We start from the raw sequence: 121,896 nt of genomic DNA, 5'->3' as shown, positions 1-121,896 counted from the left end.
GAGATGGCTCTTCTGTGTTTTTAAAGATGAATGCAAATTAAAAAGCATTAGGCTACATTCATTTGCGGTCTTTGGCATATAGGCCACTTTTGGTCCGAGGGCCACTTAAGGCTGCCTTATTTCTTCAAATGACCTTGAAATCAAAGAAAGAGCAAGTTTTAATGATTTAGAGGGCTCTTAAAGACTCAAAAGGAAAAGCAACACAGGGCCTCATTAAAATTTTCATTTAAACATTAAAAAAGCTTTTTGTTACAAATGTCCCTGCCAGGATGCTGAGTTGATGCGCAAAGAGGACCATAAGAATGCCCAGCATCTGAGCCAATTTGATGTCAATGCTTCTCCTCATCCCTTCATCAGTGATTCTATAAATTACAAGGCATGCTTATGTGGCTGCTTTATAATTTTCTCCGTGAGGCTTGTGTGTGTGATAAACGACGAGCTGTGGAGCATTGTGATTTGGTGCAGGGCCTGCGAATGACCTGGGGAATGCAGTGTGTCACTTTATATTTAGCTTCTATTTCCTCACCGCCTGCTCTTCCGCTGCACATGGTATGATTTCAGTTTGGGAGTGTGTGTGTGTGTGTACGTGAACAAAGAGTGAGACATATCCCATCACCCCCTAAAATTCCTTCATTCCCTCCTCCATTGCTCCCTTATTTCCCCAACGACTCAGCACGCCTTGTAAAACCTTAGCCCGGCTGCTCAGCGCCCTTTAAAATGTAAAGCAATATTACGCAGCCTGACACTTTGATCTCTGTTACTATGGTATTGTTCCAGGGGTCCTGTGAATGTAAAGAAAGCTGCGGCTGTCCAGAGTTAAATGGGTGTGTGCCAGGATATTCACTTTACAGGTTGTTTTCACACCGAAGGAAAATATGTAAGGAACTGATGAGAGAATATTTTGCAGTACATTAATAAGACATAACAAGCTGTACTTTGTATTAAATTAGACAACAACTAGGAATCATGTTTATTAGACAGTAAACAAACACTACTATACCCTAATTAGACACCATACACAAAATGGTACACTAATAAGACATAACAAGCTGTACTTTGTATCAAATTAGATAATAACTACAACTATCTTCTTTATTACTTAGTTTTAGACCCTTTATCAGACCCTTATTAGACTTAATTGGCTGTTAAATAGGGACACATTACAACAGAAGTGTACTTTAAACTATTTTCCCACAGTTAGACTCTTATTAGACTAGGGTATTTGTGGGGCACATCAAACCAGAGCTGCACTATAAACTAAAGTGTATTATTTCCCAATGATAGACTCTTACTAGACTTTCTTGGAGCACAGTTTGGGACACATTACAACACAACTGTACTGTAAACTGAAGTGAAATCACATATTTGCAATTTCCTTGTTTTAAAAGCATCAGTCTTGGCAACTACATATTATTTTCCAGTTCTTGCTAACTATTAAAGAACATATTATTTCTAGTTTTTGTTTAATTTGATTCAAAGTACAGCTTGTTAGTCTTATTAGTGTACTGTAAAATAAAGTGCAACAGAGAGAACTGTCATACTGTTTGTTTGTTACAGGTGTTAGGCATTATAAATGCCAAAAAAGGGAAAATGTGCCACATATTTTTCAGTTTTTGGCATGTGGATCCAGAACCTCTGTAACTTCACCTCTCGTGTGTTTAGTTATTTACAGCCCTGACAACAAAAAGCCTTGAACTGTTCAACAAACTACACAGCACCCTTTGTGTCACAGGCAAAACAGGAAATCAGGCTTTTGTCCGCTCGAGATGGCATCAAAAAACACCTTGTTTCATCTGTCTTAAGCAATCCCATCTTGACGCCTTCACACGTCCCCATGTGGGGCTGTGCCGCTCCTCAGAACAGATTGGGAAACAGCACAAACGATCTGCCGGGGAAGTCCCAGCGGGCTGCCATAACATGCTCGTTTGCCGACGTACCTCTGTTGCACAGAGCCCATGTTTGATTTCTCTCAGGTCGCCCCTCCTTTTTCTTTCTCTCCTGCTCTCACTCTCACTTCACTTCTATCACTTGCTCATTTTGCTGTCTATATCACCTACTTTCTTTCTTTCCTTTCCTTTTCTCTTTCTCTCTGTCCCTGACACTCAGTCTCTGTCAGCCTGTTGGCCCGTCTGTCTGCGTCTCTTTTTCCTTTTTCTCTCGGGCCTGCCTCCCTTTCTCCCTCACACCTCCTCCTCTTCCTCTTTCACTTTAAAATACGTGTTAGTTGGCTGTGTGTCTTGTAGAAATGCCAGCAGTGATTGTATCCTTCATCCACAAGGCAATAATAAGGCAGGTGTACTCCTGCCCCCTCCATTTTCCTCACCTTCTTTCTTTCCTTTTGTACCTCAGAAATGAGGTATTGCAGCAGTAAACACTAAAAGCAGGAAGGCCAAAAGAAAGATATATAGAAAAAAAAAAATTAGATTGCCTTTTTCATATTTTAGTTTCTGTGTGGCCTTTGTTGACACCTGGGTAAATCCACAGAAAAATGCTGTTAATGTTTATTTTCCATCTTAAAGGATGCATCACAACAAGTATTGTGCCTTTTGTTGCCTAATGCTGTGTCCTCTTCCCCACTGATGCAGTGCTGCCAACTGCGCAAACAAAATTTATCTCCTCATTTGTTAAAAAAGCACACTGAATTTCCTCCTGGGGGTAAAAAGTAGCAAAGTTTTGCAGAATCAGTTGCTGGCTGAGTTGGAAAGTTGCATTACACCTGTTAGCAGAAAAACAACAGGTTCTGTTTTGGTGCACATCTCCAAATACAGCCAGCAATAAATAATAAGATTTCATGTTGAGTATTTGTGCACGGGGGACAATGGTTTCCTGATTTCTCAGGTGTAATGCTTTGGTGGATGAATCGCAGGTGTAGGAGATATTGTGTGGCGGATGGAGCCCAGGTGCCGGAGTTATTTCCGGTCTGTGCCGTTAATCACCAACCTGACGCTGAAATATGGCTTGCATTTTAGCAGTTTTAAAATAGAGTTCCCTTGACTGCATATACTTAGATAGGGAAATAATAATAATAAGGGCAAGATAAAGTCAAGAGACTGTGAGGATGTTTCATATGAATGTGTGCTGCGAAATGTGTTCTGTTTTATCAGCGAATGTGGGCTCAAAGTCTGTAAGATAATAGAAACTAAAAAGGATCTGATGCCGTCTGCCTGATAGCAATAATTTGACAGTTTCAATTCCTATGCAGCAATCAGGGCTTTGATGTAAAGAGCTGATTAATAACTAACTTCACCAATCGCTGTTAAAAGATTCTGTGTGCAAATGCAGCCTTCTAAGTTAGAAGAACAAATGATTGAGGACAAGCAAAGTCCCTCTTTTTCCACAAATCAGGTTAACTTTTTTGGAGGGCTAAAACACAACAGAGAGCAGTGAAGCATGGGTGTATTTGCACATACTTCAAAGTATTATAAATAAACAGAAACACAAGACTATGAGTGTGTATGTCCTCTTTCCTGCACTCTCAGAAATAAAGGTTCTAAGGCTTGTCCCCATAGTAGAACCCTTAGTAGAATCTTTTGAAGAGGTTCCACTTGAAACCCTTTCACAGTTCTACACAGACCCAACATAAAGGGTTTAATCAGAAAAATTTTAAATCCTTGGAATACAAAAAAATGTTCCAAGGATTTTAAATAGAACCCACCCAGGAGGATCTACTGAGAACCCTTTTATATCCTCAGGATGTTATCTAGAAAACACTCTGGGGGTTCCACAGAGAACCCTTCTATGGTGTAATGGCTCCACCCAGAACCCTTTCTAGGGATGTATCCAGAACCTTTTCTCATGTTCTAAGAGTGCTTAGAAGAATGCACACAGGGTTTTTCTGAGAAACAGAGAAATCTTTTATATTCCTATTCTAAGGGTTTTGTCTAGAACCCCCTGGGTCGGTTCTACCAAGAACCCTCTTATATTATGGTACAAAGAATCCTTGACGAATCCTCGACAAGAGTTCTTTAAGGATCTGAGCAATTCTTAAAGAATTCTATCTTCCAAAAAGGGTTCTTAAAGGAACTTTGTAAAAAAAAAAAAAACTCTTAACAAACCCTTTAAAAAGGGATTCTTCACAAGCAAATTGCTCTGGGTGGAAACTTAGCCCTTTAGGAGGAACCCTTTTAGAACCCTTACTTCTAAGCGTGTACTCCTGTTTTTATTCACGGCCCCCGAAAGAATCTGAACGTGACAAAGGTTTACGTCAGAAACAGACTGTCTAAATATCTGATTATGAGCTGTTTATCCTCGTTAAATGATGACAACATAGTAACGCCAATACGCGAGTGGCCTCAGATGTGATGTTGGTCAATATCTATTGACAGACAAATCATTGTTGTTGTTCTTTCGTTTCGTCATTGTCCAGGCCCAATGCATGAGGGGCTAAACTGGGAGTGAATGTGATTGGATTTTCAGTCTCCGTCATTAAATTCCCATGCGGGGAATACTAATTCCAGTATTTAGTGCGGTGATGCTAGGGCTTGCTTTCATCTTAAACTGATTCCAGTCTAATTAGATTGGGCATGTGGGGGGTGGTGGATGTATCCGTCTGGACTAATCCCTGCCTCTCTGTCCCAAACATTGTATTATCCAGAGAAAATCCATTGGCTGCAGGCTATTCAAAGGCAGATCTGCCTGAACTGCAGCCTCTGTACTGTATCATCTGGAAAGCTGTGGCTGGAAGGGTGCACTGTGCAGTGAGGGTGGAACCTAATGGTCATGAGTGATGTATGGGTTGCAGAAAACGCCATTTAGAATTTACAGTAAACCTTTTATCGTGTATTCAGGGCAAGACCGCTCACTGCTGCGGCCTGTTTAGCAAAAGCTGTGTCTGAACTGCTATGAACTACTCTTCTCTTCAGAGGGTCTTTTTTATTCTAGGACAGTGCAGTTAGGTAGCAAAATTGGGTGGCCCCCAAAATACAGTCACATCAAAGTGGTTCTTTTTTAAGGTTTTATATTTGGTTTGACCTATAAACGGTAATTTCAGTGGCTATACGTCACAACTGGCCAACAATTCACTTGTGTATACGGTTGTGTACAGAAACACACACACGCATTTACTGAGCATAGATCACGTTGTCATCCCGCTTGTGAATTACTGGCAGACCACAGTGAAAACACAGAGTAAAGAGGTCCTTCTTCTAGGCGCTGAGAAGGCCAAAAAATTGAAAGGCCTTCAGCCATTGTTCTCCACAAAGGTCAAACGCAATTCAATCCCATAATATGGCGGGGGGGAGCCCTACCTCGGCAACCGCCTGCGCTTTAAGGGTGAGCAACAGGAAAGGGCCATTCAGCAGAACAGTTGCACCCTGTGAGCCGAGCACATTCGTCAAGGGCGAGGGGTGAAGTCAGAAGGGGGGGAGAAAAAAGCTGTTTTTGAGGCTTTTACATGTCGCGGCTGTTTCTCTGTACACTGAAGTGTGTTAAGCGAAACAATAAAGGCCACAGCCGATTCTGCCCGAGTGAAAAGATCCTCATCTTCCCCTTCATTTTTGCTGCCCTTGTGAAATTTCATTAGGTGGATTTAACGACTTGTGAATGTCGGCTTTCTCCGTGACCCTGACACTGGTGGCGGACACGTCTCGCTGGCAGGGTGTGATGTATTGTGTCGAGGTGTTCCTGAGGGGCAATTTTTAATGTGACAGCATCTGTTGACCTCAGATCTAAAACGTCACCCTTCTGTCTCACACGGACTTGCATTTTGCTTCTTAATAGAATTTTAAAAGCCGTATAAAAGTCAGCGGCACAAAATCTCATTTATCTATCTATAGGGTGAAAAATCTGTTTAAAACGTGGTGCTGTGCTCCAGTTTACATACCTGTAATAAGATGATCAACCTTACCAATTTAAGGTAATAACATGTTCTGTGCTCTCTGCTGTGACTGTACATCTGTTTTCCATGGTTGTGATATATTATTGTGGACTTTTCCCTTTTCAATGGCGGGGGTCTAGAGCTGCACCTGATCAGATCCAGATTAGCAGACACTTCCAAACATAATCCTCTGCATCTGCTTAGAGTCAGATTACCACAAATAGCATAATGACGGGAAATACCCATTATATGATTTAGAATTTTAGCCTGTCAGGGACTGGAATGACAATTATTGCAGGGGTGTCGACACAATACATATTTTGTTACCAGTAATGACATAAATACTTGACAGTCAAATAGATGTGCCTTAATTGAAAGTGTCATATGGAAACTACAATTAAAGTTCCAGGGTGTAAGATTTATTGGCAGAACATGACAGAAATGTTGTATAATATTCATAAGAATGTTTTGTATAGTCACCTGAAAATAAGAATTATCATGTTTTCATTACCTTTAGAATGAGCCACAATCTACAGAGGGTGTGGGTCATCTTCCACAGAGCCCACTACATTGCACCATCTTTTTTCTACATGATCACAAAATAGAAAACACTGGTTCTATTTACGATTTTTTGTGTTTTGCCAGGATTTTGTTTGGAAGGGGAGGGTGAGATGCAATGTTTACAGTCTTCAAGCTTACTGCTTGATGCCACTAAATCCTACACACTGGTCCTTTAAAAAAAACAAAATCGCTAATTATGTGGTATGGAGTTAAGTTTAAAATATTCACTCATCTAGCGCACATATGCTAATCAAACAATAATACAACTTTGTAATATAATATAAGAATATACACAATATATATCAAATTGTAATAGAATGACTAGAGCTGCAACAATTATTCAATTGATTGATTAGTTGTCAACTGTTAAATTAATCGGCAATTACTTTGTTAATCAATTAATTACTTTGAGCTTTTTTGAGGAAAAAATGTCCAAATTCTCACATTTCATCTTCTGAAATGAAAATATTTTCTTGTTTATTTAGTCCTATATGACAGATTGAGTATCTTTGGGTTATGGACAAAACAAGACATTTGAGGATGTTACTTTGGGGTTGTAGTGATCAATTTTATGGACCAAACAACTAATCAATTAATCGAGAAAATAAGAATCATTAATTGCAGCCCTAATAATGACATAAAGGGAACATTTATGGACACAAAGATTTTAAGTGTTTCATGCTTGATGCTTGATAACAACATGAGATTATAATAATTTGCATATAACTTTGAGTTAAATGCATAAATCTATGAATCAGGTGTATGAAAGAAAAGCTAATCAAACTTAATGATAAGAATGTTAGAAAATTACAGAGTGAACTTGTGATAAATAATATGTGATGAGACCAAACTGGTTTGCAGATACAGTTTTTAATGTATCACAACAATGAGCAACAAACATACTTGATGAACTATTTCCAGAAGTTGTTCAAATACCATCTACAATAAACGTCATTTCAACTATGACAACAGGTCTGTGACAAAATAAAAAAAAGGTTTCAAAACCATGTTATTACCGTGATACGGTACAGTTGAGACCTCAAACAGTACAGTAACAAAAACTAATGCGACTACTCTCTATATATAAAACATCAATAACATTTTTGGTTTAGTTTATTTAAAGTTTTAGCCATAGGGGCTTCTTCTTATTAAAACCTCAGGGTGCATTTCCTATGTAACCCAGATGTTGAAGAGTACATATTGTGTAGGATATGATTGCGCCATGAAAATCCCTTTGACATCCAGAAGAACAATTCCAATTTCAACCTTTTGAAGGCTGTCCCCATAAGCATGACACAATCCATCCATTTTTTTTAAAAAGTTCTTTTTTTTTTCTTTTTGGCTGCTGTGCAGTTGCAATATCTATGTACAGTTATATTGTTGGACCATCCTTTTTGTTGGTTTGTTAGCTTTTACCAGTCCTTGGTGTGGAAAGCGTCCTGTCTGATGCTAGCATCTTAGCACATGATGCTAGCTGACAGTTCAGTCTTATAATGCTGAGCCACAGAGTGGGGAAAGGCAAAAAGCCAGAGTTGTGAAAGCCTTTGGAATCAGGACAGTCGCTCATGTTTGTACAATGGCAGAATTGCACCTTGGGAGGCCAGGATGTCTCTTATGAAACACAATCGAAAAGTGTCTTCAGGATTAAAGTAAATGTTAAAATACTAAAAATCCAAATAATGACATTTAAAAAGCTCACGCAGAAAATTAAAAACTGACATTTTGCTTTAAAACTTTGAAAAAAAAAAAAAAACACCTTTACAATAATAAAACATAAGAGGAAATGTTACTTGATTTCATTGTTTGAAACAATAACTAAGCATGATTTGATTTAACCTGTCAAACAGTTGCATTACATGCTACTTGCTCATCTCAGAATAGGAAATACCAAAAGCAATACATTTTTGCATTTCTTCATATTAATAAATTTGTACCATGCACAGCCAACTACGAATATGTACAACAGCTTAGCTTTCTTTGTTCACAAGCCTTTTTCTTTCATACAAATAGCCTTCTGTTACTTTGGAATGAATCACATTGGTTTCAATTACCAAACTAGAAAGTGATTCGTAAAAAATTGAACACCCTTTGACAGCTTTCACATTCTTAGTTCCACAGCAAAATAACAAAATAATATAAAATAAAAAATAGCAAAGCAAAGCAATTAATGGATCAGTATTATGTCTGGTAGAAAGTTGAGAGAATTTATGGCAAGCAAAATAACATTACACAGTAGCAGCAAAACTTTGTAAGGTAATACTTTGCAATGTTGAAATCACTAAATGTGGAAAATTAAAATGTCGACTTTAACTGTAGATCATCAGAAGTGCCCAGAGAACTGATGGGAGGACGTCAACCTATGCACTAAATGGCTGTGTATAGGTGTAACACTGTTTTAAGTCCTACAAGTACATGAAAATGTTTTAATATACAACAAAAATGCTGTTGTCCCCCTTTTAAAGCAGCATATTTGCAAACGTATAGCAAATGATCATACCTTTTTTTTAACATTGTGACCAACTTGTACCTTAACAGTTTCAAGTATACAGTACTGCTTTCATGGATGCACCAATTGTTAAATAGGTCTCTAGATTGTTAGGCATCAATCCTGTAACAAATATGGACCAATATGCTGCTGCAATAGACACAAATAATAATTAAAACACAAACATACATACATACAAACAGAAAAAATTCTATTAAATTAACAAATGGCCTAATCAAATAATAAAAAGACAAATAAAAACAAAATAAGTGCACTATAGTCCAGACACAAGCAGGTACCGTAACAGTACAGCAATTCACAAATGAAAAATGTTATATTCACATAATCCGAGAGAGTCTATCAAAACTAGAGTTATTACCTCTTCAGAAAAGGGTGTGAGCAGAGGTAAAAGTGAGAGGGTAAGAGTTGGCACAGATTAGTATATACTACAAGAAAAAAGGGGGTGGGAAATAGATACAGCTTGTTGTAATACAAACTGGCAAACACAGGGGCATCATACACATTTACTTCACCATTCTAAATTCCCTCAGTGGCAAAACCATACTGTCTTTGTAGGGCAAAACTAAAAGGATATGCACATCGTCCACTGTAACAGTAATATTGTCTCTTGGTACTCTATACACATCAAGGAAATGCGTCCGATAAAGCTTGACATGTTTTGGTTATAAGCCAAGTGTACCCAGGCTTGTTGCTGCTTTAACAAATGAGAAATGTTATGTTCTGACCTGAGAATTTAAAGCTACTGAATTACACCTATCTAAACTAAGAGAGATTCTCTTTGAGGGTTCTGGATCGTCATCCCATACAGTACATGCTAGCATTTGGAAAACAATCCAGCTGAGGTGCAATTTGCTATCGTGAGAGTTTTTGGCTTGAAACAAGCCCCCCCAAGGGAGCCTGTGGGATTTTTTCCTACTCCATGTTTTTGTATACAATATAAGCTCAGTCAAGCATCTGCAACAGTTCTGTCCATAACAAAAATCAATCAATATCTTGCCAGCATATCAATATGGGAAAAACAATCCTGAGTCAATCATTTGGTACTGTAATTTTTTGGGTTAAGAGAAACTTTGGAACTGCAGTTTAAAAAGTCTTATTTTTTTCTTTAAGCAAGGGATCCTTTTGTCACTCCTACACACTGAACATATCCATTCTGATACTACTGAAGCTCGCGTCTAGGCCAGAGGCCGCCTTAGCCTTGACTTCCAACGCGTTATCTAAGTCATCCAGCTTCTGGCTTAGCTCATTGTCAGACTCATCTGAACAACTCTCGGTGGGTAGTGAGGTTGGAACCCCTGAGGTGCTGCAGGAAGTTGAGGTAACCGTTGAAGGTGAGGAGAGGGGGGGAGGAGGAGAGGCAGACGGGGAGGAGGAAGCAGCTTTCCGGGCTGTGGTGGCCTGGAACAGGACATTTGGCCAGGACTTCATGGACAAGTGAGAGAGATGAGGAAAGGTGTTATTAGAAGAAGCTGCAGACTGCGAGGTAGATGTGGTGTTAGGAGTAGGGGAGCAGACAGAGTGAGGTAATAATCTAGTATGCTCTTTGGCATTTCTCATTGCTTGTTTGATTGTTTTCTCTTTGTGCAAGCTCGACTGAAGGTGTTGGCCAAGTGCTTCATTCCCGTTAACAACCACGTTGCAGGCAACACAAGTGTAGTTGCTCACTGCCTTTCGAAGCACTGTCTCTTGCGGGTCAGTAAAAGGATGTCCGAAGTAACAGAAGGACTTCTGATGACGCACCACTGAATCTTCATCAGCAAAAATCATCTGGCACTTCCTGCATATAAACTCATGCTTGACGGACGGTACAATAAAAGCGTCTGGAAAATCCATGGTACTTTTGGTATCTGTTTTCGGTTCTTCTTTTGTGCTTTCTGTTGAAGAGCCTTTGTTGGTGTCATCCTTAGCATCTATAGCTTCTTTTGGTTTGAAGGAGTTGGTGGTGGTGCTCTGTATGCTCTGGGGTGTCTTCACAGGGGTTGGTTTCTGCTGCTGCTGCTGCTGTTGTTTCTGCTGCTGCTCAAGTTGTTTCTGCTGCTGCTGTTGTTGCTTCTGCAGTGAATCCTGGAGAGACTGCTGGTACTGCTGCAGGAGAGCGGTCGGGGAGAGGCCAGCAGCCATGGCAGCTTGTGGGACTGCTGCTGGGCCGTATGGAAACAGGCTCTCCATTCCACACAGTGGTGGGAAGTAGCCCCCTGTTTGGACCCCTCGAGGAAGCTGGGGGGAGAAGCAGTTGGGAAATCCAGGTAAAAAGTATGGCAAGAACTGCCCTCCCAGGAAAGAACTGGGATCACCTGTGGCAAGAGCATTCTGAAGTGCCTGGAGCTGTGTGGCGTCCAGTGGAGTCTCAATTCCTGGTTTCCCTGGAGCTGGACATGGTTTCTCCCTTTTCTTGGCCATGCTGGGGGTCTCAGGGCGTGAGCCGCTCTCATTCTCTCGTTCCTTCACCTTCATCTGAGGTGGCTTATCCCCTGGTTTCTTGCTGCTGTCTCTCTCTCTCTCTTTAGCTTGCTGCTCTGTATGATTTACTGCTGCCAAAGGTGTGGAGGGAACAGGAGGAGGAGGAGGAGGTGGAGGAGGAGGAGGAGGAGTCTGCAGAAGAGTCTTGGTTGGGGTAGTGCTGAGAGACATGGCAGGAGAGGGGGTGGCTGGTGTAGGGAACCCAAGCATGCCAGCACCGGGAGACGCTAAAGCTGAAATACAGTGGTATATAAATATGGAAATATTCAATATTTAAATATTCAACCCCAAATCACTATGGAAATTAGTTTGCATGACAAGATAAAGATGCTTAATTTGTCACTGGCTGAGACTTGTTAAGATTTTGTTATGGATCAAAACTGTCACATGCGCTTTATGATAATTTCAATCTGCCAATATATTATAATATAAATATACCAAACCTACAGTAAGGGGAAAAACAAACAACACAAACAAAAGTCATGATATAGACACATTTGTTGTAAAAAATCTCTGAATTATCAATTAGCAATTCAACTCTCATGATGACATTATGCATGCACTAACTCCCACCATTTTTAAAATAGTTTTAAAAAATAAGACTTTTGACAAACACCACTGTGATACAGAATAAACAGCAGTATAGTAGAATAAAATAGTGCATGATAAAGCTCAGTTTATAAAGCTTCTAGTCTATTTAACTTTTTTCACTGTCATACTAACTCACCAGGTGTGTTGGGTGGGAAAACAGGAAGTGATGATGGCCCATTGACCCCAGGAAGTAGCACTGGCGGAAGGCCAGATAACCCTGGGTAGCCTGAGGGTAGGCTGAGGCCATGAAGTGCATTACTGTTGTCCACTGAAGTCTGTTGCTGCTGGCCAGGCAGGCTGAGTCCCTCACCAGCTTTCTTCATGCGGTCCAGCTCTTGCTGGGCCATCAGCTGACGGACAGTGGTTGGTGCTAGGTAGTCCTTTTCTCTATCTACCTGGTTTCCCAGGGTTTCTTGCACTTTGGTGATGTGCTGTTTGGAGAAGATGTGGTCTCTGACGGACATCCGGGCAGTGTACTTCACACCACACAAAGTACACTCAGGTCTGGGCCCCTCTGGTGAGCCTTGACTTATCATGAATGGCTTTCCAATGTTAATCTTGAATTTCTTTTCTTTAGCACGGGCGTTCTGGAACCACACCTGGACAACTCGCTTGGGGAGTCCAATCTCATTGCCCAGCATCTCACACTCTTGCATTGTAGGAGTGCGGTAGTCGCTAAAACAGGCTTTGAGGACTTTCAGTTGCAGGTTACTCATCTGGGTCCTGAATCGTTTGTGGCCTGGCCTATCCCCAGCGTTGCTGCCTTTCCCGGATTTGTTGAAGGGGTTTCCTGCCCCAAAGGGACTTGGGGAACTGGGATCAGCAAGGCTTGATGATTCACTCCTGTCATTGTTTTCATCCATTTCATCATCTCTGGAGCTAATATAAGAGTCACAGTCTTTTCCAGAGAAGCTGAGGGCAGGGCTCACCATGCTGAATTGGAACCTTTCATTGCCACCATCAGAATTTGATGCCAGGCCACTCTTGCTGTCACTCAACTTGTCCCCTCCATTGGCTGTGAAGCTCTCAACCTCATTGTTATTACCCTCATCTCCAGTTGTAGCATCACTAATGGCTGTATTAATTGATGATGTCTCATCAAAGTCCATTTTACTGAGATCATAAGATGAGACTTCTGCTGAATTAATATTAGGCCCTTCAGTTTCATCACAGTTTTCAGCTTTTAAGGATGAAGGGCTTAAGAAGTTTTTTACTTGTGCCTCAGATGGTTTGACTGGAGTTGAGGATGCAGCAGGCAGCTCATACTCATTTGGCTCAGTCTTAGTAGGCAGCGGTGGGTAGTCAAAGAAATTATACTTATTTGGGCTTTCACCTCTTTCATTGTCTTGATTCATCATTGGGCTTGGTGGCAAGCTAAAGCCTGCCTGCTTAGCCTCATGCCAGTGTCTAGATCGTATGTGGCTATCTAGAGCAGATTTAGCCTTGAACAGTGCTCTACAAAAGGGGCATTTCTTGTGGGACTGAGATGGCCCTATAGCCCTAAACTGCCCTTTTCTCTCTCTTGCACGGGTGTTTTGGAACCAAACTTGCACAACTCTCTTTTTCAAGCCAACTTCTCGTGCAATGTGGTCCAACATCTTCCTTGTAGGGTTAGAGTCAAGTAGGTATTTGTCATAGAGAATCTCCAGTTGTTCTGGTGTGATGGTGGTTCTCAAACGTTTATCTCTGTGTTGCTCTTCACTACTGTTTCCACCATCTTTATCGTTAGCACCTTCGTCCTTGTCATCCAGTTTTCTCTTCATCGCTCCAGAGCCTGCAGCAGAGGCCAAACCAGAGCTACCCTGAGAAGGGATTTGGGAGAGCCCACCAGATAAGAGCTGGCTAGCCATTAAGGGGTTGTTGGGGTCAAATATCATATAGGGCATATCAATAGGTCTTTCAAGGAATTGAGAGTGAAGGAATTGGTTCTGGGCAGCCAGAAAATGCATGTGCTGGTGCTCCTGCCATAGCTCCACAGTGGGGAATGCAATCTTACACTGGTCACACTGGTACTGAAGCATCTGATGGGGGAGACTGTTAGTGAGTGAGGAAAGGGCCAGGGAGAGTGGACTTGAGGGCACTGCAGCTGCCTGTGGCTGGGAATGGGGTCTTGACATCTGTGGCTGGGGAGCTTTCTGAGGAGGTGGCTGAGGTGTGCAAGCCTTAGATGGTCTGGGCTCTGGTAATGTCTTGATAACTGGCGAGGAGGCAGTCTCAGTTTGTTTGGGTTCAGTTTCAGGGGCAATGTCTGGCTTTGGGGAAGTTTTGCCCATGCTGGCACGAGGAGAGGCCATCACAGGGGAGCTTGAGCCAGAACTGGTGGCAGTTCCGTGGGACTGTCTGGGTAGCTCCAAAGGTGACTGGGAAATCTTAGCTGACCCTTGCTCAACATCATCTGTGTATTCCTCACAGTTTTCCTCATTACCTTCCTCATCCTCATCCTTATAACATAGTTTTTTCTGGTGAGTGATAAGGTCAAAGATGCGTGGGAACACAATGTTGCACTTTTTACACTGGTACTGCATGTTGCTGGTTCGGATGTATCGCTCATTAGTCAGCTCTTTTTTCTCATTGTCTTTGGAATCTGCCTGGTTTTCATAGCTCTTGCGAGCTTTCTGGCGAGCATTCTGGAACCATACCACAATGACCCTGGTTGGTAGGTTGAGCACAGTTGAAAGCTGCTCAATCTCATCATCCTTTGGATAGGCATTAGTGTCAAAGAAATCTTGAAGTATCCTCAACTGGTAATCAGTGAATCTGGTCCTGGAGGACCTCTTGTTGACAGATGAGTCAGTTCTGTAGTATTCATGGGTGCTGAGCTGGGTTTCCATTCGAATATCTTCCAATGTAGTAATGGGAGGAATATTAAAATTATAGGGAGAGTCTTTACTCCGCTGCCTCTCTTTGAATAGAGTGTTACGGAACCAGTGCTTTATGACTTTTTGGGGCAAGCCAGACTTCTCTGACATCTCCTGAATTTGCTCTTCATTGGGAGAATTGTTGATGTCAAAGTTGGCACGGAGGATCTTAAGCTGGTCGTCTGTGATACGGGTGCGTGGTCGCTTAAACTGGGACTGGCGGAGGAAGTTTGGATCAAGACCTAACTGTTGCTGGCAGAGCTGCGTAAGGTCTGTGGAAAGAGAGTCCATAGTGGGCAGTTGGAGGGCCAGCTGAGGGGGAAGGCCTGGGTGCTGGACGGACTGCATCATTAGAGGTGGAAAAAGGGGCAAATCCAAGGGAACAGGGAGCTGCACTTGGGGAGGTGCAGGAGGAGCAGTAGGCGGTGGAGGAGGGGGTGGTGGTTGAGGTGGTGGTGCCTGGTGAGAGGGTTGGTGTTGGTGTGTTGGTGTATGTGGGTGTGAGGTCTGATGGGAGACAGGAACTGGTGAGGGTACTGGGGTTTGGGGCTTGCTCATTGATGTTGATGGAGGTTGAGGGGCTGTAACTGGGGCTGGAGCAGGAGGAGGCGGAGGAGGAGGTGGCGGAGGTGGTGGTGGAGGAGTCTCAGGTGAGGCAGGGTTTATTGGATAGAGTTTGTCATAGGCTTCTCTGTACTGTTGGGCAAACTTTTCCAGCTCCACATATGGGAAAAAGTGACTATGCACATGTTCCTGGTGGCTTTTGAGAATAAGCATATTGGAGAAGAGTTTTCCACACATCCCACACTCAAGCTTATCAGTGTTCATTTCCGTTTGTTCAACTCCATCTTTGTTTTTCTTTTGGTTCTTTTGTCTGTTTTCATTGTACTGGATGACCAGTTCAAATCCAAAGTTCTCCAGCAGTGCTTTGGCTGCATTGCCCCTTGCTCCTGACACAATTCGTGGAGGAGGAATCAATGGCTCTGGGAATTTTGACTTTTTAGGGTCTTTGTTGTCTTTTCCTCCATCACTTAATGCTTCACCTGCATTTTCCATCTTTGCTCTGTTTTCTTGTTTTTCTAGGTGGTCCTCTGCCTCTCGTGACATCTGAATTTCTGAAACTGACACAGTGCTGCACTCCATTTTGGTTTTGTGGTTCTGCAGTTGCTGGTTTTTCTGTTGCTGAATTTGTGACTGCGTCTGAGAGGCTTGCTGCTGTTGCTGCTGCTGAGCCTGTTGCTGGGCTTGAGCCTGCTGCAGCTGATGCTGTTGTTGCATCTGCTGCTTTAGGTCCTCCAGGAATGACCCAGTAAGGCCAGGCATTCCAAAAGCTGCTGCTGAGTGCAGCGCAAGTTCTGGGCTAAGGTTGAATTCTGCTCCTGGGATGTAGAAGGGGAAGAGGAACTGTGGCTGTTGGAATTGCAGCAGTGCTTCTGGGGTCATTGGAAAATGGGGGAAGAAAGCTGGATTAAGGAACTGAGGCTGAAAGAAGGCAGCCTGTTGCTGGAGTTCATGTTGAAGCTGCATTTGCAGTTGGGCTGAGGACTGCGCTGACTGGTGGCTGCTTGCCTGTGCCGAAACATGGTCAGTAGTTGTTGTTTGTTTTGCGCTGTTGCTGCTGTTAGCTTCTTTGGGTTCCACAGTGTTTTCTCTGTTTGCAGAGGGTGTTCCACTTCTAGCAGTGTCTGAGTTGCTGTTGTTCCCTTGTGTGCTTGGGGCTGGGCTTTTGGCAGGTACTGGACCACTAGTACCAGTGCTACTGCTGCTTATTTCAGTTTTGGCTGTTCTGGCTTTGGTCTGGTGTAGTACTGACCTCATGTGAATTTCAAGTGTTGAGCTTTGGCTGTAGGCAACATTGCAAATATTGCATTTGAATGGTTTGTTGTCAATGCTGTTGCTTGTCTCTTGTGGAACTGGGCTTGACGCCTCTTGAAGAACCTTCTTCAACTTATGCAGGTGGGAAACTGAATTGTAGTGGACAAGTAGGATGTTCTTCTGGGTGAAGGACTCCTTACATACTGTGCACTTGTAAGGCCGAGAAGGGTCCAAAAATTTCTCCATTGTAAAGTTGGGCCCTTTCCTAAATGGTAGGGTCCGTTTTGGTTCTGCTCCCATGTCATCAAGCAGAGAGCTACTGTCACTTCCTGTAGGACTGGGTTTCTCTTCCTGGTCCATTTCATCATCTTTGTCCAAGTCATGTTCAAAGGCCTGAGCTTCCTCCAAGGCCCTGGCCTCACTCTCAGTGATATCTCCATTCAGTGGAAGATTTCCTATGAGTTGCTGCACCTCAGCTTCACTAAGTTCAGGGTGTCCATTTTCCAAGTGCTTCCTGAGAGCCAGGAATGTCCTGAAGCTGCGCTGGCAAAGGCTGCACATTGTGGCTGCTCTGATGGCATGGTACTGGGAATGTATCTGAAGCTTCTGCATTGTCTTGAAGGCCAGGCTGCAGTGGTTGCAACGATATTTGTAGACATGACGATCAGATACTGAGAGCTGCTGCTGTTGCTGCTGGAGCCTTTGGAGCTCACTGAGATGGTCCTGTAGGGTATCAGGGGACTTGCTATCATGTCCTAACCCACTGGCTCTCTTCCAGCCTGGGGCCTCTGAGGCCTCCTTTGGGGGCTTGAGTTCCTCACCCTGAAGATCCAACTCATTCTTGTCTTGAGAGGTCAGCTCATCTTTTGAGATGTTTCCTAAAAAGAGAAAATATAAATTGAAGTATAGTACATTGCGTCATTTACTTTTTTTCTGATAATGGCAAACAACTAAATAATTGCATTAGTATATTAAAATTTAACTTTATTATCACTTGGACAACAAATTAAAGACAGAAAGACAACAATCTAGGTACCAAATTCTGCTCACCTTGAGACTTTCCTGACCCATCAGTAAGAGAGGTAGAGGAATCCATTAAAGACAGACTTTTGTCTTGTCCAGTTTGAGGATGCATTACATTATTTGGTGTTGCTGTGTCAGGTCCGACAACCTGTCAAGACCAAAAGAGAGATGAGAATTCTTCTTTATTACGTCAATTTAAAATAAGAAATAGAAGATGGTGGATTCTATGTCTAACGTGTAAATGTTGAGGAGCAAATCTTATTTTAAGGAGAGAACTTGCTTCTCTTAGTTGACATCAACTTTATGACAGTATCTCAAGGGAGTACTATAATGCATGGGAAATGTTTTATGGGAATCTTGCAGTTAGCCCTTGCCCTAAAGAGGGAGGACTTGGCAGTCCTAACAAAATAATTTCCATATTTCATTGCATGGTCACTCGTCAAAATGGATATTAAAAAGGGAAAAGTTTAAAACACTAAAAACAGAAACATTTAGGTGACAAAAACATTATTTTGTACATATCAAGTAAACAGCTTATTATCATATTCTGCAATTACTACAAACCTTGTATTTAATATTGCCAAGCATCACTATTTCCTTTATGAGCACTTTCCATTTTAAAAGAATTAGCAAATTTGCAAAAAACACTTTTTTTTTTCTGATACGCAAATCTTATTCATAATCACTACTTGTACGTACAGTCAGAATCAGCTTTTCCACGCAGTCAGGAGCCACACTGTGAAGATGTGTGAGATGCAGCTGCAGGTGAATCTTGTTGCTCAGGACATCCTGGCACAGTGGGCAGCGGATCACTGGCTGCATGGAATGCTGGGACATCACATGGAGCTGCATACGGTTTGCATCTTTACTGCTGTAGTTGCAGTATGGACACTGCTGAATCTTAAAAAAAAACAAAAAAGGTATATTAAATATCTGGTTGGGAATGGAGAAATAATGAAATGACATCCATGGAAAAACTCTTTTCTAATGTAAAAATTAATCCAGAAGCAGGAATTACTTTGTGCACAACATGGACTCTTTAGTGGGTATCATTCTACATATCAACATATCCTCACTAAACAGCAAGAAATCACTTTTTTCAGTCAAAATATACAAGAACCAGCAAGACCTCTGTCACCTGCACTATTAGGGGTGAAAGTAATTGTACATCTGCAAAATAAAATGCAATTTTTACAGGGTTTTCCTATTCTTCACTGGCCACTCACCTCATCCCACCACAATCGCCCCTCCCCACCAACCCCCATGCCCACCTTAACACAGAAAATGTAGATCAACCATGTTTCATGTAATTCACTTAAGTCCCTCAACTCATGCAATTTTATTAGCAGAAAACACGATTGGCCAGAATTTCTAATCAGGGTATTACAGATGACAAAGGTGTGTACTCTCCCAAGCTACGCCTTGCCCTCATTACAGGGAGTACTCTGAACATAGCTGCCTCCCCACCACCTGTCTTAATAGAATCCATTTCTGAAATGACTAAGTCCTCCCTCCTTGCAGGGCCCAGAACCAGACGAGCTAATACTTCATAATCTAATTTAAAAACACATATAATTTAAAGAGATGCAAAAAGGGGGAAGAAGCAGGGTGGGGGCCTAAGGCTAGTGCAGGTATTCCACTTAAGAACACAAAGACTGGCCTACTATGCTTGATGTTAAAAAGCTCTGTCAGAGAGGGAACGGTGGGCTGCGTTTAACCCTTTGATAGTGAGCTGGCGCCAGCAATTGCTAAATGCTTAGCTTAGCATTTCTGCTTCTTACAGTTCATAAGTATCCTCACATTAGCTCATCCCACAGTGACAGTGAAGGTTAGATTTCATTAGTGCTTGTGAAGGACAACCTGTCTCATTAGCCATTAGCTTTCTGTACCAAACACGTAACATTTTATTTGGAATATGAAATGCCAGATGCCCAGTCTAAGTGGACCCACACACAATTAAATCTACAAATGCATTTTCTTTGGAAAGGTGAAAAAGTTTAAACTTTCAGCGAGAATTCATCTTATGTACATTGTTGGGAATGAAACCAGAAACACTTTCAAGAGTGTTGCTTTTGTGGAACAACTGACAGTTTCCTTTTGATATTCTACAAAACTTTACCTGCTCATTGGCAGAGGTCTTTCCCTCAGCAGACTTTGGCCTTTTGGGTGGACTTTCAACTTGTCGATCCGGCAGGAGAGAATGTTTAACCATAGCATTCGGTCCAGTAACCTCTTTGGATATGGCATTCACTCCTGGAGACAGAGACAAAATGTAAAACATTAAAAATGTTTGTTTCTCATTGACTTATCAGTTATTATTTATGTTTATAGCTTGTATGTCTGCATTTGTGTCTAAACTTAGATAATATTTCTAATAATTAATCAATTTCGCAAATGATTAATGCCAACAATAGACGTATTTTTTTTTTAAAGCTTCTGCAAAGGTAGCTTTAAATAGTAAAAATGCATATATGATGTCAAAACTGAGAAGGCTTATTAGAAGGCTGTTGTGGATTTGGGTTTCCTGAGACTTTAAATGTAGGTTTTTGGAATGAGCACTGGAGCAGATTGACATTAATGGGATAGTTCACCAAAAAATGAAAATTCAGTCATTATCTACTCATCCTCATGCCAACTGAAGGTTGGGTTTAGGTTTTTAGTCCACAAAACACTGCTGGAGTTTCACAGGAAAACAGCGCTGCAGCTTCTGCCATGCTGGAGTGTTTTGTGGAGTACAAAACCAAACTCGACCTTCATGTGGGTGAGTAGATAATGACTGAATTTTCATTTTTGGGTGAACTATCCCTTTAAACATCAGCGATAAAAGAGAGTAACAGGGCCCCGCGTCATATTGATATATAATATGCCATAGATCACACATACATACTTGATGAGAAATATTAGTCTGTAGAACATATCAAGTTTATCAAATTGATACCATTGAGTGAATAAATTGAAATGTCTGACATTTTGTGGCTGTGTTAGATCACAACATGGTCAAATTTATACACATAATAAGAGCGTGTAACACAAACAAGTACACTAAATTAATATTCATCAGGAAATAGGTAATGATTTAAACAATGATTTGACACCAAGACAACATAAGCATGGATACAAGCCTGAACTATTATTCACATGCATATAGAGTGACGTGTTTCTGCCCTGAGGACATGTGAAATGGAGAAAACTCCAGCAGCAGGCTCATTATCACAGCACGACATACATTAAATGTTATGGTAATATTATACACTTCATTAGTTCATATACATTTCCCCAGCTGCCTCGACAACTTCTCGGTCCGTACAAGATGCTAAATTTTCGGGGCTTGGTCACGGCTGGTGGTACAGTAGCAGCAGCAGCAGCAGCACTGCTTCTTGTGTGTGTCTATTTGTATGTGTGCATGTAAGCGTGTGTGACGTTAACAGCAGGGCTCAATGTGGAGAGATCAGCCTCTGGTTGTATTTAGTAAATGCTGCAGCCGCTGATAAATCTTTCATTAGCCTCATCCTGAGATACAGGCCATGCAGGCCCTGCTATACTCTGCCACTGCAATTTACCCACTCGGCACAACACAAAGACACAGCAACTCTCCCTTCTCCCCTCCCGCCTTCCCTCCCCTCTCCCTAAGCCATCACCCCCCCCTCCTCTTTCTTGCCTCCCCTCCCTCGTCTGGTCACTCAAGGCAATATGTGAGCCTCACTCTTGCGAATCAACGCTTCACGCTAGATGCACAAATGGAAAAAAAGGGAAATCAAAGCACTGATACATGGAGAGGGGGGTTGAAAAAAAACATTTTGTATTTCATATTATTCTGTGGCTCGTGTTTGTATTGGGCGCATATCAATTCCTCCGGCCCGTTCATGCATTTTAATTCTGTTGCATTAAGTAGGCGTTCCACTTATTTTATTTGTAATCCCCTATATCTGGAGCCTGAAATATTGGCCTGTCAAGGAAAGTGACAAGAGAGAGAGGGAGGGAGGAAGAAAGGAAGAAAGAGGGAGAGAGGAGAGAAAAAAAAACACAAGGGCACAATGTGAATTTCCAAGAACATCCGAGAATTGCTCTGCAGCTCAGAATAGCGAGGTAATCTCGTCTTCCACTGCTTGTGATGGCCCCTGCAGGGCTTGGGTGTGTGTGTATGTGTGTGTGCATTATGTGCTTCATGACAGGCCTCTGATACTCCATTGGTCAGATTGGTCCAGCCTGGAAGCACCCCGTCATATCACCTGACCTTTCCGAAGCCTCCTGCCCCGCCTCCCGTATTTATTATGACCATTTCTAATTTCAACTTTCAATTTTTGCCTCCGTCTTGCAGTCAATTTGCAACTAAATTACATCCCTGCGAAAGGAGATGAGGCGATTGTCGGACAAGGGGGCTGCAAAAACATTTACAATGCGGTGGGGGAAAGAGCCCACAGATCACCATTGATTACTGTCATATTGAATGTAAATATATGTTTGTGTGAGTGTGTGTGTATGTGGTACACGAAGATCTGTCCTTCTGGTTTAGATTCATCTTCGACCTAGTGCTTTCATCAACACTTATGACACTCGCGGCAAAGAAAAACAGTTGGTTAACCTTGAATGTTGAGAGAGCGCTTCTCTCTATGGCCACTTAGGAGCTTTAAATGGCAAGCCCTGCCAGTGAATAATAAAGTTGTTTTGAAGCAGAGAATTACATTCAAAAAATGTAGAGTGTCCTCCAAGGATATAATCACCTGCAACAAAAAATAAACACAATGGCGAGCACAAAATGCTATAAATTTATGAGAGCAAAATCAAAATATCCCTTTGCCTGTAGATTTTAACCAGCCCTCAACAGAGCTCAATAGTGGCCACTCACTTTTTCAACAACTCTGGAAGTGAATTTCTGATTCATTCACTCCACTGACATTCCAGAACATCCTTATATAAAAATTTAGATTTATTTAGTATATTTTAAAAAACATAAATGAAACAACATAAATAACAGTAAGAATATGCAAGGGAGACTAAAAGCCTACAAAAGCTTATTAAGTATCTCCCCCAGTCAGATTCAGATTCAGATTATAATCAGATTCAATATAAATTTGAGCAAATGAAAATGCAATTACAATTACTGACTACAGTTTTGAGCCAGATGTTTAGATTCTGAACCTGAAGTCCAAGATAAGATATTTTGGCAGGATATGACAGAAACGGAATATAATACTCATCATACATTTTGTTAACTTAGAAAGGAGCCATTTATATCTATAGAAGGCACAGGTCATCTTTCACAGAGGCTTTCAACGTTTCAGAAGAGTTTTGTTTGGAAAGGGACAGTGAGACGAGGTGTTTGCAATCTGCACACTCAAAGCTAGGTGGCACTAAATCCTACACACTGGTCCTTTAAGAGCGAGGAAACTACCCATCCCATAAACCACTGCAAAAGATACTGCTTCTGCTGAAATTACTAAATAACTTTTGGCATTATTAGAATGTTTATACTATATAACAGTGTTGTAATATGTTGTAATATGTTGGGCCATATTTTAAGGTAAAACAACATATTTGATAACCCATTAGCTTTTGTTAGAAAACAGCTAATGTTAGCATTTAACTACTCTTCATTTATGCCTTTTAAGTACTGTGAAACACCATAAAACAGTAATGCTAGCTAGGAGACAGTATATGCTAACTTTAGCTGTTGTCTAACGGTAGTTAATAGGTTATCCAATATGTTTGGGTTTTTTTACCTTGAAATACAGTCATATGTTCCTATGGAATTTCACAATGCATGGTCTTTTCAGCTGCTGATCAATAGAAGTCAGTGACATGATAATGATTTGTCAGATTTCGTACGTTAATATGACTTACAAACTGAAACACCAGCACTGAGTTTCCCACCCAGAGCATGATGTCAGAAGAAAATGGCCACTGTGTGAATATGGTGAATAGTGCATGGATAGCTAAAGTAATTAGAGAGAAATAACGGCGGAGAGCAGGATTGAGAACAAGACAGGAGCAGGAGACTCTCCTCTCATTTTCCTTTGTCTCTGTCTGAGTCTGCACCCCACACTTAATGACTGTGTCCTTTTTCCTCCTCCTCCTCCCTGTTCTTTCCCCTCCCTTCCCACCTTCCCTCCATCCCTTCATCCTTTAGGTGGGCTCCACCAGCTGCAGCCCAGTGAAGCGGAGGGGCAGAATAAACCTGACACCCCCACCACCCCCCTCCACCTCCGCCAATGACAAATGTCTGCATGCAGCAGGACCTTGCTTGATTAGATAAATCAAAAGGTGATTTATGACACTCAACCCCTTTTGCATTGCAGGGGGAGAGAGCGGCACACTCGCCACCCATCTTTATTTGCGACTGTCAATGGTGTTTAGGGAGCAGCGTATACACACACTTATATACACGCAAGTGGGCGCTCAAATGGAGAGGAGTACAGAGCAATGGCGGAAGAGGGGGAGAAATGTAGAGAAACAGAGGGAAGAAGAAGAAGAAAAAATGATAGAGAGGGACAGAGGAGCCCGTAGCTTGAAATACCTCAGGATATTTCTGTCCCAAATTGTTCCTCAAAAGGCAGGAGGAGCGACAATACCATCACAGCTAATGCTTTTCCCGTGGATCTATTTTAGAATCTGCCCTTTTGTGTCAGAAAGGGTGAGACATTTTGTGCAAACTGAACCAAGCAAATGATTTTTTTTTACACAAACAAGCATATCATTGAATCCTTATATCTCAAACTATGACTTTATATGAAATCAACTACATCTCGGAGAGGGGCTTTCAAAACAATCAAACCGTACCTATTGCAATCTTTTTCTCCCTTTTTCTTTCTTTTACAAGCTGCAAAACAATTAGATTCCATTCCTGACATTTCATTTCATGAAAATAAAAAAAGCCCACAAACATAGAAGCAGGGAGTGGGGGGAAAAGGCTGTCAATTAAGAGGGAGCAGGCTGGGTGGCGGCAGCTTGGATTTAGTATTCAATTTAGCTGTCCTGAGCCCTGGCAGACTGGCTAAGGTTACGGAGCAGTAAATCTAGGAAGGAGAGCTGGCCAAAACGGGCCAGGGAGGGCCGGCCGGCATGATTTACTGGCCTACTGCTCTGAGGTTACGCATTAGGCTGACCCCCGGTCACCTGATAACATTACAGCAACACACTCTGAACCCCAAACTCCCACTGAAGCACTCAGCAGGCCCAGATCTAGCCGGAGGGATGTAGAGAGAGGCTGGGAAGGAGTGAGATGGAGAGAGGCAGAGTCAGATGGAGAGGAACAGAAAGGCTGTTAAACAGCAGCTGTCTTGTAGTTTGTGTTTTTTAATGACTAGCCCTCCTTTCTCTTCCATCTCCGGCTCGTGTTCTAATGAGAGATAAATATGAGCATGGCCTTGTCACATTTGACAAATCGTTGGAGACGTTCAACAAGCTGTCATTACACAGAAAACACACATACATGCACAAAGGAATTGCTGCAGGCTTGTAATTAAACATGCTAATGTCTTTAATATATTTTAATCTCATCTTAGAAAGACAGAAAAAAAAGCACAGCTCTCATCTCGAGTTGGGCAAATCTGAAAGATGCATGCAAATAAAATAAAAAACAAGACTCAAAATATTCTGAATGTGAAGAAGCTAATATGGAATATTTAACATCTGATCTTGTTGATTCCATTTTGTTTTTCCCTCCTTATCTGCACAATTCAAAATCATACACGAAATTAATACATGAAATTTGACTGTAGGAACAATGAGTAATTTCTTTGCTAATTTGGTAGAGAGCAGGTAGAGATCTGTAATTTCCTTAGGCTGCCTGACAGGCTCATTTCCATGCCGGGGCCTTTGTTTAGTTGGTTATTTATAAGAAGTGGGCCCCTGAGCCATGGTGGCGACATGCACCATCTACACACACGGCACAAAGCTATCTGGAAGTAATCCACATTGGGGACATTTGCATGGAAAATGTAACATGGATTATAATTAATCTAAAGTGACATGGGATTATAAAAGACAATGTAAATGAAGCAAGGGAAAAAGCTCTTTCTGTCTTTCCTTGCCCCTCCCCCCCCATCTCTCTCTTCCCCTCTCTATCTATCTGCCCCTCTTTGTTTAAAGGATCTTGGTCTTGGAGATGAAGTGCGCAAACACACTGCTCACTTGGTCACACTGTAATCCTTTCCCTGGAGATCTCCATACGGACACACGCACACACACACATGCACAGATCTGAACATTTCAAGCTTGCCAGAGATTTGGGGCTGAGGATGGAGATGCTAAATCTTACTACTTTAAGCTGGAAAAAGAGAAAAACAAGGCCCCGTCTCTGATGATAACCCGAGCATAACAACCCGCTGACACACCAGCTCCCTTTTGCATTTTCTGGCATTTGACTTTCTGAAACCTCCTTTAATCCAATGCAAAATAAAAACACCAAAACACACTACCAATATTATATTTGCACTGTAAACATCATCTAAGAATTTAGTGTAATCAACTAATCTTTTCTCATTAACTTAACGTGTATGTTTTAACAATATCAAGTTAAGCCAATTTTCAAATTCTAATTTTTATATTTGGACTGCTTGTAAACATGAGTTGTTCTGACTTTAAGAATTTTGAGTTGAATGACTGTACTGTTGTGAGTTCACTCAACTCATTAAATTAAATTTCCAAAGAAATATGATCAGCATTTTGGCAGATTTCCTAGCACACATTGTTTGAGAGTCAAAACTCTCTAAAGGCTACTCAGTTTTCTAGAAGAACACATGATGGAAACTTTCGTGTCTTTAATACATGTTGAGATAAATCAAGGTTTTTTCTTTCATAATAATGAAATCAACGCTAACCATGATTACACTGTAAAAATTATACAGGAATTCAGTGGAATGATTAATCATTTCTCATTAAATTAACGTAAATATAATAGTTTTATTTGTTCAAGTAAAGTGAACTTGACATTTCTAGTGTTTATTTTCAGAACACCTCAGAGCTTATTAACATTAGTTCTTCTAACTTTAAGTCTTTTGACTTGGATTGATGAACTGAATGAATGAACTGTACAGTCAACTTATATTAGCAGACTTCCCAGCATGCATTATGTGAGAGTTAAAACTATTTTATACTTTGAAGAAAACATATATGATAGTTGTTTGTTTTTACAATAATGAAAACATTGTGAGCTATAAAGTTAGCATTGAATTCTTATATTTAATTCGTTCACTTTCATTAACTGGAAACTGTTTCACGTATTGTCTTTATAGCAATGCTGGAACAAAGTAGCTTCAAAAGGAGCAGCTGTAAGATCTTTGTGTGAAAAGCAGAACTGACTCTTCAAACTGAGAAAATATAAAAAGGAAATCAAATTTGTTTGTCATTTTATCAGTGTGACTGAAGAGTTGTTTGTTCGACTTAATATCTTAAGCTTAATAAACATGATTTCTCAAGTATAACTGAATAAATATCAAGTTTATTGGACTTAAAGTTCATTTGTATTGAATCATTACAAAATTACTGCACCTTGTCTTTTCAAATTCAGTCAGCTTACATTTTTAAGGCAACCCAGACACTAATGGTTTTTAAACTTGAAACAAATAGTTTATTGCAGCGTATTTTACATTGCAAGGTTAGCATCGAATTCAGTCCCTACCCCTTTACAAATTAATATCTTAAGTTTATCGAGGTTGGTATCTCAAATTCTGTCAACTTCTTGGTTTTACATTTTCATAAAAATAAGATGACTTTGATCTAATTATGCAACCCATGTTCAGTCAACTCACATTTTAAGTTGGTTCAACTTAAAATGATTTACAGTGTGGCTTCCTAAACCATCCCAGGCGATTCCTGGAACAAATTATCTACAAAAAAAAAAAAAAAAAAGGCATACATCTCTGCTTTCTTAAATAGATTTCTGACACATCTGATAAACTACACCCGGGGACCACGAGCATACGTAAGCACGCTTTAAAGTAGGAGGGACCTGGACACTTTTTTGCATGTGTGCGGTGGTGTTAAATGACGCCGGCGGTAATATGCGGCGGTAAATGCATGGATGGTGGTTCCCCGCCAGTCCGTCAGACAGGCCTGTCAGAGAGATAGAGCTGAAAGATAGATGACTAGCTAAACTAATAGGCCCCAGCCTCACTCAGCTCTCCTTCTGCCTCATTGAGCCTCACATTATGGAGCTAGGTATGGCATGCTAGGAAGAGGAGGTGGGGAGGGAGAGCTTGAGATGGATAGAGGTTGGGAGTTGGGAAGGTGTGTGCGTGTGTGAGTTGAGGAGGGGGGGAGAAAGAGGAGAGACATTAGTAGAGGGAGAAAGAATGAGAAAGAGAACCCCATGCAATGACAGAGGGGAAAAAAAGGAGGAGAGAGACCCCATGCAATATTCATCCCTAGCCATGGATTTCCATCTCATACATAAAAAGACCATATGAATTCTTATTTGGGTAAATCAAATCTAACAAAGCCAGGGCTATCCTGACCACAGCCTCGCAGCAGAGGCATTATGTGCTCCCTACCTCGCCCAAAATAACAAAAAAAAAAAAAAAACACACCAAGCTGTCTTTTACAGATTGTTGCCCCTCCCTGCTTACAACATCGCTATTCTTACAAAACGAATAAGCAGCTCTTTCTATCTTGTGCTCTTTTTCTATCCGAGGTAATGCCGGGTGATAGGGTCACAGATTGGACAACAATTAAGGGATGGATTGAGCCAGGGAAAAAAATAGCAGAGAAAGAAAAATGAAGGGAGGGTGCAGGGGAAAAAAAAAACTAATTTAAGGGTTGCAGGGATGCGGTGCAATATTAGAAAAACATATACACAGCCCCCCCCCACCCCCCCACCCCATCTAATCCTGCGCTTATGAAAAATTAATATGTCATCGGAGAGGGCACAAGAACGAGAAAAGATTAATGCAAGGCGCTTATAAATTACAAGCACGCAAACTGATTTGATTAAAAAATAATCTGGGGCCTGGACATTGCCTGGTAATATCCACAACACTCAACTTATCCCTCTCCCTTTCTCTCTGTTTTTCCCCTCTCTCCTTCTTTCCCACTCAGTCTCCCTCTTTCTCTTTTTCTCTTTCTGTCAGATGGAAACGATTAAAGCAGGTCACATGGAGGCTAGTCAGCAGCGTTCACATGTTACACACACATGTTAGAACCTTATCTGACGCAGGGAGCGGGAGATGAGCGATAACTTAGAAAAGAAGGGAAGCTTAGAGTTCATATGTGTTTTGTACATGTGTGTGCGTAGTAGTAGTAGTAGTACAGTATGCGTGTGTGTGTGTGCGTGGACTTACGGTCGGTTCTCCTGCTGTCAGTCAAGTCTCGGTCAGTGAGGTTGTGTCCAGGCCTGGAGGAAGAGCGAGGAGGTCTCTCACCATCCTCAGCAGTGTCTTCTGAAATTCACAGAGAAAAAAAAAAAGAGACTACATTACCCATGATGCTCTCAAAAAAAGGTACATGCTGGCTGGGGCACAAGCACTGAAAAAGAAACCCCCATAGTTTATCAGATATCAGATATTACTATATCATATTAGAGTCATTTTGAAAATATTCCTGCTTGTACATGTTCAGTTAATCCTCATAAAAGCCCCTTTGCCTGCCTGTACAGTATATCTCAGCAGCAAATAATGCTTCTAGTGACTTGAACACATGTTCTGTTGAAAATAGCCCTGCCATGCCTCTTCTAGTAGGTGAAACATAATACATACATGGCCAGAAAGCGGGGAAGTTGTGTGACAACAGAGTATGTCCTACAGGGAATCTATTTCAGCCATTTTTGTAACCTCCTGACAGAAAAACAAAGTATTTAAAGTAGGACCCAGCCAGCAGTAGATTTTTGGTACAGATGTGGATATTAGGGAGTAAAACAATTTTGATATTGTCCAACATTCTTTCTACAGAATATAAATATACAGAACAAAGCACATACACATTTTTCTGCAATGATCCCTGCTGCCTTAAAATTTAAGCTGACTGACTTTGAAAAGACAAATTGAGGTAATTTTGTAATGATTCAAAACAGATAAAACTTTCTCGTCAAATAAACTTGATATTAATTCAGTTGTACTTGAGAAAACATGTTCAGGAAGCTTACAAACAATTCTTTTTACATTTTCTCATTTTGAGTTGATTTAACTCTGTAGATTTCAAGTAAGAAGAACTCATGTTTGTAAATTCTTAAGTATTCTTGAGTTTAATGCTATATATTTTAAGTTTAATCAACTTGAATAAATAAAGTATGTATATTTACATTAAGTGAATGAGAAAAGTTTCGTTGATTCCACTACATTCCTGCGTGATGTTTTACAGTGGGATAATTTACAGTTTAACAATAAACATTATTGTCCAGAATGATATCAGGGCACTTAAACAGTAAACGTTCACTGGTATTTTTTTAATAATTATGAACAACTACAAATAAAAAGGGGTAATATATTGCAAACCTAAATTAAGAAAAAAAGATGAAATATAAATAAAATACCACCTATAAAGCTAAAAAAATAAATAAATAAATAAAATGCATTATGTTCTGTAAAAAAAATCATACTGGCACATATTAAATAACATATATACTGATACTGATAAAGATTAATGATATTGTTTGACCAATATATTGGTTGGGTCCTAATTAAAATACAAAGCATAATAATATTTACTTGTCCATATATTTCCTTGTAAATCAATGCTAAAGCTTTGTCTTGTTCTTCAGTACATTTAATTCAATTGTTATTTCACATTAGACAAATATAATATTATAGCCGAGAGCAAAAAAAAAAAAAAAAAATGTTTTAACGTACACTGTAGTTGTATCAAAGATCTATACATTCTACTTAATTAAAAGTACTGGAAAAAAACAATATTAACATTATGATATATTCTATAACACACATTATAACTATAAGGTCAAGGTAAAAAAGAAGAAAAGAAGTCAAAATTAAACCAAGATCACAGGTGGAGAATGTGTAGATGTCCACTACTGTACTGTATATATAATGTGTCTATGTGTTTCTGTACACCTCTGTAAAAATGTGCGTGCGTGCACACACATGCACAGACACACAAACCAACACACACGTGCAGCTCTGTACTATTAGCAGATTAGCCTGCCCATCTCTGAGAGTTCAGCCCCTTGTTTGATAATTCTGTGTATCTGCAGTGTTCTGCCAGTGGATTAAAGTGTGTGTATGTGTGCGTGTGTGTGCTTTGTGTGTGCGTGCGTACAAGTGTGTATGTGTGTATATGTGTCGCCAGCGCAAGCTAACACTAATCCTAGCCAAGCCCCAGCGCTCCCTTTCATCCAGCCATCATTTGTCTCCGGCTGGGCTGATGTCACTTTGTAATGAATTTTGAGCAGTCTGAGAGAGGCCAGATAACCAGGCACACACACACACACACACACACACACATGCACACAAACATATATATACACACACACACATGCACACACACATATAGTACCCTCCTCCATCTCAGGGTAGCACACACAAATGCAAAATCAAACAGAAACACTTGCACACAGGCGTCAAATCATACACACACACACACAGTATCATATTCACACACACATACACACACACACACAGAGCAAAACCGTTAAAAATTTCATGTCTGCTAAACGGGGGGAAGGGGGGTCTCTTTCACCACAAACCCCTCACTCTGCCAGAGAATGAAACTGGTTTGTGTGTGTCTGTGTGTGTGTGTGTGTCTGTGTGCATGCGTGTTTGAGTGAGAATGTGTAAAAGAGCTGCGCTCATCAATCCTGCACTGCCTTAATAACCATATTTTACAACACACATGCACACACACTCACACAGAGAGACATATTCATAGAAATCAGGAAAAGGGTGCATTGAGGTCAGCGTGCATTTGCATACAATCACTTTGGCCATTGTATGACGAGCATACGGGGTCCGCGAAACCCCCCACGGAAACATGATATGATTAACCCTTTCACATTCAGCGGGGTGCACAAACGCACACACATGCAAAGACACAGACAGACACAGACTAAGTGCTGGCGCCGTTGCTTTAAGCACCAACACATTAAGTGGACATTATATACAGCATGAAATTTTCATGGCAGATGCTGGCATGTGATTGAGGAGGAAAATTCTGGTTGTGTGTGTGTGTGTTCGTATTTGTGATCACTGTTGTATTTTTTACATTTGCACATGCGTGTGATTGCCGCACACTGTCTATTTCGAGGTGTATGTGTGCATCCTTGCACATGTATGTGTGTGTGAGAGACTGGGACTGCACTCTGCTCCTGATGTTTTATTAATACGTCGGTGACAACAGGGATGAAATATCTCCTGTCAGCCAAGAGAGCCCGGGCTGCAGAAATTGCAATTTTCACTGCTGGTGCTGCAGCGTCCATCTTTGTATTTTAATTCACCTTCGTATGGAGGGAAACAGGAAGGATACCATGTGTGTGTGTGTGTGTACGTGTGTGTGTGTGCGTGTGTGTGTGTAAATGTTGTGTGTGTAGCAGGTTTTGAAAGTCCTTCTTCACTGGTTTATCTTTTCTCTATACTTGACTTTTGTTGGATGCCAAGGAAAAGCAAATGGCACAAATCGAACAGCATGTTTCACAGAAGAGTGGGAAAAGGAAGGGGAGGGAGGGAGGAGGGTCAAAATAGAAATACAGAGAGAAAAAAATAAGCTCTCCAAGATCTCACATACTGCAAGGTCAGGACAACGTCTCAAAAGAAAGAATAAAAAAAAAATTCTCAAAAAGCAGCAGGGAGAAAAAAAACACCTTTTCATCTCCTTTGTCATTGTCTGCCTTCATTCCTTCACTGCACACCACTGCATATATAAACGTATAGATGTATAAAAAATATACCTTTACTTTGATTCACATAAACCTGTCTTTTTATAACAGGTTAATTGTACATTATTATTGTCATATATTATAACTATGATAATATATATATATATATATATGTATATATATATATAACTATAAAAGGGTTCCTACACCTTTTTCAAAGTCAAATTCAAGCACTTTTTCTGCGTGCATTTTCAAGTGTTTCCAGCACATTAAAGCTGTGATAAATTATTATTAATTATTACATTATAATATAGCTATTGTGCTATAAACAACCAAAATGATGCTTCATGATAGAATTCTACAGGGGCAATAAATTAAAGGAAACTGCAACGAAGTTTCCTGCTTCAATACATGTCACCTGTCTGTAAGCACTCAGCATCCTATACAACCTGACTGAACCAATATCTGACTTATTTTATTTCTTTATCTAAAAAGTGACTAGTCAGTCAGGTTGCAATTTATTATGAAAGTAATGTAATTGAAATTTTAAGCAGTTTTAAGCACTTCATCCTTGAAAACACTAAATTAAAATTCACTCCGTATACTGTAGCTTTTAATTCATATCACAAATAAATCTAATTTTAAATTATTGACTTTAAACAAACCTGTGAGGAAACCACATGAAGTTAGAATTATAATGCATGCAATTTTTGACAGCACACTCAATGAGTAATCAGTGTTACCTTATTAAATAAACAAAGCTTTATGAGTTTAGCCTTGATTTGTTTAATACTGCTGGATACGATGTTTGCCAGAGATGATTTCACGTTTTATGTTTGCTTATCAAAGCAAATAAAATTTCCCACTTAAAGAAAGTCAAAGCTGTGATGTTTAATTGATTAGCTGTCAACTATTCAATTAATCACTTTGAGCCATTTTTGAAGAAAAAAAGGTTAGAAAATTTTAATGCGAATATTTTCTGTTCTCTTTACTCCTCTATGACAATAAACTGAATATCTTTGGGTCGTAGGTGAAACAAGACATCTGAGAATGTCATCTTTTTTCACTATTTTTGACATTTTACAGACCAAACAGTTAATCGATTACCCAAGAAAATAATCAACAGATTAATCAACAATGGAAATAATCATTAGTTGCAGCCGTGAAGAAAGACAACAAGGTAAGGAGGATCTGGGTCTGGTGAAAGAGGTCAAAGATGCAGCCAGTGCTTGATCATGACATTACTATACCACCATCTTAACTAACCTCTAGGGGGCAGTCTACCTGTAGCTAGATAGGACACAAGAGAAATGAGAGACAATGAACAGAGGGGAGGAATGAGGGTGAAGAGTGGGTGAAGGAAGAGAAAAAGAAAGAGGAAAGGAGGGGTGATCATCTGGGCCTCATCAGTGTTTTTTTTTTCACTCCTTTCCCCTTCTAGTCGGTTAGATCTGTGGCGAGTGTGTGTGTGTGTGTGTGTGTGTGCGTGCAAGCGTGCATACGGGGAATGTGTTTCCACACTGAGGACATTCCCAGACGAGCTCTCTCAATACATCAGCACAGCGTCTGCCCTCTGACTGACCCTGACAGTTACACACCGCACCAGTGTGTATGGGAGTGCGTGTGCAAACGTGTGTGTGTGTATGCGTGTGTGTGTGTGTATACACGTTTGAGTGTGGATGTGCGCCATTGATCAAGTGAGTGAGACAGTGACTGCATGTGTTTGCATGTGAGTTGTCATGTGCAAATGTGTGTGTGTATGAGTGTGTCAGAGACAGAAAGGGTTCTGCGGCAGGGACTCTTAACCATCAACTTAATCGCTACCAGAGGACGCGCAGAGCAAAACTTTCGCAGTCACCTTCCACTGCCTCTGTGCGCACACACACACACACACACACTGGGAGTGGGTCAGGCTGTGGAGGGTGTGTGATTTTGGCAGCCTGGTGGGACTCTCTTTGATGTGGGTCGGTCGGAACATTAAAGCCGGCCGGTGAGCTCGAGCTAACCACAGACCCTGGGTCCGATTACCCTGCAACCAACACCAGCCTATATTTAACCGTTAGAGAGGAAGAATAATTAAGTGACTCCTGATCACAGATACAGCCAAATCAGCCTGCTTTTACATTTAACTATTAATTGAAAGCCGGTGTAACCAATTAAATCCCTGTATGAATAACTCTCTTGTTTGTCCAATAAATAACTCCTGAAATCCCGAAACACAACATATTTGGTTTCTATGATCTTAGAAGAATCATTGTAAAACAATGTTGGTTTTAACTTAAAGAAGTTAGTGTCTGAACTGCCTTGAAATTTTTCAGTTACTGAATTTGAAATGCCAAGTTGAGGTAATTTTTATGATTCAAAACAAATAAATGTTTGTAGTCAAAAGAACCTGATCAGTTGTAACTGAAAAAACATGTTCAGAAAGCTTAAGACATTAAGTTGAACCAATGAACGTCACAAAAAAAATGATCCCCTTCTATGTTTTCTCAGTTTGAAGAGTCAGTTCTTCATTTCCCTCAAAGAACTTAAGCTTCAGGTGCTCCTGGGTCTCAGGAAAATTTGAACTCTTGAACAGTACATGCTGGAAAGTCTGCTAATATGCCGATTATTTCTTAAGAAACGTAATTAAATTAGTTGATTGAACTGTACAGCACATTCATTCAGCTCATCATTTCAAGTCAAAAGACTTCAACTTAAAAAGAACTTGTGTTTTAAGTTCTGAAGTGTTCAGCAAATAAATACAAGATATTTTAATTAACTTGAATAAATAAAATGTGTCTATTTACAATGAGAAAACTATTTGTTGACTCCAGTAAATTCCAATACGACCTTTTATAGTGTATGGTAATTTTAGTTCAAATTATTTTACAGTTGCTTAAATTGCTTTGAAAAATGTTCACAGACAAAAATAAAAAAAAAAGTTTCTGACAGATAGACGCAAGAGGACAGAAAGAGATGTTTGCAAAGAAAAAAATGGAGCAATAGACATATGGGAGATGGAGGCAATGGAGGATGTATTGAAATTGTCAGCGCAGTGAGTTTGTGTGTGTGTGTGTGTGTGTGTGTGTGCGTCCGTGTGTGTGTGTGTGTGTGTGTGTGCCCTCTAGCTGTATAATGACCTGCTCTGAGACCACTCGCTCCCCTTCCCGTCTCCCCCTAAGGGCCCATAACCGCCATGCCGGGTCATTATGTGCCCGGTGGAGGACTCAGTTGCACAGCACACAACCGTAGAGCAATGCCACGCACAGAAACTGGACACGGAGGCTCCAAAATGGCTGAATTCATTAGCTGGGGCCGAGCTGCCTCTAATTTGCTTCCTTAGGGCTAGGATGGTGCTCATTAAAGGGGTAAAGGAGTAAAAAAAAATCCTTTTTTTACATTATTGTTTAACTTAAATCATAGACACTATGAAAGCGGAGCATCAGGAGAAACGGTAATTGCTGCCAAAGAAAATATCATGAGAAATATATGAGAAATGCGAATGAAACACTAATACACTGTAAAAAGTATATTTCTGTACTAGCTGAAGTAATATAATGTTTTGAATGAATAGGGATGGCATTTTTTGTTTGTAGATTATAAATACTTGAAATTACACCCTGTTCACTCAACCTGGTATACTTATTTCAGTAAAAATGCTTCAGTTCAGTTTCTCTCAGTATTAGTACATCTGACATAATCATGTCCGCGTCTTGAGCTGCCATTTTCTTTTAGTGACTCAGAAAGAGGGTTAAGTCTAATGCAAGACAAAATTTTATTTTGTGATCTAATAACGCATTATTTTAGATATAAAATGTTCCATCTGAATTGGTAAAGTTGTGTTAGATTTTCATAAATTCACTGAACAAAACCAGCTAACATTAAGGCATGCTACCATTAACAATTACATATATTTAACTAATTGAAATAACAATAGTAATGAAAGTTACTTTTCTTGAAGCCATACTATTAGGTTGTTCAGGAGCAGTATTTTACTTTTGGCTAAGTTGCATTAATGCAAACTGTTCATTTGAATACAATCAGATTATTAAGTATCTGACTTAAAGCAATTGTGCTCATATAACTAGTTGATTTGAAAAAACTTAATTCACTTGTGTGTTACAAACTGAAGTTCGTCCAACAATTCTCTTTTCAGTGTACGTTGTATCTGTTAGGACTCTGTGTGCTACAATATTATCAGCGCTGTTGTGTTATACATCTAAAAATAATAATAAAGACTAGATGTGGTCTGCGTCCGCTGTATCTGTGGTAGTAATGCAGCCTTAATGTTTTGCGTAACACCCATGACTGCCATGTCTCCCCCACTTAGCCGTGATGTTGACGCTGATTTCTTCTTACAACTCTGGTCATGTCCCCTGTGAGACCACGTGTGCATGTCTGTGTGTGTGTGTGTGTATGTGCGGGCAACGGGGGCCCTGTGATGTCACATTCCTGCGCCGCGCGCGTGGCTCTAGTTTGGCCCCTAGGTTTTAAAGGGGAAAGCTTTGAAACATTACACCATCCCACACAGTCACAGCCATGCACACTCACACACACACACAGTCAAGGGCCAGTGGTAATACTGCCAGGGTAATAACCTTACAGACTTACTGATCTCCCCCCCTCCCGTTCTCTCACCCTCAAATCTTTATTTACCCTACTCTCCCTCTTTATCCCCCCTCTCTCCCTGTACCTTTCCCCCTGAATTTCAGCGCGTTTAACAAGCATTTAGATCTTAACCAGATGTTGTTAATGTAGCATGTCTAAAATACTAAACATCAACCCAGCGGAGAGGGGCTACAGCTCCTGCACAGGGCCTGGGAATAACTGACACACACTCGCATACACACACACACACACACCTGCACTCCCTCACACACACCTACACACGAAAACCCCTCTGCACATATAACACACATTTACTCCCACGCAGCGTTCAACGTATTTCATGCACAGAGGTCCACAGCCCACATGCTAACATGTAAACAGACACACACCAGCACAAGCAAACACACGTGTTTCCATCCACACGCTCCACGATCCACCCACACCCACCCACTCATTGCTTAAAACACACGAGAACTTATTACACCAGCAAAAAAAAAATATCTATTGTTTCAGGTCGACTCTGAAAGCCAGACAATGGGATTGTCACATTTAATACGCTCCTGGTGTGAATGTCAATAAGTTGAACTGACAGAATAAGCTGAAAAAATGACTTTTGTGTAAAAAACGCTTGTATCAGCAGCTCCAAATTTGCTTTGTTGTTGTCAATTACGACTTCCTGAGACACTTCATTGTATTTTCTTTCGCTCAAATTGCCCACTCCGCTGTCTTGCAGGCGACTAACAAAACACCTATTACTCCTTTGAAAAAAAAGAGAAAAAAGAAAATCATATGAATAAACATAGCCAAGATTAAAGGCTTGTATGTCTTGCTTGCTGCGCAGACAGAAACTGTTGTTTCGTGTTAAGAGGGGTTTCATTTTCAGCGCTGCGAGCACTGGGGGGGATGATGTTAATGATTCTTTAATAGCAAATACAAAAGGTTTTCACAGGACAAAAATATGGCTTCAAAAGGTTCAGTGGAGGAGAAAAAAAACTGCCGCAACACCTGGCCTTATACAATAGGGCTAGCACACCTACTGTACACCTCCACACGTGTGCACACACACACACACACACACACACACACACACACACACACACCTGCATCTTACACAACAGCCATATTGCATTTCGGCTGTTTGAATCACCTTAGGCTGAGTAGGTGAATTGAGGAGGCGGCACGGCAAGCTTACTGAGGGATTTAGGAATAATTTGAAAAGAAGATTCCTCTCCTCTGTTTCATCTCCCCCCCTCCATCTCTTTCTTTATTTTCTGTTTTTCCTGGTCTTTTATGATTCTGCGGTCCAATATTTATCTAGCCTCTGATTATAAACATCTGGCCGATGGGGCAGTCTGCACAGCGGCAGCCGCAAAACACACACGCACACACACACACACACACACACACTCTGAGAGAGTCACACACATAGTGGAAATATCACACACGCTCACCAACGTGACCCTGTCAGGTCCAGACCGGAGCACGGAGGGAGGGAGAAACAGACAGAGACAGAGGGAGAGAACTAGGAGCTGAGGGTTAATGGCCTTCCCATCTCTGTGATAAGAATTCATTCTGTTCTATTACCAGCACTTATCTACAGAGGCTGCTGTCTTTCCCTCAAAAACACACATACACACACATACACACACACACACACACACACACACACACACACACACACACACACACACACACACACACAGGCACAGTGAGGGTCCGAGATCGATAGATGAACCTAATGAAGAAAGCAGCTGTTTCTCGGCATACCTGCTCAACTCTATCAGCCCAAAAAGATCTCCCTGCCGCATTCATCTGTCTATCTATCCATCCATTTATCTATCCACCTATCTATCCATCTGTCCATCTATTTTTATATCTTTTCACACAGCTATCCATCCATATACCTAGTCTATCCGCTTCTTGGTGCCTCCATTTATCCCTCTATCTGTCCATCCATCCATCACTACACTGGTAAACAAAGATACCAGCAGGATAGATATAGTTTCCAGTTGACCAGACTGGTCCTTGTCATGTATTCAAGGTTTATTTATTTTCCGGGAACTAATACGAGGCAGGGAATCAGGGAATCTAATAAAATGGCTGCCATGGTTTAAGAGAATGGCCGTGTGTGTGTGTGTGTGTGTGTGTGTGTGTGTGTGTGCGTCTATGCTTAAAATAGGCCTGTGACGGGCAGTGGCCAAATGGATAATGCTTAAACAGATCTTTATCCTATTGGGCTACTGTCCCGTTTTTAGCTGCATAAAAACCATCTGCTTTCAGAGCCACCAAAAACAAGACTGTAATCCTGGATAGAAATCAAAGAAAAGATTTAAGTAGATAGAAAGGACAGATAAAAATACAGTTATAGGATCATGGAAAGTTGTATTGTTTATCGGTGTCCAGTTTTTCATCGATTCATTTCTTGAACAAGTAAAACTTAGAGACTAGAGGGAACACAGACGTGAATGACGAAAAAGCACACATTTATGATATGTCAAAATATAATGCAGTTTAAAAAAAAAACAAAAATTCTAACAAGCAAGGGTCAATACTGAAGCCACTTTTTAAAAACTCTTCATACAGTCTCAACACCAACATGTATTTTGGCAGTTATAGAAATCTCACCTCCAAATTTTATACATAATTCAAAATAAGCTCATGTGACCAAAAACACTGTCAACAATTCAGAAAATCCTACACTGTCACTCTCAACACACTGACCTAAAAACACTGAGGAATATTTTAAGTTTGAAGGATTTTTTTTTCACATAAATCAGTATTTCATTATGGAATTAAGTCTTTCCCTTAATTGACTGTCTTTAATTTAATATATGTTATTTTTTTCCCATATTTTTGCATGTAGTAATTTACTGTGCTTGTGAAAAAGAAAAAGTTGAAACAAACAAAACAAACACACACAAAAAAAATCCTGCATTTCCAGTGCTGCAGCACTAACAACACGTATAGTATCACTCACACCGTACAGTACTGTGTACCACCCTTTTGTCTGTTTGGTGGCGTCATATTATTGTAAATATTTGACTAAGATTTTCCACATATTTCAATATGGTTACTGCAGAAATGTGAGAAATATGCTGTCATTCTGTTTTAGCATTTGAAAATGTGGTCATTGAATACATTTTGCGTGAAAGCAATGAAAAATTGTTGACTGTGTGAAGAGTTTTGACAATTTGACTCTATGTTTTGTACGCATGCTGTTTCAAATTTAATTCTTAGCCAGGATAACAACATGTTTGTGTAATTTACACTGAGAGAAATGTGACAAAAAAATTACTTCCATTTCCATTCATTCTATTCATTTTCAATTCTTTTCTATAACTACATTCCTTAATGTTGGGAGCTTTATATGAGTCTGGAGCACCACATAGCTATCATTAGTTCATAACAATTTCATATGCTGACAATAAGTCCATGTGACACGTCTTTTGCCATGGAGGAGTGTGCAAAACAAAAATGTGTGCATCATCAGGGCCTTATTATGTGTTGAGGTTAGGCAGGATGGCAGGACTCCTCAACATAAGAAGAATAGAGTCACGGAAGAAAAAGAAAAATATCTTCAAGCCCAAATATTCATTAGGTTGCTCAGAATCATCTCCAAAATGACCACATGGAACCTGTAATACATGGGTACATATGCTCACATGCAACACACAACCTGGGGCAACTGCCCCGGAGATGGTATTCGCAGACGGTTACAAATAAGGAGTGTTGGCTTTCCTCTGACTTTCTCAAAAACATGCAAAAAATGTCCATTTCATTACTGGCTAAACAATGTCATATGGGCCCCCACTGGCCCTAATAGAAGCAGACAAAGACAGAGCAGCACACATATGCTTCGAATAAATCAGATTACTGAGGGAGAGTGGGGGAGAGAAAGAGTGAGAGAAAGAGGGAAAGAAAGAGAGACACCGCCAGACACTTAGAGGATTGACAATATTCCCTTTTCTTGCTACCTCCACCCCTCCCCTTTCTCCTTGCCTTCACTTTCTTAACCCCCCCGCAGCGGGATCTGTTTTAGATTTGAGCCAGTGCTAGAGCCATATCTCTACCTTATCTCTGCTAGCCGTCAGAAAACAGAAAGCTCCATGTTTCCATGCATTAGACTCCCAGCCCCTGACACGCCACTTGAAAATCTCACAGCCCCTCAAAATGGTTGAGCAGGAGAATAAAACAGCAAAGATATCATTTAATCAAATGAAATGCAGGTTACCGGGTTGCATTGATATCAGTTTTTTGGAGTGCGCTCGGATACGGCGTCATATCAAAGAAAATGTCAGCCGTGAAAATTATGGAAATGTATTTTTGGCATTGTGACAACAAATGTCACCCAAAATCCCCTAAAATGAGATCAGTCTTCGAGAGCCACAAAGCATCATTAACCTTATTTTGAAAAGCCATCAGAATTTGAGGGGCTGTGACATTTTTTACCCCCCTGACCACCTCTGGGTATCGACCCCCGTGAAGACATCCTATTGAGTTTTTGGCTCCAATTATGCCAAAGCTCTTCTCTGATGACTGTAAAGGGAAGTATTGATTCTCCTTAAAGTTGTAACAAAAAAAAGAGAGCGCAGACAGGGTGGGGAATATGTTAACAATTTGAAGAAAAAGGAAAAATCAATATTCAAATGACTCCTTATATTGATTTATAATTAAGTCTTAATTGCGGCTAGGCTTGGACTTTCAAACTGCCCCGTGACGTTAGCCGGGAAAGAAGATAGGGGAACATTATTGATACACTTTAACAGTGGTGGTCGCCCAGACATTGATTCAGACGCTTTGCGGTGCCTTTGGCATGCTCTGAGGATCTAAATGCACACGCACACATACATTTCTGAGAAGAGACGCACATACACCTGCACGCACAAACAAACGCACACACCTAAGTGAACTAACACAGCATAATTAACCTTCATCCGGGAAAAGTCAGGGCTGCCTTATCTGCAAACTTGACTGTGCATGTGTGTGTATGCGTGTCCATGTGCTCTAATTACACCATTAGGTGTGGAACTGATTGACTTCAGATGGGGTTGTGGAAGTATTATTCTGGACAAAATAAGTGAGTGAAAGGAGTGTGTGTGTGTGTGTGTGTGGGTGTGTGAAATGTATGCTTATTTAAACTTGCATTTCTTTGTGATCTGAGTGTGTATGTTGCTTCAACCCATGTGGCAATGTGTGAGTGTGTGTTCATGCTCTAATCTGTGTGTGTATTTGTCCCCACGGGCCTAATCAGGTATCAGATACCTTTTGTTTTGGGAGCTCATTGATGGATGAAATCTTTATCTGTGCTATTGATCAGGAGGGCGCGGGTCCTAAACTGTCTGTCTAGCTGCCTGCCTGCTCCGGCTCTAACAAGATTGCCAGGGCCGAGTATATCAGTTAACATTTAATCAATGGCAGCTTAAGACACTGGGGCTAAGGGAAAGAAGCCCACCGCTTCAGCCCCCTGCCCCAAACCATTACCCGGGATTGAAGGGGGAACTATACTTGTGTGTGTGTGTGTGGGTTCCAGATGATTACAAGGGATTGGGTCTGGTTGATCACATGTCTTCAGGGGACAGAGGTGTGTGTATGTGTGCGTCAGTGTTTACAGGCATGCGAGTGCTGGCTTGTCGATACATGTTAATACGTCAAAAACGCCAGAGGGGGCTGGTGTGTGCTGCGCTGCTCAGAAGAAAATGGGAAAACTGAATGAAGTGACTGATGTGTTGGAAAAAAAAATCGCCATTCAAATTAAGTGAAGGCTTCAAATTGAACACGGCTGTGTGTGTGTGTGAAAAAACACACACACTGCAGTGGAAAGATATGACATATCAGGCAATGCGTGATTTTTTTTTTTCTGCCGCGTTTGCAAAAAGCCCCCTGATGGTAAAATGCAAAAAAGGACAGTCAGCAAAAAAGAAATATGATCTCTTAGACTTTTTTCTCGCTTTTTATTTTACCATCAGCTCATCTTACTGTAAATGAAACCCCATCAGATCTAAGAGGCAGATCCTTCATCTCCCATCTCCAATTTCTTCTTTCATTTTCTTATTCATGCTATCGCTAGACCTCATCATCATCAAATCTCATTTTGAGAGAATTAAAGATGTACTTACACTATTTGCCTATGCATTTTCAGTGCGCGCGAGTGTGTGAATGAGGGTGTAGGTGTGTGCGTTTGTCAGGGGGTTGCTTTGACGGGGGAAGCCCTTCTCACGTCCCTGCCTTTCGTCCAAAGCCTGGGAGATTCCCACCACCAAAAATCAATGTGTGTGAGAGCATATGTGCGCCTGTGTGTGTGTGTGTCAAGGTTTTGTAAGACAAATCTCTCCAGCGTGCGCCGCTTTAGTGCTATTGAACCAGGCTTCGATCACTCGGCCACTGTGAATAATGCAAGGGAGGCTACTGCTCACTTACAGCACAGGATGCTTGTGTGTGTGTGTGTGTGTGTGTGTGTGTGTGTGTGTGCGCGCGTGTGTGACAGGATGGTCCTTTTTCCTTCTTGCAAATGCAACAGGGCAGTTCTTCGACGTTCCTCCACTTGGCCCTCTTAATCTCGTGTCAGATACAGGAACTCCCACATTGATACTGTCTCTTTGAGTGTGTGCGCCACGTGTGTGTGTGTGAGTGTGTGTGTGTGTGTGTGTGTGTGTGCGCTGGAGGCTCCTACAGTAGACGGGAAGAGCTTAACTCGAGCGGACAGCTCAGGCCTGCACTTTGACACACCCTGACTCATTACATACAGCCGGCACACAGTGGAATATTGTCATTAAAAAAGACAATTAGATGCGAAGTCAAGGGAGCATCGCTTACACACACATGGACACACACGCCTGGAAATATAGGTGAACACTCTCTCGTCTTCATATCCCCAGGTATGTGAAGCGGAGATATTAATAATCACGATGTTACAGAGTAATTAAAATGATTCCAAATGATGTGTGTGTGTGTGTTTTGAGTGTGTGTGTGAGTCTTTCTGTTAATTAAGCTGAATGATTTGATATGACACAAACCATAATGCTTTAATGGTGTCCTATACTTGATGTGGCTGGAGGGGACGACAGTTGATGGGGCTACAGGGAGAGACAAGGCGACACACACACACACACGCACAAAAACAGATACAGCTGCTCATTGGCTCTGCCTAAGAGGAGCATCTCTTTTTTCGACATAATTATCTGTGTCATCACTTATGAGGCAATTAAACAAACATCAGTTCCTATTTCCTCTCCCTCCGTCTCTTCTCTCTTCTTATTCCTCTTCCTCGTCCTTTCCTCTCCTGCCATCTGCTCTCCCATTGCCTCGCCTCCTCTGCTCTTTTTTATTTAATCTCCTCCTTTTTCCTCTCCTCTCCTCTCCTCTCCTCTCCTCTCCTCTCCTCTCCTCTCCTCTCCTCTCCTCTCCTCTCCTCCTCTTCTTCCTCCCCTCCTCCTGTGTGACTCCAGACAAGGTTTCAATTTCAGCATGCTGATTGTCTCATTGCCGACTCTATGCATGTCTAACACTTACTGGCACTCTGGGGACCGGCAATACACACCATAGAATGCCTATCACACTCCCACACGTTTCTGGTGAGTGTGTGTTCGTGTTTGTGTGCGTGTGAGTGTGTGTGTGTTTGTGTGTAAGGGGTGATGAGGGTGTAAAATGCCTATTACGCTGAGAGTCTGGTCTCTCATACACTGGAGAGAATTCTCTGGCGCCTAAAGAGCAGAAAATTGCAATGCTCCTCTTCCTCACTCCCCATTAACCTGCTTTTGAAACAAAGGCCTCGCCAAGGTGTGTGAGTTTGTGTGTATGTGTGTGTGTGTGTGTGTGTGCCCATTAGCCCCATGTGCCATCATGGGTAAAGCACCTTGTGTGCCCAACCAAGCAGAAAAAACAGTGTCTTTTGTGCATATAGCTTATGTTCTGCTCTTAGGGGTCTTTCCACGTTAAAATAATAACAAAGATGTAGTTTTATGATGTCTTGAAATAGTATGGGATCATGGGAAGTGTTATCTTCACTTTTAAAAAAACACCATGTTACGTTCAGTCACACGCGCCAACTTCCTTCTTTACTTACTGACGTATCCGACATATCCCGTATCATAAGGTTATAGCAACTGGCAAGTAGCTAGCAATGGCTAACATGAAACGCACCATTACCTAGAAAAAATTACAGATTTTTCTGCGTTTTAACATTGTTGGAAACATTTGGAATAATGTCAGTACACAGACAGATTTTTCCTTGCTGTATAAAGGCCGCTGCCCCTTTACAACACCTTCTGCTCACCAACTTTCCGGCTCTCCAATGTGTCACCCAGATTTTGTGAAATGTATATTTTCTTGCCCCTAAATGAACTTGTCAGTCATTTTTTTTCCTTCTTCCTTCCTTCCATCCTTCATAAAAAAAATGGCAAAGGGAGATGGCATCTTATGAAGAGCCTCGAGATGAGTAAAGCAGCGGGCATATTTGTCTAATTTGCACAAAGACATCCACATCAAAGCACAAATCAAGACCCAGGCTCATTCAATGGATTTTTATCAGTCTATCCATTTCTTGTTCTTTTTTTTCTTCCAGCATCCTTTTTCCTCCTCTCTCACTGTCACATTCCTCTTTCTCTCTCTATTTTCAGAGCGTTATTAGAACATGATAAAAGCGAAAGGGATGTCATGACACGGGACCCCCTGTTAGCATTAGGAGTTGGGAGAGAAACGAACGAGAGAATGAAAGGGGGGTTGGGGGGGGTGGAAGGGGAGAGAAAAGATGAAAGAGATTTGTCTGGAAATTATTGCGCACAAGGCATTGATTCTCTGCTTTAATCTCACACAGTGTGCTCAAATTTCCTATTAGGGAGATGAAGAAAAGGAGAGAGAGAGAGGGAGATGGGTCTTATTCACATAGGTGGGGAGGTGAAACTTGGCATGTCTCTTGGTGTTTCTTTGGGCAGATGGGCAGACAAAACAGATAATTTCCCTTGCTCTGGAAAGAGAAGCAATGTTCAGAATCTTTATTGCTTACACTTTATTTTACAGTATACTAATACGATGTAACAAGCCATACTTCGTATAAAATAAAAATGAAAACAAGAAATAATATGTTCTTTGTTTGACAGTATTATATCCTTTATTAGAGTTTTATTAGACTTTATAGAGGTAATTAGGAACAGAGCTATACTGTAAACTAAAGTAAAATCAAACATCTCCTACTTCTACAGTTAAAAACAATATCTAAACCAGATCTATGATTTAGAAGTGAAGGCCAAAAATATAGCAATAGAGGAATATTTTGCTTACACTTTAGCCTTTGCAATTTAGTTTACTGTACAGTTCTGTTATAATGTGTCCGTAATTACCCTGTAATAAACTTTAATAAGGCTTTATTTAGGATACAACCACTGTCTAATAAAGCACATATTATTTCTAGTTTTTGTTTAATTTGATACAAAGTAGAGCTTGTCATGTCTTATTTCTGTAAAGAAACAAGTGTGACCTCTTCTTTTTTTTTATTTGTGCTGTCTAGCTTTTAGGCCTTTAGTCTGCTGTGAGTAAACATTAGAGGGCTATTGCTACTGAACCGCTGGAGGGGTACGACAAGCCACTGACAGCTGCTATAGCTGCAAAGCTTCCTCCGGTTAGCGACGATTAGCCTGGGCTATAGGTAATCAATAGTTGCTATCAATTCCATACCTCCCACTGATGGATGAGGTAAAGGAAACAGAGAGCAGAGTGAGGAAGGAGGGAGAAGAATGTGTCGCTGCTGCTGCGAGGAATGGCAGAAATTCTCCCTGACAATGCTGCCACCTAAAGTAATGTCCTTGCGTTCTTCTTTATGTGTGCATATAGGCTGCCTTAAATGTCCATCTGTGAATTGAATCATCGCGTTCTGAGATTAGCGGCTGCTTGGACCCAGTGAGCGTACTGCCTGGTTACCACGGCTCCGGCTCCACACGGCCCTCCTCCCATCACCGGATTGTTTGTCTTAATGCTGTGTGACACGGCCCATTGTTTTGTCCATCTGTGGTTAAGAGTCAGTGGACAGAGGGTGTATGAGGGGATTGGAGGAGAGAAAAGAATGGAGGTGAGGGGAGAAGAAAATAAAGAAGATCAGGGGTGAAAAGGGGCAGGAGGAGGAGGAGGAGGGGAAGAGAAAAGGATGAAGGTAGGGGGGAAAAAAGGAAAGAAACAAGATGGGGACAGGAGCTGAGAGGTGAAAAAAATTATTTAAAGAGGAAGGTCAGAAAGAAGGGAAAACATGCAATAACCCAGTGATTTCAATATGCTCCTCAGACTTTACATTCACCACTTCCTTTTGCTTTCAGCTCCATATGGAGCAGGGCCTTAAGCTCTTTGTGATATCACTGACGTGAAAGACGTCCTGGCCCTGTGACGCCAGCCCCCTCTTCAAAGGGTTAAGTCATATTTAGTATGCGTCCTCATAGCCCCACGGCTTTGTATTGTAAATAAGACTAATGTGGCATTGGTCAGGTATGCTAATTCAGATAATCAGCGCAATTTCTGCAAATTATAACTGTCAGTGTGGTGGGCACAGAACCTTGGCGGAAAACATGAGGGAACAATTTAGCCCGGGTAATACCCCTCCACCAAAGAGCTGCTCAACTCAAAGAAAAACAATCGGCCTGAGCCCATACCGCCCCGACACACCATTTCAAAAATAGTTTATGGTGAACGAGGCTCATTTTTTTCTGAGGCACAAGTCAGCCTGCTGCCCTTTTTTTTTCCTATGTGCACACACAGACCGCAAAGTAATTATAATTCGCTTGGATGGAATTATTCAAAAAATGACCACATCTTTTACTCCCTCAGCCATAGAGAATATGGTTTTGGGAAATTTGGGGGTAAATTGCTACTTGCCGAAAATATAATAATATACATATATGAATGTGTCTTATTTTGATTTGACAAATGATTTAAAATGCAGCGTATTGTCTCCAACTAATTGTACAGCAATAAAAAGCTACATACTTTTCAAAAATCCTCTTGGGTAAAATCACATCACTCTCATCAGAATAGTTCTCCCCTGGAACTGCATTTTGCTCATGTCGGGCACATAAAATAACATTCCACATTTTTATTATGCGAGGAATGGATCCCGCCTGTCTGAAATCTGTGGACTTTACCTTTTATGTAAGTAACTTCCTGCTTCACAGTAAATGAGAAAGAAAAGGTCACAAATAATTTATTAACTGTTGGCAATCAGCTGTTTAGAAACCAATCAATATGCAATATAATTAGCTGCCTTAACCCATTAAACATCTAATGCAAACACAGATGTCTGCTGGATAAATACATCAGAGAGATGGCATGAGCAACAGGGCCGCAAAAGGGTAACTAAAAAGGACAAAATTGTCAGTCTCACCTACTGCATTCTGACTTGAAAAAGAAAATGGCCACCGCTGCGCTAACTCCAGCGGTTAGCTCGATCTGGGTGTGTGTCGCATCCTTTCTCTCACTCCTCCGGCCATCCGTGACTGTTTATGTAATGGCCACAAATTACTGAGACAAACCCTGGAAATAGACTTCTGTCTGAGGAGAGACCTTCTCGAAAAAAAGAAGAAGAGAACCGCTGGAATGGCGAAACCACCCCCGCCACCCAGAGGAAAAAAAAAAAAAAGTAGAAGATGAAGGAGTGAAAGTGAAGGAGGGAGGAGGGAAAACCTAATACCTCAAAAGATGCCTTGGTGTCATCACATTGAAATGCTCTTTTGAGAGACAACAAAGCCCTTTCCCACATTGAAAGCTGAATGATCATTTCTGGTGCTTTGAGTTCACAAACATACAGTTTGGGTTGGGTAAATTTGGAAACGAGGAATGTCAGCGCACTTGGAAACAAGCAAGATGGCACACTTTTTCTCGGTCCATATAGAGATCCACAGTCCCTTCCCTTCCAGTGGACCACCACTGGAAAAATATATACAGTAGTCAATGGTGAATATTTTTTTTATTTATGCTATAAATTATGCATATGATGTTTATCAATATAAATGATGAATTTACAAGTCAAGAAAGTCACTGATTGTCATAAAACTGTTGGAAGTATATGACTGTGAAGATGCGTTATTAGAAAGACTACACACTCATAAGTCGTGACTTTCTCCCTCCTGTGTGCTTTCCTACTGAGATGAGAGCTATAGTTCACTGAGTGGTTTCACACAAAACTAAACTATAACAAACTTACCACAAATTGCACTGTTATTGACTTGTTAAAGTAACTTTTAAATTGAGAAACAGCATATGTGTAATTCATGGTACAATTCAAGGGGACTACTTGACTGCTGCTCATATTTTTTTCCCTAAGTGAGATCCAATGGGGCACCCAGGAAGGAGGAGGGACGTTGCTTCTCTAGTGCATCTCTTCCTGCTGGACGCATAGACACACATCTACGTCCACACAGAAGCACATATAGCGATAATAAGTGTCCATTAGGCTCAGTTTGTAGCCTACAGCTGCTATGTAAATGGTTAGCACAGCTACGCTAATTTGACCAAAAATGTCCCAGAGCCTTATCACTCAGAGAAAACAAAAGGCTCTGGACTCACATACACAGACTCACATTTACACACACGTACAACCACACACACACACACGATAAAAGTGTTGTTGGTCTCTCTAAGTCAGAAGAGGTCTTTTGTTTAAAAGGGGGACTCAGACAAAGAGGGTCCTCTCCCTCCCTCTTTAATGCATGTTGGGTGGTGGTGGTAGTGGTGGATGGGGGGGGGGGGGGGTATACAGGGATGGAGATGTGTGGGTGGTGGTGGTGGGGGTGGTGGTGGAGGGATGGATGACAGGCCAGGCTCTCAGAAATAATTACCTCCATAAGATCCCATCTCCCTTTTCCTTTTTGTGAGGGACAGAGGGAACGAAAGGGGGGGGAAATGACAGAAAGTAAAGTATGCAGAAAAGGCCCTGGTGTTTCTGCTTGGTCTGGCTTATGAGGAGCTTTACACATGATGGAGCACAGGGCTAATGGGCGAGGATACACACTAGTATAGGAAAACACACTCGGGCACACGTACACAAACCTCCTCACAGTGTTTTTTTATGGCTAAACAAATGGTGAAACGGTTGAGACAGAGGCGGCAACAGAGAAACAGTCAGACGGAGAGAAATCGCCTAACAACAACTTCAGAGACTGTTAATGTCTCCAAGAATCCAGCTAAACAAATTGTTCAAATCATAAAATCGATGATGGAACACCCGTGACTCGCAATCTGTCATATTTTTCTTTTTCTGCCTGCATTTTACTAAACAGCTCTATTCAGGGCGTAACTTCATTATGGAGTGGAGAAGGGCACAAAAAAAATCTAATTTCTCTAACAACTTTTGGACGACCCTCAAAGCAAAATGGCCTCCGAGTCCTCCATGTTGAGAGGCAATTCATTTATGCTTGCTCTTCTGATGCAAACTGGCATTCTTTGTAAACTCAATTTTCTTTAACACTTCTAATTGTACACAGAGAGGGACGATTTATCTCAGCAATGCGGCCACAGTGGGCTTTTTGTGTCTGAAGGACACCACTGAAAGATCATGGCAAAAAGTTTTTGCTGTGCAGTCACACACACACACACACACACACACACACACACACACACACACACACACACATACACACACTTAACTTGCACTTCACAGTGGTGTTTACCCAGTGTAAAGGATGAGACAACTGGGCCAAGGTTTGGGGAATTACACACTCAAAAGCATAACAAAGAGTGAAAGGTTCTCAAATAAACATGCACCAGCAAACACATGCATTGACATGCACACAATGCAGCCGAGCAGAAGTGTTGCTTGTACACTCCTGTCTTTGTTCAAAACACCTATACCCTTGCGGCGTGTCTCTGCAGTACTGTATCCTTAATTAGGCCATAAAATCAGCATCAAAATTGTTTAATGAAAGCCATTCACATGTACATAAAGTCCAGAGCATTAGAACTCTTATTCCCAAATGGGCCTATAATTATCTGGCTCAGTGCCAGGTCCCAGGCTTTAAGAGAAAGATACCGGTCAGCACTTAAATTAATCTTTTTCATACCAGTCTCTAATGAACAGAAAGTGCTCGAGTCAGGAGTTGTAGCCCCAGAAAACTAACAGCACGCATACACATGCACGTACACACAAATAGAGGGTCCTTACACCGAACACTGGCTGGAAATGTTGCCTACTATAGAGTCTTTTCCATCAGTGAAAACATTCACATCATCTATCACTATGGGGGCCTAAAGCAGCTATAATATACTTTTTCTTCCAAATAACATTAACTGCTGTACCATGTAATATCCGCATGTGTTGTTGTGTAATCTAAAACACAAAGGACTCAGCTAAAAATACACCATAAAGTTAAAAAAAACAAACATGCTCTATTTGACTGCAGAACTCAAGAACAGAGACCCCCACACCCCAACTGCCTGAGACTATTCAAGAATTATTTTATAACACATGAAAGCTACCAAACTCACATTATATCACTGGTACAGGTGACGTAATGTGAAAACTGTAACACATTCTCAAAAACAGCCCTCATTTCCCATCATGCCTAGTGTTCAGCTGAGTCGTTTACTATTTTATGTTACAAAATGCAAATGTTAGATTTTGTCAGCGTTAATTTTGATTTTTGTGCTGGTTAATAGTTTTAATAGGGAGGTTAATTACTTTATGCAATGGACCATAATATGCATTTCTGATGTTGAGGTGAAAGGTCCCTTTAAGCCAGCTGTATTTTCAGTGTCCTTATGCTGAATGTCTTTAAGGGGATGACGTAGCTGAGAGATGCTTCCTGGCTCTCATTCCATAATGCTTGTCACAATATGTTATTTTATTTTATTTTCCATAAACATCTGGCGACCCCTGGTGATTATCTCATGACCCCACTGCAGGTCCTGACCCCCAGGTTGGGAACCACTGCTATAGAACAAGAACATAACCCTGATCTATTACAGTAACTTTCAACGTTTGATCTATGGTTGAAACACTCTTACCGCCGCCACCTGCCAAATGTGTACGGTCTACAAGGAAATACCTTTGAAACATTTACCATGTACCTTGTGAAAGAAAACTGTTGTTCACTAAAAATTATATAGAGTGGGCAAAAGAAGGGCATCCAAAAAAGTGGCTTAGCATTTTGGCCGCCGCCAGCGTCCGCTTAAGCTTTGCACTAGCTTCCTCATGGAAATTCACCATGTGGCATCAAAGCCAAGGTATAAAACGAGGGCCCGAGCAACAAATATGGTGTGTTTTAAGAGTGGAACATTTGAAATAGGTGCAGCGGGCGAATATTGCTTTTGACAGGTTTAAAACCTGGTTGTGCTCACTGGTTTGAGATGTAAAAAGGAGAGGAGGGGGTGAAAAAAAAAAAAAGCCGGGCTTGTGTTCTGGATGAAAAAACGGACAGGAGCAGCAGAGAGTGGGAGACGGAATAAGCAGGACAAAAAAGGAGAGAGGGAGAGATACAAAAAGAGAGCAGGAGGAAAAGAGAAATAGGAGGAGGGGGGGATATGTTAAAATGTACGGTAATGATTTATCTAAGCATGCTTTTTCTGCTGCACCCCAAATCTCACCGAAACTTTGATCCATGTGTAATTAAAACCAAACGCACACCGGCAACAGTCTCCATTTCAGGATTGGGAGCTCTTCTCCTGCTCGTGTGTGTGTGCGTGCACGTGTGAGTGTGTGTGTGTGTGTTGGGATTCACATATGTTTCTAAGCGCTGGGCCCCCATCTGTTTTGGGAGTACATGTACAGTATAAACAGGACACTTTTGGGAGCAGAGATTCATGCTGAAACACACACACACCCATACACACACACACACACACACACACACACACACGCACACAGAGATGGATGTATGGACTAATGCTAAGCTGGAATGCTATTCAAAATGTGTTAGCCCCTCCGCCCCTCCACCCCCACCTCATCCCACCCGCTCCTTCAGGTCAAGCAAAGCAAAAACAAGTTAAGCGCTCATTTTCTCCCGGCAGCATTAACATAGGGATGACTAAATAATGGACCCTGACTCTTGGTCTTCTGGTTTAAATTACAGCACAGCCCCCTCCCCTTACACCCTGCAACCCCTTCACCAACCATCCAACCCCCACTCAAAGAAAAACGATTAATCTTTTTTTTTTTTTTTTTTTGTCTCTCTGAATGTTTTACAGTTCTGTTACACTTATTAGCTGCTGGCAGGACGGAGAGTCTTAAATGAAAGCCAAATTGCTTTGGTCATGAGAAAGGAAATGAAAGCTCACTCCAGGGAGAGGCTGTGTAGCCGTAGCATACGTGCATGTGCGTGTGTGTGTGTGTGTGTGTGAGTAACGTATGTGCGTATGACTAACGTATGTGTGTACAGGGGTTTTTTCACTATGAGATACTCCCAAGGTGAAATTTCATAAGCTGACTGCTTGCCTGCCTGAGATGTTCCTGTGCATAGGACGGGTGCACGGGTTTGTGTATGTGTGTGTGTGTTGCAGATATAAGCGCAGCAGCCTAATAGGAACAGTATGCTCATTTTGGAGAGATTAGGAGGAATGGACGGGTCTGTATCGAGAGACGTGATCTGGATATGAAGGCCAAAGGAAGGAGGGAAGGAGGGAGGGAGGTTTGACAGAATAAAGAGGGAGTGGTGCTAGAAAAAGAGATGGGAGGAGTAAAGGAAGATGGATCTGACTTCAAACGACCACTACAACTGGATTCAGCATTTAACTGCAGTCAAAAGTTTGAAAAACCAAAAACACAAGTAAATAGGAAATGAAAAAAAACCAAACAAACAGTCAGCCAGGTGACAAAAAAGGAAATGATGCATTAAACCTGAACACCACCCCAAAATAGCCTTAAAAATAACAGAAAACTCAAGTCACAACAACTTATGCAAACAGAAAAAGCAGGTTAAAGGAGCACAGACCTTGGCTGGAGGGGCACTCCTTCACTTGGAACAGCTCCTGGAGGCTCAGCCCATCCTCATCCCCTCCCAGGCCTTGCTGGTGCAGCTGCAGTTTCCTCAGCCCTTCGTTCTGCTGGTGGCGAGCTGAGCGGGCGTGCTGCACCAGGTTGAGGCGGGCCTTGGTGGAGTAGTCGCACAGCGTGCAGTAGTAGACACACGACTCCGGGCTGTACGCGCTGTCCTGCTTCTGCAAGTGCTGTGGAACGGAGGACAGGACGGAGCAGATGTTAGATGGTGTTTATGTTTTAGGGCATCTTATGGTCAAATTCAAGAAGTTATTCTCACAGCTACATTTGTTTCCTCTAAGCATTTTGACTACAGCAGTGTTTTCAGTTTTCAGATTTCAGTTTTCAGTTGGGTTGGTTAGGTTTAGGCATGAGGATGGATTGGTTATGTTTAGAGTAATATTATCAGGGTAAGCCAATCAGAGACAGAGTAGGGCAGGTCATGACTTTGCCCTACTGGGGAAAATAACTGTATCTGCAGCCCTATGTGACATAGCCAGACTTCTCCTGTACTAACATAGATTAGAACAAATTTGTCAACAATATTTGAGAGACATAAATCATTTGTGAGCGTAGAAGAAGTCTTAAATTTTATACTTCAACTCATGAAAAAGTGTTGCATTTATATTTTTGTGTGCTTTTGAGTGCATTTGGCTGAATTTCAATGACAATTATGTTCTTAGTCTTTTGTATTTTATAGCTATAAAAGCCATAAATTTCCAGTTTGTTTCCAAAATTCCAACACCCAGAAATCCCACTTCACTGGCTTTAAACAAAGCCAGCAAAAAGTCAGCTCACCTCAGCTCGCTTGGCCCATTATTATCTACAGTACATATTCCTCACTCTTTTCAGTGTGTGATTTAAACTAATGAAGCAAAAAAGCCACATGTAATCCTTGGTATTAGATTGCTGTTAATTATATTTAACATTTTACTGCAGTAGTACTGGTAGTGGGCAGTGCTACAAAACCTACAGTTTTGTTTAATAATGTCAAATAGGGAGAAAACTATTAACGCAGCAACAGATGGAGCTTTGATAAACTGTGTTTATGTTCAGACAGTTCACATTCCAAATTAACTGGATATGTTTTAGGTGACGTAAAGATTAAAAACACACAAAAAAGTCAGATAAGGGGTTGAGTTCAGAACACTATTTTTGTCTTTAACATGCACATTGTCCAGCTCTGCTCATTGTTAGCAGCTGCAGGGGTTTCTCATTCAACGTGTGCTGTCAGTTGCAAGCCCTTAATTTCCAGTTGCCTCTTTAATGGCATTGCAGCCATGCAAAGCTACCCCCTACCTCGGCGTGTGCACGCGCACAAACACGCACACTCGCGCATGCACAGCCCCCATCCCACCTTGCTCTACTCCCATACACCCAGTCAAGCCAAGCATATCAAGTGTGCCTCTGTTGTTGCTGCCGGGCTAATGAACAATGCACAAAAACAAAAGAGCAGGCCAAGCTTTTATTATCTGATCCTCTATGGAGGGAGGGAGGGAGGGAGGGGAGACACGGAGAGGAAAAGAGAGCAAGGCAAAGAGACAGAGACACAGAGGTGGCTCAGGATGGTTAGTTTATGCTTTGTTAAGATTTATTCATACAGCCATGTGAGAAACAGGTGCAGACTTCTATGCATGAATTAATACACATAATGGTGCATGTGTGTGTGTGTGTGTGTGTTAACCCTCCTCTGTCTCTCATGGCTCCTATAGGAAGATGTTTCATTCTTGAAGCACATGAAAAGTTAGCTAGGTAATATTTCCTCCTGAGCATTGTTGCATCATGTTATGTGGAGCACGACGAAGAAGAGAGAAAAATGTATGTGTGGGAGGTGTGTGCGTGGTGGGAGGAGCAGGGCGGAGGGGGCGCACAGTTAGCTGCAGGTGTGTGAGTTCTAACCCCCCTCCCTCCCCTTCTTCCTTTGACAAACAGGGATTAGCAACATAGCTACAGCCGCTAACACATCTTTTCTCTCTGTCTCTCCCTCTTTCTTTCTTTTGTAGGAAATCTTACGAGGTTTTTCTCACGAGACGGTGGGACGTCCCCTCGCAGTCAGAGGCCCTTTCAGAAGTCTTAAGTTTTAATTAAGTCGGAGTTGTCAGAAGAAAGCTCCCCTAGTCCAGAGCTCAGGGCCATTAATTACAGCTATCTTTGTTTCTCTGTGAAAAGAGGCCTCCCTCCCTCGCTCCTTCTCTTCTCCCTCTTTCTTTGCTTCTTTTCTTTCCTCCCCTCCCTCCCTTGCAGGAGAACTGGGCTGCTGAGCCTTACCGTGGAAACCATACACATACACGCATACACACACACGTGCGCTCGCGGAAGCAAGTGCACATATATCACATGCACACTGAATACACAAGAAGGCTGAGTTCATGTCTTTTCACTGAAATATAAACTTTTCAAATTGCCTCCTGGATTTTCGGGTGCATCCAACAGCTAGAAGACCCTGGGGTCTCCAGAACACACTGGAGAGATTATACACTCAACAAAAATATAAACGCAACACTTTTGTTTTTCAAGTAAAAGATCTAAGACTTATTCTGTGCACACAAAAGGTTTACTTTTATCAAATTTTGTTCACAAATTTGTTACAGTGGTAATAGTGAAGGCGAACACTTATTTGCCAAGATAATCCATCCACCTGACAGGTGTGGCATATAGAGATGCTCTGTAAACAGCACACAGGTGTGCCTTGGACTGGTTACAATAAATGGACACTCTAAAATGTGCAATTTTATCTTGAAAAAGGGCATTTATCAGGCACTGAAATAGGGCAATTTCACACAGGGCTACAGATACCTAATAGTTTTCACAGGAGGGCAAAGTCATGATCTGCTCTACTCTGCCTCTCATTGACTAGTAGTTGTTACCTTTGTTGTTTGGGTTGGTTAGGTTTACGCATAAGTAGTGATTGGAAAGGGTTAGGGCAAGAATATCAGGGTAAACCAATCAGAGGCAGAGTTGGGCACGTCATGACTTTGCCCTCCTGGGAAAGCAATTTGGCATCCGTAGTACTATGTGAAATAGCCCTGTTGTTTAATCAATAATCATGCTGTTTAATCAGCATCTCTATATGCCACACTCTATATGTGCTCACTAACATGGATTATTTGTGAACATATTTGAGAGAAATAAAGCCCTCGCGTGCACAGAAAAGGTCTTAGATCTTTTACTTCAACTCAAGAAAAATTGAGGCAAAAAACAAGAGTTTTGCATTTACATTTTTGTTGAGTGTATATCTCATCCGGCTTGAGAACGCCTTGGGATTCCCACCGTTGCTCAGGAGAGGGATGTCTCCTACTTAGCCTGCTGCCATGACCACCAGCCCCCGGATAAGTGCCAAAAAACTGATGGATAGATGGGGCAATCATCTTGTTCTAGCCTTTCCATATCCATGCCATAAGCTAGACACCAAACATAAAAGCACTACATTTATGCATATCCTCACTGTCATTCATTCTGTCATCAATTATTACTACTTCAGTGTAAAAATAAGGGTACAAGAGGCTGCATGGTATTTTGTCTCTCTCTATTCAATCATCTAGACTTCACTCCAATATACTTTTATTTCATGACCATTGTGTGACAAAAGGCAGCTACTTAGAATCGAAAGGAAAAACTAGTAATCAAACAAAGTCTTTCTTTTCTCCAATGACAACCTTCAGCATTGCATTAACAACTGCCACAGAAGAAAAGCTCACTGGAAATGTGGCAAAGTGTGTGTGTTTTGTAAGCGAACATGTTCATTTTCTTAGCAGAGAGAAGAAAAGCGTGAGTCTTATCAGGAGAGAGGGGGTTTCACTGGAATCATCCTGATAGTTTCCAGTGGTTCCTAATGGCACAGCCATTAAGGTAATTGCACTGGTTTGAAATTCAAATTTTCATATAAATCAGCAGTGGCCTAAAATGCTTCACATCCTTCAAAGTCTTAACTTATATTCTATTTGTTTTTAGGATATGAGACTTGGGCTGAGAGGCGCGCTGGATGATATACTTGGGGTTGAACCGGGCTGCCAGATAGGTTTAGGCCTAATATTAATTCTCTCCCGATCAGCACATTCCAGAGGGTTTGTTTAAGACCTAAACTAGAGGGCTGTCTGTCGCTCTCTGGCACTCTGCAGGCCTGAAATGCAGGCGGTCTGGTGATCACAGGCCAGAACATCCATGATTTATGAACTTTTAAAGGAGCACTTTGACTCCTGCCAGGCGTGGGCTGTGTAATGCATATATTCAAACACACAAACACACTGTTCCTGCTCCTGGGTTTGCGCCCGTGTGTGTCTGCTTGAAATGTGTGTGTAATTTATGCCGCAGCTGATTTGTGCGCGTGTACATACATTTGTGTCATATGAGTGTCTGCGTATGCGTGTGGGAAGAATGGCAAAAAAAAAAAAAAGGCCCATCCCTGTCAATATGGCACCTCTCCAGAGTGCCTGGTGGTTAATTGTTGGGGATTAGTGTTTGGCAAACAACCAAATAAGCTAACACTCCCCGTGGGCCAATCAAAATCAGCTAAACAGCGCTCCCTGGGTGGACCTAAACATGGAGCAGACATCTCTGGATGGTGGAGGAGGTGCACGTACACACCCCCAAACAGACAGAATGCAAATTACGACACTCGGGACTTCCTGTTTACCTGTCAAAAACACAACATTGTCAGCCCTGTCGATGACACACACACACACACACACTGGGACTTGTGTGAGGAGAGGGGAGGAGAGTCAATTTGACAGGTAAGGGAAGCTCCCTTGTGTGCGTGTGTGTCTGCAAATGTGTGTGCGTGTGTGTGTGTGGGTAAGGAGGATGACAGAGGACTGCATTCATTATGCAGAATGAGATGTTTACAAAACACCTTTCTCACACACACATAAACACGGGCACACACACCTCCCCTCGGCTCGCTCCCCGGGTTTGTGGGGAGGAAAGCAGCACTGCTATCTCATATTCATTTGTTCTATCTGTGGTGACAAAGCTGCCTCATTAACTGAATTCTTAATAAGCCAAGGCAAAAGACATCTCCTCACAACTTCTTTTATCTCCCTGTGCATGTACGTGTACGTGAAAGTGTGTGTGTGCGTGCGCAAGGGTGGGTGTGGGTATAATTTCAATGCCTGTTCTTTCCCTCTTACTGTATACGTGTGTGTGTGTGGTTTTTATGCATCAGTAATTTTTTGATTTCACCTCACAAGTGTGTTTTGGTGTCTGTCTATAATTCAATACATTCTTTCCCTTTTTTCCCTGTGATTGTGCGTGTGCGCTGGTAACATGACAAAAATATTTTGAAAGCGGCCCAAAGCAGCCGAGTTGTGTTTTCCTCCATAAACCAAATGAAAAATTAGGGTATTCAGTACAAACATGACATTTCCTGTCATTAAGTGCAGAAGCCGGCAGCTAATGAACACATACTGAAAATAAGAACCCTCCACTACCACTGCTGTGTCTTAACAACTAGTGTGTGTGTGTGTGTGTGTGTGTGTGTGTGTGTGTGTTGGAGCATGTGAGTACACGTTTTATATATGATAAGAATCCGTCCATACATTTTCCGTTTTGTGTCCGCTGAGAGTATGTGTATGCATGCAAATGTGCATCCCACACATTGTGAAAACCTCTTTATCTCCTTTCATCAGTGTTTTTTTAGGGGGAAGCAGGGACCTTGTTGTTGCAGTATACCTTCCTTTTGGAATGTCACCAGCTTCCGGTGCTATCCCCTGGGCCCCCGGGGGCCATCAGAGACAAAAACAGCCCCACTTGGCCCAGCAAATAACAAAAGCGTGTTTTGTTCCTTGAAAGTATTTTAAACACATACCAGCGCTGCCTGGAAGGCTGCCAAGTGTAGAATTCCATCAGTGCTACCACCTCCCTAACACATGTTACTGCTAACCGCCGCTCAGCCCCCAAGACATAGATGTAACGCAAGATCACTGCCAATGGATTCGCTGGCAGACTGCACTGCTGAAAAGAGATGCTGAGGGCCCAGGTATGTGGCACCTTGCTTCCATAGATAAAGAGAGCAGCAAATATAGTGTACGGAAAGACAGATTCAGTGCTGCACACGCACAAAAACAAATATGCAAATAGAAGCCACATAGAAAAACTGCTGAGTGCACATTGCGTACGCACACATCTCGTGCTTGTCTCTCTCTAGCCCTTTTTACAATGCACAAAAAATGCACTAACACCCACTAATGTCTGGCTTTTGTCTCCAGTGGGAAAGGGGCATTCACTCCAGGGTCAAAAGACTCTGCAGTAGTCACAGGTATTTATCAGCTCCAGCTCCAATCAGCTGAGTTGGAAACATGACATCCGAGTGGACACCCTAACTTTCAGCCCTTCTCTGGCGTGGGCAAATGAAAGCTTGACTCAGTGAGCCCAGCACAACAGATTATACACCCACTTAAAGTTGTATATTTAACTGATACTCGCTAGTCATTAGTTTCCCCCTGTTAACTAAAAGCTTTTATTATGAAAACTCCTATCAGCTGAAAGCAAACATGAAACAGTAAAAATATGACAGAGAGAACCTAAACTTCAAACCACAGAGATTCAGTCAGAAGCTACAAAGTACTGAGGGCTGAACACACAGAGACTTTTAACTCCTGCACAGGCATGAACTGAGCACATCAGACAAAAAACAGAAAGGTAAACTTGTGTCCTGGCAACAGGAAAAGGGTCAATCGCCCTGAACCCTGCACGTAATGTAAACTTTATCTTTAGATGCTGGAGACACAAAACAATCTCACAAAAAATCCCCCCAACCCACCTGACCTTTTCTTTTCCTGACGCTGGTCTCCCCTTTCCTTACTACAAAGGCCCTCACTTTCATAAACGCAAAGAAAAATATTTCCTGAAGCTAAATTGCCTCTCCTGTTTCTCTCTTCTTCTTCTCTGCCTGTCGGCAGTCACATGTGATCACAGCGCTGGGGCCGGTCCACGAGGTGCAGAGGCCCGCTAGCGAGCTTAGCTGAGGTCACCCAATAATAATAAGCATCCGTCGCATTATGGCCGACAAGCCAAATAAATGAATTATCACAATGAGTCTTTTATACTAGCCTTGTGCTATTCTTCTGCACTTCTGTTCTGCCTTTCTCTCTGCCTTCAACTTGTTCTTTCTCTCTTTTTTCACTCAGTTTCTTCTTTATTCCTGTTTGCTATTTGTCAGCAGAAAAAAAAAAACGAGGAAGCAATAGTGATAGGGCTCGGAAAATAATGTAACTCTGACGTTCGGTTAATAGTCTTGCCTTTCATTTTTCTGACTCCCACACATGGACACACAGTCTCACAGTCTCAAACACACACACACACACACACACACACACACACACACACACACACACACTTGTAGCAGTGACGTAAGTGTGTCTGACGTATGGGGGCGAAGGTCAATCAGAAGTTCACAGCTTCCTGACCTCTGGCCTCTCTCTTGGAAAAATCCTTTCTGACTCTCTCTTTTACCCAGGCTGAAACAGACAGGCACATACCAGAGTGAAGAAACAAGGAAAAAAGCAATCATCCTGATTTACATGATCCATTTCTTCTAGTGTGTTAGCTGATGAATGTGTAGGAAATACCATTTTTTGCATCTCTGAGCACAGTCGACACATATTTTAAATTGTACTGAGCCGACAGTTGGGAATAACAGATTCTAGGAGACAGAGAGACCAAGACAAATGTCTCTTACTCATCACTGTATGTGTGTATGTGTGTTAGGTGTCTTGAAAGCCAGCTCACCTCCACCCCCCATGAAAATGGATCAGTATTTACATTAGCATTAGATTTAGACAGCATGGCTCAGCCACTTACTCCCTATTAGCCATCCTGACCTTAGCCCATTAGGGTCTAAAAGCCCCCGCTTGTCTCCATCGCCGCCAGGTGAGACTGACCAGACCTCCCCATTTCCCTAAACCATACTGCAACTAAGATTATCTTTTCCATCGACTCACAATGGGACAGAGATCATAAAATGCTGAGATCAAGATCATCGAAATGCTAACATGCTTGTGGGATTTTCTTTTTCCAATGCTGCACAGGGGGAGGGATATTGCAGAAATACTAACATGCTTTTGGGTAGGGTTCATCATTTTCCATTTTTCCCAACATGCAAAGATGCTTTTGGGAAATCAAGGCAAGGCCTAATTGACAGGATCTATGAAAGACGGGGAGAAAAACAAAAATAAAGGGTCTGAAAATCTGGGGCTTCATCTTATTGGCTCATACCATCAAAGAGGTTTGTACTACACTGATGTTGTTATATTTAACTAAAACTGAAAGGGAAGAGAAGGGAAAATAATTTTGGTGCCGAGAGGAGCAGCGATTTTTGCCAAGTTTGTTTTTCTTCGCTCTGTTCGTAATGGAGACTCGCTGAAAAATGTCTATTAGAGAGAGTTAGACAAAAGGAACGGCAGAAACATACAGTGAGAGAAACTAACCGATAGATTGAGAGGCGAAGAGAGTGAGAATCTATGACAGAGAGAACAAAAGAACCAGAGACGGAGAGGCAGAGAGAATGATAGGGAAGAATCTAGACGAGCATAGTCGGGTTCAAATCACTAATTACACATTCCTGAGCCTGTGAAGGGGAGTATTGTTTTCCAGTTAGCCCCTACCCTGTCGCATGGTTTCACTTAGCACAAAACAAAAGGTACAGGGAACAAAACACAAGACTAATACCAGGCCCTCCTAATGACAGAGAAATGGGAGAAATTATCCCTGGGGTGGATCCTCGTGAGAAAATGGCTAGTGATTACTGGACAAAGGGAGTTCATTTTGAAACTGTCACAAAATGGCAGACTGTCTGCTTCTTTCTTTTAAGAGCTGTATTTATTAGATGAGTGCACTATTATTCTACTTTTTTGGATAGATAAATCACTAAACATATGACCTGCTTAATCTATGTCTAACTGCATAACACCATCTATATATACAATCCACTTCCTAACACTAAAATGTAAAAGAGTGCTGTAGGAATGAGTCCTAAAACAGAAAATCAGACAGCATTTTTGCACTTCTGATTCTCTCGTCTCAAAGTCAATGGTCATTCAAGTTTTCGGTTATATGACTGAAACACAAGGTTGAGAGATTTTCATATTTTGTTCTAGGACATAAAATATGACAGTAAATACCCCACTCATGAATTTTGAAGATTTTACATGTCTTAAAAGGGGCAGTGGCTAACAAGTGGCTAAATGAGACTACAGAGGTTCCTGCGGACCTTAAACATCATCATGTCAAACACTAGTCACATGGTGGTGGCGTGAGGTCATGCAACTATAGTGTGGTTCATTTCTAGCCTGATGTTACATTTTTACTTCTGGTGATTGCATTTACACTTCAAAAATCATAAAACTGTTCTTTTTATCTTGGCAAACAACACATCAATCATAAACTTTTGTTTATTTTCTGCACTAATCCAAAATCCATCGGAAAAATCCCACTGGCTTTTTGTGGAGGGAACCGGAGCAAAGCTAAACTTCTAGGTTGGCCTACAGAAATACTGCAGCACTCTATATATCAACACACTTCACGGAACAAAAGGTGAATTTCAGGCCTTATTCCAAGGAAACAATGTGACAATGTGGCTTGTTGTGTGTACAAGCTGTGTATAAGTGCGTGTGTGTGAGCGCATGTTGGAGTGGTACCTCTGCCACAAAGAAAGCACCTCTTCAGCTGCACCGTTTTGCATATTGCCACAGGAAATCAAATGCCTTGCAGTTGACCTACAAGATGGCACACTTGATCCCCCCTTACTTCCTTTACGGAAGAAGGCAGACGATTTCAGTCTGCGCCTCACGCTTTTTGTCTGCTTTATATCAAAACTCAAACATTTAAATAGTTACTGTGTATCACAGAGCACATACAGATAACAATTTCTGACACGTCAGCATTCAACATTCGACAACCTGGGATGGTCTGTCTACCCCCATAAACCCATAATGATGTGCTCTGTGCTGTTCCGGCAACATAGAGGACCCTACCATTTTCAGGGGAGGGTGGGGGGGGTGGGGGGTAAGCTGATAGCAGTGGCAGCACTGGGCAAAGTCGCCTGGCTGGTAGTGTTTGCCCAGGCCCCGGCCGTCTAAAGGAAGGATATTGTTTTCCCCTGAAAAAGCCTCAGCCACAGTCCGCATACCAGCGTCCACTCAACATACCAATGGGCTCTTTGAAGATTACTCAAATGTTTGCCTTTGTTCCCCCACCAACCCCCCCCCCCATCCGCCCCTACCCCTAGTCCTAACCTACACTCCTGCCAGAACGAGGAAAAGAGGAGAAAGGACAGAGCGAAAAAAAAAAATCAGACTTATATCTTCAGAAAACAGTGGGAAAGCAATACCACCCTCAGCTGCACTCAGATTCAAAATGGCCTCTGTAGGGGATGGGCAACCACTGAAAGGAATAATAGCGCTGCTCCGGCCACCAGCATAGTAAATCTAAACATAAACAATAGAGGAGGGCGGCGAATTAATGCATGGCGGGTGATATTATAAAGGGACGTTAAATGCAAGTATCCCATCTGTCTGCCGATAAAGTGCAACATGCTTTTAAAGACTCAGTCCACTCCTCGTCCTGCAAGTCCCGCAATTAGAGTTGAATATGATAATTCCGATGGGTTAATTTAACTAAATGCTGAAAACTCAGGACCCCCCCACTTCCCCCGCCCAACCCACATTAATCCCGAACAAGTAAGTGGGCTTTCTATCAGGTCTATTTCAAAGCATTAGGGATTACCTCGCAGAAACTAAGCTGCTTGAACTCACAGGAGGTCAGCGGTATTGTGCTGCCGCAAGGATGGAAGACCAGTGGTAGAGACGGATAGACAGCAGGACAGGTCAGTTCCTCTTTCTCCAGCTCTACGACAACATCCCTCAATCCTCCACCCTCCCTCCCTCTTTCTCTCTTTTCATCCCCGTCTCTCTCTTTCACCGTATAATCGAATATCTCCCACTACTTATCTATTCACTGAGCACCTAATGGTTAAAATCAATTACAGCTGGAATGCTGAAATGCCGAATACTGGGCCACATGCTGATAATGACAGAGAGAGTGTGAGAAGGAGAGAGGAAGCGCAAGAGAGAGACTTGGGACTGTTCCAAGGGAGGCACAATTACCTCCAATCGATTGATTATTGATTTGTAAGGGTGTTGAGGAGTATTTCAGTTCAACTTTGTCCATATCAATATCCTGATAGCTTCATGAGAGTAGGAAACGCGTGATTGTGCCATCTAAATACCATTCTAAAGCTGATGTAATGTTTCAGACTATTTCAAGAATAGAACACGTGCTTGTCCCTAATTGACATATTCAGTATTAAGAGACTGAGATTTTTAAGACATCTTTCAGACAAATTAGGCACGCATTTTAATGTCAGGAGATTTCAAAAGGAAACACTAATGAACTTACACAAAAATATTTATCTGATCTTGCTGTCATGTGATCTGTCTGCAGCAGCTCTGATCAAATCAAGGTATCAAAAGTGAAGGCAACGTGCCCCGAGAGATCTTATCTATGATCATGTGCCCTCTTTGATTATTACTTTTTTGTTTTTTTTCTAAACACTCTTGTTATCTCTGTCCCAAAAGGACGATCAAGACCCAAGAGAGGAGAAGGAATAGGGAGGAGTTGAGGATGGAAAGAGGAGGAGGGTAGTGTGTGTTTGGGTGGGTGCTGGGGAAGGGCGGGAGGGTTCAGATGAGTCGAGGGGGAAAAAAAGACAAAAAAAAAAAGACAAACTCCTGCTAGCTCCTTTGTTCCTACATCCCAGTGATGTTCCCCTTCCTTCTGGTGGTCTAGAAGACACTGACACCCCCCCTACCCCCTGCACGCTACATATCCCCCCTTTCTGCTATCGTTCCCATACCTGTCAGCCTCGATCTGCTTCACAGTCCCCTGCACATGGACAAACGGCTTGGCCCCGAACCGGCCCAAATGACCCGCAGCTCAGAGAGGAGTGGGGACGATTATGAAGAGGATCACATCTGGCTATTAATATGAGAAAAGCAGCCCTGTCTTTTCCTTTGTCTCACTGAAAAACACACCTTTCTAAAGTAAGAAGAGCGGCATCTACAATAAGTGTGCAGACCTTAACTAATTCACCGGAGAGTCGAGAAGTAGAGAGGAAGGGAGGGGGAGGCTGGCTAGGGTAATTAAACATTACATGAGTGTCAATCAGGAGCTGGACCAAAGCTGGACGCATACACACACACTCATAGACACACACTCTAATGCTTTGCCGACCATCTGGTTAAGGCGAGGAGGGAGAATGGGCGAAACTCTTATTAATATCTATGAGGATTATTAGGAAGCAGGGGGAGGGCGGGGAAGTCCGTCCATTCAAACCTTTCTGTCAAACACACAAAGCGACAGCATACACACACAAACACACGCATGCACACACCTGCTTTTATGCTTTAATTAGCCGCCACCCTTCGTCCCCCACTTCACCAACCCCAGACCTCTGAAAGATTTCCATTGTAATCTGCACGCAGGTGAAAGAGGAGACGATTTGAATAATCTACTAACCGGCGTCTCTCTGCCTCACAGAGAGAGAGAGACAGAGGGAGAGAAAAAACGAACAACTTGTAGAAGAGAAAAACGAAGAGAGAGACAGACAGACAACCTTCCTGGCAAAAACACTGACGTGAATTCACTCGTCTGTTCAGGTTTTACAGCACTGAACTCTCGGCAGCAGGCTGCATCATCCGTCTCCATGACAGAACATGAAAATCTATATCTCGCAGTCAAGTAGCATCTAGTGTGAAGTGTCTGCGAACATTCCTTTTTGAAGAGAATAGCAACTCTTTAAGTCTGTCTGCGAGCGTGAGACAAGGACGCAGTGATCAAGAGCCTATGTCTGGAACAAGCGGACATCGGCTCAAGTGGAAAATGGTAACTTGATAACCACGACTACAATTGTGTGTGTGGGTGTGTATCTGTGAACGTATGTAATGCCATACCTACAGTATGTCTGCACATTAATGTGAGTGTGCGTCTGTGTTTGTGTGTGTGTGTCATAAATGGTGCCATGCATTTGAAATAGATCCAGTCTCTTTTCTATTCCGGGGACCAGCACAATGGCTTTTTATGCAAATCTATGAGAGTCAATCTCCTGTCCATTTCCCCATCACACAAGTCCAAATGACAGTCCAATAATTTGGGCTGCATATATATAGGGCCATTTGATTTTCAAATGAGAGTGGGCAGGGTTGACCCTTGCTAATAGCCAAGGCACAGCGGTAGACTTAATATCACAGATGCATAAGCACAGCCATCTCCATCTGAGGGAGATGGAGGAGAATAAAATGTGAAGGGGGGGGGGGGGGTGAATGAAAAAATGCCCCTTAGTTGATGAAAATAAGCAAAAAATACAAAAATAAAATACAAAAAAAAATACAAAGCAGATGATGAAAATGAGAGAAGGGGAAGCTCATGCATCTACAAATTCAGTCTGTCTGTCTTCTTCTTCTTCTTTTCCCTCCCTCCTACCATCACTCCCCTCGTTTAATTCCCCCCACCCCTCATTTCCCGGCCATGGTGTTGCCAAGAGGATCATGGGTAATGAGATGGCCTATCTGCGGCTCCCCAGGGGAGAGATAGAAAGAGAGGGAGAATGAGAGAAAGAGAGAGTCAGAGACAAAACAAAGGGAGCGGGTAAGACAGACAGAGGGGGTGAAAGAGTGTGAGACAGCGAGACATTTTCTATCTCTGTTCTTATTCTCTGTATGTCCCACTAACAAAGCCCTCCATCTAAATGTCCTCTCCCCTCCCGTTCTCCATCTCGATCATAAAAAGTTGAGCATTTTATAAGCCTCAGATTCTGAGTTCAAAGCAGAGCGTGAGGGAAGAGAAGGAAGGGGGAAAAATAATGAAAAGAAAAACAGAGATATGGAAATGTGCAGTGGACCCCGGACGTCCATTTCCGCTTGAATTATGACGGAAACCTGGACAGACAGACAGGCAGGGGCGGGGTGTCGGTGGTGGTGGTGGTGGCTGAGGACAGTTTAAGATTTATTCGGACTGCCATCTGAGAAACAGGTGCCACGGCCTATGAGACATAGAGTGTTTCTGTACGTGTGTGTGTGGTCCTTGACCATGCCACATTGACCATGAACATTCTCAACTCCTAATGACCCAGGGGCCAGCACAGCAACCTCAAAGCTCTGTGGGGACACACACACACACAAACACACATGCTCACTACAAACTAAACCCCCTACTTAGCCCGGCAGCACTTGTGAATGGCACTGACAGATTTACTCCTGTCTCCATGTGTATTAAGGCCAGTGTTTGTTATTAAAAATCATAACGAAGCCATACATCATCATATTCAACGCTAAGCCAAACACGAGCCGGGCCAGCAATGGACATGCTACGCTACAGCAACATTTAATGCAGAGCTTACCTCACAGGTTGCTAGCGTACAAATGCTACGTTAAAAACATCTTCCATTTTGTCATTTACTACGTTTCTAGGGGGTTAAGATTTGCACTTGACAGCTGTGATAACACTGAAGCGAGGTTCTGTACACTTTTAATTTCCAACTAAATTTTTGTATTATGAGAGATCAGAGGTGGCAGAAGATACATGTGCAAAAAAAAAAGACTGGTAGAAGCACTGATTCAACTTTTCTACTCAAGTAAAAGTGAAAAAGTACAAGCTCAGAAAGGTAAACAAAGAATGAAAGTAAAACGTAGCCCTCTGAAGGACATTTCTACTGGCTGTTTCTGGGCGAAACTAACTTTTTAAAATGGTCTTTCTTTTGTGTTTGTTACTTTTACAACATTTTTCATCCTTTTGCATCTGTTGTGCGTGATATGTAATAGTGAATATCATTTATTGTTATTATTCTAATATGAGGGAGACTCACAGCGGCAGAACTCACATATTGTGCTTTTACAAAGAAGGGAGTAAAAGTTAAAATGTGAAAATGACAATAAATATTCAAGCAAAGCAAAACCTGAAACCTATAAACCTATAAACCTGAAAGTACAGTACAGTAATGAAATACAGTAATGAAGTATTTGTACTTTGTTACTTCCCACCTCTGTGAGAGACGATGTGGAAAAATAGCCTGTGCTGCAGTATTCTCATTAAACACGAACAGGAGCCAATCAGATTTCCCACATTTCCTCTCCAATAAGCAGTGAGGCGTAGACCTCCGCTTTTTCCATATAAGGCCAATGACTTCCTGTGCCACCTGCTGTGCCCTGGACACCAGATGACTTGATGTCCATGTGCTGCTAATGTCATTTCCCTATTGCTGTTTCAAAGCCTGGAAAAAAAACACTTTCAAACTCTCAATTCCCCTTAGAAGTACTCCATTGCTGCTACAAAGCAGCCATAAAATCTCCTGAATATGCTTTTTGTTTGTATCTTCAAATGGTTTCCCATGCCATAAAGATATTCTGTGTTTCCAAAAAACCAGATGGTAAAGTCGTCAACACTCGGATCTTTTATGCGTCCGGCCAAGCTACCTCCATCCCCATGTGCTTTTCACCTCTGCCAATACATAAAAGGAGAGGTGTTTTTCTGGTCAAATAAAGAAATGATTTTTTTTTTCCTCTGCTTTTGCTCTCTCTCTCCCTCTCTCTCTGCTTTACTACCACATGTCCAAGGGTAAAATAGTGGGATTTCTGCCAGAGGCATTAAAAGCGTCATCTGTGGAACAGATTTGTTGAGGCCTGTGGGGTAGGTGGGCGGGTCGATGAGGTACAGGGGTGTATGGGTGCACACAGGGGGCATTGGGATGACCCTCACTTGCCTTGGCAAAATTGATGATTGTGTGTTTGCCTGAAGGATACTCCCTTTCTTTACTTAACTTTCTTGGAAAGCAAAATAAGAAATAAGGTCATAATATGTGCAGACAAGCCTCTGTGTTTCATTTCTGTACTGTTTGTACTGTGATTGTGCTTCTTGGGTTTGTACATTTAATCACAACTGATATAAATAGCTTTCTCTGCATGATTAAATGGCTGTTCAATGTTCAGTGTAGCCTAGGTTACCTATCTGGCTGTTGCCTCCTCTTAAATCAACTTCAACAGCTGTCAAAAGTGGCTAAACATCCTAAAAAACATACACACATGCATTTACAACAAGACACACAATTATGCTAAAGTCTTCCTCTGACATTAAAGGCATAATTCATTTTTCAATTTTCTTATTTCCTGATTATTTTTTATATTTGACATCCTGGCAATGAGACTCAACTATCTTTCTGGTGCATTTACAAACAGCTCAGACAAATCCTACTGATTCTACCTTAAAGGAGACCTATTGTAAAGTCCTCTTCTGACATTAAGGAGATCTTGATTAGTCTAGACTCATCAAGGTGATCCTATAGGTTAGGTCGTAATTTGATTAACCATTTGGACCTCAGCTAATTTAGGCCATTGTGAAAGCAGCACTTTTGTTAAGAAATTACAAATCTCAAATACTGTATTTCAATACAATTAATGAGTGATCCCCAAGGATAGACAACTCCAACTCATCCCATGCCAAGTTCAGCCTTTGCCAAAGTGTAAGCCAATCCTGTGTCAATATGTACATCCTGTCGAAGTCAACTACGACTGTTTTAAATATCCCTACAAATGCCAATGTGCTTAATCCACTCAGGCCTTGGAACTGTAAGGAAGAATTAGTCACAGATTTCCAAATAAATGCAATTCCTTAAGGGTTAGTGTGCAATGCAGGAACCACTGTCTGAACAAAAATGATTCAAAGGAGCGACTTATGTCAAGTTGGAGGACTCCTCTTATGAATGTACACAGTGATGAGCTCTTCTTATTTCAATAAAGAAAGTGGGTAAATAAGTATAAAAATAAAATAGTATACTCTACAATTTTAAAAACATCAATAGAATCTTATTTTTAAATCTTCTAACTACTCTTGTCTCTGCATTTAAGGTACAACACACACACACACACACAAACACCTACCACTGCCAAATGTTGCGTACAGTAGTAAAGAAATCCTCATTAATGTAATGCACTTGATCCTGTCCTGTAGGTCAAGGCCTCGGAAATGTAACAGCATCCTATTAAGCTGAAGGAGACGTCTGACAAACTAAATCACCTTAAATATATTGGAGAGCGAAGAGATGCCAAATGTTGGTCGTGTTGGAACTTCTTTGCTCAAACTGTTTATTGCTCCGAGTGTGAAGAGTTTAATTAGTTAAGTAAGTGACTCGTGTGAGTTCATTGCTCTGATGGGCAACTAGTGTGCTAACTCTGTGACAAGTCATGACCAAATACTCCCAAGCCTCAGGAACAGTGTTAGTCTGCAGGTCGGCTGTGGACGTGTACATAAAAAGACAAACAGTGTGCCTTTCTGGAAATGTTATTTTATGAAATGTATTGAATATATTTACACGATAACATAAAAACATTCCATAAAAGTATTTTTTGTAATGCTTGTTTTTTTCTAAGTTCTTCATAAGTGCACTTAAGCATCCAGTAGGAATTATAAATCAAGAGTAACAGTAAGAGTTTGATCTACTTCCGTTGCGTCATTGCTGAAGTTGTTAATACGGCTGTAAACCCTTATCATGAAAACAAATTCTTGAATTATTCCAGAATTATATACAGCTGGAAAAAAACAAGCTGAAAAGCCAGCTGAAGATAATCAAAACTTTGAAACATTTGAAACTCGCTGATAGTACGTGACTTGTGTGTAATTAACAGTAACAGTAGTGCCAGCTGGTCATAAGCGGGACCATATCCGTACCCATATCAGATGGAAATCATCCCGGGTACTCTGACAGTGACCTTTTCCATCTCTGTCATTCCATTCTCATGGGAACTTTATATCCATGTGACACTGCAGTTAGGAGGATGGGGCAAATTCTTTCTAAACACAAACATGTGTGTTTTTTTTCTGAATTGGAAGTTAAAATAAATGGTATTCCCCTCGGATGTATACCAGTAAGGATCCCAACAATAGATGCGTAATCAGACCATGGACCCCAATTTGAGAGGATATGTCTTAAAGAATCCTCTCTGATATTTTGTTTAGTTTTAGGTTTGAAGATTATTAAGTCCTTATAGCAAATTAATGATGAAACTGGGATCATGATCACGTACATTTAATCAAAACTGCCAAAGCTATTTCTTCCCTTATTGTTCCAACTTTCATAAAATGTTTTAAAAGTTAAAATATTCTATTCCTCCTTGCTCCCCTGCGGGGGAGCCCCTATAATCCACTCAAGAACCTCTGTTGGTCACCAGACCCCAGTCTGAAAACCACTGCTGCATGTTAAACAATATAATGTCAGTGTCCTGCAAAAATAATAAACCTCCAAATTACTTTGTGTCTTGATAAAATGTCAGATAATAATTTTCTTTCTCACATGTGGTCGATATTTATTTTTTTATTACTGAGATTGTTGTTTCTCAGTTGGGACAAAAAGCTGAAATTAGAGGATTGATGTTTCTGCAGGACACTCACAACATGGGAGAAGAAGAGTTTTTACCTTGTAGAGGCGGATGACAGCCTCATGCCTCTGGTTGGTGGCGTGTAGCCTCAGTTTATCCACGCTGTTGCTGTAGTAGTCACAGGCATTGCACTTGAGGTGCACAGGGTTGCCAATGGCCACACACTTTAATCTCCACTGGTTGGCCTTCCCTCCCTCCTTGATGTGGGCCACCAGCTGGTGCTTCTGCATGTGTTTGTCTGTCTTGCAGTGTAGCTGAAAGTTGGCCTTGAGCTGCGTGTTGTAGCTGCAGAGCTTGCACTGGTAGACGTCGCCCACCACACAGCGCCATTCCTCTTCGGGCAAAGAGCGCTCGGCGTTGACATGGGCGTTGAGAGCCTCCAGGCTGTCCGTGGAGTAGCAGTTGCACACAGCGCACTGGTAGAGGCGCAGTGAGGGGTCGTTGATGGGTGGCGACAAGGAGGAGAGGGACGGGTCTGATGAAGACATACCCCCCATTCCACCTGAGGACACCAGGGATAGGTCGTCTGCCATCAGTTGACCACTGGCAAGACGCAACTCCGCTGATAGGTCACTATTCACTATGGAGGAAAGGAGTGAGAACACAGGTCAGACAGGTTTCAGAGTTTTCATAAAGATTATGTACATGCAGGGCTCAGCAATAAGAATTGCCTGCTTGTTCAGGGCAAGTAAAATGCCATGAAGTTAAAGTAAATCTAGCAATTCACTTGTCTGATGAGGCAAGTGGTAAAAAACAGTGAAACTGTTTTGATAATCATTTAATGGTTTTAGAAATTTTCCTGAAAAAATGTCAGAAAATGCTGTTTTCAGTCTTACAAATAAGGAGATTTCCTGCTTTTCTGCAGCTATCAACACATTAAACTGAATATCTTTGGGCTTTGGACTGTCAAAATAAGACACTGAAAGACAAAATCTTGGACTTTGAGCAACTGGGTTCAACAGTTTTCACTATTTTCTGACACTTTATAGATGCTACAGCCCTAAACTAAACATGACAGTAAACTTTAGTCTTTGCTGGTATTTGATAACCTCTAATAAATAAAACAATTTGTACAAGGGCAAGTAAAAATTGACTTCGGGCAAGTCTATTTCTGACCCACTAACATTAACGCTGAATCTTGACATGGAAGCATAAAAGGCAGGCAGTATGCACAGCAAAAAGAATGGTGCATTAAAAGAAAGAGGTATGAGCTCAGATGAAAATGAAAGGCTGGAATACATGTGGAGGGATAACGGCTAAAGAAAAAGAGAAAAGGCTCTTTTAATGAAATTAAGTGTGAAGAGAGAAGTGAGTCCTCTATGCAGGCCTCTCTCACACAAAAGGATTTGATAAAATAAAGCCTCACAGAGGACTAGGGCTCCTTACAAAGTCTTGTCTATAAAAAACCCTAATAGGATTGAATCAGGATCAATTACAATCATCCTTTTCAACTTGCTAACTCGCTCATCAGGTAGCTTTAATTACTGCTCTCAGCAATGGTGGGACAACGGTGTTAGGCCTGGAGGCTTTTCTCACATCCACACACAGATTTGAAAAGCTGATCAATGCATTACACTTGTTTTCTCTTTTTTTCTGCCCGCCCACCCTAGGACAAAAAAGCAGATCTGCCATTCATACGAATGTAATTAACTCTTTCGTTTGATCCCATCATTGTCTCTCTGTGCATGTTACCAAAAGCTCATCGTGTCTTTTTGTAGATAATATCTCAACATGGTGGTTGAAGCACAGAGGATTTAACAGTTACACACCATCTGATTCATTTTTTTTTATATAGTTTAAGTAAAATTGCTCCAATTAGTGGATCTTTAAATGTGTGTTTGCGTGTGTGCTGGTGTTATAAAAGAACACGCTTTTACCTGAATGAGGATGCATGTAAATTCATGCTTCACCTGTGTGTGCATTTGTGTATACGTGTGACTATTTGAATACATAAATATCCCGCTCACACCATCCAAACCTATGTACAGCTGCGCTCACTATGGGGAGCTGTGTGTTATCAGTGTAATTCACTGTGAGTACATCTGCTGGCTGGGCTGTGACCTCCACACTAGAGGAGGGAGTGGGTGTGTAACACTGCAGGGTCATTGTTAAATCTCTCTCACTCCTACGGGAATCCGCTTCCTGCTGTGTGAGAGTGTGTGTATGTGTGTGCATATGTGTGTGTGAATGTGTGTGTGTTCTCTCCAGGGTGAGTGAAGGTGGGGTAGTGTGTGTGTGTATGAGAGGGGGAGGGGGGATTAAGCTGACTTAAGAAAATTACAAATGAAAGATTAAGAATAATTCTCATGTGGCGTCTCATAATCATTTTTTAATCAGTGAGAGGGGTCAAAGAAAGGAGACAATGACAGAGGGACAATATGAGAGCTGAGATAAGAGGGGAAGAGAAAGCGAAGAGGGTGCGGCAAGGGGGGGCAAGGTAAAAAGGATGGGAGCGGAGAAAGAGAAGGTGAGAGGGCAGGGAGAAAAATGAAGAGCAACATAAGAAAGGCACAGAGATAAAAACAATACCCAGATGGCATCAGATATGTGAGACAAAGCAGATAAAACTGACCAAGTGAAAGATGAGTATGAGAAAACCAAAGGCAAAAATATTAAAAGGTTTTGCCACACCCTCAACAGAAATACCTTTTCTTGTATTTTAACTGACTAATGTGTAAAACTTATCATTCATGTGTTTCCCTGTTTTTTGGTTCAATTATAAGCTGCATTTCCACTCATAATACCCAGAACTTTTATACCTACGAACTACTTTTCAAGGAACTAAAGGGTTCCTTTAGCCTGTTGTTGCCTGTAACAATTTAAAACTTAATTTAGACCCTGGTGCCTAGTTCCTCCAAAGGTTCTTAGTCCCCGATGAAAGGTCCTGCGGTGGAAACGGTGGCTATAGTATCACTCACCTAGACCAGTTCCAAGAGCAGCTGCGGTTGCAGGATCTAGCTGGAATGGGTTAATCATCATCTGGGCATCGGGGCCGCTGCTGCCAGCTGGGTTCTCCAGTTTTACACCTGCCAGACCCATGTTCTGGGCCAGGTAGTACTGGTAAAGCTCCGCCTCAGCTGGGGCCAGGCCCAGATGGAGGCTGTGTTGGATCTGCTTCATGTTCTGCTGCAGCAGCATCATGTTGTGCATGTGTTTCTCGCTGGTCATATGGATTCGCAAGTTGCGCGCCACATTGGTCTCATAGTCACACACCTGTTGGAAGCAAAGCATGGAAAATTAATTGTTTTAGGGCATCTGATTCTGCTAGTTTTCTTTTTATCATAATTATTAAAGCACTGCTTCATACTTCAAATTAATGGGACTGTTTCAAGCCAAAATCAAAATTACATATTTTTCCTCATACCTATAGTGCTATTTATTCATCTGAAAAATTTTGCCAAGTTTTGGAGATATTGGCTGTTAGAGAGCCTTCTCTTGATTATAATGATACTAAACAGCACTCACTCAGTTTGTGGTGCTCAAAGTGCCAAAAAAGAGAAAAACTTGTTGTTAGCAGTTTCATATAGAAACTACTTTTTTAACAGAAAGAAAGTAGACTTGGTATATTCTACTGCAAACAGACAGTAGTTCCAGTAGATTCACAGAAAGAAAATAGTTCCTACATGAAACTGCCCACAACAAAGTCAGTGGACTATTGTGAGTAATAAGGTCATGATTTCTGAAAATAAACACTGGTGTCGAGTTTTCCAAATGTATTTTTCTGCACCACAAACCAGGTGCCATCCAGTTCTAGTATACTGGAGAGAAAGCAGTCAACTCTACAGCCAATATCTCCAAAACCAACTAGATGGATAAGTAACGGTAGAGCTAAAAGAAAAAAATGTGTATTGTTGATTTGGAGATGAGCTGTCTCTTTCATTTATAATTAATTTTATATTTAATTTATTTCTATGAAAATATATGGTCAATTTATCATTTATATTTATATCATTTTCAAAATCAGCATTGCTGCAACAAAAACAACAAGAAAATCTTGGTTCTGAATCCAAAGGATAAAATTTGATGCATGCCTTTTAGGTTACAATGCTTGGTGCTAATGCTAGAATGTATGAGAAATTCTGTTTTATGATGACCCGAGGTCAGATGATGTGGCCAAGAAAAATAATAGACATAGTGACGCAGAGAGAAAGAACTGGCTCATTGTGTAGACCCTGAAACAAGCAAATTGGTATGTTCCTACCACAGCTTTACAATGATGCTCTGTTTGTTTCATTACCTCACAGCGCCAAGTGGGCTTCTGTTTGGGCTTGGATGGCGAGGGTGCACCGCAGCCTCCACCAAGGCTGGCACTAGGCACAGGGTTGGCATGGTTGTGGTTGTACTGTGCCTCGCTGCCACCATTCTGGAGTGTTTGTACGTTGTTCAGATGCTTATCTGACTGCATGTGGATGCTAAGGTTGCCTTTGGTGGTGGTTGAGTAGTTGCATACCTAAAAGAGGAGGATGAATGAGTGATTCATGACACACACTATATGTATTTTTAACAAAAACCATCTGATTTAGTATCACATTTCTGATTTTCTTTAGTCAGTCATTTGAGATAATTACCTTAACCTTTATAGATGTGATACATGTTGAATAAAAAGAAAAAGACAAACACATTTAACTCCCTCTTTCTTTCAGTAAAGATGTCCTACTCTAGAGAACAACTTGTGAGGTCACGGTGCCTGAAAATTGGCTTCAAATGCAAACTGCATTATCTATATTGCAGAGATTACAATTCCCTTTTTCTATTCGTCCACCAAATACAATGAATAGTTTTGGTTAAATCAAAGATAAAATCCCAACCCAATAAATACACTTAAAAAACAAATACATTTTCTTAATTCATACATTTTTGGAAGTAAAAAAGACAGAAAGAAAACAGAAATCCATAGGCATAAAAAAATTTAGATGGACAGACCTCACAGCGGAAAGGCTTGTATCCACAGGTATAGCTTTCCCCTCTGGCTAAACGAGGATGAGGCTGTCCTGTGCGGCAGTACACACACGATCCACCAGACTCTGGATGTTTCTCCTTCATGTGGGCGTCCAGCGTCTGCTGGTACTTGTAGTGCCAGTTGCACTTTGGACACTTCAGCGTCTTGCAGGAGTTACGCGAATGCATCATGGTCATATGTCCTCCTAGCGACCGCGACGATCCCAAGACTGTGTCACACTTGGGGCACTCCACACCACTACCTGGGGACCCTTCACCTGGACCAGGGGTACCAGGTGTCCCTGGAGTTCCAGGCGTACTGGGATTTCCTGTGTGTTGATGCAGTGGTCCGGGACTCTCATCGTCTCTGCGCACCATTATCATGTCAATGGGGTGGGAAGATGGTGACAACCCATCCCGCCCTGCCAGGGCTTCACTGGTTGAGTCGTTGCTGCTCTCCCGCTCTCTGGCAGCTGCCAGGGCAGTCGACAGGCGGCTCTTCTCCATCTCCAGCTTCTCACACACAGGCAGGGAGGAAGAGGAGGTGGATGCAGGGCCTTTGCTGTCACTGTTAAACTTTAGCACACTGTTGGAAAGGGGGGAAATACTTTGGTTTAAGAGAGGGAAATCTTTGCTACTGGTGCTGTCGGCCCGCTGGCCTGTAATCGCCATGGTCATGGCCTGTTCCTCCTCCTCATCTGCCTCCATGTCTACTCCACCACCATTGGAGTAAGCATCCTCATCCTGCTCTGGACTTTCTCCTCCCACTGTACCGGGCTCCCGCTTGATGGGCGGGTACTGGCTCAGGTCTGGCCCATTGGGTTGCAAAGTGCATGTGTCCCTAACGTGGCCCTTGCAGTCACTATCAGAGTTCCGACCTTCCAGGTTGCCACCAGTGGCAGCAGCAGCAGAACTCCCGCTGGGGGTTCTGTGGGCACCAGCCCCTCCCCCGAGGTTTGGGTTGGTCTCAGCCTTTGGCATGGTTTGGGTTCTGGGGGTTTGGTCATTGGAGGAGCTGCTGGCACTGCCCTTCAGGAAGGCAAAACCTGCCTGAAGGGAATCGGCATTCTCCCCACTAGTGTGGAAAGCATTCCACAAGCCGCGGAGCCCCGTGTCTGGCCCTAGGAAGTTGGCAGGTGTGGGAAAGTGGGGTAGCCCAGAGTTGGGGGGGTTTTTTGGTTCCAGAAAGCTTATAAGAGGTTCTTTGTCCTTGCCGATGCCCTGGATGATAGCGGAGACATGCTTGTTGCTCAGCAGTTTCTGCTCCTGATCATTCAGGGTCATACGGTGGTCATGGACAGCATGTGTCACGAAGGAACGACTGTAGCCAAAAGACAGCTTGCACAGGAAACACATCAGCACAGGCTTCCGCCGCCCATCAGCCACACAGCCCTCAAACTTGGACAAGTCCACATTGTTGGGGACATCTTTGGACACACAGGAGTTTTTGGCTGCACCATCCGCCGTCAGATAGTCTTTGTCATTCTTGTGGCGGAGGTCATAGACACGGAAACTGTGCAACACGGGACCAGCGCCCGCCAGCCCTCCAGCTGAGGTATTTGGGAAGGAGGGGTGGTCGGCCGCTAGGGGTTTACTCCCCAGGGATGAGGCGATGTGGAAGGTGTTGATGATCTGGGGGTAGAAGGACATGGGTGCAGCGGGCTGCTCCCCCCCTGGGCTCTGGCCACTTATGACCTGGGCATTGGGGAAGGTCTGGGGGGACAGCAGGCCCCTGAATTGGAGAGACCCGGACAGCCCCCCCTGGTTGCCACGCTGCTCTTTGGAGTCCTCCAGAATGAAGGCAGAGCCATCGGGCTGGTAGATGATCTCGCTGCACAGGTTCTCCACATCACTATCATCTTCCATCTCCATCTCGCTGTTCATATCCCCCACTTCTGCAGTGCCCACCTCATGCTCTCCTTCATCTTCACTCTCCTCCCCTACCATCCCTTCAACATCCTCACCCTCCTCATGACCTCCAGTGGTAGGCAGGCGGGCGTTGGGGCAGTGGTGCTCCATGTATTTTTGTAAACTGGAGAAGGAACTAGAACATTCGTTGCAGGGGATCTCCTTTGCCGGCGCCACAGGAGATGTGGCGGGGGCAGAACAGTCTGAACCCAAAGCCGCTCCTCCTCCTACTCCTGGTAAAGTCCCGGTAACACTCCCTTTGTTACCGGTAGTAAAGCTTTCTCTCCGACTCTGCTCAGTTACAGGGTCGGTGGTTGCACTGACAGTGGTGGGGGTAGCAGTGGACCTCAGTGGGCTCACAGTGGGCTCTCCAAGGCCATTCTCCGGCTCTCCAATGGCGGCAGGTGACGATTGGTTGTTGTTGGCGTTGTTGCTGTTGGTGACACTGGTCTCCATGGCAATGACGGAGTTGTCCTCAGCAGCAGTGTCCAGCCTCTGGCCACCATGTTCCTGCTGCCGTGATGACACCATAGGGGGAGAGTCACAAGTTGCCATGACGACCACTACATAGGGATCTCATCTCATCCAGCCTAACAGGGACCTGAGTTGAGAAAAAATGGACAACATACATTTAGGAAAGGGCAGATAATGTTAACTAATTCTAAATCACTGGTAGCTAAATTATAATGAATTCAAAGTTACTCCCACCCAACATTCAACCCTAGTGCTAACTGTTGCTGTAAGCTTCATTTGTATTGAATCGTCATTGATTGCTATAGGTGAGACTGGTGAGTTTAGTCTTGCACAAAAAGACATGACCATTATCTATCTCTGTATTGCCTACCACCTACCAGAAATACAAACAGCGTTAAGCATATAACACCATGCCAACTTTTGAGAAGTGGAGAAATCCAATATTAACCGCTCCCACTTGCATCTTTGTCTTATAACTGGCAGACTGAGATTGCTTGCCACAACCACAGAAAAAAAAACATCATTGAACAAAAGTTTTGTCTCTTATTGGCCCCAGGGACCAGAGCTTGGAAACAGGGGAAATTAGGTATAAATGAATGAAGCAGCTACCATGGCAGCTGGCAGCAGGGAAGTTTATAGGAATAACCCAATTGTCTAGTAAACAGACTCTTTGATCGACATACCACTGTGCAGCAGTGGAAGCTGGAAGCAGTTCCGCCTCTGTTGTGTCCTGTGTGTGCTAATGCTGTGCTACCACCAGCTAGCTTTGTACACTCTCAAAAGTGCAAAAAGTAACACAAATCAATAAAGTTTATCAAATATTTTAGATGTGGAAAAGTTAGTATCTTCCTTTAAGAGGAAGACTAAACTGGAGTTAGAGGAGTCTTCAATCATTGGCTAAATCAGTCTTGGCATGTTCTTACCAGTCAGGAGTTGCTAATTAGGCAGCACCTATTAACCTATTAATGCCCTGAAGGAATGGCTTAGACTCTGCGTGGACAAGGAAAGTAAGGAACTATATTGTCATGCAGCTGTGTGTGACTGTATTTGAACATGTGGAAAGGTAGAACCCCGCCTGCTGGAAAATATTCTAGATGGGGGTGCAGATACAGGAACAAATCAGGAAATTAAAGTTTTTTTTTTCATCCATAGTATTTGAAATGTCTTTTCATACGGGAGCAATAAAGAAAAGAAAGAGAGAGGGAGAGAGAATGGGCTTCCATGAGGAATGATGTTTGGAATACCAGTGAGATGTTATCAATCCTGGGCGGCTGCCCATCTCTCAACCCCTCACTACTTCAATCTCTTGGCTTTTCACAACAAGGCACAAATGCAAAGGCACACACAAATGCACACACACAATGTGGAGGGAAAAAAAATCCTCCTAAGTCCACAAACACACACAGCATCCCACAGTCATTTCATTTTGTAATCATAAGCATAATTTCTCATCACCTAAAAAGAACAACTGAGAAAAAGCCATAAGGGAGAAAAAGAAAAACAGACTGAAGTCTTGAGAACTGAAGCTTCATTGCTACTTAAAAGAAACTGCTTTCTTGCTCAGCTAAATGTAACAAATGAGAACTAGTTGTGCATGCCAATGTTTTTTCACTGGATACAGTACCAGCGCCTTTCAGATGCTTGCGTGTAAATGAGCTGGCATTAAAAGAAAGCTTTAAAGAGCCATGTTAACCTTTAACCCAATCCACCTGCTGCTTAATTCTCCCTCTCTTTTTCTACACTCCCTCTCTCTCACAACAAAGCTACAAAGCAATTAGAGGATTAATCCGCAACAATCCAGGGCTAAACAATGCCAGTGGGAGGGACAGTAAAAGCGTGAGGAATGAAATCAAACATGTGTGTGAGTATGTTTGTGGGTGCATGTGTGTGTGCACGCGCTATAATCAGTTCTAATCTGACATATCCCAGAGATGATTCCATGGAGCCTAGTGATAGATTAAAAGAGAAATTATGTTTTCTTTCTCTGTGTCTCACTCAGTTTCTGTCTCTCTGTTCACGAGATTAAAGAAAAATTCGCAAGGAGCGGAAAATGAATTTTAGTGCTTATCTGATCAGCATGGATGTAGGAAAAGGCGAGAGGTGGACGTGTGACATGTACATGACAAAATTCAGAAACTCACAAACCATGAAATTATTTGGCATGCTAAAAAATAGAAATAAAAAATGCTGTTTTGTTTGCTAAAAAGTTAACAAAAGGTTAAGAAAAGCACTAGATCATTTACTAGATAGCCAAAAAGTTAACAAAACATTACATAGTTTGCTAACCTGCTAAAGAGATAGTTAGCTAGTCAACTAATGATGGTTCAACAAAAAAGTTCTGATTTCTCATTCTTTAAGAAAAAAAACTGTTAGCTGAATTAATGGAGAAATATGACTTAATATTTGAAGTTTAAAAACAGACAAAGCACAGCGTAGAAAAAGTGGGCGTTCTTAATTTAAAGCTAGTCTAAAGGTTTGGTGGAAGATAAGAGACCATGATTTAATGCAATTTAAACATTAATCCTTGTAAGTGCAAACCAGCCTAACGGTCTCTTAAAATTCACTCGGAATGTTGTATGTACTGTATATGGTTATAGTATTATGACTACCAATACTCTTTACTGTCCTGGCACAATAAACTCCGCCCAACCAGGACATCAAAAAGAAACAAACATTACATTTGATCTGATTTTTTTTGTGTGTGTGCGTGACTTTTAGCGCAAGGCATTGATCTCGAAGATAACAACCATGGTTTTCTGTAAGCATACACTCTCATACACGAACAACACAAATAAACCTGTCTACATGTTAACTCACACTTATAATTACAAAAACATTAGCAGCAACTAGCTGTGAATTCTAAACAAGCAAGGAGCTGAAAGAGACCAAATATGTTTTATGCCACAAGAATGTATGGTATTAATTACACACAAACACACTGTTTTACCACAGATTTATGTCTTAATTTTAGATATAACACATGCTGTGCTTGTATGAAAGACGAAGAAAAGACAATGAATTTGGCAGCATGGAGGGCAGAAATGATATACAATAAAGGCTTTTCTACATCCACTTAAATTGCACTCTATTGAGCTTTTTACCATAAATCATACATTATGCTCACCTAGGACCAAAACAACACACTGGGCTTGTTCCTGCAGTCAAACATATATATTAATTTTTCCATGAGTGTCCCTCTTACCGAGGCTTGTGTTAAATGTGATTGAGGGCAAAGCTGTTCAGAAGCAGTGGGTTTGAGAGCTAATGCGACACATGCGACAGGATTTACTACTTGTCAGTGGTGTCATTTCACTGCTTATTTCATTGGGGAGCAACCCCTTTGAATTGTAGCTCGGACATAAAACACTGCGGTTTATGAATTATGCATCTCCTAACACTTTAAGTATGGAATTATGTCTTATGGATAAGCCAATGTGTTAAGCACTTGGCACTGACATATCACCCCTAATGCTAACAGGTTAGTAGCTGTTTACATGTGTGCTGCCTGCCAACAATAACATAATTGTCCATTATTTTGTTATTTCTGGTTCTTATTGAACTCATTAAATGTGCCACCAACGAAGCACTGACAAACACAGTAGTATTATGTGACTAATTCTTTGTTAGATATTGTTTTGCACTTCTTATCATAAGTATTTGCAAAAAATATGCATATGAACACTAAAAAAAGATTTTTTTTAACTTAAAAAAGTTGGTGTCTGGGCTTGCTTGAAATTTTGAGTTGAATTTGAAAACACAAGGTGAGGTAATTTATAATTTTATAATTTAACTTATGTAAAAGTGCATTAGAATCACAGTAAGTTTTCAACATATATGATTTCTTCAAACTATAAAAAAGAAAGATCACAGGAGAGTTTTAACTCTCAAACAGTGCATGCTGGGAAGCCGATCATGTTTCTTTCAATACTTAATTTAATGAGTTGATTGAACTCAGCAGAATACATTAAAAGTCAAAAGAATTCAAATTAGAAGAACTCATGTTTATAAGTTTTAAAGTGTTCAGAAAATAAACACTAGAAATTTAAAGTTTATTTAACTTGAAAAAAACATTTATATTTATGTTAAATTATGAAAAAGATTAGTTGATTCCACTGAATTCCTGTGTGATTGTTTACAGAGTTTTTCTGAACACACTGAATAGACAGTCAGTGTCTCCTTGTAATTGACCTTTATGTGGGGACTCAAAAGTAGAGCTGTCTCTCTGTCTCTGCTGCTTTCAGAAGACTGGATGCCAGATCTTCAGTAAAATGCTTAAGTCTTAGCGCTTAACTTAGCCCATCATCTCTTATAAAAGAGCAATGTGGTGCAGTGCAGCCTGGTGCAGGCGTTTGAAGTCATCCTGATCCATTCAGCATGTGTTAATTTAGCATAGTTGGACGGAGAAGTAATGAGACGTCTGCTTTTGCTATCAATTGAATACATTTTCCTGTTCTACCTTTCTGAGCTCAAGGTAACAATTTGGACACTCAAGTCTTTGGACTTGCACAGATCAATATAGTATATATACACACACACATATATATATAAAACAGCTCTACAAAAGCTGATTATCGGACATTTTGTCTCAAGAATAAATAGATGGAAAAGTTGCTTCTTTTTGTTTTTGCTCCTTTCTTCATGCAGGCTTTGCACCTTTCACAGCAGTAGTGCCCACTACTGCTTCTTTTAGGGCAGATCATGTTACTGCTAGCCAAGAAACCTTCCTCACTCTGTCCCCCGCTAGCTTCCCTCGCTCTGCTAACCAACCAGACTACTTTCATTTGAGGCAGCGCGATAGATAGACAGATACATAGAGAGAAACTAACAATGAAGCCGAAGGTTTTTCCACACAGCAGAAACAGTTCCCCTCTTTTAACAGAAGAACAAAAGAGATGGCCTGAGCTGCTCCTACCTCTGTTTTTTAATTAAGCATGTCCCCTTGCTTTCACGCGCATGCACACGGACACAGGCTCTCTCTCACATACACACAAACACACACACATACACTAAGGTAATTAAAGTGGCAGATCAGATCCAGTGAGAGGCAAATAATAGCCCAGGAATGCCTGGTTTGGACACTGCTAGATCTGATGGGAGAAAGGGGCTAAGGGACTCCTTGGCCTATTGTTTTTCTCCCCCCCCTCCTCTCTCCCCCTCTATCCCTACATCTGCTTTTCAGTAGCTCCCTGAGAGACAGCGAGGCAGTCTAAAGAAGGGGATTTCTCCACTTCTTTTTTCATTTTTCCCAACTTTTCTCCTCTCTCTCTGACTCGAGTTATTCTTAAAGCATTTTCCGGTTTAAATAGAAGTTGGTGTATCTCACAGAGGTCAGAGAACAGACACACTCATCATTATATGCTGCTCTTCTAATACAAATGTGCTGCAAGTAGGGTTTCACAATAGGGTAAAGAAAAATAACATCGAGGTTGTAATATGATATGTGATGAAGTGGGGATCATCATTTTTGCATTCACTGGAAAAAATATTAAAATCATGATGATTTGACTTTGATTTGGAGTCATAATGCTGTTTTGTCAAACATTTTTCATTTATCAAACAATTGCAGCTTCTGTGATTTGGATATTGCACTTGACCTTATTGTGATTTTGATTGTATTTCGATTAATTGAACCTTCTTAAGTCCCGCCCCTTTTTGCTCTGTGCTCCAATGAAAGCTAAGAAAACTTGGCACTCCGGTCAAGTTTCTCCTTTTCCTGTAAAAGCAACTTAGATGAGCCTAGCACAAAAAACAAGAAAGGAAAAAGTGGAGTGAGGTACCAAACTTGCTCAACTGTCACTGGAGCACAAAGTGAACAGGGACAGGGCTGAGAGAGGGTCAGTTGTCTGGATGCAAGCATTCACACAGGCAAAAAAGGTATTTATTAGGGCCTGTGTCAATTATAAGCAGTTGTAATAAGTGCTGATAATACATGAGGCGTTACAGCAACATGTCTACCGTGCAGACCTGAGGTTGTATCACAGCCTCCTCCTGCTTTTGTCTTCCTGTCAGACTATCACGCATTAGCCAGAGATGCAGCCTGTTAAATGCCAAACCTGTAATTGCAGTGTCGCCACACTGTCGTCTTTGTTTACATTGGGATCTGTTGGGTTCAAATTCTTCATCACTAACCGTCAGATATTTTAATGCAAGGGCAGACGGTGCTGTTAATGCTGCTGTGAATATTTATAAGTTCTGTAAACACTGGAATTAGGCCGATCTGTGCTTTGCAATGTGCTCATCTCAGTTCTAAAATGGTTATTTTCCCTCTACTTGTCAAACTGTTTAGGGACGTATGTGAGCACAGCTAATAACTGGTGAAATTAAATCCAGGCTGAATCTTTAAGGTGACCCATGAAAGCTTAGCAAAGTCAAACAACAAAGTCAGAAGACAGCGTGAGACTACGGCTATGTGTCCATTCCTTGAGGTCTCCTGGAAGGTCATCCCTCTCTCGGCATGTGGCCCCTCAGTCTAACACCAAATCTTCTATCAAAATGTCACCAAGCGTTAGCCAAAGACAAAGGCGAAGGGCGCTGTGAAAGCCCCTGCATCCATCTCCCACTGTCAGTGCCATGAATAGGCCTACTCTGGTCTAATTAGACCTGTTTATTTGTTGCCATGCAGAAACGGAGGGATGAAAAACGAAGTGGATGAAGGAGGAGGGGAATTATCTCCTTCCTCACAATGCGAGAGAAGCTTCGGCTGCCATCAAAGAGCGCCGATGCATGCGTGCGCAAACACATATGCACACATGCACACAATCACTGAAGAAGGGCCTAATGCTCTCTGTTTAAAGTCTTAAAAGAAAGGATAGAGGGAGAAAATTGCAAAAGGATGAGAGGGGGGAGGGCTTTTGCGTGACCAAGTGTTTTTTTGTCTTCTTTACTTCTTAACCCCACAAAGGGATTTCATGCAGCCCTTGTTTGTTGCCTGGAGGTGTAATATTAGACCTTAGATGCAGTAGATCTCTCCAGTGTCCCCCCCCACCACACCCTTTTCTGTCCGCCTGTCCTCTTCCCTGTGTCTCCCCTGTGAGCAAAGGCCTTCATTACCAAAAGACACCTTATCATTATTGTAAGGTGCGGCCCAGACACCTAAAGCAAGCGCCACTCCATTTAGCACAGGAATCTTGTTCGACAAATTACCTACTCCGCAAAAATGCCTTTTAGCAAATCAAAATCAGAATTACGCCTACATGAGCAATGATCTCAGATTGGAGAAGGAGGCAAAAGAAAGGAGAGAAAGGTTTAAAAGAGGAGGGGGGGGACCAGGATAATCAGGAGAAATGTAGAGGACGGAAGTGGCCTTTTTTTTCTTCTTTTGCTAGAGTAGGTATGCAGGTTCTCTCCCTCAGGTTGATGACAAGTAAATTGGTCTCATTGGTTGCTCAGGTAACATACACCTAACTGCCCTCAGGTCCTTACCTGATATTTTATTGTTAGAGAGAAGAAATATCTGGGTAACACTGGAAATAATCAGCGAGATGTGGAGCGTCATAGAAAAAAAAGAAATACTCGAGTATGCACAAACAAACTTGTTGACCAGGTGAGAACAAATAGTGAACCCAGGGGCCATGTTTGTCTTTTTTTTACTCTCTCAGAGCAACAAAAGAATCATATCACTCACGCCTCGAATGGGTCCTAAAATCAGATTTGGGCTCAAGTTACACCAGCCCCTATCCTAACTTCAATCAGGATGAGGTGAAAACATCTATCATGTCCTCCAGTCACTCCTCAGAGGAGACCACCTCACACATTCTAGGACATCCTATTGAGTTTAGAGCCCAGTTAAGTCGTTTTTCATTACAATACTTCATGATGTGCATTCCAGATCAGTGTTAGTGTTCATCTGCTGTTTCTACAGTTTCATAGACCCCTTTTCTGTTGGTAAATATTATCAAGGTTTTTTTTTTTTAGCTTGGTGGAGGCAAAACAATTCTATAAACACATTAAATAACACTAGCTAACAAGTTTTGTTTGCTCGTTTCTTAACAAAGATTGAAAAAATATGAGCTCTTCTGAATGTGTGTGGACGCTCATTCTCCAGGAATGAGAGGAAAGTTTAACATTAACCAATGGGACAAGACTGGTTGGGTGATTGGACGCATATTGGCAATTGGCTGAGTCCATAAATGGTTGTTTTTAGGGCGTTTTTGTCATTTTATTTTGCTAATTTAATGGTCTTCGTGACACACTCAGCACTAAAGTACACACCAACTGAGCCAGAGGATGAGTGAGAGGATCACTAGTTTTACATTTAAACAGGGAATTAAGGATTTATTTCAACCAAACAAGAGTTGGTGATGTTACAACAGTGAAAAGACTGCCTAACAGTTTTGGTTAGTTTTATTTTCTTCCTGTTGGTTGAGTTTAAATGAAGTGTGTTTTAGGGGGTTAACAAGGCAATTAAAGCTCATCCTGGTTCAGTAAAAGAAAGAAGCTTGAATTTAGAGGAAGAATGGAATAGAGGAATACAGCACTACAGGTGTGAGAATATCTTCTTTCTTTACAGTAAGTTAATTTTGTTTATTTTGTCATGGCTCTGTCTCATCACATTTAACCAGTAGTTGTGTTTGTTTTTCTTGGCTGGCAGTGGTAGCTGGTGTGCAATATAACTTCAATCCTGAGACATTACTACTTTGATTCTGGCTTCTAAGAACACAGCAAGATGACATTTTCATTTGGTTATGTGGCCTAGTACTCTGGGGTAATTAGTGTTTGCCTCCAGTTTTTCCTTTGTTTTGCCTCCAACTAACACCGTGACGTAATCATGGCGTTGGCACAAAGAGGGTCTGTAGAGACAAAGTTTAGTGGATTAAAGACAATTCTGACCAGATTTAACATTTTTACAAATGGACTTTGGGCTTACACAGTCCAGTCTAAATATATGCACAAGTCTTGCGCCTTTGAAGAGGCAATATTTCAAACTAAACTCAAACTGAAACATGAAAATAAACAGTCAGACACTGCTGGGTCGCAGTCACCACTTACTGCCCTTGCTAAAGATTTTTCCAGCATCAAAGGCAAAGCCAATCTACATAGCTAATGCTTCCATTTTTTTCTACTCCCCTTCCTCGAACTCAAAACAGCAAAGACCGAGGGGAGTGGAGAAAAAAAAAGTGGGGATTTTTCTTTTGCCGGCAATCTGGAAACACTCTCTAGTTAATTAGGGTTGATTGGAAATGAACCACACAAACAAAGGGCAGCCTATGCCCTGACTATTATGACCGTGCACGCGTGCGTACACGTGCACAGGGGGGTACTATAACCACCTCTGGTAGAAGCTCCACTCTCTAGACTCTTCCCCTCGCTCCCTTCGCCCCCTCCACCTCCAACCCCCAGATTAAGGGAATGCACCGCCAAAGAATGTGTGACGACCTCCACTGCCACGGAGCAAAACTTCCAGCCCCCGACGCCACAAAAGGCAAGAAGGTAATTAAGTTTGAAAGAATAGAAGCACTGCCACAAACAATGCACCAGTGTCCATGGGGAGGGATTGGAGGGGGGGTGTGTGTTGGTGTGTGTGTATATGTGTGTGTGTGCATGTGTGCGTGGGGGGGTGAGGCAGAAAAGCCATTAACATTCAGTGGCCGGGTGAGAGAGAGGAAGGAGGGCAAAGGGGAACTGAGGATGGCATTCTCTCACTCTGAGCTTCTCCCTGTCTTTCTCTATCGCAGCACGACTTGTCTGTTCATTCTTTTTATTTATCTCTCCTCTTTTCATTTTCTCTCAATCGCCCTCACATCTGGTTCGGACCCCCCCTCTGCCCACCCAAATCACCCCTCACTACACTGCACCAGCTCTCCAATGCTCTTTTTGGCCCCTTTGCTGTTCCTTGTAGTTGCTCTCTATGTGAGGGGTTCCCCCCTACAGACACCACACACTCTCTCTCTCACACACACACACACACACACACACAAATGTGCTCATACATACACACTACTTTTTTATTCCAGTTCTAGCTCCAGATTATCTGCTTTGCAAGGCTAAGTTTGATGCTTTGCATATACTGAAGCTTGAGGATTGAACTAGCAAACACTGATACACACACGAGATCCCTGTCGGTTACTAAGGATGTCCCTGGTCACTAATATTCATGTTGATTAAACAGAAAGGAAGATGCTATTTGCACCTGGGGTGGGATAGCCAATGTAGCTATTTACATCCTGGTGTATATAGCCTAACATGGCAGAGAAAAGCACCAAGGTGTCTGTAGCCAACAATGCTTCTCCATCCAGGGTGTAAATAGCCAATGTGGCTATTTACATTCGTACTGCAGAGACAAACCATGATCTTATCCTAAACCTAACCAAATAGTTTTGTGGCCTAAACCTAACCGAGTAGTTTCTGGTACAGACACCCTAAAATGTGTGATTTAGACAACTAGTAACATTTTTTTTACTCAATAAGATTGTATTTTAAATGCTGCTGGAATGTGTGGCACCGTAAACTATAAACACCGCACATCATTCCACAAAACATGACAGCAACTCACTAAATGTGTTTTGTTTTTTGTTTTTCTGACCGAGCAGGATCACAGTGATGTCTTGACATTGTAACATAAGGCACCACACAGTCCCAGCAGCAGCTTGCTCACCTTGCAGGTTAATGTCTACATGACTGTGCTGAATGTGGTTACATATATCTCTGGCCGAGTGATTGTATGCCAGTTTATTTTGGCACAGCCTACACACAACTTTGTTTTCTGTTTCTAAATCAAAAAGTGCTGTATTTAGATGTTAGCATTAACAGAGATAGGGGCTGCTGTCTGATGGGGCTGCAGCCCCTGCTAGTGGTGGGTTGCTGCGTAACATCTTAGAAGCAACAGTTAACTGGTATTGTACATAAATGAAATACTAATATTTAATTTAACCGACAAGTACTTCTGGTGCCGACTAGAGGATGGTGAAGTTTAATCATTTTGGTCGACTAATCGTGCACACCCCCCTTGGTTACCACCTGATAGTGCTAAGAGCTAACTAGATTACCACCCTGCGCACTCAAATTCATGTAAACACAATGTACAAACACAAAACACACACAGGGAGCTTTCATCTTTTTTGCCACATCTCCAGCAAAGCAGTTTAACTCAATTAGTGAAGAATGTAATTTTATTTACAGACTCCCAAGCCTAACTCGTCACACACACACACAGACTCACACACAAACACACACACACCCAAAGACTCACACAGTATAAGCAAACTGTCCCTCTCCCACGTGGTTGGAGCTAAGAAAGAAGTATTCATTGCTCTTGCATGTGTGTCAGTCTGTGTGTGTGTGTGTGTGAGAGAGAGAGAGAGTGTGTGTGCATGTGTGTGTGTTCGGACAGTGGAAAGATCATGAGACACATTTACGTCAGATGAGTGAATCAGACAAACCGCCGCTAATTTCAGTGAGGGGTTCCTTTGAAGAGAGGAGGAGGGTGAGAATTAGAAGTTAAAAGTCAGAGAGAGGCCGACAAACACTGACAACAATAGGTAAGTACACTGTAAAAACCATATAGGAATTTAGTGTAATCAACTAATCTCTTCTCATTGACTCCACATAAATATCCAAAATGTATTTATTCAATTTCATTAAACTTAGAATTTGTTATATTTATTTTCAGAACACTTCAAAGTTTATAAACATAAGTTTTTCTAAATTGAACTCGTCTAACTCGTCACACACACACACAGACTCACACACAACTTGACTTGAAATATTGAGTATATCAAAGTACTCTATAGTGTTCAATGAAACCATTAAATTAAGTTTTTAAAGAAAATGATCAGCATATTAGCATGGCTCCCAGCATGCACTGTTTGAGAGATAAAACTCTCCTGAGACCCTGCTTTTTTATAGTTTAAAGAAAACATATATATGATGGAAACTTGCTGTGTGCCTCTAATGATTGTGATGATGATAATTAGTATTGAATTCACATGTAATTTAATGAATTCACATATTATCTTTGTGCCGATGCTGGAACAAAGTAGCTCCAGCAGAAGCAGCTGATGATGACTGACTTTTCAAATTGAGAAGATGTGAAAGGAAATCAAATTTATTTGTAATGTTCGTCCGAGTGACACAACAGTTGTTTGTTCAAATTAATATGTAAAGCTGATCGAACATGTTTTCTCAAGTACAACTGAATTAATAAAGTTTATTAGACTCGAAAAGTTTGTTTGTCTTGAATCATTCCAAAATTACCTTAAATTCGGTCATCTTAAAAAAAATGAAGGCAGCCAGGATAGTAACTTCTTTAAGTGAAAACAAATAGTTTATTTTTACAATGCAAAAGCAAAAGTTTGTGTGTGTGTGTCTGTGTATGTGTCCACACATCTACTGTCCACCTCTTGTTCCACAAAATTGAGGAAAGCACGTCACCAACTAATTGTGGTTTTGCGGCGTTATGTGTTTAGTAATCTGCCTCTCTTTGTCTCTGCATCTCACCAGAGACATGGATTAGTGCTAAAATGATGACTGCTTAATCCTTGATTTGCCTGTGCTAAATAAATATTAATCTAGCCTGCTCATCATGCTCTTGTAAGGTACAACATACACAATATGAAAGGGCTTAGATGTTACATAAATCACTGCCTTATCCTTTGGATGAAGCAAAAGCATGAGACCATAGACACACACACGCACACACACCTCCTCTGTGCAATAACACAGCAAGTTGAAGGGGGTGGCAGGGTGGGATTATTTGCCAAGTGAAATTAATAATCCTGCTAAATACAAAGCCTGCAAAATAAAAATAAAAAATCCTGTCTCTAAAATGTGTGTGTTTTCTATTGGGGTGTGTTGATGCACACAATTATATACCACACTAGGAACAAAAATAACAAATATCACTCATTTGTGTTGATTCAGACCCCTCTCTTTCTCTCACTCTGCTTCTCAGCAGGTTTGTTTAGAAAAAATACTGCTGGGAACATAAAAAAATGAAAGCTGCCATTGCTGGACTCGCTCTCTCACATACACACACACACTTAAATTGACAAGGCCGTGGTAGTGCAGCGCAGAAGAGGTTAAGCAAACACTGTCCACGTCAGTCAAGGATAGCACACACTCACAGACAGACACAGAGAGCAGTCTCTGACGCAGGCATTTCACATCCACCTGGCAAATATAAACGGCTGGTTATACTGTATCAACTACCATGAGCCTCAGATTCTCTGCTTATTTTAAGCTGTGATAACTGCGACGCTTGTGAAACAACTTGTATGTGTAACTTTTTATTTTTTTTTCAATAGCATGATATATTCTTAAAATACTTGCCTCGTTTCAGGCACAGCAGTCTGAAATTAAAAACATGAAGTACTTTTCCAGCGCTGAATCAGTTGTGCAAGAGCAGCAAGTCCTGCTGATATTTTGGAACCTATTATTAAGCACTTTAACCTAATGTAGCAACTCCAGCTACTTGTTGCCTAAAGTTCATTCCTTTTTAGGAAATGGGGAAAAAAAATGTCACAAACGTTTCCCTATTTGGTGAAAGATGTCTATCAGTATCAAGTGGGCAAAAAACAGTACAGTTAGTGATAGGACAGTACATGTTAGTCGATGTATTGTGCCACAGCAGTGTGGCTGCTGGATGTCTTGAATGTTACTTATTACTCTATCATCGTCTGAACAGGAAGGGACATCTTGTCTCCTCATTGTATTAAAGGGACAGTTCATCCCATAATCAAAAATGTATACTTCCCTTTGGCCTGTAGTGCTATTTATCCATCTAGACTGTTTTGGTGGGAGTTGCCAAGTTTTTAAGATACCAGCTGTAGAGATGTCTGACTTCTCTCCAGTATAAAGGGACTAAATGGCACTCTGCTTGTGGTGCTCAAAACACATTTGAAAAATCCAACACTGGTGTTTTACAGAAAATCCAAGAAAATCAAGAAATCAAGAAAGTCCACAGAGCTTGTTGTGAGCAATTTTATGTAGGAACTACTTTCTTTCTCATAGAAATAAAGTAATTCTGGTAGATTCTACCACAGAAAGAAAATAGAAAATAAAATTCATACGTGAAATTGCTTACAACAATGGTTGTGTATTATCTTGATTGTCATGATTTCTGTTTTTTAGATGTATTTTTTGCTGCTTTAAGCACCACAAGCTATTAGATTAAAGAAAAGGGAGCTATCTCTGGGACCAATACCTGCAAAACTCCCACCAAAAAATCTAGATGGATAAATAGCACAAAGAGGAAAAATATGTATTTTTGATTTAGGGGTGCACTGCCCCTTTAAAGTCAGCTGATGAATCTTTGCTTTGACACAAGGAAAGAGAAGAGAAGAGAAGAGAAGAGAAGAGAAGAGAAGAGAAGAGAAGAGAAGAACATCTGTTTTTACAGTTAACAGTTAGGACACAGAGACACCTTGCTAATTGTACCTTGACATTTCTCGGGACACGGCGACCAAACCTTCCGCTTCTCTTCCAGGGGTAACAATAAAGTTTAAAGTTCAAACCCCCGCTGTTTTCTAAAGACGGTACTCGGCGGGACCCTAGCCCTGTTATTATCTTCATAAACATAATCATAGGGCAGGTATCCTGACTGACGCCACAAGCTATGTGCCCCTCACTTAAACATCTCGCGAGCACTTCTCTGACACGCCACAAAAAGACCATTAATGTCTCAAGCATTTCAACAGGAAAAATGTGCAGGCCTTGCATAACAAAAAGCACAGATGAACACAGATTTAGGCATACTTGTGTATGGAGATGGGAGCAGGCGTAAGGGATTTGTGGAAAAAAAACACACAAAAACACAAGTGCACACATACCTTTTGGCTTTCCAAGAGCTCAAATACTCGTGACAGGTCTAATTTCTGGACCCAGGGAATTACTAATTAACTTAAGCTTTTGGCTCTCTATTTAATTAGAGAGGTCTCCAAATGAACTTTAGACCAAAGCCATTTGCTTTTTAAACAAACCCCCTTTTTCTGACAGCTGTTGTGAGTTTGCCCTCTTCTCACAAAAACCACAAGGAAAGCACAGTTGTTATTTATGCCATCATAGGCTCTTTTTCTGGTTACCGTGGGAGGAAAGAAAGGGAAGGGGGGGGGGGGGGGGGGGGGGGGGGGGGATGAGCAATGGAGTTGAAAAGTGTACATTTTAATTGGATTTCACTACAAACAAACAACTGTCAGATGTAATTAGCGTGGTTTTAGATTAGCACCACAATATTCCTTTATCAAATAAACACCATGTCACGCAAATCCAGGGCCAGCCCGCTGAGAGGGAACCGAGATGAAATGGGCCCATTACCTTACTGTTCGCTGCAGGAAATAACTGCTATTAGATATAAGTGACACAATAACATATTAAAACCTAACATGCAAGATAAAAAAAAAACTTATCACTGTGTGCTTTTTGTTTGTCATTTTATCAAAATGAAATGAAGGCCTCTGTCTGGCATTTTTTTTTTTTTCCCCTATATGTGCATGTGCGTGTGTTACATTGACCTTAATGTGACAACCAGAGGAGCGTGGAGGTCAATAACAAGTCAGCTGAAGACCAGCGTCAGCAATATCTCTCTCAAACACACACATGCACTCACAGATTGTGCTTACCATAAAGCAAAGCCACATTAATGCAGATGTGCAACATAAAACACCACACAGGAATTTGGAAGAATCAACTCTTTTCTCATTAACTTAACTTAAATATATATGGTTTAATATTCTCAAGCTAAATAAATTTAAAATGTCTAGTTTTTATTTTCAGGCCACTTCAGAATTTATAATTATGATATTGTTCTGAATTGAATGATTTTGAGTCGAATTAACGTGCTGCTGTGAGTTCACTCAACTCATTAAGTTATTAAGTTTACAAAGCATAGCTGACCTCCTAGCATGAAATTGTTTGAGTGTTAAACCTCTCCTCAGATCCCTCTGTTTCGTAGAAAACAGAAACATACTGTGTGTCTTTTATATGTGTTAAGATAAATCATGACTGTTTCCTTTCATAATAATAGAAACAATGCTTGATTTAAATCAGTACTGAAATTCATTGCCTACCCTCGAACATTTAGTTAAAACTTAATATCATGAGCTTATTTAGCTTGAATGTCTTCTCTAGTTTGCTTCACTCATTTTGTTTTACATTTTCAAAAGTCATCACGCAAGTCTGAACAAAGTATTCAACCCATGTTCAGATAACACAATAACTAAACTAACTTAACAGATAACTAAATCGGATTTTTAAGGCAGCATGGGGTACATTTAAAGTTGAACCAGCTTCAGTTATTTACAGTGTGGTATGTATCTTATTTTTTAAATTACACATTACATGCATACAGAGAAGGGTGAGAAATTACCCAGTGCTCTTGTCTTTTAAAAAAATCTCCTTTCACAATATTACAGAAAGGTATAAGAAGTGTCTCTGACAAGCCAAAAAGAACAGCGGATCATCCGTCACCACATCTTGACACTTGTTTAGGTATTGTGTTAAGGAAGAGCGCCATTCTTCAGCCATACTTTGCTTTTTTAACAATTCCTCCAAAGCCCTCCTGTATCTGCTCATCTAAGCTGGGATGAAACACGGCAAAACTCCCCTCTTTATTTAGTCTAGGGGCAGAGAGCTGATACATCAGTGAAACCGCTGACAAAACCGGCCCTGTTAATACCTACAATTTCATATACAAGAACATTCCTGCGCCTGCTCTGCTCTTCTTCTCTACTGTCACAGAAAAAAGGGAGTCTTATTATTTTTTTTTTTTCCTTTTAAAAGCAAATAATTAAAGATTATTCCACGGCTGGTGCCAGGCCAGAAAAAAAAAAAAAAAAGAGGAGGCAAGGTTTGAGAGGGATAGTGCTGGCTGGAGTCTCCTCAGGGGAGTTGTGGAGACACATGCTTGCATGCCTGTATTAGATCAGACTGAGACCTACACTGGAAAAGGAAAGATTCTGTTTTTAATACTGTTTATATACCACTGTAGTTACAAAATGGTCCAGAGAAATATTAATATTTCTAGTAGATGTGTGTGGGAATTTCTGAAATCTTTGAAATTGTAGGCAAATTTTAAAGCTGTTAAGTGAGTCAAAGAATTGTGATTTTTAATAATAATAATAATAATAATAATAATAATAATAATAATAATAATAATAATAATAATAATAGAGTAGGTCTCCATGCATCGAGGGCTTAATTCTTTGGTAAATTCATCTCATCTCTCATTACACTGTTTGTTTAAACCCACAAGTCATGCATAATTAATTAGCCACTTATTCCCTGACGAGCCCTGCCAATGGCCTTGATATCCACATGCTGTTGCCTTCAGGAATACCGAACGCCAATCATGTTGCATATGAGATATACATTACATGCACACACAGACACGTGCAGATGCTGACACACATACAAATAATACATATATGAGCTGAAGAGATTTGATACAGATATCACAAAAAATTATCTTATCTCTAAGGATTTTTATTTAAATTTCCACAGATATACAGTATCACTCTCCCTTATTTCTCCATTTTTCCCTTAAGGTCTATTAATAAGCATATGTCCTGTGACTGCGCTCTCTGCCTTTTCAATCCCCGCCTTTGTCTTTGGCCAACAAGGAAGAGAATGCATCATTTGTCATGAGACGTCTTGTGCTATTGTGGTGTATCTTTTCTCAAACCTGGAGAAACTTAGTCATTCATCAACTTTTTTTTTTCTCCCAGAGCTTGTCTTTTTAACTTCTCTTTGGATGAGGTAGTTGTGCATATTAGTCTTTTTTTTCTGGTTTAGATTTAAAACCTGGCCAGCTTTTTACAGCTCTGAAAATACTTCTGAGAGCAATCGATAAAATGTGGCATATAACCTTTTGCACTGTGCGTTATTTTGTTGGTAAGTACAAGAGGGACAAAGCTTTCTAAAACAAAAGCCTGCTGAATGCTTTGTTGAATAAGTAAGATGAGGACTTTGAGGCACTCACATGGACCTGAAGGGCCGAGCAAGTGTCCTTCATAGTGACTGCATCAAGGAGTACAGAGGACAAGCAATGTCACAGTCTGAAAGGTAACTGCAGCTTTGAGTCCAAACCGCTGTAGAGAGCAGGTAAACACAGGACCAGTAAAAAGTTTGTATGCACTTTCTTATTTAAGTGAATGGTGAGGAATGCTCAAACTTTTGACAGATACTTATTTTGTAGTAGCAGTTACATATGAGATTTCAGTATGGAGGGAGTTTCTCTTTGCATTCACATTGCCCAATCATTGCTTCCCCCTCCCTACCTGACCGCCATGCCACAGAAAAAAAGAACATCATGAGATGCAAATGAAAGACGAGACAGAATGCAACAGAGAATATGAGACAGAAACACCAACAGAGATCCACAGAGAGAGCAAATCAGTGAGACAATATGAGAGAAAGAGAGAGGCCTCATTTTTTCAACAGCCCATTTGAATTCACCTAAACCCGAGAATCTCAGCCACCCCCAGGGCCCGCAGGACCTCAGATCAAACAGAAAGAGTCCTCGAACACACGGCCCCGATTGTTCTTTCCCCACCCTACCAAATCCCCCCACTTCCACATCGAAATGAAAAGAATAAACATATTATTCTAAATGAAATAGCCAGACCCGTGTTTTTCCATGGCTAATATCCTGTACGAGATGGCTGATGCAAAATAGGCAGGAGAGCCTGAGAACGGGACAGAGCACAGAGGGAAGAGAAAAATCCCCCTCTTTCTATTTTCCCTTAAGAGACTGATGAAGGCCTGGCGAGATGAGAGAGAGACAGACATAGAGAAATGAGAGAGAGAGAGAGAGGGTAACGCAATCCTGACTGGCGCAGGACCAACAGCAACAAAAACATTTAGATAACCGCGCTCAATAATGAACGATTTCAATGAGGACAAAAATTACATTTCCTACAGATAACATGCCCCCTTCCCATAACAGAGCCAAAAGAGCCCCGAAACCACGTCATGCTCAACAGTGGTGCACTGGAGTATTATGTTAGGGGAGGGTTGTAGTAACTATATTAGTATCCTTTTACCTCGCCAGAGACAGTACTTTACGGGTTGTAAGGAGATAGAATTGGCAGGGCTGAGAGAGAAATACAGAGCCTGTATGACAACTCGACTAGCTTCACTGCAAAAGCAACAAATCACTCCTCAACCAACTCGGCCTGAGCTATAACACTAGCAGTACCACGGCTCAAACGATTACCGATCTGCAATACACTACTACACTACAAGGGCCACTCAAAATAACACTCCACATACACACAACCAAGGATCGCTGCGGCGCACTTGATCCTCACAGGTGGTGCAGGTCACAGCGAGAACACCATCCCCACCTTTCCCATCCGCTAAGCACTCACTTCCTTTCATGCCAAAGTCTGTCAAGTTGTTGAGAGGGGAAGAGGCAAGAAAAGAAGGAGATATAGCGTGGAAAGGGAGGCAGAGAAAGAGAGAGGGAGTCTTTGTCCTCCTCCGCTCGGCTCCAGCACGTTTCCTCCTCGGGTCTGGCCCGGCATTAGCATATGAAAGGCGAGGGAAGGCGTGCAAAAGGTCAAAGAAAGAGGATCCTGTCCAATGAGAGACAACAAAAACAGGCCACACCGGCCTTTGTGGCGTTCATGTTCTCCACTACCCAACCTCACGCCCCTCCCTCGACCCGGGATCATTTCCATACGCCAGATGCAATAGCAATGATGACGGTTGATCATAAATTACTCACAAAGTCGAGCCGGGTCATATGGAAGTCACGGTGGCAATTTTAAGCTGCGTCACCACCCTTGTGCCCCCTCCTACAGGCTACCAGCAGAGCTCACAGTCACACACACACACACATGCATGCAGGCATTCACATAAAACACACCTGCTTTGCAATCCTGCAGTTCCCTCTACCCAGACGATATCCGACCAAATCCTTAGTAAACATCTCAATAAAGGAAAATGTAAGAACAGTGTAGTTTGATTTGATCCACGAAAGCCGCTCCCTTCCTTCCATGTAAATGCTACCTGAGCCACATCCATCCACTACATAATTGCACACTCCAGTGCTTTAGGGATGCAGTTTAGTATATACATGGAGGCTTAGGGTTGCCTGGAGTTCACCAGTCTCCACAGTTACTCTATTATCATACATATTGCCTCACATGACAGCTTCCATCTGCTGGCATCCGAACAAACAGCCAAAAAACACCAGCGCCTGGTGTTTCCGGGGTCCTCTCCAGCAAACACAGTCCTCTACCGGCAACAGCGGCCAGAGACAGAGGGACTGGAGGGGAGAGAGGGAGGGAGGGAAAGAGAGAAGAGGGGTAGAGCATTTCATCTCTCTTTCATCTCTGTCACCCAGTCAAGCGTTCAATGCCCCATTCAGCGCCTGCCCAGCATTATGCAAAATAATGCTAATCCCCTTTCCCGTGCTTTCACACTTGTATAAACCGCCGTTCCTGCCTCTGAAAAGCAATTATATCAGTTTACGTTCCTGTCAAAAAACAGGATTAGCATGCAAGTACTAGTAGCACCAACTAGGCCCAATCTCTATCCACCTTTGGCTAGCGGGAAGCACAGAAAATTAAATGTTTGTCCACCCTCCCCCTTAAAAAAGAAAGTCCTGCTGCTTGGTTGGGGGTAGCTATAAAGATGTGTTGTAATTAGATATTTGGATGGAATGAAAAGAAGGGCTGAAAGTTTCAAAGGCACAACTCCTCGTCCCTGTTATTTAGGCCCCAGCTTTTCTCCGCCAGGATCTCAGTCTTGTACAATAATCAAAAACAAATTCAGCTATGTCGCTACACACAGGGCCATATACCGCTTTCACAGTCCCCCAGTCTCGCCTCATTCACAGACAGGAGTGTGATACACATGTGACACACACAGACTGACACACACGACACACAACTGAACTGTTGTCGTCCCCTCCGACACATTGCCGCCACATGCGCACAGCATTGCCATGCAAACGCGCACAGCGAGCAGACAAGGAAAGATGGCAGAGTGTTTTTGAATATGCAAATGCTCGTACAAGCGGAACGTGTGTAAATAGGAGTCATTGTGTACTGCTTTAATCTGGACACTTGGGCCTCTCCCTCTACCCCTCTCATGTTTTGGGGGGGGAAGGATGTACACCCATCCCGATCAGGGGACATTAGTCAGCACAATTAGCCAGGTCGTCATGGCGACTAATGAAATTTGGCAAAGCGGCCAGCCACAGACTTAAATGAGCTAGCTGGTTATGTGCTAGCACAGGGGGCTGCCTGGCTGGCTGGCTGGCTGCTGGCTGGTTGCCTTACACACACCCATTATTCTCTTTTCTGCCGTGGTGGTACAATGGAGTCACTTGTATCTCAGCCGATACCCACCGGCGGTACAAGCTCTCCGCCTGACAATTTGCATATGTTAATATAATTAAGTGCTAATTACACTAAAACTCGCATATTCACAAGCACCCTCCCCGGGAGCTACGGAGGGGCTTGATCTCGTTCCAAGTCTTTAACCCTCCTCCGCCTCTCACTCAGTGTGTGTGATAGAGAGAAAGTGTGTGTTAGCGGTGGTGCCCCAGGGCTGACAAAGGAAGCCCCCCTCTCTGAGACATAATGCTGAGCTGCTGCGGACTTCTTAGCTTTCTCCCCCTACAGGCCTTGCCGAGCCAGGAGACCCTGACACCACTGCTGCACACCTTCACCCCTCTCTCACACACGCACACACACTACATAACCTAAGACAATATCACACCTTGATCTAGCTAAAATATTCAGCTCTTTGCATCAAAAACTACATGCTTTGAACAGTTGCATAATACATGTTGCATAAAACACGATCTATGAAAAACCCAAGGAAGAAGTGTGAAAGGGAGAAAAAGACAACTTGGCCTATCAAAGTCAAATACGACTGGTGCAAAACACTGCCTTTGTGGATATGTCTAACTACACTGCTCCAGCTTGGCAACCTTAAAATAAGATTTTTTCTACTTTGTAAATTCAACAACCCATCATTCGTGTGAGGAGAATGCTGGATATGCTCAATATTGAATCCACTCAGAGCTGGTGACCAGAATGATAGCAGTTATTTGAGCCCATAGATAAGAGACAAAAAATCTACATGATTCCCCCCAGTGAGTATGTGTGTATGGATGTGAGAGTGTGTGTAGGCCTGCCGTTTTGATAATGGAGGACAGGCGGTTGTGCTTTTCACATCGTAATGGCCGTGAATCAGGGAGGAAGCCAAGCGGTCGTGCTACAATTAGAGCTCTTTTGTGCCTCTTCCTCTGTCTCTTTCTCCCTCTCTTTTCGTGTTTTCACTCGCTGACACTCTCCCTATCAAGGGTATGTTAAAACAGTCTACTCTGCCTCTGCTGCAGGGGCTGAATTGGAAAGGTGGTGGTGGTGGTGGTGGTGGTGTTGGAGGGGGGATTGGGTGCTGAGTAGGGGGAGAAATTCACACTGTGCTGCTGCTGCTGGACACGCACGTACACACGCACCAGATGGTACAGGAAGGAGGATTAAATAAACACACATGCACAGACACACACCTATCTATCTGCAGACAGACGCCTCTGTGTGTGTGTGCACTGTCCCTTAATGAATGTCTATGGGGAGTCAAAGGGTCCAAGCTCATTTAGTTGACTCTCAATGAGATGCAGCATTATGACTATGGTAATACGCTCCTCCCTTCGCCAATAATCATACACAGGTCATTGTGTCAGAGTGATTCATTTCTATCACACACACATACGCCAGATGTTATTACGCCGGAGAGTAAATCTCTCCAATAGATGTGCTTCTATGCAAAAAAGGTGAAAAGTGGAGGAGAAAGAAAAGGGAGAAGAGGAAAAAAATATATTGTTATAGCAGCCCGGCGTGTAGTAAGCTATACTGTTCGCTCAAGCATGACGGCTGGTAATGCAGGTTTGGATGTAGCTGCTGTGTGTGTGTGTGTGAGTGTGTCTTTGAGGGGGGGAGCTCCCTTTCGCTAATACCTGCTACTCGGATTACCACAGCGTCTTAAGTATTCAACCGGACTCATATTTTCCCTTTCTGCCTTTTTAGCCAAATTGGCTGTCTTTACACTGTAAAGCAGCGATATAGCCCTCCTTACTAAGGGCCTATGGGGGATCCACGTAGAAGAACATTAAAATGCAGCGATAGCCTTGTTGCAAAGCTCCTCTCTATTTCTTTCTCTCTCCCCTCTCTCTTTCTGCAGCAAAGGCTTCTAAATCATCCAGCCTCCTCTATTAGACGGGAGACTTATTGAGGTAGAAACCATAAAAAATGAAGAAGGGAAATTTAATCCCTGAAATATTGATTTGCACATTAATATCAGATAGGCAGAGGGCAATCTAGCCGGGTGGAAATGACACATTGTCGACCCCTAGGAGAGGCCCGAGCCAATCTTCTAGCTGCATGTGTCTTGGGCCCAGGAGTTATAGGACAGACTCAGCCCCTGTCTCTCTCTCCCTCTCCCATCCTCTCCTCCTCCCAGTACCCTCTCATCCCTCTCGCAACCCCCTCCTCCTCCTCCTCCTCCTCCTCCTCCATCCGCACCCCTAATGAAGGCTGCAATGCTGAAAATGCATTAGCTTTTAATAATCAAGAAGCATTTTCAAGCCAACAGCTATTGTCCTCGCAGGGCTGTCTGCCCATCTCTCACACTATATGTGTTTTTTTTTATCCCTCCCCTCCACTGCTGCTACGGGTAAAAATGAACGTTACAAGCTGCTTAACTAACATGCAGAGATATACACACCCCAGCCTTTGATAGCACTAAAGACACCCCGTACAGAAAAACAAAAACAAGGGGGCCTGGGCTTCTGCAAAATAAAGCTAAAAAAAAACAACTCTCATTTGCAAGACAAGAAGAATAACGTCGAGATTGTGTTATTATAGAGTGAGACAATAGCATCATTAACTGATGAAATTCACTGCAATTAGACAAGATCATCTCCACTCATAATTTCACCTTTTTGATTTTTTAAAATTATTATTATTGTCATTATTATTAGGCCTGAGCTGTGTTTGTGTAATGAAATTTAGCATTTTAAGCAGGATGCAATTAAATTGGATCCATCTTGTCCAAAAAACATCACAGTTTATCAGTCTAAAAAATTGATCTGAATTAAGTTCACATTTCATTGATAGAAAACACAAATCTTTTCATTAAATTTAGTTTTTAAATTTAAATATAAGACTACATATTCACATGGTTTAATAATAATAATAATGATAATAATAATAAGAATAATAACAATAATAATAAAATAGTTTAATTCTCATCATTAAAGCAGTGATAACGGTTTCTATTTGCTGTTTGAGATGCTACAGAAAATCCAGTATTTTGATTAAAAAATAGGCTTACACTCTGTGTTTCAAAACCTAAAATCCAAACAATTTTAAAGTAAAACACATTTGGAAAAGCTGCTTTAAAATCTTCTATTTTAGGGGATAAATAAGGTGTGAAATCCGTATTAAAAAAGCCAGAAAAGCCGTGTATAAATAGAGACAGTCCTGTGTAAAAAGGTCGCCTACCCTATACACCGCTGGAGCGTATACAGTCACACACACTCACACACACACTCACTACACCGTTACATACCCGGCTTGGAGACTGACTGGCCCCTTGGCCCTGATGTTTTGTTTTTTTTTTCTCCTCCCGTGCGATCGATGTCCCCCCTGTCACTGTCGCGTCCCAATCCGAGCCAAGTCTATCTACCTAGCTCAAAAAACAGCCATGAGAGCGCAAAAATACCTGGGAAGCCCTACCTCTGCGCTCTGTCTGCTCTAAATTAAAATACAACAACACTAATCGACAACTTAAAGAAGATGCAGCAACCCGCATCTCTGGGAATTAAAGAAAGGGACAATTTATAGAAGGAAATTATAAACGCGGATGGGGACCGAGAGTGGAAATGGAACTTATGGATGGAAAGCGGAATTTAAAATGTGTTAACATCAATATATAACAGTAGAGTAAGAGTTCTGGATACATTCTGCTCTTTGAAATGCATGTGCTAAAGAAAACAGGGGACCCTGGAGTCGGCTGGCTCTGAAGGGACTCGCCGTGCTATCAGTAGCCCAGCGATCGCTCTCCCTCCTGGGCGACGCAGCCACCCACGCCTCGGTAAAGTGAGACTACTTTGAAAGCGCAGCAGGTAAAGATGTGCGGACTCTGATCGGTGAATGCACGCTGCTTTTGTAGAGATTGTTGCAATAATCAGGTTTTTACTCCAATTGTTTCAAACATTTACACTTCACAACACGAAAATGGGATCGTGTCGAGAGTCTGATCGTGTCACTTCGGCCGTGAATGCCTGGAAGGTGCATGAAACCCGATGTGTTCAAAACTGGCTCTGAGCGCCGCGGTGCATCCAAATTAGCTCTACAAATGAAATATCTGCTGGTTGGGGACTGAAATAAGGAGTCGGGAAGTGGGAGAAAACACCAAGACGGACCCCTCGACTGGAAACAAGCTCAGAGCGGACATGTCCGAGGGAACGGACTCCTGGAAAGGCAACACCATATCCGCACTGCAAACCCACAAAAGGGGGGAGAAACGCTCGTCTCGCCTCGTTATATCTACCGCGGAGCGTTCTGTGCATCTGTCCACCACACATTCTCAGTAACAATCGTATAAACTTTGCAAAAGACAGGTCTGGACGTGAGATCCTGCTGTAATAGCACGGACACACGCGTAAGAACGCCTCCGACCCTGTCACTCGCTCGTTTTATTGTAGCCAAAGCGCCGGAGTTGCACTAACATCACGATATCCGCCTTTATTCTGGACTAAAAACACCCAGCACCTGTTATCCAAACAGCCCCGATGTCAAAGATCCACCAGCGAGATAGATAATCGATACCCGACCCCTAAATTTAACACACACCCCAAACTACTCAATAAAAGTTAAAGGGAGAGGTGGAAAGGAAAAAACTTACTTTCTTCCCCCTCCAAAGCCGTCACCTCCGCTTCTCTCTTTGCTCTTGGCTTTAGAAAACAGTCACATCCAGCGGCTTGCGTAATTGGACAATCAAAAGGTGGAAAAACAGGGAAAATTACAATAATCCTCCAACTTTATATTGGGAAAAGGGGGTAAAACCACAAATGTCAAAGCGTTTAGAGAGCTATCCCTTATTTTGGTTCCGGTGGTGGCGGTGAAACGACGTGTCGACGGGCTGCCTCGCAGTTTCTCTTGTGGACGGGGGTCGGGAAACGGAGGAAAGGAAATGAAAATCCGATATGTCTTTATTCTGCTAATTATTATCGTTTTAGCCCTGTTTAAAAAAATGGCTGATTAAGTTGAGTGCGCATGTCTTTGTGTGTCTATTTCCCGATATGCACTCTGGGAATGGGTAGAGAGACAGAGAGAGAGAGGGCGAACGAGAGAGAGAGAGAGAGAGAGAGAGGGAGAGGGAGGGAGGGAGCAAAAGAGAGACGGAGAGGGAGGGAGAGAGAGGAGAGAAGTGTAATTAGTGAGTTGATCAACAGTCTCCACATTGCAAATGACGCGCACACGGAGCCCTGGCGGCCGCGTAGGTCTATGCGCGCAGAAAAATCCTTTTGTATGGTTTCTCTCCGAGGGCCGAATCACATGTAGAACAATGGACAACCGCTTCCTGCACACAAAACAGGCTGGACTAAGAAATACTTACAAGTACTTAGAAGTCATTTCTGTCCATAAAAAAAAACAAGTTTTGAAGATGAATATTTCTGTGCTGAAGCGCAGAATGCTCCAGCACAGCTTTCTTTAATTTGTTTTGGACTGAACAAATATAAAATTACTATTTTGTTCTGTCAGCACGCTTATTTGTGTATTACATCAACTGAATTTGATTGATTGTGACACGACAGGTGAATTACTTTTTCTGGCAGCCTTTGCGGATTCCGGGAAATGTTTGAATATAAAAAATACCTGCGTGAGTTTTGGATAAATTTAGGAAAACCAATGAAAATGCTGAACTTTACGAATAGCTATTTTTTTTAATCATTAATGTGCATAAAAACAGGAATAAAAAAACACCTGATGGAGAGAATCAAATCCACACAACCGTCCTGCGCCGCGCATCAAAACGGGCCTGCACATATACTGTGGTGTACAACACATTTCATGTGTAAAGCCATTTATGTACAAAAGTACAAAACGCAGTCACACACGTGAGAAATTTACGATACACTTTCGTCTTCTTATATTGTATTCTTTTACAATATTCCCTCCTGTTTTGGAGTGAGCAGACTGTATCTGATCTGTTGCAAATATGCAACATATAAACATTCAGGCTTTAAAAATCAAAGCCACAATGCATCACAGTAATCCACCACATGTTGGAAAGTCATCACTGCCCTTTCGGGACCGCTGAGGCCCCGTGTGGGTTCAATAGAGCCAAACTGCAAAATCCAATACAGGGTCACACAAAAATCCCCCTCTCTATTCAAAGCTCCATTCACTGGCGTTTATATTTAGTGTCCTTACAGAGTGCATCGGTCTGTTGGCCCTATATCCTCTCAATGCAAACCGTTTACTGTGTGTTTCCCCCCCGGTTTCTTTAATAGTGGCTTTTGGGCAAGAGGAAGACTTTACACAGTCTCAATCGGGGGAGAAAATCAAGAGATCTTGTTCGCCTTCATGGAAAAAATCGAAGCTGGGGGTGAATTGAACTGCATGAGCCGGGGCTTGGGATGTGATGATAAGGCTGCTGCTGGCAAGTGAACTACTAGGTCTACTTTGCAGCCACATTGACTGGACTGCAACCCATACCAACTGGATCCTTAAGAAGCCAAGAGATCCGAGCCCGACCCGACCCGAGGCTGTTTATTCTGGGTTTAGAGAGGTCTCTGACAAAGGGGGGTGGGTGGGTCGAGGTGAGGAACAGAGGCGTCACTTTTCACCCGGATCCAAGGCTCCCGCTGCTGCTGCTGCTGCCGCCGCTACTGCTGCTGCTGCTGCTGCAGCTGCCTGCCTGTCCTCCAGGGGGGTTTTCTAAGCCTGTCAGCCTTGGGAGGCGTCGCTCACAGACGGCTTGGAGAACCGAGTCTACCCGCTGCTGCAGCGGACGCGCACAAAAAGTCCACCGGGGGCCGTGTGTCGAGCTTCCCAAAGCTGCATGGAAAGGACCTATTTCTCACCTAAACGGAGGACTTTTGTAGACATAAACCAGCGTGATTTTTTCTATATTTTTTTTAAAAAAAAAACGAGCATCTCCATTTCTGTGCATGGATGTACTTATGATCCACTCTGCTGATTAAATTCGTGCGCGCTGTTGACATTTTCAGCGGAGTTTGCGTTTGTTTTTTATTTGTTTTCGATGAGGAAAAGGAGAAAGTACAAAGCGGATTTAGAGAACTGATATAGGCTGCCGCTTATCTTAACCTCCTGCGTTTTGTAAATCCCTCCGGTCTCCACCCTCCCTCTCTCTCCGCAGACGATGCTCTTTCTCCGGAGGACCGCTCGACAATAGACCGCGTTAACTAATATTTCGCCCCATTTCCATATCAGCAGCATCCTCAATTAATTATAGATTTTTATCTGTAAACTCCGCTCTAGTGTCTGTCTGTGTGAGCCTGCGTGTGTGTGTGTGTGTGTGTGTGTGCGTGTGCGCGCGAGTGTGCGAGTATTTGTGTTGTAAAGCAAATAAATTACTAAGAAATTTTTTTGAAACTTAGACTTGGATGACTTAAATTAGACTGTTTTAATTATAGCGTAATTATTAAAGATTAAAGGTGCTGTGTTTTATTTTCTAAGGCATCTATTGACACTCATAGTGATCTTATGCCACTTCAGTGGATCAATAACTTTGAATCGTCCGGAGATATTACCATAAAGGCTGGGAGATGCCATGGGATGGGACCATCAATATATTCTCTTAAGTCAAACTGAAAATCTGGATTGATTGTTTGTTTTCTGTTATAATTCTTTTTTAAAAAAATATTTTATCAGCTCCTGATGTTTTCTACAAGCAGTCACCTGGTCAGTGTTTTCTACAGCCTTCCACCTTGTTTGTCCTATCCGTCGGCGCCCTCATGGGGTTGCATGGCTGACCCCTCTTGCCTCATCAGGACACACACAAAAAACACGCCAAAAAAAAAGAAAAAAAAGAAAAAAGCCCACAGCTCTGACCCGCAACCTGCCACAGTGACCCACTGGCCAACTCTCGTCCAGCAAACACAAACGCACAAACAAGCTCCATAAAGGCCCATAAAAACAGACAATAAGAAGTTAAGTGCAACTCTTTCACCGCACCACACCAGCACAATATGTTGCCACTCATTCAAGAATAATTAAGCCAAATTTAAATACTCTTTCAAAATATGTGCAATAATTAAAACTGTATTTTGACTACAATAAAAGACAAATCTGACACACAGAAATTCTCTAAATGCAAAAAGTCACTTGCAAGTTGTCACCTGTGTTAAATTGAGGTGAAGAGTTGCAAAAATCGATTAAATGCAAATAAATCAAAAAGGCAGAATTATTTCTGTGATTTTAACAAAATTTAAGTCTAAGAAAAAATGTTTCCTCAACTTGTTTACTTCCTCAAAACGACCAACAGAGAAGTGGACAAAAACAATCGACTCTTAAGCAATGAATGAAGAAAAACGCAGTAAAAACAGTCAAACAAAATGAAGTTTTTGCCCATATATGCTCAGCATAAACTCTCTCGACGTTGTCACATTCAGCCCTAAAGCAATCCAACAACGGTCCATAAATATGCAATCGTTATAAAAACTTCAAATTTACCTCCTCTTACCTCTTTTAAATCCCCCAAAAAGCATAAAGTATAATAAGCCATTGAAAGAGAAGAGAAATAAAAACGTAGACTCTCGGTACCTTTGGTATAAAACATTCCGTTTTTCTTCTTTTCTGTCTTTCTCTTGCTCAGTAGCGATCCGATAATAGCATATGGAAAGTGTTTTCAAAATGCCCAGATTTGGCACATTGTCATTGAAAAGAGAGGAGCGCAGTGATGCGGTGCTACAACAGGGGAAATGAGTTGCGGATTGGACGCAGCCCGCCTCGGTGCGGACTTATCCCACTTTAATTTAATATTCCGCAATCACACACACTAGTGATGGCATATAATTCAAGGAGAAATTCAGAGGGAAGGAAATGCTTTTGTGTGTGTGTGTGTGTGTTTTTTTTACACCACTTTATTTGATTAAGGAGAGAGGCAGCACAATATTGTGTCTTTTTCACCCTGTTTCCCTTCTTCTTCTCTGCCTTCCCCCATCTCCCCGAGTCACTTTTTATATTTTTTTTATGCATGAAACAATAGATATTTATTTGTTTGCATTTAGATCATTTATTTAAAAATCAACAACTCCGACTTCTTTGCGTGTCGGTGTCACACTGGAATCATCCCTAACATAAAATCGAGACCCATAAACGCTTGTTTGTAAAACACTGAACCCAAAATCAATGTATTGGGACATTTCAATCGATTATATAAACGAAAATCCATACGCAACATGAGACCGGTATCAGCCCACTCTTCCGCTCCCTTTTAAAGAGAGAGAGACAGAGAAGGAGAGAGGGAGGGAGAAGAGAAGAGAAAAAAGAAACAAAGACTATCAATGCAGCCCTTTGCCTCAGTCACTTAGATCAGGGTTCCTCCAACATTTTCATGTCAAGGACCCCCAGACGGACACACCTTATACCAAGGGTCCCCAATTAATTGGATTTTGTCCCTTGGAGTCCCAATATGGGTGTTTTTTTGTTGTTATTGATTCAGAATTGAATTGTAAAGCTGCTTCTGAGTGGTGATACAAGTGAAAGCTTTGTTCTGACACATGTTCTCTAATTGGAATAATTTCGGGTTAATGAAATCACAGTGAAATTAAACAATTCTTGCTGCGGGGGGACCCCTGCGTGGCCTTCGCGGACCTTTGAGGATCCTTGAGCCCCACTTTTGAGACTTAGATGTCAAAGTGCTTCCAGATGCACAATGATAGTGCAAGTCCTGATGACAACAATTAGACAGAAAAATGCCCTAATCAAACGGGGCCACACGGGATTACGTTGCATTTCAAGGGTCAAGGGGAACCGTTTCTGCACCCACCCCGCCGAATATCACATTTCAGCATCCCCAGCAACAATCAAGCACTTCAGGCACTATAATCAGGTATGCAAATTCCCAGAGAAGGGAACAGGCTTGGACATGATAGCCGCTGCGCACTGTCAGATGAGCTATTGCATAAACTGTGCATTAATATGCAACATGATATGAAGGAGGGGGGTACGAAACAGGAGGCGTAAAATAAGGAGGTGCCAATCATGTAAAATTTACATGGGACCACAGCTGCTAGGGCTCTCGAGCAGAGGGGAAGAAGAGGTGGGGTGGAATTGGGGGGGGGGGGGGGACTTGAGATTAGGAGACAGGCGGAGGAGGAGGATAGGGTGGAGGTGCAGCAGGGTGGTGGGTCCGTGCAGCCGCTGGTGCCACTCTGTTTATTTGATAAGAGCAATCGATGGCCCCTGACTGTAAAGTCTTTACCCAGATGCAGGCGGGGCAGGAGGGGGCTGCCGTGATATTGCTCCCGAGGAAGAACAAGTGTTGTGGCAAAGCAAGCAAGGAGGAGGAGAAGAAGAAGAAGAAGAGGAGGAGAAGGAGGAGAGGAAGGGTGACTTGGCAGACGTCGTCGCCCGCATTTCGGTCGCCTTTAGAGGAAATCAACACTGCAACACACACAGAAACACACACACACACACACACACACACACACACACACACACACACACACACCCTCCCGCTCCCCATCTCACACACCACCACTGCTGTTTCCATTCAGCCTCACCTCGCCCTGCTGCCCTCCTCCCACTTGGCCCTTTGGTCCTCCGATCTTTTTCATTGTTGATCCCTCTTTAATAGACACGCGTCCAGTGAGTGTCCTCCATATATGGACAGAAGAATAAAAAAAAGACCCCCAAAACGGCCCCCAACACACATCAATCCGCCTCCAGGCCCCGTTCAACGCCAACTTCTATTGATTATCACTCAGATCCACACACACTTATAGACCTGTAAAGCCGCCGTGGATGGGAACAATAGCACCTGTATGCTCCGTGTCACAGAAAACGTAAATTTATTGACAGAATTAAAAATATTTGAATGACTACCAATTAGTAATTTATCTACAATTTGCATATTTATTGTAGGAATTAATGAAAAATAAATTAAATATCGATAAAATCTTCTATTACATTATTACAATAAATTATGAAACTACAAAAATGTCTGGGATAAATAATAATATGATAATAATATGATAATAATATCATATTGTACACAATGCGTTAAAATAAATTATTACAATAAAATCAAAGTCAAATTAAAGCAATAAAAAACGTAATTTGAAATCGAACAGAAGGCCTGCTATTTAATGGCCTCATGAAAGTGAGACTACAGCTCCACTGTATGTTGTCACATGTCTTATTAAAGTGCTTTCTTCATGACAAGCCAGGAGCTTGAACATGTCAATTTAGTGGTCCGAGAGGTCCTCTCCAGGAGCCCCCCCACTTTCCTCTCCTCTCTCCTCTCTCTTGGGGGACTGTCACCCCCTCCACCTTCCCCACCCCAACGCCATCCATCCATCCATGCACCCCCCCCGCCCCGCCACCCCACCCCCCACCCCCTCGCCCCTCCACCTCCACCCTCCTTTCCTCTGACACTCAGTGGGCCATCCCAACACGGCAAATAACCCGGTCAGTACCGAGAAGTCACTTCTATGGCAACAGATTGACATCTCGACATCCAGGGGTAAAACGTCAGCCTCCGCTTGTTACTCAAAAAGTAATCTATACCACTGATAGAAAGTAACATTACTGTAATCCACTGCTTTTTGACAGCAGGCCTGTATTTGAAGTGAAGCTGCTGCTGCTAAATTATCTTCTTGAGAATTGGTGTTTTTACGCAAAAAATTATATTTTAATAATTTAGTCTTAATTAATTTCATAATTTCAACAAGTATTCAACTTAAAATATGCATACATCATGGTTTAAATGTATTTAATTCCACTGGGTAATAAAAAATGACTGCCTCCTTGTTTAATTAGTAATTATGAAAAGATGTATGTATATGGATAATCTTTTCATCACTCGCTGTTTGTGTTGCAGCACGTTACAAAGCGAAGAGTTACCAGCCAACACTTTTGTCAGCTTTGAGCTTGTACAGTCAGTCAGTCTCCTGCCCGGACGCCATCATCTATCAAGCCAACCAAGTCAACCGGAGGCGCAATGACCAATGCGTAAATGCGCACGGATTAGCGGATGCGGCTCAGACAAATTGGCAACGCTTGGAGCGAAAGAGAGAATAAAGAAAGGAGGAGAGGGAGGGAGAGAGAGAGAGGCGTCATTTTTTGAGGTGTGCAGTGACCCTGAAAGATGCTTGTTGGCTTCTTCACTGCATTAGAGGAGTCCTTATGAGGGCTCTTCAAGCTCCTTTCCTAGTGACCGTCATTAAAGCGGATGACCGCAGTTCAAGCAACCTTTTCTGCGAGTAACTACCGTGCCGAAGTGTCATTGAGCAAAACACCGAGTCTCTTCCAGCTCCAGGTACCTGTTCAGAGCGTGAGTGTGACCTCTGACCTAAAGTTGGGTGATATGAACAAAATCAAATGTCACAATATTTTTTTTCAATATTGTGACAATATTGTAGGGATGACTGTGCTTTCTAAAATACCAAACACAATACGATTTTTGATAAATAATCATCAGTGATTTAATTCATGGGTTTAATTACTAAATAGGTAAAGGCAGATCATAGAACAGCTAGAACAGTCTGGTGAGCTGAGAAAATTACATCACTTTAATACAGCCTTTAAAACCAGGAAAAGAAAACACCTAAGCTATATCAAGATGTAAGACAATATATAATCTCATATCACGATATCAGTATAATATTGAGACAACGTCCAGCCATATCCTGACTTCACTGTTGGGGGCAAAAGACAGAAAATTTTCCCGATAGAGATCAACATGGTTTAACAACATCATTTTCATTACATTAGACAAAAAAAAAAAAAAAAATGAAACAGCAGAGGCCAATAATAATTTTATAAGCTTTTGGATGTTTGGTTAATGAGTAAAATCTTTTCTTTTCTGTTCTTGAATAATAAAAATTAAATGAACTAATCTCCAATTTAAATCGTTACAGTAACTGCTTGTTAAGTTTTGTAAAATAATTAGTATAAAATGAAATTATTAAAAATTAAACAGTGAAGTCAACATATGGAAATGTGAGAGCTCCCTCATCAAACATGTAAATTTAATACCTGCAAATTTAGTATAACCAAGATAGATAGATAGATAGATTTTAGAGAGCAACAGAAAGATTCATTTGTATTATAATGCAAAGTCAATATTGTTTTTTATGGAATAAACTCCATAACCTGAGCTAATTCATAATCAAACAAGCAAGCAAACTGTGGATAACAGTGAAATGGTGCGAGCAGCCCCTCGACACACACACACACACACACACACACACACACATAGACACACACAAACACAAACTCTGTTATGTTTTCAATTTGGGTTGAAATGTAGACATTTTCCCTTGGTTGCATAACTGCCATCCGTATCGCCCCTCCCTTCAATTAAATGCTATTTCTCCCAAACAAAATGTCAGAATCATTCCACACAGGGTAGTTCAACAGTGATTTGTTCTGAAAGCTATGTGTCTTTCTCTGAGATGGTGTGTGCATTCGTGTGTGTGTGTGTATGTCTGTTTGTGTGTCCTGACCTCAATTCTAACTGGGTTCACAAAGGGACGGAAAAAAGGTGCCTAAAAATACATTTAATTCACAATCAGCCCAACTGAGCTGAGAATGACAAATCCTTTTAGAACGCCCCACAGTGAGATGTGAGATTAGGAAACATAAACACACACACACTCACATGCACACACACACACACACACACACACACACACACACACACACACACACACACACACACACACACACACAAATGCATACACATGTTCACATGTGCATGGACACACAAAAGAGAAGGTAAAACACAATCAGCTGTGGAAATTCCAAAATGAATTCTGCTGCAAAATTATGTGCTTTGGAAAAAGTGTATTTTGAAGACATGGAAAATAAAAATACCAGGCACATTTTTAGTTCATTGTTATAGTGGATAAATATTGAAAGAATAATTTAAAGGACATTAAACTATTCTATCCAGTCTGTTTGGATGAATATGCATTTTTATGCTCCAACAAAGGTAAAAAAGATTTCTTAATTTTTGAGATTTAAATGAATAATAAAGGGACATTTTTTAAGCTTATGTTATTATCTTGGTTTAGGTGTCCTGCAGTAGTAATAGAATGAAATCAAAATACCTGTTTGTTAATGAAAAAATACGTAGTGTAAAATGGAAACACTTTTTCTTTTCATTTGAACACACATCAATTTATTTAGAGCGATAAAACTGCTGGAGTTGTTCATCTTTTCCGTATATACCCCAGCATGCGGACAATCCGCTCAAGTCCACTGGCTCAGAGAGATTCCAAGATGGCCGCGCACCTGTCATGGAGGTGGATTGTCCTGATTATGTATGGAGATCACCTCAAGGCCTCTGGAAGCTACGGAGAGCATGCACACCTCGAGTTGCTGGTTCAATACTGGTCAAAAGCCTGTCGTTTTAAAACCGCTGACTGCCCCTTGGAAAGGAAGGATAAACCCTGGCAGTGTCTTCTTTCTCTCTTTCCCTCTCACGCTTCCTTTCTCTTTCTCTCCATCGCCCTCTCCCTCTGTCTCTCTGTCTCTCTCCTCGCCCCCTCTCTCACATCAGAAGCGCTGAAATGCACCCCAGGGCCAAATCGCACAGAACAACCCCTCTGAGCCAGAGAAAAAAGCTGGAATCCGTTTGCCCTGATATTTCACCAGCACCAGCCAGGAGCGAGGGGAGAGAGGGAAAGACAGAGGGGGAGAGAGAAAGGGAGAGGGAGAGAGAGACTGGGGCAGAGAGAAAAAGGGATAGATGGGAAAACGGCAGACCAGGGCTGTATTTATTGGGGGTGTGAGAGCCGCGCTGTAGGCTGTGGGATGGTCGGAGAGAGTGCAAGGTGTTGCTGTTAGGTGGTTGGGTTTACAGAAAAGGGAAGAGCATGCATAGATAGGATGGTGGTGGAGGAAGAGAAAAAAAAGAAAGAGGGAGAGATGGAAGGATTGGTCATGCGCAAGGTAAGAGAGAGGCTTTGTTTGATTGTATGTGGGAGGGGGGGTGGGGGTGGGGGGCGAGGTGGGGATGAGGGGATGGGAGGGAGGGGGCTGAAGCTGTCGTCTGTGGGGTTATTATTATTGCAGGCAATCTTTGTGTGTGTGTGTATGTGTGTGTGTGTATTTGTGTGTGTGTGTGTGTCTAGGAGAGATGAGGAGATATGAGATTCAGCTGCGGGGTCATTATTTTTTTCTGACGCATGTCATGAGGCTAAAAGATGGCATAGAGTCATCATACACTTTCTGACATCACTCATTATGCAGGCTCATTTGCATATTTAATAAGAATTTGTGACAGGCACCAGTTGAAACACTGAATATTGATCTGTTGCTTTTAAAGGCATAATATGCAACATTTCCATTAAAAAAAAACAATGTATAGATATAAACATTCCTCCAGGAAGTTGTGATTACAACACTTTATGTAAATTTAACCAATCCCTAGGGATTCTGCATGACCTTGCAATTTTGTCCAGTCACCACAACTTTTCTGCAAATTTGACCTATCATTGCAGCTTCTCGCGAGTTCCACCAATCATAGCAGTCCCCCATGCAAACATCCTACATCAGTCCCTCCAGGAAGCTGCGATGTTGCGATTGCAGCAATTTACGCAAATTCAACCAATCCCTGTGAATTCTGCACGACCTTGCAATTTTGTCTCATCACCGCAACTTTTCCACAAATTTGATCAATCATCATAGCTTCCGGCAAGTTCCACCAATCATAGCGGTCTGCTGTGAAAATGTCATACATGTGCGTCTTAATGAACCTACTCAATGTTTTTTTTTTTTTTTTGCATTTTTTCATGGGAACTGAAAAGAACACAAAGGTTTGTCATTTTTGTTGACATTTATCAATGCTGTGTGCACTTTTATATGTTATAATTTTGTGCGTACTGTTTTGGCTGAGCTTGAGCACCAGCACAGATTTTGCTTCTCAGTTGCACTTCTCCACTTACAAAGAAAGCATATGTTGCTGGAACTGTTGTAATCCGGAGCCTTTTTGGTAAGGTTACTTGGAAGACTCAGAACAGAGTGTGGTTTTTGAACAAGTTGTGTTTGAGTTTTAATGAATCAAAAAAAAAAAAATGCACCTCTTCTTTCTCCAATTTTCCCTTGCTCCCAAAATTTCATTGCAAAAAAATGTCTAGCAACATGCAACACATTTTTTTTTGTAGAAAAGCTGCCATGAAATCAGGCATTTAAGGTTGCAACAATCCCAAAAAAGCCTGTGAAATCTTGGAGGGGCCGATAAAAAAAAATCCCCCTCAATCATCACTTATGACCCTCTAGAAGTGTGTAGTGGTGACAGTATCTGCAGGACCCTGCCCTCTGCCTGTGTTTCCTCATTTTCTCATTGTTTCGCCGTGCTCAGGACGCTTTACCAGCCCCCAAAAAAAACATCTGTACACGACGTCCTGGGAATGAGACTCAACGACTGACTATGAACAGCTCAGACAAATCCTACAGATTCTACCTTTTAGTGTGAGGACTGCACACTCAAGTACAGTACGTGACATCCGGTGCAAACATGAACACACGCAAACAGAAGCAGGCCTCGCTGCTGATTAACATCTCCCCCACTATCTCAATAATAACTGTAAGACGCACTGACCACCTTAACAGAACTGATAAGAAAAAAGGGCAGAAAATATAAAAGGATATAGGGTTCAAATGAAAGAGCAGAGTGGGAGAGAGGAGCATTTTTTTTTGCCATTTCACCCAGTTTAATAGGAGGACAGTTAATGGGCCTTTTTTATCGGGCGCAGGCATCAATCAAGAGGTGTCAGGCGGCCGCTGAATCTGGGCTGTGGTCCTCTTCACAGATGACTGATTAGCAAGCCAAAATCACCAGATCCATCTTCCGACGGTCACTTTTATTACAGTCATTTTTAAAGTGACAGCAACCTGCCTTGTCTCACAACACTGGCCACCGCATATATATTCTCATCTTCCCTCTTTCCCCTCTCTGCATCTGTCTTCCTCTCCTGTTCTGTCGCTGGGTATTTGGTCAGTCACTCTCCTGTTGTTTCTTCATCCCCCTCCCTCAGCCTTCCCTTTTCCTCCTTCTTTTAACAACTTTTATCTGACTTTCTTTTTCCACCCCAGCCCCACCCCCCACCCGTTGGTGCTACACGTTCTCTCCCACTCTGCTGGACAGGTTGAGGGGAAGCAGGGTCAGGGAGGTGTGGAGATAGACAGGAAAAAGAGGGGGGAGAGAGAAGAAAATAAGACCCCCTCCTCTTCCATTGTCTGAGGGGTGTGTTCTGAATCCCTATATATCGTTCGCTCTCCAGAGATGGCGAGAAATTCGTTTTGCACAGTTCCCCCCGCTGTCTTACATTGGAGGAGGAATTCTCCATTCCCAAGCACAAGATGAATGTAAATGAAACAGTTTCGGCTCCAAGTGTGTTGGTCACAGCTGCATTTACATGGCTGCAGACGGCATTTTAAAGAAACAGACAAGGTGACATTAAAGTTGGAGGCCGGGGGAGAGTTAAAATGTGTTTTTTGGGGCCAGGATGTAATAATACGTTGCTGGAAAAAGGGTGTCAGGAGACTGTCTTGGGGTAGAATTTTGTTTTTGGAGCTTGTCAGTCAGATTTCTCATCCTTTCCTGCCTCAGTTTACTTACAGGCTGCGTTCAAAATAAATCACTGCATCAAATAATCATCGTGCAATCATTCAAAATGGCAGCTGAGCTATGTTTACCCAACGGTTTGCGTACATGTGTGTGTGTGTGAGAGCGAGGCCAGGCTCTAAAGAGCACTCCTGTGTCTTGGCAGGAGATATGCTAATCGCAACTGACATCAATCTGAAAAACATCAGCCGAAGTAACATGTGTCTAAGATTACATTTACAACCTTCTGAGCAAAGAGGGACAGCGCGCACACACACATAAACACACACAGTGGAGGGAAAAGTGGGTCAGGTAAAACAAGCAAACGTATTTCAGAGACAGCCTGCCATTTGCGATGTCCTCAAAAAACAACTGATTGAACAGCTTGTCGACACATTAAGGCTCAAATTTGAAAGCTTTGGAGTCGTCTTAAACACAGGAAGGATTATTCTATTAGACAAATGTGTCCTTTGTTTTTCACTGCCCCCTTAAATCCTGAAAGCTTTTAATAAAAGAGACAAAAAAAAAGCTATTACTCAGACGTTTAAAGTTCTTTTGTTTTTTAAAAAGGGGTGGAGGAAATATGTCCTTTTTTTCTAAGGCTGTGATATGCATTAGAAGACAACCTGGGTCACATTTTACAGTGAAGCACCTGAACATCAGAGCGACTCAAGCGGGTGTAAAATATGTGTCCTGCTAAAACCCATTTGGATAGGACCCCTTAGATGTGTGTGTGTGTTGAGCGGGGCAGATAGACAGAGAGACATACACACACAGGAAATCATAGTAATGGTGCTAGCAGCTGTGGCTTGCTAAGTGAACACATACGACTGTAGATATACTGGATCCGTCTTCCCCTAAGCTTGGGATCAGATGTGTGTGTGTGTGTTACTCTGTGTGTGTGGAAAAGAGGCTTTTATGTCTCTCTGTCTCTGCTTTGTACAGTTTGAATTTGCACTCTAAGCTTAGTGGAATCAACTTTTCTCATTACCTTAATGTAAATATACAAGTTTTATTTGATCAAGTTGACTAAACTTAAAATTTATTTTCAGAACACTTCAGAACTTGTAAACATGAGTTCCTCTAACTTTGAAATGATGAGTCGAATTAATTTACTGTACAGAGTTGCATTTTGAAATAAGTTTATGGTTTGTTTTCACGATAATAAAAACACTACGAAAAAATGATGAAGGGTCGTATTGAATTCTTAGAATTTAATAAATTCACTGGGAGCAGTTTCACATACTGTCTTTGCGCCAACGCTGGAACAAAGTAGCTCCAACAGGAGCAGCTGCAGCTGTAAATTCTTTGTGTCTCTTCAATCTGTGAAAATATAAAAGGAAATTAAATGTGTTTGTAATGTTCGCCAGTGTGACTAAACAGTTGTTATATCTTAAGCTTATTGAACATGTTTTCTGTAGTAAACCTGTATTAATAAAGTTAATTTGACTAGAAAAGTTTATTTATTTTGAATCGCTGCAAAATTACCTCATCTTGTCTTTTCAAATTCACTCAACTTAAAATTTTAAAGGTAGGGTCAGTAGCAAGCTGTTCCTAAACACATCAGGATGTCAGCTATCACTGTTTTGGGTTGGTGAAATGTCCCAAGCATTGCAAAACAATGGGAAAAAAATAAGGAAATACAGGCAGAGGGCAGGTCTCTGCAGACACACATTTCAAGTCGGTCATAAATTATGATTGAAAGGGATTATGTTATATGAGTTTTTTTGTTTGTTTTCTTCTGGAAAATGTTGCAGATTTCACCTTTAAGGCAGCCGAAACAGTTTTTTAAAGTTAAAACAAATAGTTTATTTTTACAGTGTGCACACGTAAACACTCAGGATTCATATTCAAAGCATCGCAATTGAGACAACAAACTTTATCTGTGTCTTCCTCCTTCCTCCTCTTTCTCACACACACACACACACACACACTTATACACACACTTTCAGTCTATCTGGAGGGCAGCGGGGCACTCAGGGGTCTGACAGTGAATTTGTCCCGAACATCCGCCAATAAAAGATCGCTGCAGTATTTTACGCTAGAAACGTTTGATGACAAGCAGTAACTAGCGTGAAATTCTCCCTAGATTAAATGTCCTAGGAGTTGTATTCCCATCCGGCGAATACACACATCTGTGAGCATGTAAGACTGCACACATACACACACGCGCACACACACACAAGCTGTAAACCTCAGTCAGAGTATACCCCTCAGCAGGGGGAAGGCACAGGAAACAAATATAAATCCTGAGATGCACACACACACACACACACACACACACACACACACACACACATGTACATACATACATACAACTCATGCAGAGACATAGTCCCATGCACACACTGACAGGAGCAGGCATGTATACTGTATATAGACTACATAAATACATAGAGAAACACTAACTTACTCACAGGCGTTCAGACTGGAGACACACCAGGGGGCAAATCATAGCAGGAGACTTGTAGCGTGTTTGGCTGATTACCAGTCGAGCAAATAGCAGAGAGAGCATGCTCACACTGCCACCTCCATCCTCCTACACACATACACACACACATACCCACACCTGTTTCTTTGTTGGTTAGTCAATGTGTTGATTATTATAATCATTCTAAGTTTTGCTTTTCTTTTTTCCTGGCTGGAGAAACAATTACCGGCACAAAAGATCCGAACGGGATCTCAAGACACAAAATTACAGTTAGTTCGGCAGGTGACACTGAAGTCGAGTGGTGGGCCAAATAAAGGGGTGTTTATACAGAACGATTATTGGTGTGTTTTTTGATGAAAAACATTACCCCAACCTGACTTATTATTAAATTAAGTAAAAATTTGCTACATTTTTCTCAGGTTTCTGAAGAAAACACTATACAGTACGATGCTTTGTTTGTCAGTGTTGTTGAGCTGAACCGGATGACGGATGAGGATAGAAGTGCAGATGGAAAGCTGTGACAGAGTGAGGGATCGGTTGAAGGGAAGAGAAAGAAGAGCAAAGTGCTGTAGTTAACTTTTAGCAGATATTTGGCACAGATTTCTGGGAGGTCTGTCAGTCTTGCTGCTGACACTGTAGAGCTCTTCTGCATGTGTAGAGCCACAGACTCTTGATGGACCGCTTCAACCTGCAAAGGCAAAGTTCACATGACAACAGAGCTAGCTAGCAAAGGGTATCTGCAGACTAGTTTTTGGCAGCCTTGCTAGCAGGGCACAAAATTAGCACCAAGCACCTGCCAAATGCTGGTACCAGTGGCTGGTCGATTTGCTTCACTCACCAGCCAAAAAAACAAAAACAAAAAAACAACAATAGTAAACTATTAAGTGGCTGGTGAAACTTGTCATTTGGCAGATTAACAAACAAAAGTTAATTTTGCACCCTGCTCACTAGCTGCAGAAAAAGGTAAGTGCTCATGAAAACTCAGTAAGTAAGTAAAACTCTGCCAGGAAAGGGGAAAACACATTCAACTTAATTTTTTACCTCAATTTTATG

At 41.9% G+C, this 121,896-nt stretch overlaps 1 protein-coding gene across 3 annotated transcripts; it reads right to left on the bottom strand.

Moving 5' to 3' along the window:
• Window positions 1-7,227: 7,227 nt before the first annotated feature.
• zfhx4 (zinc finger homeobox 4) lies at window positions 7,228-109,531 on the bottom strand. 3 transcript variants are annotated; one of them, XM_084710327.1, is made up of 12 exons: window positions 109,397-109,531; window positions 77,256-79,779; window positions 76,570-76,782; window positions 75,251-75,545; window positions 72,371-72,912; window positions 53,873-54,107; window positions 28,906-29,004; window positions 19,749-19,882; window positions 18,329-18,529; window positions 17,657-17,777; window positions 12,070-17,484; window positions 7,228-11,575 (listed from the first exon to the last, which is right to left on the bottom strand). In XM_084710327.1, exons 2-12 carry the CDS (start codon window positions 79,731-79,733, stop codon window positions 10,014-10,016), a joined length of 11,295 nt encoding a protein of 3,764 aa, XP_084566453.1. In that variant the 5' UTR covers window positions 79,734-79,779; window positions 109,397-109,531; the 3' UTR covers window positions 7,228-10,013. The 3 variants fall into 3 exon arrangements, with proteins under 3 accessions (XP_084566453.1, XP_084566452.1, XP_084566454.1); XM_084710326.1 differs by lacking the exon at window positions 109,397-109,531 and adding an exon at window positions 105,510-105,926; XM_084710328.1 differs by lacking the exon at window positions 109,397-109,531 and adding an exon at window positions 104,172-104,295.
• Between the last annotated feature and the right edge of the window lie 12,365 nt (window positions 109,532-121,896).

Source organism: Lutjanus erythropterus, chromosome 21 (assembly GCF_056507025.1).
Source record: "Lutjanus erythropterus isolate fLutEry1 chromosome 21, fLutEry1.hap2, whole genome shotgun sequence".
In the NCBI taxonomy this organism is placed as follows: Eukaryota; Metazoa; Chordata; class Actinopteri; order Lutjaniformes; family Lutjanidae; genus Lutjanus; species Lutjanus erythropterus.
The sequence above is the reverse complement of the archived record's forward strand: the minus strand, read 5'-3'. Positions and strand labels throughout refer to the sequence as shown.

Coding starts and splice junctions, on each gene's coding strand:
- zfhx4 (XM_084710327.1), bottom strand. CDS start 79,733: ATGGCAACTTGTGACTCTCCCCCTATGGTGTCATCACGGCAGCAGGAA. Junction 76,783..77,255: donor ACAAGCCTTTCCGCTGTGAG/GTCTGTCCATCT, acceptor CTCCTCTTTTAG/GTATGCAACTACTCAACCAC. Junction 54,108..72,370: donor CTGTCATCCGCCTCTACAAG/GTAAAAACTCTT, acceptor TCCGTTCCACAG/CACTTGCAGAAGCAGGACAG.